Source organism: Pavona decussata, unplaced genomic scaffold (genome assembly GCF_977016875.1).
Source record: "Pavona decussata unplaced genomic scaffold, jaPavDecu1.1 SCAFFOLD_21, whole genome shotgun sequence".
Taxonomy (NCBI): Eukaryota; Metazoa; Cnidaria; class Anthozoa; order Scleractinia; family Agariciidae; genus Pavona; species Pavona decussata.
Window position 1 is genome coordinate 5,284,250 of NW_028145444.1, and position 144,179 is coordinate 5,428,428.

Sequence of the window (144,179 nt, forward strand, 5' to 3'; positions counted from 1 at the left end):
GTCATGGGCAATTTCTATGCCTAGAAATTTCAAAAAAAATCTCTTCTAGCAATCTGACTTCCTCGTCTGTTTCTTGAATGGCGAGGATCACGTCTTTGCCTCTCAAGCTCATTACTGGTGAACTATACCACGGTTGTAAACTGGTCCTTTTCAACCCTTATTTGACACCAAACTTTTCATACCAGTTTAAACAGATTTGCCCAGGAAAAGTGGCAAAACACAGTGACTGCTAAATTCTGGATTCTGTGTATTTCATTTTAGATGAGTTTTGTGTGATGTGTGTTTTAAAAGCTTTACGCTTGAAATGGACTGGCAGAATAAACGCCATAGGTTTAATTGCAGCAATTGAAATCCAGGCATTTTTTATTGGAAAATTCACTGGGCTCTTGACTGATTGTAATTTTTCAACAGCAATAAAGACTGTTTCCCAAGTGAGTGGAAACCTAGTTGAAAATTTCCATTTCCATGAATTTTCTTTTTCTTGCATGCTGGTGTCCGGTTCTGGATACAGGCCTTTAGGTAAACCCCTCTGCTTTGTTGGTGATTAAATAAATACGTTCAAGTATATAATAAATGCTTAGCGATGTTGATGTTGTGGATTTCATGTCTCCATAAACTGTAACAATATTGTTGTTTTCTTTTTAAAAAAAGAAACAGTTGATAGCATCAGTAAATGTTACATGTATGTTGTGTTGAATGCTTGGTAATTTTTGGATCAAGTCATAATGGTTGAACAATTAAGAGATATAATGTTTTTGATAAACATAAACATTCAAAACTAAATATCAATGAAGTGATTTTCTGGTTGAGCAAGGTTAATACTTGAGTATGTCCCAAATGTTCACTGTATAACCATGAGTAATAGTAATAACAATAATTTTTGAAAGGTACTGTGTTGTGTCACTGAAAAACTTCAGGTACAAATATTAGAATATTCTTCTTAAAGCTTGGGCAATGCCATTATGTCATCTTGTATCGCTCTTTGTACCTGATTTTCCTATAAACAACTTGATTTCTAATGGTTGAATTAAAATTTGAGTAAAATTGGTCATGGTTGACTTTGTTAAAGAAGGAAGTACTATAACGTTTAGTATAATCTATGGTTGTTTGTTTATAGTTAATATTTCAACTTTCAATATTGTCACTTTCTCATTTTTCATCTGAAGTTTTGCGAAAAAGGTTACTTTCTAGGAGAGGGGACACTGCCTCTTTAAGAATGTTATGAGAGGGGAATATCATCAAATTAATGATGTGTCCTCATAGCTAGGGTAATCAATCTGAACGTAATCTCTTGGTCCCTCTGTTGGTGCTTTCTTTGCGGAGGTTGTATTCATCAGTATGCCTCTTGCTGTTGAAAGAGTAGTACAAAGTGAAGTTAACATGGGAAGTTCTATGGTTTTCTATGGCAATGCCCCTTAAACTAACTTTACTAATTTTATGAATTATCAATTTCCCAGATATAGAAGAGTATTAAACTGTTGCTCCTTGAATGGAGCTGAAAGGAATAGAAGGAAAAGGAATTTTAAATGAGTCTGGTGTTGTTTAAATAAAGTATGTTAACTCTTTGTTCATGGAGTGCTGTTTGGGGGTTGTGGCAAACTTGATTGATTTGATGGTGACTATAAATGTACTACTTTCCCTAAATGATTGAGACACTTTAAAATTAAAATCTTTTGTGTGTGGTAGTACCTCTCTACATCATCAAGTTCGTAAGCATTGGAATATGCTCGTAGATCTATTCTTATTGAATCCACCCTTTGAGCAAATTGTGCCAGTTCTTCAGGTGACTCTGGCACAGGTTGTTTGTGGAAGAAGTGCACGTAATAAAAGGAAGAATAATTATTGTGGTTGTTAGTTTTGTAAGGTAAACAGTATGTTTGTTTTATTATTTGTTTTTGTTTTTGTTTTTTGGCTTTATTTTTCCAGTAGATTTTGTCATGTGAAGTTACAAGTAATCAGATTGTTTACAGTAATAATGGGTTACTGATTAGAATGCGTTATTTGATGAGAGTATTATAAGTAAGGTATTGCCAATACAGTGGGATCTCTGATAGTATCAGCTAGCTAAGCTCCGGAATGAAAAAGCAGGTTGTTAGAAATGGTTTATTTCTGAAGAGGTTTAATGTTCACAGTGATTTAGTGCATTATAATGTATTTTGGGTTCTGGGTCAAAGGCTGAGCTAAATAAAATTATTGGGGTTTTTGATAAGTTGGGCTTTGTCTATATAGTTTGTTGCTGGGATGATCGTATCATATTACCTTGCTTTTGTTGCTTGGTATCTGGATAGATTTCACATTCCCTAAGTTCAGTTTTGGAAGGGTTGTTGTCAGCTGAAATGTAAAAAATAATAATTTTAGGTTAATTAAGCAATCATTTTGTTTTACATAAAGCAATAACATTTAAATAATTACTGTCGTGTTCAAACAAAGGATTTTTGTGAGATATGCATGATGTGCTTTCAGCCGGTCGTTTGCCTGTATTTTGCAAATTGAACAAAAATGTTTTCTTTTGTGGTAGTGTTTGTCGAACGTCTAGAGGGTTTGGGTTTATTAGAACAGCAATGACTGCAGAAATGGAGGAATGTTGTTGCTCACAGTAAATTAAATGGCTGTTATTTTTTTTTTAGGTTTTTGAAGTAATTAGTCAATGGCCTAATTCATAGTACACAGTGAAACCTGTTTTAGGTAATTTAGGTAATTTAAACTATATTAATTTGCTGAATTTTTATTCTTTATAGTGTTTGTTTCCTTTATTTTTGTGTTAGATTTGGATTTTTTCACTAGTCTGTATTAATTGTATAATTGTGACTTGCCTTTCTCATTAGACTTTTTCCATGGATTCTGCTGGTGGTCTTTTGTCTAAAGAGTCCTCTGATGTTGAGAATAGTCATGCTGATTACTCTCCCGGGGGAGAGTAATACAGCCTTGTTTACTCTTCTGAATTCTATGTCTTCTGCATGTTGCTCATTTGGTACCGTCTCACTCTCTCCAGCATCAGTTGTGACAAATTTTCTATTGTTTAGAACACCTAGTGATGGAACAGTATGTATGGAAACTTTGTGTTGGATTTTCATTGGTAAATTATTAAGTCAGATCATAACTGAGTTATTTCGTTAAGCAGGCACTAATAGTATACTACTTTTCATTATTTCTTTGCTGGCCTGGCTGTGTGAACACCGGTAACCACAATGGAAGTATGGTTACTTGCAGGAGGATTCTTTCAAGGTTTATTGCATATGTAATGCTGATAAGTTGTCATTACTATTTAGTAAATAAACTTACACAATTAGGTCAAACAGGTCTTGACCAGTGAGGTGGCAATTTCTATTGCTTCCTTTCCAATGTAAATGGTTGGCCCAGGTAATTCACTATCTGTCTCTTCTTGCTCCAATTCTTCCTCTGTGTCAGGGAATGGCTCTGGTTGGTGGATTTCTTGGTCACTGTTCACATGATCATCATGGGATGAACTGCTGGCCATGCACTGCTTGCAATTGGTGCAACATATGTGGCCCATTTTCTTCTTGCTGGGGGTTGGGGAATTTGGGACATTTGTAGTGCAACAAAACAAATATACAAAATCCCGAGCGGTTGGCCCGGGTTGGGGGGGGGGACTGGTTACAGCTGAAATTGATTGATGCTTAATTGCAAATTGATGGCCCTGGAGAAATCCCTGGAGTTGGTCACAAAATGAGTAGAATTCTATTGAGGAAGCTTTCAAATTAAATCACGGTAGAATTGTAAAACGCCCAGATGATCTATTTCGTATAATTCAAATTTACACTGCGCTGGATAATAGCTAACTTTGAACCCACCTAACTGGCTCTCCACGACAGTCCTTTAGTTTTTCGATGAACAATGAAGACAGGAATCTTCTGACCTCTGATTCGTTCCGCGCACGATTAAAGGCACAACCATCTGAAATCATCCCACACTGTTGAAGCTTCAACTTGTAATGAAATTTTGGAACTTTCGTTGCCGTAGGACGCGGTAAAAGGATGACTTCCTTTACGGCAGGAACCTCAGGACGTTCACGTGAATCCCTTCGTGAATGGCCAGGGCGTCCTGCTGATGTTCTTTGCCTTGAGAAAGCATACAGAGAATTCCGTAGTCTGGATGGCTGTCGGGAGTGGTAATTTGTGTAACCGTAGTTTTGGTTTGGATTGAATGTTTCAGCAACACCTTGAGCAGGACCTGGATTGACATTCCCAGCATCTCGAGGATTTCGGGGAAGAGAGACCGCTGATTTAATTCTTCTTGGACACTGTTGTGTCCATTTTGAACTGAATTTGATGAAATTTTACTGTTATCGCCGTTCACATTGTGTAGTATTCTCCTCACGAGTTCCTCTAACCTTCTAGTCTCGGCCATGTTGATTAGTTGATTTCCCGCGCCCCAAAGTCCCCCAAAGCGCCACATTTTGCTCATACCCAGACTTCTTCCCGGTCGACAAAAAACGCGTCACCAGTCCTTCTTGATATATAAAAATGTGCACATAACTTGACATGAATGTGACAGATGACATGAACATGACAGAATTGGCATATAAAAAAAGAAATTTGATAAGAATATGAACGAATTGCTCTATAAAAGAGAAACTTGACTTGAATATAAAAGAATTGATGTATGAAAACGAAACTTGATATGAAAAATTGGTCATGTTGAAATTTTGTCATATTCGGACAAGCATAGTTTCATACATGTAGTTTTTAAAATGTATACACACATCTTTCTCCTTCTGTACAGGTGTATCAGGTGAAAAGCCTGGTATGGGACTGTCACAAAGTTTAGCTTGTAGTGTGAAAGATAAATAGAGCTTAATTTACTTTCCCCATCTTAATTGCTGATTTTATAATCAAAACTTTGCCACTTGATTTAAATGAAACAGGATGAATACCACATGAGCCAGAATGAGTTTTATTCAAAGAGATCAAGGAGAATACTTACAAACTTTGGGAGATCTGGCTCGTCGACAGGCTCTGAAGAAGTTGACCAGGAGCCATCCTGGAATAAAACAAAGGAAATCGTGAAAAATTAAGTGTTTTCATGACAGTCAATGCCCTCAACTAATTTAAAAGGGTGAGAATATAATAATATAATTAAATTAATTCGTTAATTTCCCACACCCACTTCCTATCTCCAAGCCATTATACTGCTTGACCTCTCGAACGCTCATGATATAAAGCCAAACCTCCCATACATGTAAGTAGATATCCTTAGGACTACAACCATTTAAATATAAGCTTTGGAGAGGTGCACATGGCCATGCACCTATGGGAGGTTAATGTAGGTTTTGTATCTATGCAGCTGGACTGACCATCCACTAAGGAGAAGTGTCCACTTAAGGGAAGTGTTGCTTAGTATAGGGTCGACTGTCCATGTACCTTATGACAAACAAAAAATGAGTGGAATTCAGCAAATTGAGGAGAGCATTTTCACCACATACCCGTTTCCTTTTCTTGTACCTCCTCTGTTCATTGAAGAAGTCTTGAATGTGTTTGGAGATTCCTTCTTTATTAAACCCAACAGCAGGAGCAGCACATTCCTTTTCAATTTTCTCAGCAAATTTTGCCAGCTCCAGCTTCTTCTCTGGTGTGTTGAATTTTGGGGTGTTCTTCCAGTGAGCTGAAGCAAGCATTCCAACCTGCTTGCATCTGAAATATAATCTATCTTTCTGAATTCAGAGTAAGTTCTTTAGGATATCGGTTTTTTGTTTTCTTTTACCATCTCAACCAGTATTTTAGTCCACACCAATCGATTGGGGGTGTGTGTGTATTGTGTGTGTGAATTGTGTATTGGTCACTTACTTAAATAAATACAGACGCCTCACAGTCGGATCAAAAGAGGAGAGCAGCCCCATAGTTGGTTTCAATGGTGTTTCATCCTTCTTACAACTAATGGAATCACTAGGTGGAAGGAGATGGGCAAATTCTGCTTTGAACCTAACTGCTTGGCCAAAGGACATCTGAAGCCTTTGGAATATTCCTGATTCAGCATCTCTGTTAAGAAGGTCTCTAATCACAACAAGTTCCGTGGCATCTTGATCTGCAATATTTGAAATGGGTCAATGCAAGCAATGGTGCACATTTTAGTTTCCTATCACGCAGTAATGTCAGTCTGCAGGAGGTTTCAGTTATCAACCAAATTAACAGGAGCTAAAAAGACCACACATGTCTAGAAAAATAAAGAAAGTCATGTTTGAATAAAATACATCAGCTGCATACAAATAAAAGTTGGAAAATCATGAGCTTTTTAACCTACAACGAAAAACTATAATTGTCAGCATGACACATGTTCAGCCTTCGCTCTGTGGGAGACCATGATCATTAGCTAGGTACACAAATTCAACCCACGAATTATCAACATCGGCCCGCAAAAAAATCTCTACATTTTTAGGCAACTGAAAGTTCTCTTTGAGTTAACCGTTCGTTTTGAGGTATTAATGATGTGTTTTTGTGTAGCATCGCCTTGTAGAAACTTTTAAAGCTGGATGGCACTTCCTTTTATTGAATGCGTAATAAGCTTACATCATGCAGTTCCCTGAAATTTCCTCATGCCAACGCCATTTAGCAAATTTCCAGCGCTTAACATGTATAACAACGAAAGAAAAATGCAGACAAAAAGAATGGCCATGGTATTACGGGCCCATTAGATAAGATACAAGTCAAGTATGACAAAGAGTAGGCTGATCACCGAGTTTGCACCAAAATAAGCTGAACTTTAGCTATTCCCACCTTGAAATGCCTTTCCTACAGCTTCCGCGAAACAGTCCGTGATTTGTTTCAGGAGTTGCTTAGCATTTGGTTCCTGCACATTGGTTTCATTCGCATCTGGCTGCGAATTTCTTCCCAATTCATCGCCAAGCTCAGCCATATTCACCTCTTGTTGATTCCTGAATGAATGTCGGCAGAAAGAGAGTGTCTTTTGGCGTGCTTTTTATTTTATGTTCGCCACGCATGGCGCTCTGGGAATTATCATACGCATGCGTAAATATAAAGAGAAAAGTCTGGGATCGAGTCTCGGTCCACATCCTTTCTCGCCATTTTCTAGTTTGATGATGGAGATGATGTTTTGGCTTGCAGCTGTTCAGAAAAGCCATACCGTCATGTCCATTGTCCATGTTCACAGTGTAATAGACGAGCAACCGATAGAAGTACATAACTGCGACACTGTCACGAAGCAAGCATTTTAATGGACCATGAAGCACAGCTCGCGATTCCTAATGCATGCCATTGCACTGACCCTGAAAGCGAAGTTGGTATTCTTGAAAATAATTTCAGTAAAGATGAGCAACAAATGGAATTAGATGGTACTGAAAATAGTTCGAGTGGAGGTGAGCAAGAAATGGAAACTGATGTTGCTGGGGTTTCCGACTTCAAGGATGATCTTTCGAAAGAAGAGCCCAATGAACAGAATGATGCTGATAGTTGTAACATGACCAATCCTATACGAAAACTATAAGTAACAGCTGTCCTGGATGCTCTTAAAATAAAGAGAGACAGTGGGGTATCAATTGGAGCCTTTGAAGATATTTTGGAATATGCCAGGAAGCTCTTTTTTCCACTGTTGATGATAAAAACATTGATAGAGACATTTTGATGACATTGTGACCAAAAACGTGGAACGATGTTCAGTTACTACTCAGAGAAGAATGATTTGAAGGTGTTAAGCAGTACTACTTTTGTATCTGTCGTCAGGAAAAAACAGTAGATCAAGATTCTGGGGCAACAAAGTATTCTTATAGTGGAAAGTACAGCGTTATGGAAAAGAAGGGTGATCTTTGCACTCACTGTGGTAATAAGCCTTATTTGACATATTATTACCTGGGACTGAGCATTAAGATTAAAAACTGGTTTCGTAATAAAAGCCTTTGTGAAAAAATGCTGTCTCATTGGAAGGAGCGTTGGCTCAGGAAAAATGAAAGTTGGAGTTTAAAAAAAGAAATATGAGATGGCCAGAGGTGGGTTGACCTCCAGTGGTTCTGGGATCCAGGCAAGACTTGGCTTCTTCCAAGTCTGTGTCCTTCCTGTGGCATTCGAGTTTCAGCGTATTATCTCAGTAACTCACCAAATGGACCAGCAGCGGGAATTAGGATAATGGAATGCCCTGAATGCCTTGAGAGCTACGAACACAATAAAGTATGCAAATAGAAACCCCCTTAACTTAGCACTGATTGGACACTGGGACGGTTGGCAGCCGTTTGGGTCAAGCCTCCGTAGCTGTGGCTCAATCGAAGTTTCAATTGCCAATATGAAGAAGGAGGACAGGAGCCATGTAGATGAAGGTTACGTTGTGGGGTTTGTACCATCGTATACAGGCCCGAACATACCCAAGGCATTGGACCCTTTTCTTCATCCACTAATGGATGATATATGCAAAGGATTCATTGATGGATATGATGTAAACTATCATAGCAACATCTTCATCGAAGGCTATGAGCCCTCTAATGAAGAAAAAGTGCGAGTACTTTTGTTGTGTTTTGCTGGGAATCACCCTGGTTTGTGCCAAGTAGGAAAACTTTTAAGACAGCGCGCAAAGATTTTTTTTTTCGCAAAGGACACCTGTGAAGGTATCCGGTAACCTTAAATATTTAATGTGAATAGCACAAGTTTTGATCAAATATATATTATTTGTTATTTTTCAGTCCTGTGTCTTGTTTTTATTTTAAATTTCATAAACCTTACACTAAAGAGAGGGAAGCATGACTCAGGGCATGTGCATGAATCAAAATACTTTTTTTATATTTTATACCACTTTGGGGTTTTTTTGGTCAGTATTGAATTTGATGTTGCCCTGGAGAGTTTATTTGTTGCTGGATGATTTACAGCTACAGTCAAACCTCACTATCTCAAACATCCTCCTATTTAAACTCAAACCCGTTTCTCCGCCAGGTTTTTTTAGTCGTTTGCTATCCCCTGTTTTTTTATCCCCTTTTCCCCTTAAGGGTTTGAAATAGCAGGTTCAACTGTACTGTGTGCACATGTAAATAGCTGTAAAATCATATATTGTACTCCCTTCTAATAATTGGTTCATAAACAATGCAATTAAATGAACTAGCTGGTGTATTGCACTAGTGGCAGAAAAAAATAGTTTGATTCAAGGACGTATGGCAAACCATGGAAGCAATTTCCTTAACTTCTAACTGTCGATTGAAATACTTTCAAATATTACCCCAACATGTCTTACAAGTACATGATTGAATTTGACCATGAGTGGAACAATAAAAAATATCGTTTCTGTGCTTCATGTTGACATGATCTAATCCTAGATGCAACCAATGAAATTGCAGATTATGCCAGGGCCGTTTGCGGCCTGCAGTATAAGATGGATTATAGGAAGATAAAGGAGACGAATATAACAATGTTACCAACTTTATTTTGCTCTGAAATACAGCGTGTTAAAAGTAAAACTTGAATAATTAACATAATTCAAGCGGTCCATAAGTCCTTGCGCCACACCACATCAATCCGCCATTTTATTGAGCGTACACAAGTGGGCCGCAGGAAAGGTAAACAAGCTGGTAAATCAAGAGAACACCAATAATGCGAAACTTTATCTTCAAACAGCAGAACCTGTAAACGGAAAAAGAAGACAATGGATTAAACATAGGAAACACCTGGTATGAACATGACCCCAAAGGATATGTCCTAGACAAAAGGGAGAGGGGGGAGAGACATTGTTATATCCGTCTCCTTTATCTTCGTATAATCCATCTTATACTGCAGGCCGCAAGCGGCCCTAGCATAATCTGTGATTATACTTCAGAACAGTCGCCTCATATAACAATGTGTTTTTAAAGTGGGGTCATGTTCACTGACTCGGTAACCCTTGCACAGTTAGTAATGACTTAGAAATGCTAGAATTATGTCTAGGCCTGTAATAAAAACGCCTGAACGTGGAATCAGTTGACCAATCAGCAAGATTTAGGATATCCTGCAGAGAAGCACCCCTTTCATAGGCAGCTGATGCAGATGCTCCTCTTACTGAGTGAGCTTTAAATACACTTGTATCAATACCTGCCCAAGAGATTATATCTTTCAGCCACCTACTGAGGGAAGCACCTGAAATGGGCTTGTGAGGGTTTGTTGGGTTTGTTGGGTTTTGAAGGGTCCAAGGGACGGAATTCTGAGGTGCAATGTTCATAAACTTTAAGACATTTAACCACACAAAGCTTAGGATTTTCATCAAAACTAGCATGAAATGAAGTTTTTTGACCCTAGCCTGCTCGAGATTTCTTTGTTAAATCTGGGAGTGCAAAGGTGACTCCTTCAGGGTGAGAGCGCCTGTATCTGAGGTCATGAGCGACCACTTCAGACACTCTTTCCATTGCAGTAAGGGCTAGGAGAAAACCAAGCTTCTGGGATAAATCCGTAAGAGAGAGAGAGAGACTCATTGACCCCTAAACCATCAATATAAGAAACAACAAGGCTGACATTCCAGGTACTAGAATATCAAGGTAAAGGCGGTCTAAGATTATATGCACCCTTTAACAGTTGGACCCCTAAGGGGTGTTCCCCAACCCTAACTTGATCAATTTTAGGGTGAGTACTAGAAATGGCAGACCGGTAAACATTAAGAGTCCTATATGCTCTCCCAAGATTAAATTCAGAAGAAAGGAACTCTAAAATGGACTCTACAGAAGCTTGAATCGAATTAAGTTTCCATTCTTGACATTAGCTAGCCCATCTTTGCCAAGCTGATGCATAGGCTTTGGATGTTCCATCCCTCCAGGCTGCAACAAGTAGGGTTTGAGCTGGTTGTGAAATGCCTGCTTCTGATTATGATTGGCGGATAGTAGCCAACCTGCTAGCTGAAGGTTCAGCAAGGGGTGGACTTCCCCCGTGTCGTGTCAGCAGGCCTGGGTAGTGAGGGAACAGAATTGGAGGTGCTACACACAACTCGAGAAGCAGAGGGTACCATGGTTGTGACTGTCAGACCGGTGCCACTAGAACAAGGTGTGACACACTCTGGTCTAGCAACTGTCTGAGGCAGCGGCCTACAAAAGCATTTTCTCTCTTCTCTTTTGCGCACTTCAGCTCGCTTTTTATTTACATTCGCTTGTGCTTCTTGTTCGCTGGAAATTTTTAAAAGTACAACTGCATAGGCCATCTGCACGATTTTATTGCTACGCGATGTTTATATTTAACAGAACATGGTTACCATTACAATTTCTTGCAGTCAGTTGACTGAGATTACTCTGCATATTTCTTTTGTTTATAAAGTGCAATTTCTAACTTTCGATAACTAGGTTATCACATATTTTCATCGTTATCCGTGTAGTTACGAGTTTATAAATGTTAGCAAAGTCGAGTTAATGCCGTTTGTCTTGAAGAAAAATTAATAACATGTAACGGTGGATGGAGTCGTTGTTACAACTGAACTTGAGAATTTTGTTTCACGCATGAAATGCGTGACAAGTTAAAAAATACTTAAGGCATAAAAATAATTTACTATCATTTGCAAACTTCAAAGACAAAGTGTATGTTTTTATTGACGTATGCCTTTTGGTAAAAGACAAATTTAAGCAACATTTGACAAATAGGTGTTTCAAAAACATGTTGCGTGACAGCTTACGGCTTCCCGCCGATAAGCGAAGTACACCATGCCTCTTTCTATGGTTCCGTGTTAATTGAAGTGACAGGTTCATACCGTCATCAAAGGAACTGTAGCTTGAGCTTACTTAACGAAAGGGAAAGCTAAATTTGTTAAATTTGGCATAAAGAAACAACCACAACATTGGAAAACCCACGTACAACTACTTAATTTTGTTGTGAATCAGACGTGGTTTTTCAAGGTGTTGCTAGCACCGCTGGTATAGATTTTGCAAAGAAACCTGATAAACTCTTACAATATTGACTCTAGAGTCTAGGGTTTCGTCTTTGTAGAAAGTCGTTAGTTGCTACTTTCCGGGTTGCATTTCCAAAGATCTTGTACCCGACGCCATCCAAAGATTGCCAAAGATTACACGAGGCTGTCTTTTGACGATTGAGGAGGAGCACACAAAGTCGACCTTCGACTTTCGGTCTTCTTGATATGAACCTGAAACAGTATCTCGGGTCATTTCCTGCGCCAAGTTACCTGCATCTGTTTCTGGGGCGAATGTAAGAAGGTACGTAAGCAGCCTGATCTCTGCGTGGTTATCTTTGACGACGAATTATATCACTTTATGTGAAAACTTGGGTTAGAAAAAGTCAGATACCGTATTTGTTCGTTTAACCGCCCACCTGCGAATAACTGCCCACCTCAAATAACCGCCTACCCTGAAAGCCCAAAAAGTAAATAAGCGCCCATCCTCAACCCAACCCCTCCTAAGAAAAAATATTTCTGTACAAGCCTAGCTTGAAGTACAAGGAGAGTCAATTGTGTTCCAAAATTGGTTTAGATACGGTAGTCAATGAACTTTTATATTGTTTGTTGCTTTATTGTTTATGTTAGCTTTCGCACTTTCAACAAAGACAGCAGGGAATATTCATACCAAGTGAATCAGCCATATTTTCACATAGGATCACTGTAATGACCTGTTATATCAAAGGAACAAAGTAAGTCAACGTGTTAAAGCAAGGTATAACGTACTATGCAAAAATATGGCTCATCGGCGAGGATTCGAACTGCGGTCTCCTGCGTACAAGACCGACGTGATAACCACTAAATTACAGGCGAACCTACAGTGACAGCGGACGAAATAGCACAGCTTATTCTTATTACATCACTAAGATCACGGGGTCACTCACTCAACACAGAGAGTCTGATTTCACTTAGCTTTGCCACATGCTGGTAGACGCAAATATGTAAATTTGCGCGCAATTACTACCTTTCTCAGCAGCTCAACAGTCGTAACACTGTTCAGATGGATAACCTCCCACGCAGACGTCTTTAGGGGTTTGTCACGCGTTTCCTCCCCCAGCAAAATTTCATGTTTTCAAAACCAGTCTATTTTCAGCCTAGTTGTAGCTCATGTCATGTAATATTAAAAAGCTGTGTTTTTATCCCGAAATAAACGGCAGGAATGCACAAATGAACACCAAAGTTTGGTATTTTACCGGAAGTTGGTTCGGTGGGGGAAGAAACGCGGGACGAACCTCCAAGGACGTCTGCGTGGGAGGCTGGGTGGACAAGAGCACTGCAAGCAATAAAATTTGACAACTCTGTTGTATAAATTTGGCCATGGATATGGCAGGTTTAATTAAATCAACAGCAAAAGTCATAAATAACATAGTAATAAATGTAGAAAGATAAGAACGGTTTTCAATTCAGTGCAAAAACTAATTTCAGGTCTTCTTTGGTTCTGTTTTAATACGCAATGTGATTGGTTAAAAACAATAGGGACTTGCGCATGTATGACGCAGAGTTGCGATTCGTTCATTTGTGTTTTGCGTTTGTTGTCATGACATCAGTGCTGATTTACAGATAGAGTGTTTGTTTTTGCACTGGATTTTCGCACTCTTACAACGGTCAATTGAAAACCGCTTTAAGGAGGGTCGAATGGGTTTTTAGCTGCGTACAAGCACGTAACCTTAACGGCGGTCAAAAATAAAAAAATGAGAAAAGTCCTTAAAAAAGGTATTGATTTTGAGAGCTCAAAGATCATAAGTTCTTTGTGAGTCTGTGGACTTAGCAAAACAAGACATTTTGATGATTTAGTAACAGTATCAGGAACCATTAAGTGAATCTCCTTTCCGGTTGTTAGGCATTCAAATATTAAACCCAGACATACAGGACCAATCAGTGTCCCCACATTTCACTTTAAAAACAACTTGAAATTTTTTTAGTAAATCGTAAAACAGATTCACAAAAAAACCCATCATATTTGAGCTCTCAAAGGAAAAGAAAATACTTATCTTAAATGGACTTCTCCAGGACCGCGGTGAACAAGTAACCTACCTACCACTCGAAATTTCTACTAGCTAGCTTCTAACAAAGAAATTAGAGGTCGAATTGTTACCTCCATTTGTTTAAGACTATCATCGTCAAGCCCACTATTTCTCAAATAGGAACAAATTTTTATCCATTTAATCATAAGCAAACGAAAACTCTTGGAAATTTTTTGATAATTATATTTCAGCTCAAGCCAAATTTTAGAAACACTAGAAATTAAAGGAAAAATCCGATAGACCTAAACAGCCACTTACTTTACCTTGTCCTGAATTGTTTACAAACAATACTTAGAATATGTATCTAAACAGTAAGAGAGCTTGGTGAATATTGCCCCTTTGTTGTTAGAAGCCGGATCAGGAAACTAGCAGTTCATCCACAGTTTTTGATAGAGTCCCTAAATTATTGGCGTATGCTTTAATTTTATTGTATTATGCTATATGATGGAAAAAGAAAACTTCAGGTGCGTTCTTAACTTATTAGCAGTTAAAGTAATGCCATTCATAACTTGCCAGTACGTATTTACCCACTTTGGTACGGGCTGCATGAGTTTACTACTAGTTCTGACTGATTAATTGTTGTCTGCGTCTTTTGTGATAAGCCAAGGTTGTTTTGTTTGGCATTGGTTTAAGACACTATCGATTACAGTCGACCACAGTACTTAGTCTATTAAGCGCCGTCTTTGATCCTAACCATAAACCCCACGGTCCTCGCTTTACTACAGGATCGATTCTCCCTTCTCAGAAAAATAAAAAAATTAGGGATATATCCAGGCCACTAACTTTGAAAGTAATAACATAGCTTTTTTAAAACAGCTTACAGAAATAATCTCTATGAAATTAGATAACATCGGTGATGTCACTTAGTATCAGGCAAATAATGATCATGCCACCATAATGCGCAAATAACTGAAATAGATAATCAAACTTCATAAATGAGAACGATAGAGTGTCTTTAGTTGCTGATATTTGCTTGAAATCCTGAAAGAAATTTATAAAATATTAACTAAGACAACTTAGAATCTCGAGAGTAAGGTTAAGGCCTCGTTCAGGCGAGGTGACCATGCCCAGTTCAGGAGCACTGGTACTAGTCCGGAAAATAGCTTTTTGTCGGTGCCCGAGCAAAACCAGTGGGCACTGTAACGAATCATGGCCATACCTCAAAGGGTAGTATTCGAGCACCATTCCTGGGCACAGACACTGATTTCAAAATTAAGGATTTTCTCATTTCCCACGCTTTTTCCTCACGCCTCTATTTGATACGCTAAACAAAATAGGCGGAAGGTAAATTGATGAATGAGAACACGATTGCTTGTTGGTCTGACTGAACAACTTCCTTCTCAGTTCCCGGGCACAGGGGGCCCAATAAAGACACCCAGTCTAAACAGGGCTTAGGTGATTCCATCAAATTGCATTGCGCATCCTTGCTGCGCATAATTTTTCGCGTCATTTAGCGTGCGCATGAGGGGCGCGCGCACAACATTACGGGATTTCCTTGAGGTTAAGCTCAGCAGGAAAATAAATGGTCCTTTTCTTCTAAACGAGCACGGTGACCCCCATTTTTTAATGCATCAATTTAAATGTCATACAGTTGACCACTATATATCGCGATTTAAAGAAAAGTTTAATACTCTACTTTGAGATATTTAAAAAGCACGTATTTAGGTAGTGCTGCTTACGTGCACACGCAGCAAAATCTTTAATTTCTTTCATAATCTTAATTCCAGCTCAATGAAAATAGTTTTTTGTGTAAGATTAAAGTAAATTTTGTTGAACTGCTTCGATATTTTAATGCAAGAAATTAATTTTTCTAGAAATGATAGTTCCTTATTTCTGATTACTAGCCTTCCCAATATAAACCTCGTGGGTCATCTATTTACTATAATAGCCATCCAGGTTGCACAAAAACGAGCACGGTGACTCCCATTTTTTATTGCATTTTTGTAATGCGTATAACATAGTCATGAACTGGACCAAGTCTTAGACAATTTTAAATACTCCTTCTTTTTCAGCGGAATCACCTTAAGGAACTAAGGATAAGACTACAAAATGGACAAGTGATGAAATTATTGAATGATGTAGATGATAATAACCTGTTAATCGTCCATAGTGAATGATGTTATCAGTCATTACAAGCTTTACAATCGTTGCAAAGCTGAAAGAAGAAAAAGAAAACCTGAATAAGTTGCAATTTGATTAAGTATCACCATGTTAGACAGCAAACGTGTTTGATCTAAACATGGTCTGCTTTTGATTCAACAAAGGAGTACCGATCCCAGCCTTATCCAATATATAATATCCACTCATATTGCATCATGGAGGGGAGATTTAGATTCATTGTCAAAAAAAGATGCTATTCAGAGAGCTAAAGATCATTTTTGACTTTACTCTGTCTGCTTTTAGGACTGCTTGTGTCCGGCCTTTGATCCATAGGTTGACAAAGATTTTAGTCCGATGAATTTACTTGTTTAGATGATTTTAATTTGTCAATTCTTAACCAGACTACCGCATGAGATTAAAATAACAACAATTATGGCACCGACACGAAGAGAAAATGGTGACATTACATTGCAGATAATATATCTAACAGCAAGATGGCACTTTAAGGTTTCTAGCGGCCAATTAGCCTGCACAGAAAGCGTTTCTGTCAGGTCTTTTCCGCTTTTCGCTATTTGAACGTGCGGAGATTGGGATGAGAGTGAAAAATAGGGAGGCAAGAGGTGCTCGTCCCAATATCCACGCGGTCAAAATGTTAAAACATACGGGAACCCAAAGGAAACGGTTGCTATGTCGGCTTAAGTGGCAGATGCTTGTCCCGACCGAACTATGAAAGCCGATAAAAACCAAGAGCGTGTCACCAGTAGTTTTCTCTAACCCCGTGACTAATCAAATAAAAATTTTTCATATTTATACAAACATTTTTCAATTTATGTGTCATTTTCATCCTCCTTTTACTGCTGTGAGATTCAGCTTTGCCGTCTATAACTAATAACAAGACCTTAATTAACGATTTTTCGTCGTATGATTCCACTTCACTATGAAGAAATTTAGAACGCCCCTCTGTAGCCAATCAGGTGGGGAGTTTCCGCAATTGTACAGTCGATCACTGTAGTGGGTTACGCTAATATCCCTTAGGATAAGTACCTTAACAAGTATTGAGAATCCTTCTCCATGGTCGATTTTACAAACCAGGAAGGTTTGTAAAATATTATCCTCAATAGCTGGCTCTTGAATCTGAATAAAAGAGAAATCAAAATCAGTGACAAATTTAGATTTTTTCCAGTCTTTAAATGTTTGATATTCATATTTCATAACACAGAATTTCCGCAAATTTGGAAAAATGGACTTTTTAATTTGCGTATGTAATCAATATTCATCATCAAGACATTTCTGCGCCTCTTCTTTCGTGGTGAAAAGTGCAACTCGTTAAAAAAGCGTGCGTGTACATACCGGATACATAGGTCGTGAAATAGATTGTTGCTTCGACCATGTGCGTCTGGTAAATAAGCAGCACCGTGATCTTCTTTCATGTTGCGGAAGATTAATAAAAAAGGACTCTGGCCAAATATTTCTTTTATTGGTTCTTGTATAGCACTGTAAGACAGAGAAAAGATCAATCAACCAATGAATTAATTGGGCTGCTTAATGTGTATTGGCTAAACACAATATCAAAAACAGCACTGTTCACAAATTATACTGGATAAAAATTACACTTGCAACATACAAAAATATCATAAGAAGGTTAACAGTGGGTGATATTGAGGTATTTTTCAGAGTTTCGCTGTGAAAGCTGAAATAAGTATGCAATAATGTAATTGCATGTAAAATGTAATTCGATGTGTTGTTTTGACTAAGCATAAATTAAAACTTTGACTGGTTCATTTGAAAGCGCATAAACTTTTATTAGTTTCTTAGATTCTTGAGAGAAAACTTCTTTCAGTTGAATGGAGAAAAGGTCAGCTACTATGACATTTGGGTGTTAATAAGCTCTTTTAAGTCATTCGTTAGTTTGAACACTTCAACGTGAAGGGATGCATCTCCGTATATGTCTAGAATTTTCCACGGTCATTTTAGGAAGATTAAATCTCACAGCCTCAGTTTTTGATAACCCAGCAGTTTTGTTGCCAACCTTGTAAATATGCCATAAATAATTTATGACATATTTATAAAATAGTGAACGTCAGGTGTGGTAAAACATGCCGCTTTACCTTCATCTGAGGTGTAACTATAAGCAGCTGCGCTGCAGCTAAATTTTATTACAGAACTAACGAGATCAAAATAAATGTGTAAAGTCTTGTTATTTGTGGATATGCAATTTCCAAGGGGTAGGGGGGACCAAATGGAAAAATCATGGAAATTCCAGGGGGTGGCGGGAGTACTATGAATCCCCTTGGAATGGAAAATCCTGGGGGGTGGGGGGTCAAGCTTGAAAAAAACCCTCTGTCGGGGGTATGGATATTTTCTGGAACCATACAATGGCAAGAAAGTATCCCCGCTGGGGTGCACTGAGGGATTCAGATTCAGCTAGTTGTTTTTCGAAGAATGAACTACCCTGCTAGAAAAGGCTTTTTCTTTGTATTTTTCACTTATTTTACACGAACAACTTCACTTCATTGTAAAATACTGATGGAAAGAAAGTTCTGCTCGCAGGCTACCATTACACGAGGAATATGAGTGGAGGTGAGTACAGTCAACTGTCTCGTAAGCCACCACTCTTGGGGCAGACAAAGTGGTCGCTTACAGGAGGTGGTCACTTACAGGAAAGATCAACAAAATAAGCCTAATACTGGATTGGTTAAGTAATTACATAAAAATATTACCTTAGCAGCTAACATTAGGCAAATAGAAACTAATTTACTTGATTTTTTCACATCTATTCATTCTTTTGATGAAACTTTGTATAACATTTTGGAACAGATCACTGTAACAATTCCTGTTTACCTGCAGATCTACATGTAATTATAGCTATCTACTCTGTAAACTGTTATCATCTGTCAGCAGTCTGGGTAGCGTCAAAAAATTGAATTTTTGCACTTCTGAGTTATGATTTAGTAATGATCACACGTGATTATTTTTGGTGGTTGCTTACCGGAAACAGAAAACAAAGGAATATGTGTAATTTCTGGCCTAAAAAGTGGTCGCGGTTCCTTAAAAAATTTGAGTGGTGGTCGCTGAGAGAGCTCTTGAAACAGTATTTTACTGAGAAACAAAACGGTTGTTTCAGAAGTGGTCCCTATGAGAGTGTTGACTGTACCTAATAATTTCTTGTTTCAAAAACATATTTGCTGTATTCCAAAGTCAAACAGTTAATTATATCTTGTTTCTAAACAGGTTTCCTGTATTCTGAAGTCAAACAATAATTTCTTGTTTCTAAACAGATTTGCTGTGTTCTGAAGTCAAACAATAATTCCTTGTTTCAAAACAGATTTGCTGTATCCTGAAGTCAACCAATAATGACTGATACTTTCTTTTAAACGTGATTTATGCCTTTCCCTTCTATCCTAACATGTATAATGGCCGTAATGTGTGCTGGCTTGCCTGCGCTCAGTTTACTGGGCAAACAATCAAGACTACGAGAGTTGGATCAAAATGGCTATGAGCACAGGCTCATAGCCGCTTTTATTCAAAATATGCAGTTTGAATAATCATTGATAGATACATACGCTGGCCCAGTAAAGGTGAGGGCACAGAAAACGAAACACTAAGGTATGCATTAATGGAAAGCGGTTGGCTTTGGGGAGGAGGCGGGAGAACAAAAGCATGTCTTAATCCGCTGCTGAACCGAGACAAATGACTACGGTGTGATCATATTTATCATATGACTGATGCAAGTACCTAAAGGGGGGTGTACCTTATCTCAATTACTTCCTCCCCAAGACCCAGGACCACTCAGACCAATTAGTTTCTAACAAAGACGGGAAAAGGCGTAAAAATTCTATTTTCGGGCAAATATTTTATTTATGCCTTTCCCTTTCATCCTAACATGTATAATGGCCGTAATGTGTGCTGGCTTGCCTGAGCTTGGTTTACTGGGCAAAGAATCAAGACTACCAGAGTTGGATTAAAATGGCTATGAGCACAGGTTCATAGTCGCCTTTATTCAAAATATGCAGTTATAATAATCATTGATAGATGCATAATCTGGCCCAGAAAAGGTGAGGGCACAGAAAACGCCATAAGCATTGTGAAGACAACACCGATGTTGCCCCACCCCAGGCAAAGCCAGCATACATGTAAGTACTAGCTAAGAGAAAAAATTGACAAACCTTGACCTCTTGGAAGACAGCTGCCCTTGCTAACTGCCTACTCAAAAAGCAAGACAAGCATACGAATATTACGTGATGGCGAAAAAAACAAGTAAGGTGCCCGTAAATATTTTTGGAATGCATTGGATTTCCACCGTCCTAACAGCCAAATCTGGGCAGCAGAGAAACCCTGCTCTGCAGCATGTGAGGCCGCCCGATACAAAAGCTGTGGCCCTTGTAACGGGAGGGGGAAAGGCAACAAAGCTGTATCGCTAATGAAACATGGGTTGAAAACCAAGATCGAGTAACTGGTAACCCATCCACTGTCATGAAAAGTGGTCCTGGATGAAAACCTCCAAAAGCCAAATATTTAGTTAATAAGGCAACAGGACAAGACACAGACTGGCATGAAACAATGATTGAAAAGGGACGTTCATTGTACTGATGTTTGTAATTACCAAAAATGACTTTACAAAAAACCAGGGCACCTGTGGCGGACAGCAACTTTGTGATCTGATATAGCTGGAAGGGATAGAAGTTATTTCACCTAACCGCAAGAATGCGTAGAAGGCTATGGAGCACATGGCCTGAAAATGGACTAATTTGGTAAGGGGAACCCTGAAGCTGAGGAGCACCTAAAATCAGCCTCTGTAAAATTGGAAGGGAAATTGGCAAATGACTATCAAGGCGAAACCCCTTTTTGTGGTATCCTTTGAGCATTTGACATACATAAAAAACTTTGGTGGGGTCTGGAAGAGACATCAACTTATGAGAAAACCAAAGGGTGGAGACATACGTATTGACAGTTAGTGGGGCGTAATGCTTATCAAATAGGACCAAAACGGAGGGTGAGATAGGTAACCCTGGAAATGGTAGCTGAAATAAATTTGTGTAAGACTGGTGAAAAAGTTTCCATGCCCTTTGTAGGTGGGTATGGAAGAACGCTGCAGACTGGACCTCAACAAAAAAGATGCTATGTTGGCTAATTGGAGGGCTTCACATGCAGAGGTATCTCTGTGGGACATAGGTGCATGTAAGCCGGTTCCACCTGTTTGAATGTCTGCAACTGCAAACGAGAATATGCATCAGCTAATGTGTTGCATAAGCCTGGAATATGCTTGGCCTTAAACACAATGTTGTTAGAGAGACAGACCAGCACCAGCTTACGTACAAACACCATCAAGTCTTTGTCGCGACAGGATTGCTGGATCATGTTTACTGTAGGTAGTGTCGGTTGACACTATCAGCCGCTATATCAACTGTGATTCAACCGGGTGTCGGCCGAGTATCGGTCGGGCATCTGTAGATATATCGACGGATGTGTGTGTCGACCGATACGGTTTTAGTCTCGTCGACACTTGGCCGATACCTTATCGATACTTTACCGATAGTCTGCCGATATTTTACAGATACGGTCGTTAATTGCCCAACACTTCTTTGAGGCTGTGTCAATATCTTACTTTTAAGCGTCGATATAAAAAAAAGTTTTATCCAGGTTTATAGTTGGGGAACTTGAGGCTATGAAAACCTTTCAAAGTGAAGCAAATGACGATTACGTGTTAACTAAAAATTAGGCATTTGTTTGATTTCACTATTATAGCATCAACTAAAAAAGAGTGGTAGTATATACCCCTTGAAAAAGTGCTAAAAAACTTATCAAAACTGTTGTGAGCCACCTTACAGGCACTCGGGAAATTACAGTCCTATCCGTAATTAATTATTTATCGGCACAGAAACCGGCTACTGGAAAGAAAGGTAGAAGTTTCCTTTCTTCCTTGTACCTTTTTAACACTGCGCAGTACTCAGCTAAGGGAGCCCAACAGCGCTGCTCAATACCCCTTATGAATGGCCTTCCTTGACTTTCTCTCGCCATTGCAATCACATTGTTAAACTCATCCTTGTTGAGTATTTTCAACTCACAAATCCCAATGAAGTCGCGGAGGGTGTTCCTGGGCACACCGTAGATCTTCATGGCTTGGGCTAGTGAACACTTTCTCTCGTTCATCACCTCTAGCCACCTTCATAACGGGTATGGATCACTTCTTGTGCGTGGAAACACAAAGGCTGGTAATTAATTAAGTAAACATCGTCTTTTTTTGCATTTACAGGCTAGCGCGCGCTTACCATTTAAAATTCTTATTTGTTCATGATCTACATTGTATTAGCTTTCCAGTGATATATACTTTTTAATGATTCTGTTATAAGCGAGGCACGTACGATCAATTTTCTGTAAGACACCCCTGAAGGTTCTTGTTTTTGAAAGGATTCAAATGCATAAATAAATGACAAAAATTAGCGTTTTGCATTTCTCTCCTGCTTCCCGCCCTTTTCCCTCCTGCCTCCTGCCGCCCTATTTTGCGGGGCTCTCGGCCCCCACCTTCGTAACCAGAGCAGCTGAAGACAGGTTCCAGCTTAATGAGGCAAAGTGCAAGGAACTTCGAATAACTTTTAGTACTACAAACAATTCCTTTGACCCCATTGTAATTAACGGTAGTGAAATGCATTCCTAAAGCTAAGATTCTAGGTATGCATAATACATGTAACCTTAAATGGAATTGTCATATTGATGATATCGGAAACAAATCTAGGAAACAGATGCATTGCCTGTCGCAGCTCAAACGCTCTGGTCTTGGCACACGGGAGCTAATTCAATTTTATCGAACTTGTATTCGTCCCCTTACTGAATATGTTTGTCTAGTATTCCATGATAGTCTTCCAAAGTACCTTTCAGAAGAGTTAGAGAGGATCCAAAGGAGGGCAATGCGAGTCATTTTTCTCTTCAAGCCCTACCAAGAAGCCTTGGCTCAGGCTGGTCTTCAAACTCGTTCAGCAAGAAGACAATCACTGACGAACAAGTCTTTTTCAAAGATCACAGAAGACAGGAATAATAAACTCCATGTTTTACTCCCAGAGAGGAACACCTGTCGTTACAATTTGAGGAAGAAACGAAAATTCAACACTAATTTTAAGACAAATAGATTAAAGAACTCATTCCTTCTTAGTAATGCGCTCAAATTGTAATTTTTGTCATTTGTTATTTTTTAAATTTTTAAAATTTTATTGTAAAAAAACTATATAATTCAACCCCCGGGTTGCAATTTAGTTTTAATAAAGCATCTATCTTAAGCATCTATCTCATGGCATCTCTATAGTGAGCTCTATAAATCTCTGTGAAATGTTTCGGCAAGTAACTCAAGAACGGTACATCATTCAGACCTCAGACTTGGAGATGTTGTTTATTTAAGACTCTATTTTAACATGTAGATTCTTCAAATTTATTTTTTGATGGCGTGACAGTGAAAACCAGCAATACAAGTGAGTGGGTACAGTCAAAAAGACCCAAACCTCCCCCCCCCCCCCCCCCCCGTTCCCAAATGTATCCACACAAAGGGTAAAGGTGTAAGGCGAAGAAATTATGTTCTGCATCTGTTTAATTATTACAGTTGCATCCCCGAAGTGCTTGTCACTCACACATAAGGAGTGGAGGGGGAGGGTCACAAAAACTTCGCTTTCAACGTCAACTTTAATTTGATCATTAAGGAAAAAGTTGGGTATAAGTAGACTGAAATTAAGGCTATTTTCTGTTTCACGAAAGTACCCCGCTTTTACCTAACTTTTCGAGCAGAAGCCTTTTCTGCCCAACCGCGTTTACGACCTTTACAAATTTATCATATAGGAGAAATTAAGGGACGCAAATTTAAAAAACTTGCCCGGGACGGACCAAGAGAGAAGGAGGAAATGAAAGAACAAGTAGAAATTGGGGAAGTTGAGAATGAAGACGACGATGACACATGTGGTAATGATAACAAGTATGGAAAAGGTTTGGCAGGTCGTTACCTTAGTTAGGCGAATCTCTCTTTGCAATATTAGTGGGGGGGACGTCAACGGTAGTTTGGATGGTACTTGGCCGGTTCTTGGCTATGGTTTCTTAGATGGTGGTGTCGTCAACGTATTTCCATAGTTATCGGGAATGTCGAGCTCATTAATCATAACGATGAACAGCCACACGCCAAGTTTAGTCCCTTGGGGGACCCCTGCTGAGATTGCTCCCCACTCAGAGAAGCAGTTGGAGCCGAGCTTCACTCGTTGCTTGCGGTCGGTGAGAAAATCGATAATCCAGAACAGAATAGCCTCAGGGAGATCATAGTTGTGCAGTTTATTGATCAATATGTGATGGTCAATAAGATCGAAGGCTTTCTTGAAGTCGAACAGGACTGCCCTTACCGGGCTCCAGTACCGTTGGTTGCACTGTTCCGTTCGTGAATCATGCTGATAAGCGCTTCAGTTGTACTGCCACATTGGTGCCCATGCGCATAAGCACCAATGTGGCGGCCAGAAACCAAAGAAAACACCTGCCAATCACTTCTGCTATTCAGGCGACTGCTCTTTCCTTACGAGATTGTATACAGCTTTTTCAATTAACGTTGTCGGATCAAAGCAAAAAAGCTAAAAGACAAGACCGCAAGGTTATTTGGGATTTTTTTATGAATAAATTAATCAAAATCAGCTATGCCTCGCCCATACAGTGAAGATCTATGGTGGCGAGCCATTTGGATGAATGAAATTTTAGGATATGAAGTGGATGAGGTGGCAGCCGCTTTGAGGATGTCACCAAGAAATATCGAGCGATATGTCTCAAAAGTTTTAAACTATGTGGAAGTAAAAGCAAATACCATCGGAAGACCGATAAACAGTGTGGCCATGCACCCGCACGTGGAATTTTTGATTATGGAAACAGTGCTTGGACACCCCGAAAAGACACTGTCAGAAATTGCGCACGATGTGTATACTGAGACGGGATCAGATTTTGCATTAGCAAGTATTTTCTATTATCTGAAACGAAATCGTTTCAGTCTAAAAAAGGTTAGCTGAATTTTTCTGCTTTGGAATCGATTTTTTTTACGGCTTATGAAACGTTTAATTAACCTGGACTTTTCTCTATTTCATAATCAGCTCAACAAAATTGCGCTTCAAAGATCTGAAGAAGCAAGAGTGGTCTTCCGAGCAGATGTTTGTGTTCATAGATGAAAGCGGATTCGTAAGTGTTCAGTTCTTATTTTACCTGTTAGGTTTAAATTCATTCCATTCTTTTAATTGTAAAATTGATTTTTGTGTCATGTTTATAGGACAAAAGAATTTCTCCAACCTCTGGACACAACCTTATTGGAAAAAGAGCAGTGGTAAAACAATTTAAGCAGAACTGGGGACCGCGTATTACTGCCATTCCCGTCCTTTGCACTGAGGGAATCATTATTTGAAGAAAAATATTGACGAACATTAAGAATAATCCAACACCCTCATTACTGGAATGATAATGTTTGACATGGGCAAGCGGAAAATTTAAAGTTCCTTACCAACATCCTGGCCCAACAATGCAGTTTAAACTCTGGCAGTTTATGGTGCTCTCGCAACCTTGACAGGCATGCTTCATAACGTGACGGCGCTTCTTCTTCATCACAGTCATCTCAGAACTGGGTCCGGGGTTAGCTACACAAAACAATAAGTTGCTGAAAACAACTTCCTGATCATCACAAGCAGAATTGAAGAAGCTTGAATGACAGCCGTCTTCTTGAGTTACACTTTCTCCTGAGTATGCAACCTGAGGAGACAGGGATGATATTCAAAATAAAATTACTATACCTTTTCTTTCCTTCCCCAATGTTGAAGAGAGTGATTTTTTGGCTTTAGTTAAGTGTGGATCGACCCACAACGTAACCATTCCCTTTTTCACTAATGAAAGCGCCTCGGCAAGTTGAATTTCCGAAGTAATGGTGAACTTCTTGTTTCCTTCACCGCTGTATCCAAAAGTAAAGTCACAATCTGTTGCTGGCCGGAGTTTCTCTGTGCACCTCTCCAATAGGTAGGCTTTTAATCTAGTCACACTGTCAAAGAGAGGCACGTTTCGAACGGAATACGAATCGTGCGAATTCTTGTTTTTTGCTTTTAAAACGCGCAGACAAATGTTAACAGTGTTTTCTTCCATCCTACTTGTCACGCCTCTGCGAAAAAAAAATTAAGAACTACCCATGTTACCTTGCGGTCTTGTCTTTTAGCTTTTTCCTTTTATCCAACAACCTTAATTGAAATAGCTGTATAAACGTATAAACATCTTTCCCAATACTTGAACTGTTTGAATTTCAGAAATCTTAGCAAAAGACCTTTTTACAAGGCTTGAGGGAGGGGGGAACTCTCATATATGGGCTATTTAGGTATGTGCCACGAGATAGGGTAGGGTTTTGAAGGTTCTCGATCGTTAAATAGGGTATCATTTTTGCCCCTGTTGGCACTGTGTTCCTTAGATCGGGTACCTAAATTGTATCAGTTAAAATTAAATGCCCAGCTAAACAAAAAACAAAACAAATGATCTGTTAAAACTGAACTGCCCATTAAAGTATTAGTGAAGCGATTTTATATAGAATTAGAGGATATATGTTTTTACTTACCCATCATTGGTCTCTGCCTTCCACTTTCTGCCTTTAGTACGTTCCTTCTCGGGCGGTGTTTTGTGAGGCCATAACTTCGCTCACTAAACAAGAGTTCAAGCATTCGCAAGTAACAATTCCCTCTCCGCAAAACCCACACCTGTTTGAATAATCGATAAGTGTGTGACCATCCAAGCCACACACCCTACACTTTCTTACTCTTGTATCATCCATAACAAATAGATCGTCAGGAGTTACTTGTTCGTCGGTAATCTTCTAAACCTTACTCCAACTAGCATTGAATTCTTCAAAGTTATGCTAATTTAAACAATCCTTGGAAGACGTCACGTCGTGAGGAAAATCTGACAATTGCCAGGGACCCTTTTAAATTTTTTTCTTCCGGAATGTCAACATTTTCTTTTGACGCTGTGACTGGCATAAGAAACCCAAGAAGGACTGCTCTGCTTGATGAAATGCTTATAAAAAGTCCTGTTCCCGTTTTCGCTGGTATTAGGGTCTATTAGGTTAATCGCAGGTCCTTAACATGAACACGCGGCAATCTGCTTTGTTCTTTCGGCTCACCTGGAAGATTGGGCTGATGGCCAAGAGGAACAAATGACAAGATGTCGGCGTTCCACTTCTCACAATGGATCGGGATATAATGATTTAATGATTCAATGATTCAATGATTTAACACCAGCGGCCTCATGCTATCTTCACACCGGGGGTTTTTGTTCTTTCGACACAAATTGTACATGGAACAGTACGACCACACGGGAAGAGTTCAATGATGTACCATGTAAAGTTCCAGGTATGCCTAATACACCTTGTTCCAGGACTTTTTTGTGGCATGTGGATTGCAGGACTTCTTAAATAAGAAAACAAAGACTGCTCTGCTTGATTAAACGCTTAATTTTTCGATCATATTAGGTTAATCCCGTGATATTAACATGAACACGTGGCGATCACCCTTGTTCTTTCTGCTCACCTGGAAGAATGGGCCGATGGCCAAGAGGAAAAGATGCCAAGATGTCGGCGTTCCTCTTCTCACAATGGATCGGCATCTAATGATTTAATGATTTAACACCAGCAGCCTCATGCTATCTTCACACCCGGCATTTTTTGTTCTTTCAACACAAATCGTACATAGAACAGTACGACCACACCTGAAGAGCTTAATCATGTACCATGTATTAAAGATGAGTTCCAAGTATGCTTAATACTTATTTTAGGACTTTTGAACGCGCTAAATGAAATGCCCAACTTTTTTCGTGAAGAACTTGGTCCTCCTATATTTGCAAATGATATGGGAAACAAACTTTGACTTATAAACAGGTTGCAAAGAAAGAGACTTCTGAAAAGAAATGTTAACTGCACAAACTGTAGAAATGCAATGCACCTTATTCGCCAGCCGCAAAAAAATGTTTTAAACATTTTTTTTTTATTTTCACTTAAAGCACAAATACTAGAGTAATACAAACAAATACAAAGTTAATTACACTAACGCTAATTTATAAAATAACATTACATTACATTCACAGTCAGGTAGATTTAATTTATGGTGTGGTTATATAATAATATAAACCTATATAATAATTTGTACAAATACTTATACATCAATTTTTTTTTTTGGTAGAATGTCCGTGTATACAATTGCATATATAACTATTAATACCAGATGCCCATCTATTGAGATGTTATTACGATAACATGTTTTCCCATTTTTTATAATAAATAGATCCTATTTTATTCTTTTTTGCAATTAAAAATTCAAGTTTCCGAGTTTCAGATGTTTTAGTCTTCAGTAAGGATACAGGCGGCTTGATATTTTTACAAAAACATGAATAAATGGTATATTTCCCAAGAATGATTATGTGATTTAACAAACAGTTCCCAGGGTTATTATCGGAAATACCAAAGAGGATTGTTACCTCATCAAGCTTATCAATTTTCATATTGTAAGTATTTAACCAAGAAATAACCGAAAGCCAAAAGTTTTTTAGTGTAGGTACAGCTGATTAGAAGATGCTCAAGAGTTTCTTCGTGATCTCCACAAAAGATGCACACCGGAGAAGGAACCAAATTCATTTTATATAGGATTTTATTGGTGTAGAGAATACGATTTAGGATTTTGTATTGAAAGGCTCTCGTTCTGGTATCAAGAGTGACTCGACCCGGCAATAGATAAATATTTTTCCAGTCTATAGCACCTGAAGTATTATATACGGAATTAAACTTAGATTGGGCAGTCGGAGAAATCTGGATTCGTTTGACCAGGGTGGAATAGATTGATTTTGAAGTCATTCTAGTTATATCTTGAACACCGTCTGAAACAGTTTTGTCAATTCGGTTGTTATTATTCTCTCCATCTTTGAGGAGCAGTTTCCAGTTTGGCGGAATGGCGGCAAAAATGCCTTGTAGGAGTAATTAATCTGACAAGGAGAGATTTTTCTCTCTAAAAGCATCCCACCTTTTTAATTTTGAGTCGTTTGAGAGAATATTTCCAAGTTTCACAAAACCTGCTTCTTTTATTCTCTTGTTGTATATTGATTTCTTGTTCATCAAGAGGTTCTGGTTGTTCCAGATAATCACATTTAAAACGTCCTGTTTTGTAGCTATTATATCGTGATTGCCATTAAAGTCAGATCAAACTTCAAGACATTCTTTATAAAAAAAGTTAGTTTACAGGGTAGGTGCAATGGATTGAAATTGGACTGAAGCAGAAAACTGGTTCCTACATTCTTAAGATAGTGAGAAAAGAAAACTACTATTATCATCTAAATACCTCGCAAGAAACACAATTCTTTGAGTTTTAATTAAAGATTCAGGGTGAGGCATTTTGAGGCCACCGTCGCCGTATTCACTAATTAAGGCCAATCTTTTGATTTTGTCTTTGCCTCTCCACACAAAATTGAATATCACAGAATTTATGCTTTTAATTATATCCTTATCAAAAGAGATAAAGGAGGCTCGATACATAAACTTAGGCATAGCAAATGTTTTGACTAATTGAATTTTACCAATTAATGTTAAGTTTCTCCATTGCTAGCAACTTAAAAGGTCGAAGTTAAGCTCTCTACTTTTACGCTGATCATAAGTGAAAAATATACGTAGTATTTTAATTGGCTCATTCACCTTATTAATATCGAAAGCTTCGTGATTTCGATAGGAACTTCCTAACCAGTAGGCTTCTTTTTTGTCCGTATTAAGTTTAAGCCCTGAACATTCACCATATGTGTTCAATAAGGAACTAAGAGAGTCATAAGATACCTTCCAAGCATGGTTGACCAAAGGTCGCTGCAACAGCAAATCTGTAGAAAAGCGATCAGTGACACAGGTCCCCAAATAAACAGGATGCGTAATATAAAGTGTTAAATAAAACATGAGACAAAAACCACTAGCTACCAATAAAGAAAAGTAATAGGGGTGAGTGGGGAAGTACCAAAGGACAAACGCAAACACCGTAAATTTACTTAGCAAGCATTGTTTAAGCCTTAATGATGGTGCCTCGATAGCTGCGATACAGCCAATACTGGTCCACGGAATTCACGTGAATGCCATCGGGCAAATATGGATCAGAGCTGGGTTCGCAATTACTGACATGGCGCCAACAGAAAATGCTATCTTGCTTACCCAAAACAACTCTCAGGTAATTGTTTAAAATCGGCACCGCCTCGTTGAAATCCAACCCATGTGGATAAGTTGTTCCACGAGGGAGGACCTCACAGACGCCAATGATTTTCACTGCAAAGGAACAGCAAAGGAAACGAACAAAATCATCAATAGCGGAACCTACGACCTCGGCTGCACTGACACTTAAAAATCATTGGTTCCAATTTCTAGAAAAGCAATGTCTGGGGCAAACTCAGTAGTGACGCCCAGGTCATATTTAATCAATTTCTGGACCGTGCATCCGCCATGTTAATGCACGTGGACTTGACCCTGTAGGTTAAAAGTCTTGGAGGTTCGCGGATCAAAATTGTTCTTAAGGTCATAAGTTAATCGATGTACGAAAGAATGACCTGAAAGGAGAACTTTTGGAGAAAGTGTAGTTTCCATCTCGCCAACAGAAAAATTGATTAGCCGCACACAGTCCGGAAATAAAGCAAGGCAAAACAAAACAAATGTGGGAACAAATGGTACATAAACGTAATGAAGGGAAACGTAATCCCAAAAAAAGAAAATTCAGAACACAATAAAGAGTAATAGAGGGGAAAAACCAGGAACCTGTAGATTATATAGCCTCACCTTGAAAGAACCAAAGCACGTCTTAATCCGCTGCTGAACTGAGATGAATGACTATGGTGTGATAATATTGATCATATGACTGATGCAAGCACCTTACTTCCTCCCCAAGACCGAGGACCACTCGGACCAATTAATTTCTAACAAAGGCTGGAAAAGGCATAAAAATTCTATTTTACGGGCAAATATTTTATTTATTACAAGAAGTTAACTACCCTTTCTCAACGTTTCTCCTTGTGAATACAATGTCTTGCTTTAAAATCTTAACTTCTCCGATGTGATGTAAATTTACAATAATGCCCTGCCACATGTTGCAGAGTTTTTATATTATTTGCTGTACTGATAATTATATTTCACTTATTCTCATAGTAATTTATTGTGGCATCTTTTTCCATGTTGCCCAGCTTCTTTATATTAATTTGCTGTTCTCTGGAAAAACTGTCCTTTTCTTTAAACTTAGGTTTCAATTCTGAATGTGATATGAATTTACAGTAATAAATTTCTTGTTTGACATGGCAAAGCTTTATGTATCTGATGAAGTCTTAGCTCAGAAAAAAAACATTTTCTTGAAACTTGCGTTTACAAGATACTCAGACCTTCATAAGCTTACAAGCTATTCAGACCTTAAAATGGCTATCTCATTCATTTTTGAAATAATTTCAGGCTTTCTTGATTTGTTTGGAAGACTGAGTTGATGCCCTGTGAGATCTGCAAGGAGTTGCACTGGGTCAGTAATTTTTAACTTCTTCAAGTCATTGGCTGACTGTGTTATGGTTTTCGTCTGCTGAGGATATCCAGCTTCATCAGGGGCTTTTGCAACTTCATATTTTTCTTGCTCCAAAGCTGAAATGTATGGTACTTTCCTTTCCGAGTCTTGTTTCCTTCTTTCGTACCAAAAACTGGAATTCCTTTTGACGTATTGACGGGGTTGTCTTTCGCAGGATCTTAGTGCCTCATGGCGCTTTTCAACTAAAAGGAGACTGGTGCAGGCATCCCATCGATTTATCTTGCGATGGAAACATCATCTAAAATCATAATTCTTTTTTACGATTCCTAGTAAGAGAAGACAAATAAATTATAGGTAAGAGGCACACAAAGTTTTGTTTCAATTTTTATTCTAACTATAGTAAGGCTTTTGTATCAGTACATGGTTACAATATTCAAGGAACAAGGCTAACATACCCACATTGTTGGTACAGTAACAGACAACTTCTCTAACTCAGTTCAATTATACAATGACAAAGAAAAAGATGACCTTGACCACTGAAGTGCATTAGTGAAGCATGGTTGGGTGGGGACATGGTAAACGATGGTATGTATGTAAGAAGTGATTATGGTTTCTGTGGTGTAGCCTGGTCCACTTCCAGCCATTCGTGACAGGTAACCTCCCCAGTTCCTAGCCTGTTGAATAGAAATGAATTTAAATTGCACTGTTTGTAGCAAAGAGGGTGGTAAATGTTTTTGCTTTTGTAATTTGAAGTACTGATTTGTCGTTTTTGTAGGTGATCTCAGATGTAATAGTTTGTTAAGCAGCCTTAAGCCAGGATTATTGAATACCCCCACAGACCTTGTCTTGTAATTGTCCACATTTTCATCAGTGTGTCTCCTTGTTTATAACGTCAAGTATCTCCTGAAAATCCTGAAAAAAAGTTTTGATTTAGGCATTTGAGCAAATTTTCTATGTTTATCTAACAAGTTTAGCTGACAAACAGAAGTTGTCTGTTCAACGTGACATGCATTATAAGCAGTATTTTAGTCACTGTCCACAGCGTTTTGAAACACTGGTGCTCTTTCTGGTGGTAAAAGCTTTGTAAAATGACATGGAAGCTTTCTGAGAAGCAGCCGCTTCTCTCTGCCAAGTAGGGATGTCCACTCAAGTTTCTTTGCAGAATCCTTTGGCCTCCACACATTAAGGGAAATTCCCAGTGAGCGCACTGTGGCGAGGAGAGCATCCAGATAGGTAGACTTCCTTGCTGAGGGGGTTTTACTTTGTTTTCTGTTTGACTTGAAAAGATGTAAATATATCAAACTACTGTTTTTAATTGGACAAATAAAATACCTTTTACTCAGAATGACGTTAGTTGAAAAAGTGAAAAACATACCTCATCTCTATCTAGAACTTCAAAAATAAGGCCAATTTCTAGGCGGTCCATCACTCTCAGCATTAAATGTAGCTCATCAATCATGACATTGTCTAGAGGGATGTTGAAAATTGGCTGATGCTGGCATCCAGGCTGCTTGTACCAATCTGGACCCAGTTTTCTTTTCCTGTTGGATGTTTCATAATTAGTGCAGGAAACATCCATGTCGCACCTTAAGTTGAAAACATTGACATTATAAATCAGAATAAGGTGTCATACGTGTATTTTTTCTAATAACATAGCCAAGTCACCCCACAAATTGATGACTACTTCAAGATAGTACCTGTCTTTTTTGTGAATCAAGCACCAGATGCATGACTTGTTCGATATGGCTCCTTACATGCCCATTGCGAGAAGTAGAAACTATTGAAAAAAAAATATTCAAGGAAAGATGACCTGCATTCCTGGGATGATCTTTCAGTTATTGGATATGTAATCTCATACTGTTTACATCTATTCAATAAGTTATTTTTTGCTCACATGTTCCCGTATTTTCTGCTTAAGTAAATCTTCTAGCGGTAACTCGGCTCCTGGTTGGTCACCTGGGGTTTTACTTATGCTCCATGATACATTCAATGTTGCTTGACAACCTTCCACCAGGTATGATCTGGGCAATGCCTTGTCCTGTTGGGTAAGCTTATGTAAGCTTCCCATGTAATGCAAAACTTATCCATGATGAACAAGATTGCTCTGATTTTTTCTTTGTCACCTTCAGGCAGCCTTTCATATGCACACATTTTCTTGGTTATTGAGAGAAGGAAACAAATAATTTTTCAATTACAAATCATGTTTACTACACGTAATCAGTTGAGAGTTGCTTTGATCTGAAATGAGGGAAAAATGTTTTACCCAACCACTTGTATGTCTTGAAGGTTACTGTTATAGTGGTTTGAAACTTACACCCACTTGTGAATTTCAAGTGTTGCTCATATCATCCATGTTCCTTTCAGGATTGCTGTCCTACAGTAGTTATATTATTTGTTCACCCTTGCAGCTCTCTCCTTCATTTGTGTCATTCTGGCAGTCCCTCAGTGTAGTTAAACTCTCTTATCTTGGAGCAGGGTTTTCTTTTTCAGCATCATTTGTCAAGTAAGAAAAAATATGGCATTGATATTATAGTTTGCTACAAGTAACCAGTTGAAAGTTGTTTTGATCTGAAATGGGAGAAAATGTTTTTTCCCAACCACTTGTAAATCTTGAAGGTAAGAATTATAGTGGTTTGAAAGTTACACCCACTTGTGAATTTTAGGTGTTGCTCATATCATCCATGTTCCTGTCAGGATGACTGTCCAAGTTGTATGATTTGTTTAATTATTTATTTATATATACAGCTCACCCTTGCAACTCTCTCCTTAATTCATGTCATTCTGGCAGTCCCTCCGTGTAGTTGAATTCTCTTGACTTGTGGCAATGTTTTCTTTTTCAGCATCATCCGTTAGGTCAGAAAAATATGGCATTGATACTAGAAATAACCAATGGTTAGGAAGTGCAGGCTAGAACACTTTTGAGTCGAGGATTTTCAATAAAACTTTTGTTGAGCATTGAAATTGGTTGGCCATCGCATTGGGTAGTTACATTAAAAAATCTGCATGGCTCTGTTGAAGATGATTTCCAGTCTGTATAGCGTACTGCGCAATCTTGTCATTTACATCCGGGATTCGATGGGTTGAAATGTTTCCCTGGTTCCTTGCCGAATTCTACCGTAAACGTTGTACGTTTTTTAAATGAGGAAATGCTTTTTCTGAAGTTTTCATTCGAAAGATTCAAGTACAATCAAGTATAATCTTGCGCAGCGAAGATATCTCAGAAGCGATCGTGTTACATTCCACGAAAAAGCCGCAATCTTGGGTCAATCTTGTCCACGTGCTCCGGCGTAAGAGTCGATCGATTGGAAGGCTGCTCTGAATCGAATTTATAAAGCCAAACATGCATATCTTATTCTGTGGCAAAATCGTAGGTACAAGTATGTAAACACTTACACTTTGGAATCCAGTGATATTACTGTTGTAAACCGTCGCAGAAAAATGCAAAATAAGCTGAGAATTTTAATGGCTGCTGAACAGCGAAGAAGGCAAGTGTTACTGGTGCTGACATTGGTTACATCCACTGTACACTTTGACGCCGATGTTCATCCAGTTCGAGTGTGATCTCTTCCACAACCTCAAGGGTGGTTTAATCTAATGTTAAACGTGCTCATTCACAGCTACGACCCTTATTGGCACGAGCACTCCAGAATGTCTTGACGAACATTTCAGCTTGTAGGGATACTCGATTCAGGGAAGCAGTTAGCATAGAGAAACGACTCGCAGTGGCATTGTGGCGTCTTGCCAGCGGGAATCCGTACAGAACTGTTGCCTCCACGTTTGGAATTGGGAAGTCTACTGCTGTCAAGATCATAAACAGTTTTATTGACGTCTTAAATGAACTTTATGAAGATTGGATTACATTTCCTGCATCAGTGCAAGAGACCTTTGAAGCCATTCAGCAATTCTCTGATAACACTCTGCTCAACATACCACAGATTTTAGGTGCAATTGATGGATCACACATCCCCATAAAGGTTCCTAAGCACAATAAAGAGAGCTATTTCAACCAAAAGCATTTTTACTCTATGAATCTCCAAGCAGTTGTGGCCTTCGATGGTCCGTTTTTAGATATATCAGCAGGTTTTCCAGGTAGCATTCACGACGCCAGGATACTGTGAATGCGTGGACTTTATGGTAGAGTACTAAGGAACGACATTCTCCAAGGCCCTTACATAAATTTAACCGGTGTTTCTGTTGGCCCTTTAATTGTAGGTTATAGCGTCTACCCAATTTTCCCTTGGCTTTTTAAACCTTACCAGAATGTGCGTAAGTTAGACCCAACAAAAGTTCAATTTAACACCATTTACCCCATGGCGTATCAAGAAACTTTGTTAACCCTTAGCAAACACAATAAAGGAGACAATTGTTTATGAGAGAAGAATAAACTTTAATACATGAATGAATATACAGTAGCATGCAGCGAAAAAGAAATAAAAACCTTGCAAAATATCTATAGAAAAACTTTGAAATTTTTTTATATAATAACAATAAATAGGAAAATTTGTATACAAAATTTGAAAACTTTAAAAGCACGAAAAGGAAATATTAAAAACGATACAAGATACGTACTAATTTTAAATGAAAAAATAATATTTATTTAATTTATGGGTATAAGTAACACAACGGTAGCAAGTATAATTATTGCAGGAACAGTCCACTGAACTTTAAAACAAACTAAAAAATTTCTTCTTTTTGAAAGACACTCTGTGCCTTATAAAAATACGCACAAATTACGCACGTGTCGACGATTTCATCACCTGGGTGGGTGACAGTACAAACCTAAAAGGAAAAAAAATTACTCAGGTTTAATTTACGTGTCGAAAGTAGAACCTGCATGTGCAAAGAACAATCATTACTTATACGCACACAGCTATAGGTTCGGGTTAATTCATTGGATTGCTTAAGTACTTAAGATTCGCTTTAACTACACTTAGTTTCAGTTTTCACTTTCACTCTATAAGTACAATACTTACAAGTCCTTTACATTCCTGCATATATGTTGTCATTTCCCTTTCGTACGACGCACTGCAAGGTGCTGCAAATTTCTGCAGGCAATGTGGACATCTGTTGCAGCTCCTAATGAGTGTTCTCATCCACCTTTTCATGCATTTCTTATGGTAATGCTGTCCGCAGCAATCTGTCTTGGGTAAATTCCAGCTCTCCTCCAAGCAAATGAAGCAAGTGCACAAAATCTGAAAAATATTTCGGAAAGAAGTATTGCTACCTTGAACATCAAAGGACCACCTTTAAGAGCCGTCCATGCTCTCTTGAAACAGCGCTATCTTTTCTGTGCGCGCTCTTTGAAACCGCACAATCATAGAAACAACAAAAAGTTTTATGCACTTGGAAAAATATGATTTAAACACAAACACTTTCAAACTAGCACAGGTAGAACTCAACGGTGAATGTAAACGAAGAGTAAGCACATGGACTTTAATTACGAGTCTGTAACTGCAGGCTAGCTTGTAGCTGTCCAGACTGTTGCAAAATTATCGCATCAGTACGTGGTTGTGCACTTGCAACTGCAATATGCCAGTGAAATTCCCTGTGACACTACTCCTTTAATAGCCAGGGCATATTAAGTAAATTAATATTAAATAAATATAAGTAAATACCTCGATATGTTTCAATTCAGTCAGCTCTAGAGATATTCAATGTAATTCTTTGGTTCTCTTCATTGATGTTGACTCGAGACCGCAGTACATCTGTGTAGTACGGATGTGGCATTCTGTCACTTTCCTTAAGAAGTAGAAGGAGATCTTTAGTCAGTGCAGACTTGGTTGCCCTGGTGGTGACCTTCATGCCATAAGCCCTGCACAGAGACTGCAACTGATTCTTTGTGAAAACTTTGGTAAATGCCTTTTCACCAAATTTCTCTGCATACTGTTGTAGCTTCACATGGCTGGTGACTTTGCCAGGAGATCTGTCGCTTGCAATCTCAGGAAAAGGTACAGACGCCTTTCTTTTTTCCATTACTTGCTTCCTCTGAAGTACAATTTTCCTATGCTCTGCTGTCTTCTTCAATCTGTATAGTGTACGTCATGTATTTAACAATTATTTCTCGGCTTGAATCTGTGTGTTTCTTGCAGGGATTAGTTTACAAAAATAACATTTTCAGCTCCCAGCCCACATTTTCAGTACCGCATCCAATCAGAATGGAGCAGTCAAAGTTTCTGTTTCTGCAACTAAGCATTGTCCTTGACTTGTTTTGTCGATTCTTTGTCCTTACATGTCTTATGTAATGACCTTGTGATCCGCTTTTAGTTTTAATATTTTTTAACTGCACATACAATTTTAAGCCATTCTCTCTTTTTATTATCATTGTTAGTTTTATGTATTTTCGTGGTATGTCTGTAAAGTAGCTGATTAGCTAAGAACATTTACCTTGTAAAATAAAGGTATTGTTGTTATTGTACTCCTTTGCTTAGGTTTGAAGAAATTTATTTCCATGACGTGGTTGTTGTAGGCATGAACAGCCAAATGTCTGCTGCCAATTTCTGCTTTGCACGATGTCCTCCATTAGTTTCATTAAAGCTGGTTCCTCAGGAAGATGAAGTAAATATTCACTTCGACAGAGTTCATAGGCTATCATTGCGTCAAGCGTCTTCTAACTCCCCGAATGTCAAACCACGTCCTATCATTGTCAAACTCTCCGACTTTCACAACAAACAGTTTATCAAGTCCTTCATCAAAAATCTTACCAAAGGCTGCAACTTTGGAATTTCTGATGACTTTCCTAGAGAGGTGCAAGAAATCCGGAAAAAGTTATATCCTGTGCTGAAAGCCGCCAAATGAGAGAAGCAAATTGCGTATTTTAAAGTAGAAAAACTCATTATTGATAGATCGGTTTAATCCCTGAAAAAGATGGGAAATATCAAGACAAGCAATAAGACTTTTTTTTTCAATATTTATTTAAAGTAACACATCTTTAACAAATTACACGTATAACAAATTACACACTGCAACGACAAAGTACTCTACTATGGCCTCCGATATTACAATAAACATTGCTTATTTACACCAGGTGTTACATACATTAGGAAAATGAATATAATAAAATAATAAATTAATTCTGAATATAACGAAACAAAAACAAAACAAAACACACAAAAAAACGAAAAAAGGTTAATAGCATGAGGATGGGGGAGAAGGAACGATTTCTGATCTTAATTTAATACAGTAGTCTGTAAAGTTTATGAGGAGCATAATCACGTTGCTAGTTTTTCTTAGGTGTTAAATTACAAATTTTCAACTTTGTATTTATAATTGATTCTAGTAATAAATTCGTTTAGTACAAGTGAATTGTTCTTTAGTTTACTTTCATACACATAGAATTTCATGAAGAGGAGGGTGTAGTTGAATTTTCTCACTAGCTTCTTGTATGTTGGGTGCTTAAAGGTGGCAAAAAGCATTTCCTTTGTATCTGGTTGAAAGTTAGAAACATTCTGATTATTAAACCAATAAATGACTTTGTTTGTAAAGGTTTTTGTAAATTCGCAGTCTACAATAGTGTGATTTATGGAATCTGGCTCACCGCAGTAAATGCAGTCACTGTTTGTATTTATCCCATATCTAAAGAGTTCTTTCTTTGTGATGACAATCCTATGAATAAATTTGAATTGAAATTCTCTCAACTTATTTTCTTTGCATATTTTTGAAGCCATTTTAAAAACATCTGTCCAATTCTCTGTGTGTATTGAAATATCTCTTTTCCATCTTTCTGGGCCAGTGTGAGGCGATTGGTGTTTCTTAACGAGAAGTAGGCGATAATAGTCTCTTGCCCTATACGTTTCAAAATTGATTTGACTAGTTTCGCTCAGTGTAACGGCCTCTCAACCGTTTAGGCATTGCGTTACGCAACGAGACACATCATGTGTCATGACATCTTTTCATACGGGACTGTTAAAGCTCCAAGTGGAGCTGAGACGTCGCTAAACGTCTTGACTAGGTTTTAGCTTCGCTCGAAGCGACAGTAATTTCTCACGCAACCCGTGCAGATTAGTAGCCTTACAGTCTTTGACGGTCTTGTATGCGGTTCAACAGTAGGACTACCTCAAGCTGTATGTATGTTTGTTGATTTTCTGCCTTTCGGTGATCGCCTGATCTCAGTTAGTGACTTAAAATAAACAGAGCCGATACGGATTATGTTAGACTTTTGGCCTTTGTAATCGTCATTTCCGCGCGCCCTTCTTAGAAAGAAAAGCGGTCGCCACAGTCAAAGACTGGAAATTCCTCACGGATAAAAAAACATGGATTCACAAAAACATTACCAAGATCAACAAAGTGACCCTGGAATTGGACTAACACCAGATGAATTCCTCATCAAACCAAGCAACCTTAGAGACATGCCAAATACAACATGGAAAGAAAATGTCGCCTTAACAGGAACAGAGGTTAGTGATGTGCCCTTTATTTCGTTGGAAGATGCGTCGCCGCGTCCAAAAATAATTGAAATTTCGTCGAGTAAAATTACTGACATTACGGGAAAAAACACTAGGTCCAGGACTCTCACGGCTAAAGGCCGGGAGTATCAAAGTGGCTTGAAGAAAACCGCCGCGTTATCCAAAGATCACGAATTACACGCAAGACTGAGTAGCTTCGAAGAATTAGTACACTCTGGTCAAGACACAAGTAAAATTAAAACTGAAATCACCGTTGTTACAAAGGAAGTAAATGATGCATTACGATTATTTGACGAGTGGATAGAGCTTTCAGATGACCCAACTGAAATTCAGCGTGCTACCGAAAAGCAAGCCTATTTGCTGGATACATGGAAGTCCATTCGTGCTACAGCTGTAAATGAAATTAAGAGGGTTCGAGAGGACAATGACTCTGTTTTCTCTCAAAAATCTCGTCACTCGCGAAAGTCAAGTCTATCAAGCGGAAGTTCACACAGGGACACACTGATAAACGTAAGAGCTAAAAGAGTGGCCTTGGAAGAGAAACTGAAGTTTTCAACAGTCATCGCAGAGCAAGAGAAAAGGTTAGGGCAGCTAAAAATTCAAAAGAAACTTGGAGAAGTCTGAGCGCAAGAGGCCATGTACCAGAAAACTGTGGAAGAAGAGGACAAAGCAGACGATTTTCAATCTCCCTTGCTGCCAACCAAACAGTACGATCCTATACCCGCCTTCCTGAGGGACAATAATGAAGGGCTTACGTTAACACCAGAAGTTGTTCCTTCAGTACCGCGGAATTTTCAAGCATTTCCAACTGCAAGTGCCTCACCAATGTTTACGTCTCCCACCAGTAACACAGTTTATTCTAGTACACACACTAGATTCAGCCTTGGAACACAGGTCCCCCTAACTCAGAACACAACGTCCTCTTCATGCAAAACGGTCTATACCAGTACAAACACGAGAGCTAGCTTTGGATCTAATGTCCCAACAACCTTTGCCACACCCCACACGGACAGACCAGGTCTCACCTCTTCAAGAGGCTTTTGTGGAAATCCACCAGTTTTTATTCCATCACCCGATCCAGTTCAAACCCTTCCACCACAAGATTACCTGCTAGATTTCAGTGACACTTTAACCAGATTGACACAGCTACAACGGCTACCGCAGGCTAAACCGGATGTGTTTAAGGGAGATGAGCAAGACCAAACAAAGTTCTTCCTGTGGGAGAACGCGTTCGACAGCTTAATCAATTCAATACCTATCACAGCCCAGCAGAAACTGCACTTATTATACCAATATCTGGATGGTAAAGCCAAAAGGGTTATCGAACAACTGCAGTACCTTGTTCAAGACCCAGACAGCGCATACAAGCAAGCACGTACAATTCTCAAGGAACGGTTTGGTCATCCTGCGATTATTAGTACCAGTTTTGAGAAAAGATTGGCGAACTGGCCAAAGATTCCTCCATATGACGCTGCTGCTTTAGAGGAATTTAGTGACTTTCTGTACCAAGTTCAGATAGCAAGTCAGCACATGAGCGGCCTAGGAGTTCTCAATAACCCGTCACAGATCCAAAGCCTCGTTGAAAAACTTCCTGCTTGGTTCAAGAACAAGTGGTCAGACAAGGTGCTAAAGCTTCAGAAAAGCCATGGCAAAGATGCTTTCCCCTCCTTTAAAGACTTTGTGCTGGAAGTACGTTATCATGCTGAACGGACAAACATTCCTCAGATCACTCTCACTTCAGGAGCGAGCAGCTCAACACAGTCAGACCGCTCTAAGAACTCCAACCGTACACCTGGTAAACGATCTGCAGGCAGTGCTTTAACCAGCACCGTGGCACAGAACTTGATAGTGAAGTAACCTCTCCAGTCGAGTTAAACCAAACATCGAATGTTTTTGCAACTCAGAAACCAGACCCTAGCACCCCTGCGGAACTTAACACTTATTGCTTCTATCACAAGATGAAATCTCATGCTATGAATGACTGTGAACAGTTTCAGAAACTGAGCTATGGGGAGCGCAAAGATTTCTTGTTGAAAAACAGGATCTGCCTAAAATGTGTCAGCTCTAACGAACATGTCTCGAAGGACTGCAAAAGAGACAAGTTAGAATGTAAGATTTGCAAGCAGATGCACGCTACTATACTGCATGACCCGACCAGACAAAAGAAAAAGGACACCAGTCAAACTAACTCCGCCTGTTCTCAAGTTTGCGGGCAAGGACGGCCAGCACGATCCTGTGCTCGAATAGTCCTGATCGAAGTCTTCCACCAAGACAATCCCTCGGCAAAGGTACCCACCTATGCAGTGCTGGACGATCAGTCAACAGATGTCTTTATCACTGAACCCCTTCTCGAGAAGCTTAAGGTCGAAGGCCAAGAAGTGAACCTTGAAATCAATACGATCACAGGCTTGAACAGTGTCCGCACCAAGAAAGTCAATGGTCTAGAATCCAAGACACCGAAAATCGTCACAAGTCCATCAAGATTCCTTTTGCTTATTCACAATAGAATATTCCAGCTAGTCAAAGAGACATTGCGACACCAGAAATAGCCAGATCTTGGAAGCATTTGGAAGAAATCGCCTGTCACATTCATTACCATCCCAATGTGGAGATAGGCTTATTAATTGGCGGTAACATTCCTTCAGCATTCCAGCCACTGCGCATTATTTATGGCAGCGATAATGAACCTTGGGCTGAAGAATACAAGTTCGGCTGGACGATCATTGGTCCAGTGTGCGTCGACAAAGAAGAAGAAACATTGAACTGTACCTCAGTAAACTGCATCACAGTACAAAGTGAATGCCCTCAGAATGTTTTCACTGTGCCAACAAGCAACCGTTTCAAAGAAGAGTCCATAGTGTCCTTCGCCACAAGACAGCACCTTAAAGACGTTACCTCGCCTCAGCAAATAAGAGAGATGATGCAGTTGGATTATAGTGAACTCTATCATGCCCGAAACATCCCAGGCACTGAGAAAGGTGAAAGCGTAGAAGACAAGCGCTTCAGTGAAATCCTTACCACTGGCATACACAAAAATGATTTGGGAAACTGGGAGATGCCGTTGCCTTTTAAAACAGATACTGTTTCTCTGCCAAATAATTGTGAACAATGTTTGAAGAGATTACTAGGCATCAAGAGAAAGTTCCTAAGAAATGGAGAACTATGGAACCACTACACCGAATTTATGCAAAACCTCTTCGACAGAAATCACGCCAGTGCCGTCCCATCAGAGGAACTTAAGACCGAAGCAGGCAAAGTCTGGTTTCTTCCGCATTTTGATATCTACCATCCGAAGAAACCTGACTAAATTCGGATAGTCTTCGATTGCAGTGCTGTCTTCGACAATCAGTCTCTCAAACTCCTCCTGCAAGGACCTGACATGATGAATACTCTCATTGGTGTACTGTCACGATTTCGGAAAGAAGAAATAGCAGTGACATGCGACATAGAAAAGATGTTCCATAGTTTCTACGTAAACCCTGAACACAGAGACTACCTGAGATTCCTGTGGTTCAACGATAACAACCTGGACGGCCAAATCATTGAGTATCGCATGAATGTCCATCTATTTGGGGCCGTCTCTTCGCCGGGCGTTGCCAACTTTCGTCTTAGAATGACAGCTGAAGCTGGGTGACAAGAGTTTGGTCCGGAAGCAGCGAATTTCCTACGAGATGATTTCTATGTGGACGATGGACTAAAGTCTTTTGACACGCCTGAAGGTCAAGGTGCCATCAAGGTTATCAAGAAAACTCAAGCCATGTGTGCAACCGTCAATGTGCGCTTACACAAGTTTGCAAGTAATAGTAAGACAGTGTTGGAAGCTCTACCTGTTGAAGATCGCTCAAAAGACCTAAAGGATCTGGATCTCCGGCATGATATTCTGCCTGTCCTACGCTCACTGGGTACCTACTCGTCCATAGAGTTTGACACGATTGGATGCTGTATTCAGCTTAAAGACAAACCTCTCACTCGCCGAGGGATTCTATCATCCGTAAGCTCAGTATACGATCCATTAGGCATTGTGGCGCCAGTGATTTTAGTGGGGAAACAGTTACTCCAGGAACTGTGCCGTGATGGCATCGATTGGGATGATCCTGTACCAGACCACATTCATTCATGATGGGAAAAGTGGAGATCAGAGTTACCCCTTCTAGAGAATATCAAGATCCCAAGATGTGTCAAACCCAGCAATTTTGGTGAACCAGTCACCACAGAACTGCATAGCTTCTCCGACGCCAGTTTCGTAGGCCTGGGTCAAGTAACCTATTTGCGCCTTGTAAACAATGCGAATCAAGTACATGTCAGCCTCCTTATGGGTAAAGCCAGAGTAGCACCACTAAAGTCTATTTCAATTCCACGTCGTGAACTCACTGCAGCCGTGATTTCAGTCAATGTGGCGTCAATGCTTAAACTACTTCGATCTAGTGAAGGTGTTTTATACTGACTCCTCCGTCGTTCTGGGTTATATACGCAACGAAGCAAGACGCTACCATACGTATGTCTCAAACCGCATGCAGCAAATCCGTGACAGCTCAGATCCGACACAATGGCTTTACGTCTCCAGCTCTGACAACCCCGCTGATATTGCGTCAAGAGGCATAACTGCCAAACAACTCTCGGAAAATGAAGTGTGGTTCAAAGGTCCCGACTTCCTCTGGAAGAATCATTTGTCGGTGGTGAACCATGACCCTGCTCCTGATTTGAATCCTGAAGACCCAGAGGTAAAGAAATGCAAAGCAACGGCTCTCATTGCGAACCACGAAGTTACCAAGTGGAAAGAAGAGAAACTCTTCCCCAAAGTTCTAGAACTAGAATGCTTCAACCATTCTTCAGCGCTCGACCGCCTGAAAAGAAGCATCAGCTTTATCCAGAGAATGATTGAAAAGATTCGACCTAACAAGCAGTACAATAAACGACCAGTAGCTGGCCCGCCAACGGTGGAAGAAATGCACTTAGCAGAAGAAGTTATTCTCAAGTCAGTGCAGTTACGTTACTTCGAGAAAGAGATCCTGGTTCTCCAAAAGCTAAATGAGGGTGACCACATGTTCCAGAACCGCAACAGCGCCCGCGTCAGAAGCGAAAAGTTGAAACAGACAAGCACACTGTTCAGACTGGATCCCTTTCTTGACCAAAAAGGGTTACTCAGAGTGGGGGGTCGACTCAAGAAAGCTGCCTTAGCCTTTGAAGTGAAACATAGTAGAGACCAGCACCACCAGGGCCGTGGAATGACCCACAATGCACTTCGCCAAGCCGGTTACTGGATAATCAATGGTTGTTCTTCTATCTCCTATCTGCCTCAGAGATGTGTTACTTGCCGCAAGTTATGCGGATCTGCTCAAGTCCAAAAGATGGCTAACCTTCCTGAAGAACGGCTTACTCCTGCCCCGTTTTTCACGTATACAGGCATGGATGTTTTCGGCCCTTGGTACATCAAAGAGGGTCGAAAAGAACTAAAGCGTTGGGGTATAATCTTTACATGCCTATCATCTCGAGCCATTCATTTGGAAACGTTAAACACAATGGAAACAGATTCATTTATCAATGCTCTCAGACGCTTCGTCAATCGAAGAGGCAAAGTTAGGGAACTGAGATGCGACAGAGGAACAAACTTTGTGGGAGGCAAAAACGAGCTCAGTGCTGCTTTGAAAGAAGTCAATACTGATGCAATTAAGAACTTTCTCCTGACACAAGATTGCGATCTGATCGAGTTCAGAATGAACGTGCCAACTGCATCCCATATGGGCGGCATATGGGAGCGACTTATTCGCACCGTACGTGCAGTTCTCTCAAGCCTTTTGCAAGACCATGCCCAGCAATTAGATGATGAAGCTCTACGAACTCTGTTCACAGAAGCAGAAAACATCGTAAATAGTCGCCCACTTACGATCGACAATTTGTCAGATCCAGATGCGCCTGAACCAATCACACCGAACCACCTGCTCACCTTTAAAGCTAAAGTGGTGTTACCACCTCCAGGAAACTTCTCGCGGCCAGATCTTTACACGAAGAAATGGTGGCGCAGAGTGCAGTACCTGACGGAACAGTTTTGGGGTCGCTGGCAACGAGAATATTGCATGCTGCAGCAAAAACGCCAGAAATGGAACGAAACCAGCCCTAACAGTGAAGTTCGTGATGTCATCTTGATCCGTGACGAAACATGCCCCAGAAACCAGTGGCCACTTGCGAAAGTTACCAAAGTTTTGCCCAGCGATGATGGCCTGGTTCGTAAAGTCCGTCTGCTTGTCACTCGATCCGGTACCAGAAAGGTGTTTGACAGACCTATCCACAAGTTGATCCTGATTTACCGACAAGATGAAGATAGAAGTAACGGTTGATTTGGAGTAGACCTTAATGACCAGAGTACGACCCCGTCGGTGAGCCAGAACAATTCTCAGGAAGAGAGACATTTATTTAGTGAACTCTGAGAACATTTAGTTTTATTCATATTTGTTTACTGTAATTTCATACATTTTACCATGTCTGGGGGAGCCATGTAACGGGCTCTCAACCGTTTAGGCATTGCGTTACGCAACGAGACACATCACGTGTCATGACGTCTTTTCATACGGGACTGTTAAAGCTCCACGTGGAGCTGAGACGTCGCTGAACGTCTTGACTAGGTTTAAGCTTCGCTCGAAGCGACAGTTATTTCTCACGCAACCCGTGCAGATTAGTAGCCTTACAGTCTTTGACGATCTTGTTTGCGGTTCAACAGTAGGACTACCTCAAGCTGTATGTATGTTTGTTGATTTTCTGCCTTTCGGTGATCGCCTGATCTCAGTTAGTGACTTAAATAAACAGAGCCGATACGGATTATGTTAGACTTTTGGCCTTTGTAATCGTCGTTTCCGCACGCCCTTCTTCGAAAGAAAAGCGGTCGCCACACTCAGTAAGAAAGATTCCCAGTTTTCTCTGTAATTGAAGATCACGTTTTACCCTAGGACTTGCGCTGTGTTCTTCAAACGCACAGGAATTGCACTCAAGATTTGATAGAACTGGAGAAAGTTTGTGTTGCAATGATATTTAGCTTGAAATTCTGGAAAAGTTAGATATTGACCGTTTTCATTAAAAAGTTGTTGGATTGTATGGATACCCTTGGTAAACCATTCCTTTATAAATAGCGGTTTCCCATCAACTAAGATGTCTTTGTTATTGAAGAGAATGGTGTCAGTTCCTTGATCATAATTGTACAGAGTCTTCATTTCATCAAATGCAATAAGTATGTCTCTATAAAGTGTCGGAATGTGCCTTAAGAGCCAATGTCGGAAAATATCGAGAATCTCAAATCAGTTCTAAAAATTCGAATTTTTGCTGATACCACCCAAACATCCCTGTGGGTGAACTATTTCAAGAAATGATATTAAGAAATCCCCAAGCGCTTTACATTTTGAGAATTTTAGAAAAGTTCGAAAATTCGCTAAAAATACATTTTTTTATTCGGGAAATGGGTGCAAATTTTAACAATTTTCATCGAAACAGTACAAGCGCGCAAAAGCTCCTATTGACTTGATATTACTCATGTGTTTAGCAGACATCCAAAGCTTTAAGACCTCATAAAAAGGTTTGGCAAAATAACTATTGTAATATAGTTTCTGTCTTTTATTGTGTGCACCCTGATTGTGTGTTGTTTTGGCAAACAAAATAACGCCCAACTTCAATCGCCAAAAGTCGATCCTGGTATGTCATAGATTGAAAAAAATACTATACTAAACAAAAGAACTGTTATTTTATTAATTATACCTGAAGTTTCAGCTCTGCAAGTTAAAATGCTTGCGAGTAATAAAATTTTAACTTGAGCCCCCCAAGTCGCCGTGCGCGACAAGAACGTGGAATGTAAACAAAGGAAAACATATGCAAATCGAGGAGGAAATTACGCGGAAGTTATCACTTGCCCGTCAAAGCGCAAAGAATTGATGGAAATTCTGTTATATAAACAAGTATTGCTATCTGAGAGACTAATAAAGCGAAATTATCCGTCCAATAATAATAAAAAAGCTATTCTGGGGCGGGAGGGCTAAGGGTCATGAAATCGGGTCGGATGAACTAGCGCGGATGGTTCCGAGGTAAAAAAAAAATCAATCATTTTAATTCCAAACGCTTCTAAAGAAGCTTTCAAAATGCACCATGGAGCAAACAAACAATGTCAGTAAAAGTAGATATTTTGAGGCATGATAGAAATTAACCATAAAATGTATAAAGTTTATTTTTAGAATATAAAGAAATGACAGAGGCTATTACGGGCCATCGACTATTCCATTTTAAATGGTCCGTCCCTTGGCTATGCTACGCGATATTAATTCCAAAACGTAACAAGATACAACAAAATAAATCAGAGTTTAAAATAATCTTAGAAAAGTATAGTACTCACTTGGGAATTAGATTTCCCGCATCGCAAATTTCTAATTATATACATTTTAGAATTGTTTACTCACTGACCAGTATGTCGTGTTCCGTGTTCCAAGTTTGCGCAGTTCTCACTAGAGTAAAACCCTCCGTCTTGTTTAAACATGTCATAAAAAAGACTAACTTATTTGTTCATTAGAGCTATTTGTAGATAGGGAGTAAATAATCCTCACATAAACACAGAAAACGAAGAAGCCACTTCATCTTGTTTATTTTGGTGTTGTGTTACCTGTCACATTTTTCAAGTCACGTGTTGCTGTACACGGTATTGTAAAAATGAATTATAACATGTTCTTTAGTTATTTCCTTTAGGGTAGTCGCCAGCAAAACATCGCAAAATCGTCACTAAATAAAGGAGGACTGTGCAATCAGAACTAAAAGAATCTCCTAGTGCACCTTCGCCATCTCCGTTTATATCTAAATAAGCAAAATATTACTTCTCTCCAGAAATGAATAGGGATGCCAATCGCGCCCATGTCGGAGTTCTTTAGTTATTTCCTTTAGGGTAGTCGCCAGCAAAACATCGCAAAATCGTCACTAAATAAAGGAGGACTGTGCAATCAGAACTAAAAGAATCTCCTAGTGCACCTTCGCCATCTCCGTTTATATCTAAATAAGCAAAATATCACTTCTCTCCAGAAATGAATATGGATGCCAATCACACCTGTGTCGGAGCCCTCAAGCCCCTTTCCAGGGTTATTCTTCTTCTCATCCCTGGAGTTAAAGAGACAGAAAGGGAAGTAAGAGGAAGAGACTCCAAGAGTCATGAGAGCTTTGGCGGTACTTTTCAATGACTTTAAGACCATTGATCCGAAAACAAATGAGAAATGCTTGTACCTCTTCCAGTGTTTTGTAAATTTCTGCCACGCGCTGCGCAATTTTTATAGGGAAATATCCCCCGGCTCTAGGGACAGACCATTAGAAAGGTTCTGGGGTGGGGACGAAGTACAAAAAAATAAATATTTTTGTGCAAGGGAAAATCTTATGAAAAAAACTCATGCACGCCGAGTAGCCTTAAAAATACTCTCGCATTGGCCTAAAGGGAAATGTTAACGAAAAAATTCATGCCGCTCTAAAATTCCCCACCCCCATAACTTTCGTAATGGTCCGTCCCTTACAACTGAAGTATTTGAGATTTTGGTAGGCTCAATTACCAGCAGCTGTTTAGGAAATGAGCCTGCGCTCCTCCCCTGAAAGTCTCTTCTCGGGATCGAACCAGAGAGAGCGGCGAAAACCTCCACTTATTTTTCTTTACTTACATAAAATATTACTTAAAGAAATGATCGACAGATTGGTGGAAGTAAAAAAGGAGGTCTCCTTCTCGATGTTAAGGGACAGGACTTGCTAGAGTCACCTCTTCAGTAGTCGATTTCTTGGCTTTGGCAACTACAATCACTGATGGCTTCTTTAAGCAACTTCAGGTATGGAGCTTTACGGCGAATTGGTGGATTAGGGATGTCGAGATTGAGGCCTTGGCAAATCACCTGCAGCAACGAAACCTTCAAGCTCTTCAATGTGTCTTCTTCTGCCATGGCACAGATGTTGTATTGGTCAAACAGTATTGGATGCTGGAGGGTGACAGTAGCCATCGCTTTGTCTCTGGCCGCAGAAAAGTTTATTTCTTCTTCAATAGCTATAATGTCGACTTCATGGGTCTGCTGGCGAGTTGTCGCAGAAAGACGGGAGAAATATGAAGATATCTACTGAGAGGTCAGAAACTCAGTTGATTTAAAAAGCCACTCGCCATTCGAACTATGGGCACGTCTCATATCACGTGCTACAAGACTTGCGTCGACTTTCCGTCCACTGGACTGACCAATGGTGAATTTAGCAGTGAGATAGGCCTTCTGCTTTTCACTAAAACGATATCCCTTCTTAGCTGGTCGTAACGCCCATCCCTCTGCTAAACGTTCCCTGGATTGTTTGCTTGCAACACTGCTGGTTCTTAAGGTTGGCACAACACCGACGCCCTCTTCTAAAACCTGCTGATAGCCAAGCTTGGCAAGGTCCATAAGAGTGTGTTTTTCCAGGGACCGTATGCATTTCTCAGAGGATAGATGTTTCGTCAATGCCGAATGTCTCTGGAAAACCCTTGTACATCCACTCTCTGGGCAAGTGTATACACCATGCTTGGTCTGACTCTCCTGAATGTCACTGGAACTCTCTTCTGTTTTGGGAGACTCGTCGTCATCAACATGCTTTTTGTCTTTATGGCCGAGAGACTTGAATTTCCCCGGAGAAAATGTAGATTCTAACCACCTGTTTTCGGATTCTGTAAATAGGGAAATTAAAAGTGTCAAAACGATGGGTAAACGAATAAATTCAGTGTATTGTGTTCTAGTTTTAAAAGAGCTTTGTATATTGCTATACTTGGTATTATTTTTCCATTGCTCTTATTAGTTTTGAGTTGATCTTACCGATTACGTAGTGGGCGTGGTAGGCTCGCGCTTCGCGCGCGAGAATTCGCGCATTCACACACACAAATAAAAACGACTGTTTTGCAGTCTAAGGTTTTCTTAGCCATCCTTAATTTTTCTTAAAGAACATTTTAAAATAGTCCAGGGTCCCAAATGCAAACAACAACAACAAAAACTTCAAGACTGAATGTTACCTGTTGTCAAGGTATCGGCTTTGATTCCTTTTCCTCTGCCAATGTCATATGCCCTCCATGCTTTGATACCACCTTCTGTAAACTCAAAGTTGTTGAGTTTACTGACATTTTGGATCTTCGCTGTTTCGCTGATTGGTAATGCCGTTGTGATTGCATCCAGACACGCTACGCGAACACCATCAATTCCTCCATGTGAGACAAGAGCGTCTTTTAATTGAGTGGCATTCGTGACATCATGGCCTTCATTGATGAAACTGCGCATGTGAGCCTTACATGTGGCTGCAAGACGATCTGCAGCTCCCTTGCCGCCCTGTGGATCACTGAAATCAATGCGTCTGATTTGGACTCCAGTAGAATTCGAAACTACAGGGCACGCAAGGATCGTTGCGGACGAATGATAGCATCCAGCGTTGTCCTGCCGAAAATAGGCCTTCGTTACGTTTGGATACTCGGCTTTGACAGAGCGAAGCACATCCTGCATAATTGATATCACGGAGGTACTGTCCTGACTACATGACTGGATGACGTGAATATATCCTTGCCACTGTAACTGACTGTCAGATCTTCTATAGACCACGGAAATGTGCCAGGATATGCCACGCTTCCCGAACCAGTCAGACTGCGATTCTCGGTACCTCTGCGGTAGAAACTTCATTGCCCAGTCGTTGACAATGAGTAATGTCTCATTGTCAAGAAGGTCAAGACAATCCAGTCGCGCTTGGTCTTGGTTAAAGGATCGTAATATGTGGCCCTGCCATGAACGGATGGCAAGCTTCGATGACTGCATGATGTAAATCGCTTCATCACGCTCCGCGTCATCAGATGAAAAATGGCAACGGTTTATACGATTTTCAATTTCCCTTAAAGTTTCGTTTAGCGCTTCACACTGCTCACAGGTACCTTCGTGATTGTGTTGACACTTCTCCCGGTAGTCTGGATCGGTAGCATCGCTCAATGAAAACGCTACACAGTGATCTGGCATGCTAGCTTCTTTCTCTAAATGTACCTGCAAAGAAGTCGATCATTGTATAAGCAATAAGCCTCATTTAATCAACTTATTTCGGCGATCGGCTACACACAACGACAGTGAAAGTCAAAAATTTGTCATCCCAGTTAATATTTTTTGCGCTTCTATGTACTTGCTACCCAAGTTATACGCCTTTCACACAAATGTTTTCCCACATGGGATCAAGATATAGCAATACTCACGCTTACGTCACCTATTGATATTAATGTGCCAACACGAAGTGCATTACCCTGGGTCCAGACGTTTTTTTTTTCGCGTGCTGCGGCCGGCGGGAATCTTCGGCTGAAGCCGCGAGAAAAACGCGGCTCACTATAAAGACTTGACAAAAACCGAAAACTGGGCAATAAAAGTCTCTGGAACCCAGAGAAGAGGCGCATTGGTTCTCGTAACAAAAGATTCTTTTTTTTTTTTTTCACTCGTTGCAAATTTGAATTACAACAAGAGCCATAATGGCTCTTGATTACAAAAACAATGCGCTTCTATGTACTTGCTACCCAAGTTATACGCCTTTCACACAAATGTTTTCGTACATGGGATCAAGATATAGCGATACTCACGCTTACGTCACCTATTGATATTAATGTGCCAACACGAAGTGCATTACCCTGGGTCCAGACGTTTTTTTTCGCGTGCTGCGGCCGGCGGGAATCTTCGGCCGAAGCCGCGAGAAAAACACGGCTCACTATAAAGACTTGACAAAAACCGAAATACGGGCAATAAAAGTCTCTGGAACCCAGAGAAGAGGCGCATTGGTTCTTGTAACAAAAGATTCTTTTTTTTTTTTCACTCGTTGCAAATTTGAATTACAACAAGAGCCATAATGGCTCTTGATTACAAAAACAATGGTGGTAAACAGTGATGTCTTCTAGTATCCTATAGGATACTAACGATCAGGCGGGAACTGAGGTGAAATGTACCCATGTTTATTAATGCATTAACCATCAAATTTTTGGTTTGCTAAAACATACCTTGTAGTCAAGCTTAGCAGCTTTGAGCGACTCGATCATTCGTGTTTCCCAATCCATGTCACTTTCCACTTCGTTTATTTTACGCACCAGTGATATCAGGTCATCAAATGCTCGTGTACCCTCCGCGGCATAGTAATCGAGTCCCTGAAGAGACTTTCTTACTGACGCACTGCATTCAGACAAAATGCGTAACACCGTGCTTTCACTAAAAGGCTGAAAGCCAGTCTCTTCACAGTACTGAGTATATTGACGCACGATTCGCTGAGGTATCATGGTTCTTATCACGTTGGGAACTTTAATGACTTCACCCGTCGAAAGAGTCAAATGTTTCTGTCCGAACGGAAGATCTTGCACTAGCTGTGGGCTTGTAATAAAGCACAGAAAATGATCTAACCGTTTTAGATCTACTTTTATTCTTGTTGACACCTGAAGAGGTACAGGTGCTCCTCGACCAAACTGAAGGCGGTGCAAATTTGCCATAGTGTACCGGTACGTTGTTAGCCCTGGAATGAAAGTGGCTAACATTTTATAACCAGCAACACCAGTCATTTCAGAAAGGATTTGGCGGCGGGTATCCCAGCTATCGGCGTTATTGTACGCTTCTGTCAAGGCTTCTAGGTAACGCTGATCTGCTTGTGAGATTTCTTCAATACCAAGCAACTTGTTCATGGCAGCTGTTGACGTCATGGCTCTCCAAATAAGGCCAGCATTTTGGGGGGAAATGGTTTTTAGCACTGCAGCTACGATGTCGCTTGATCTTCTTGTATACCTTTGTTTAGTGGATTCACTGCAACTGCTAAAGTCCAACCATTTTCTTTGAAGCGGCGGGATATTCCAAGCCACCAAGAACTCATTCAGAAGGCTACGCTGCATTTCTGCGGCTGTTGCTTGAGAGGGAAGAATTTCATCGCTTTGAGTAGACGTTGTGCTCCTGGTTTCAGGGCTTAAAAGGGTCTCATCGGCAATTTCTAGCTTGCTTAATGCACCAAGGACAGCACTAGATACATCACTGTCTGCAGATATTGATTCCTCGGTTTCCTACACATTTGAAATAAATAACAAATTAGAAAATCCTTATGATACCCATTACAGTTTAATCCGGGTTGCTGCATTTTTCACAAAAGCGCGCTGTATTGTCCGATTTTGTACGGATAAGAGGATATGCGGTTGGGTACGCCACTTCTCTAAATAAACAGCTACCTTAATTTGATTTTTTTTAAAATCAGCTGAACAAAAGCAGTGAAGGCGCAAGTAAACAATTTGCTCGTCCGATGGTAGTTTATTCACAGTTTTTTGCTTCGTTAAGTTTGATTGGGTTGAAGTTCAGCCTTTCAGCCTCGGCGGATCTCGCGCTACTCGATCTGCCTAAATTTATTTCTTTTGGTGCTTCATGTTACAGAAACTGAGTTATGCTTAGTGGCAACCTCGACCCCAGCAATTCTCGATTGCCTTCTCTTTTTATGGCCTCTTCCCTGTGATATTGACATCATTTTTCAGATACCACAATCGCCGTCAACGTTTGCTGTTTATAAAGAATTATCCGGGGCTTTTGAACCAATCATTAACGGAGAAATATTTTGAGTACTAAATAACTTATTTTATGGGCTTATGAACATACCAGCCTTGTATGACCAGTTTCCATGAGTCCTTCTAAATTCTTTTCTTCATCCCTACTTTCCATAGATCCTTCTAACTTCTCCTCTTCCACTTTAGCTTCCCTAGGTCCTTCTAATCCCTTCTCTATAGCTCCAGCACCCGTTACATGTGTTTCCTCTTCCCTCGTCAAATGTGCAGAACAAGTGAAGCAAATAGCAAATGCAAAATAATAGTATGTTAGTGTAACAATTGTATACCTCTTCATCCACGAGAAAAAAAGTGAAGTAGTCTTACTTTTTCTAGTCCTCAACATTGAGGTAGTTTTGTTAAACTCCTAACAGTTGAAATATTTGCAAAACACATTGCAGCTTATCCCAAAAAAAGGGGGAGGGGGAGGGGGGGAAGGAGCAAGTGTTCCTGTCCAGTTTTTGGCAATTCGAAGCATATCATGGTTAAGACCGGTTAAGCTCATGAGAGAACGGGGATAACTAATGTCTACACACATTTTCGCCATTTTTTTTGCAACTTTATTTGACAGCTTCTGTCGCCATCTCTTGTTTGTGTCTTACTTCTCTGGGCCCCTCGGTAATAACACAAAAAAGTTCGCGAAAAAAAGTCGCGAACACTGGCAAAAACCAGATCTCTCAAGGACAGAGTGAGATCTGGGTACGAGATTAGGGACCATACGGGTGTGCGCCGCTGAACAGCGTATAGTTTTTGCTTTTGAGTCTTAAACAGGGTGTCTCTTTAAAAGAGTGTCAAGGTTAGTGATGGAGGGTCTACATTTGTGGTTACCAACAATTTTTTTTTTTTGGAAAAATCCTAATTCCATTATGTTAGTTTGAAAAATTACTCAATTTTTTATGCAAAGTGAAACAAATAATCAGGGCCATAAATTTAGGTCAAATGTCTTAAACTGGATAGCGAAAAGACAAATTTTGTCTTAAACTTAACTAAGTCAGGGTTTGAAGGCCTCGGCGGGTGGCGGCACACTCCTACCCAAACTTCCCTTGAGTGCCCTCCCCCCACCCCGGGTTCCATCACTTCAGTAAAAAAAATTCCTTACAGGGCTCCTATGGATTACGTCTGGAACCACTATTGCCGGTTACCTGTTGTCAAAAGAATGCACGATATCGAGCTAAGGAATTGTGAAGAGATATATTTTTAGGTGATCTTTCCTTAGATGAAGGCAAAATTTCTGTAGGCCTCCTGGTTTTGAATATTTCGAAATTGGTAACGTCACGTGACAACCAAGAATTTGTTACTACCAGGGCCGTTCTATCAATCTCTCATGAGAACTTCAGTAAAAATTACAAGACATTACGTAAAAATCACTTACGCGATCCAACAGCAATTAGCTGGCCTGTTTCCTTCAAAATAAGTGAAGATAGTTGACTGTTTATTCTGCGTGTTCCTTTCACTGTTGCTGACTTATGTGCGATCATTGGGCTTGGAACCGAACACCTAGTTTTCCCTGTTCTCCATCTTATACCATATTCCGCCCGATGACGGGGACATATAGTTATGAGTTCATGAGACACATCAGGTGAAAAAATTCCTGATTAAAAGAAGAGAACTTTCGTAATAGTACTCTCACGCAATAATCACGCAACAAAATTAAAAACAAAGTAAAAATTAAACCAAATGTCGTTTACCTGCACGAGCTAGTAGCAGTTTCATTTCACTTTCCAATGATGGATCTTCACTAAGGCCATACATTTCCAGATGTCTCGTGATGTCTCGTTCACATTTAAGAAGAGGTATACATTCGTATTGACCAGGATATTCCTGGCTAACATCGCATTTAAAATTTCCATCAACCAGAGTCGAAAAACTGCACAACATTTTTTCTTTCCACACACAGCGTTATAAACGCTGTAGATTATACCATGTGTCGCTTATGCAATGTAGTTTGTTTGGATTTCGAAATACTGTACAGAATTAGGTGATTACGTGTACACGAGGAATGTTGCGTGAGGGGCTGTGCACAGGGTAATTTATTCAAATCACTGACCATACATGTAACTTGACACCAAATTAAAGAACCAACATTTGGCGCCGAAACCTTTGTACGGACGTATGTTACAATTTCAGTTACTCGCTAGTTTTTAAGTCATTTCATTCAGGTAAGCTACAAAGCCTTACATCACGAGAAAGATGATGAACACTTGCTAAGACTGTGACTGGGTGGAGGGTATTAGTTTCTAAAAAATCCTGGACGAACATCGAAAACCAATTCTTTCGTAAGAGTATCTCAAAGCTTGGAGGCGATGGACGTCCGTAGAAGGCCCTGCCTGGAAGGTGTGTTCATCATTATTGTAAATGTTTGCTTTGATATACTTGCATCTTGTGCTTTTTGGCTTTGAGCACAAACAATTATTGTTTATTTTATTTGGGATACAATTAATACGGTCCGTTTTGTTTCATAGTTCATTTTTATCTAAGTAAATTTATTATCTGTTGGCGAAGCTAATAAAATAAAAAAATAAACATAGTTTGCCGATGGGGTTTTGAAGTTGAAATGATTGATAGACCGAACGCCTGTTACTTCAGAACCGGGGATTCACCCGACCAGATTTCGTGACCGTGCAAAGCCAATCGCTGTTCTTTTTAATACTTTGTTTTAGTATTTTTCCTTGTTTTAGATTATTCGACGAACAATTTCGCTTTATTAGCTTCCCAGATAGCAATACTTGCTTAGATAACAGAATTTTCATCAATTCCTTGCGCTTTGACGGGCTAGTTATAACTTCTGTGTGATTTTCTCCTCGATTTGCATATATTTTCCTTTGTTTACATTCCACGTTCTTGTCGCGCACGGCGACTTGGGGGGCTCAAGTTAAAATTTTATTACTCGCAAACGTTTTAATTTGCAGAGCTAAAACTTCGGGTGTAATTAATAAAATAACAGTTCTTTCGTTTAGTATAATACGTTTTTCAATTTGTGACATACCAGGGTCGACTTTTGGCGGTTGAAGTTGGGCGTTATTTTGACTGCCAAAACAACACTCAATCGGGGTGCACACAATAAAAGCCAGAAACTATATTACAATAGTTATTTTGCAAAACCTTTTTATGAAGTCTTAAAGCCCTTGATGTCTTCTAAATACATGAGTAATATCAAGTCAATAGGAACTTTTGCGCTCTTGTACTGTTTCGATGAAAATTGTTAAAATTTGCACCCATTTCCCGAATAAAAAAAATGTATTTTTAGCGAATTTTCGAACTTTTCTAAAATTCTCAAAATGTAAAGCGCTTGGGGATTTCTTAATATCATTTCTTGAAATAGTTCACCCACAGGGATGTTTGGGTGGTATCAGCAAAAATTCGAATTTTTAGAACTGATTTGAGATTCTCGATATTTTCCGACATTGGCTCTTAAATACTTGTCATTATAATTACATCGAAGCAGGAAATTTAGACCTCCATGTTTGTTAAAAATGTAGTCTGGTATTTTTTTCCAATTGCAGTTATCTCTAAAAAGAAGTCTTTTGATCCATGCAAGTCTGAGCGATTTACTGGTAAGTTTCATGTCAACCATCTGTAAACCTCCTGTGGAAAGATTTTGGTACATACTAGTACGTTTTATTTTGTCCTTCTTATTTTTCCAAAGGAAACGAAACATCTTCTCTTTTACCATAGGCACTATATCCTTAGGGACATTAACATTTGAAATTGAATATATTAAGTTAGACGGCCCCAAAGATTTAATGATTAGTTCCTTTCCATAGAATGTTAATCCTCTCGATTTCCAAAAGCATTAAGACTTATATTATTTGGAGAATACAACTCAGATTACCTGTTTGATATTTGAAATTCAAAATTAGAAAGAAGGCCGAATAAATCAGATGAAAATGTTCATATAAGCTTATATAATGTTCATACAGCCACAAGGTAACATGTATGATTTAAGAGTGTGGCAGGCCAAAGCCGCCGTCGCCACAAACACAAAAATAAAATGCCACAGCTTGAATGCACTTTCAAAGTTTAATGAAGATGAAAAAGGGGAAATACGAAGATAACGTATAACCCAAAACAAGTGTGCTAGTGAGTGATTCGACTGAAATAAAATAAAACGGGAATTATTAATTACAAACTGAAAAAAGCAACAAGAACTACGCAAAATAAACAAACCGAAATATACAAGCAAACAACTAAGAAAAATACTTACAAAACTGTGGCCATAAAAAACTTGAAAATAAAAATGAAATGCAAAGAACGCTTCCCAGCTGAGAAATATGCCCGCTCGCAGAACACAACGCAATACAAACTTGAGACGGAAAGGAAAATAACCTAGCTGGAAAACATTAGCTTATATACTGACGCAGTATGTAAATGTTTATGTAACACACTGAAATAATTCCGAGCAAACTCCTTAGGGATAAATTGAATTCTAGGCGCAACATTCCGGCCCCTGAACTTAAAGCGTTAAGTTCACTTAAACTGTTAAGCGTCTAAAAAAGTAACGGAAAATAAATAAACAAATAAATGTTCTGTTTTAAGGACATTTGAAAGTTCAAGTTCACAAAAAGTGATCGGTGTTTCCTTGAAAAGTCCTCCTTTAATGACAGTTCTCATTTAAGGTCCTGCTCGAGAAAGCACAGCTTCGTTAGCGGTCTTGTCAAAGTACATTTCTTGGTTGCAATCTTTGCTGATCTAACGAGACTGTCTCTTCCACTATGCACTTCAATAATCCGACCCTAAGGCCATTGTCCACGTGGAACTCTTTCATCAACAACCAAAACCAAGTCGCCAACACAAAAATTCCGTAACGGTCTTGTCCATTTTTGGCGTTCTTGAAGGGGAGGTAGATAACTTGAGAGCCATCTTTTCCAAAGTACATCCGCTGAGTACTGAATTTGTCTCCAACGGTGCTTGCAATACAGAAAAAACACCTGGTGGCATGCTACCCTCCGGTTGCAGGAGCAATAAATGGTTGGGTGTCAAAGCTTCAAAATCTGCAGGGTTGTCGCTATTAGGCGTTAAAGGACGACTGTTCAAAACACTTTCCACTTCAGTCATAATGGTGCCAAGAGCCTCTCCAGAACCAGCTGATCCCTCAACAAACTTCCAAGGACCTTGCGCGCAGACCGGATTACACACTCCCAAACCCCGCCCATATGGGAACCTCCTGGAGGATTAAATCTCCACTCAATATTCCTTTGCTGAAGAAACTTCTCGATTTTCCGATGGTTCCAATCATTTATGGCTTCTCGAATTTCTCTCCTGCACATAAATTGGTGCCGTTGTCACTTCTTATGATCTTTGGATGACCTCTGCAATTAATAAATCTCCCAAGTGCATTAACAAACGAATCTGTATCCAAAGACTCGGTCACCTCTATGTGAGCGGCTCTCATGGTCAAGCATGTAAAAAGGCATCCATAGTGCTTTACAATACTCCTACGCTGTTTGACGTACTATGGCCCGAAGAAATCAATACCAACGGAAGCGAACGGTGGCTGATCAGGGGTCAGCCGATCTTTGGGTAAACTCGCCATCAATTGTTGTCCACAAACAGCATTCTGTCTTCGACGAGTAAGGCATCTCCCAATCACTCTTCGAACAGTAGCACGACCCTTAACAATCCAGAATCTTTGATGCAAGCTCGCCAACACGTATTCCTGGCCAAAATGCCCAACAAGCTCATAATGTTCCATGATGATAAGGCTGGACAAGTGATGGTTGCTTGGTAACAAAATCTGATGCTTTGCTTGGACGTTTATTGGAGCATATTCAAGTCTGCCTCCAACTCTAAGAATACCCCTCTGATCCAGTCAAGGCCTCAACTTGTAAATTGAGCCACTCGAGCCTGAACATCTCAGTACATGCTTCTGCCGAACCAAAGAACTTGACCTCTTTTGAGCGTCTAAAACTTGAGGAAATGGCTCTCTCTGCACGTATTTGATTAGCTCAACTTCTGTGGTCCTTATGTCTTCCAAAGAAAGTTCGTTGGGTAGCAGACGGGTGTCCGAGGGATTACTTAGTCCCCTACGTGAATAAAGCTTGTTCTTTATGAATTCTTTGAAGCGGATGAGCCAAGCGACACCCCTCTTCAGCTTGTACTAGTAAGAATAACGTTGGATCATCGAATTCAATGTTGTTCCTGGAAAAGCCAAAAGACGAACTTGTATTTCCTTCCTGATTTCCGGATCCTCATCTAAAGTCTTGTGTAAGGGTTCTGGGAAAGTAGGCCAGAAATGTTCATCTTTCCACAGGAATTCTGAACCGCTGAACCACTGAGTGTTATGAATCATTTCATCTGCAGTTGCTCCTCTGCTAATTAAATCTGCTGGGTTATCGGAAGCTGGCACGTACCTCCACTGGGCAGGCTGAGAACCATCATGTGTGACTGCAAGTCTATTGGCGACGAAGGTATGAAACCTCTTCTCCACATTCCTAATATATTGCAGCACAGCAGTAGAATCTGACCAGAAAATTGACTTGTCGATCGCAAACTCCAACTCTTCACGAAGTACTCGGTCAATCTTGACTGCGAGGACAGCTGCCGACAGCTCCAGCCTCGGTATGGTCATCGGTTTTACATGGGCTAGACGAGATTTTGCCACAAGAAAGTTGCAATGAACCAGGCCGTCCACATTTTCAAATCTTGCATATGCAACTGCGCCAAATGCCACTTGGGATGCATCGGCAAAGTGGTGAGGCTGAGAAGACAATATCTCTCCAAAGTTTCCTGGCTTAGGATGCCGTGACACGATGACTTGAGAAAGCTTAGGCAGGTTTGCGAGCCATGTCTTCCAGCACATAGCTTCCTCTGATGCAATTACATCATCCCATCCTAATTTCTTTCGACAAAGGTCTTGCAAAAGCTTCTTGGCAGACACGACAACAGGTGACACCAGCCCAAGAGGATCATAAACCGAGCTTGTTACGGATAAAATCCCTCTTTGAGGGAAAGGTTTGTCCTTTGGTACAACCTTGAAAGTGAATGTGTCAGTGCCCACATTCCATTGAACTCCAAGTGTTCTCTCGAGGGGAAGATTGTCGTTAAACAAATCCAAATCCAACACTGACAGAGCTCTATCGTACTTCGGAATAGTCTGTAGCACATCTCTATCATTACTCAGCCACTTGGTTAATCGAAAACCACCTCTGGACAACAAACCACAAAGCTCAACTCTGAAGCGCACAGCAACAGCCCTTGAAGAAACCGACTTAAGACAATTGTCAACGTAAAAATTCTTGAGCGCAGTATCGATCACTTCATATCAAAAATCGCCATAGTTATCTTGGGCAGTCCTCCTTAAAGCAAAACTCGCGACCCTAGGCGAAGAGGTGCTACCAAAAAGATGAACCTCTATTCTATACTCGACTGGTTGCTGTCTCACATCGTCACCAGGCCACCACAAGAAACGAAGAGCGTCGTGATCCCTTGGGTCGACTCTCACTTGATGAAACATGGCCTCGATATCCGAGACAAAGGCAATCGATTCTTGACGAAATCTGTTGAGGACATCAAACAGGTTGTTGGTCAAATCAGGACCATGTAACAGCTGATCATTCGATGACATTCCTCTAAACTTTGCTGCACAGTCGAACACCACTCTCAGCTTATCTGGTTTGTGGGGGTGGAAAACTGCATGATGCGGAAGATACCATAGAGGCTTGCCAGTGGGGTTGAGTTCCTTATGAGGCACCCGATGGGCATACCCCTTGGTGATGTAATCGTTGATTGTCCCCTTGTATTCTTAAAAGAATTCTTCAACACACAGAAACCATTTCCTCAACAACTGCAACCTCTGCTCGGCCGCCAATCGATTGTTTGAAAGATAAGGTGGCTGATTTCTTCAAGGAAGAGCTACTTGGTAGTGGGCAGAGACGATCTTAACTGAATCCTCCATCGTTTTTAGTGCCTTCTGATCTTCCACGGACATAGCCACTTTAGAACTGCATAACGCATCAACGAAATCTGTCCTCCAAAACTTTTCTACTTGCTGCAATAAAGCCTCATCATGATCACCTCTACCGCTCTCCAGACGTACAAAGTTCACATTGAAATTGGAATCTCCACTAAACCTCTCAACAGGTCCCATCAAAGTCCAACCAAGTAATGATCGAACAGCTACAGGTTCTCCCCTTGCACCACGTCTCTCTTCCAACTCCCAAAAAGCCTCTGGAGCATTGCATCCAATGAGCAGCCTAACATCTTTGCCTTGTATCTCTGGAAGCTCAATGTCGCTCAGATGAGGCCATCCTTTCACATCTTCAGGCACTGGAATACTTTGACTTGAGATAGTTAAGCAATCAACGGACCACACTCTTCGTATTTCCAATGTTGAATCACCATCCAAAGAACTATTCTTAGTTTCCCTTTTTATCATATTTTTTATATCTTCATTTACTGTACCTAGTTTTATACGTACTTTTTATCTATTTTATTAATTGTAAATACGCAATTCAGTCATGTATTGATTGTTAAACTATCTATCCATCCATCCATCTATCCATCCATCCATCCATCCATCCATCCATTCATCCATCCAAATGGTAAGCTTCAGCTCCAAGCCGGACTTAGCACTGTCCTTCTTCTCTTGTGTGGTCAGGAAGAAATCTCGCCGTTTACCTTGAAGACCTAACTCCTTCACCAGCTCAGAATCACAGAGAGAAACATCTGATCCGTTATCCAGGAGAGCATACGACCAGACAAACTGTCACGTACTTTGACCGGAACAACTCTGAGGTGTATTCTCTTCTCAGTTGACTGGCAACGGTTGTTTTGGTTTCTTTGATTTCTTGCACCAACCCCAATTGCATAACTCTGAGTAACATGACCTCCACAAGAACTTGTGTGACCTTGGATATCGCGATGTGTACCGGAAGCTGAACCAATGCCAGTCATGTGACTCTGCGTGACACGATCTCCACCGGAAGTTATATCAGGCATAGTTGCGTGACTCAGGAAATCGCGGTATGGTCCGGAAGTTGTACCAGCCCTAAAGGCGTGACGCTGAGTGACACCATCACCACCGGAAGTTGCACCGATTGTCATTGTGTGACTCTGGTTAACACGATCTTCAACTAAGCGCAGACGAAGGACTCCTTCACGAAAGCAATTGACCTAAATGTTGCGGTTCGCAGACAGCTCCGTGGGGGGGGTGGATCACCGTCATATGCTTCCTGTTACAACCTTCGACATAACAGGCACTCTTTTGCAGGCATCCCCTGGCTTTGTGTCCCATCTTGAAGCAATTGTCACACAATCTGTGTTCTCGCAAAGTGTTTATGCGATCGGCATACGATTTTCTTTTGAACTCCTCACAGTTCCATAACTGATGTAGGCCTGCACATACAACGCACTTCCCGGACCCAGCACCAATACCTTGGTTCACAGCAGAACGGCTGTTATCATTAAATGCGCTACTCTTCACATTGGAGGAAACAGGCTTGACTGAGCCCACTTGAGCCGCGAATGTGGTTCCCCTTGATGAGCTGCTGGGCTTGTTAGTCTTTTTGGTCTTCTCTCTGTCACCAGCAATAATGTTTCCACACACAGAATCGCTCACTGCTCGGGCTCTCTTGGACACAAACTTGGAGATGTGGTGAATTCTAGGTCTCAATCCCGACTCTTGCAAACGATCAGCAACCTCTAGCCACTTGATTCTTAGATAAAACGGAAGTCTTTCCGCGACGCTCCTCAGGTTCTCGGCGCTATTGATCTCGTTCAGGTATCCAATGGATTCCAAGACGTTTTGACAGTCTCTTAATTGATCCGCAAAGGTCAGTAAACCATGCTGGTCATAAGGCTTTAACGGAGGGCCTCGAACTACCCTATTGAGGTGTGCAGTAGCAATCTTGTATGGATGTCCAAACGTTCCTCAAGCAACACTCTAGCTGTCTGATATCCAACCGCAGGCTCGAAAGCCGAACAGCTGCTAATGGCGTCCTTTGCAGTCCCTGTGCAGAACTGCAACAAATACGAGAGGCGCTCGCTATCATCCGATGCATTTCTTGTGATGCTGTTCTCAAACAAGCGAAAAAAATTCCAGTAATCGAGTGGATTTCCGTCAAACTTGCTAATGTCAGGTTTTGGTAAGGAGAATCCTTGCTTAATCGTGGACGCCATTGACTGGAAGGTCTTCTGTTGAAGTCCAATCATTTGTTGCTGCTGATGCAATAATTGTTCAAGGTTTTCATGGTAAGGAGGATTTCCACGGTCAAGGCTAGCTTTAGGCTCACCGTAAGCGGGTTTGCACTTCCATTGAGAAACAGGATCTAAATCGGAACGCACGTGTAATGTGTTCGTCTCGAGTCTCGATGGCAAAGGTGCGTGTGTAAGTGCAGACTTCGCCGTAAAACCGGTGTCCAGGAAATTAACAGTTCGCGGGTCGTCGCCCTTGGCTCGTGGAACATCGGACGTCGGGGGTGGATCGAAGGAATACGCAAAATGATCCTTGTAACCTTCTCCTTCCTCTAAAATTTGCACTCTAAGACACGCTTGTTCAATTTTATTTTCGACCTCCAATAACTCCTCGCGCTTTACTACCACACGTCTTTGCTGCAAATCGAATTTCTTCTTGAGTTGCTGCATTTTTAACTCAGCGAGAGCCTCTTCTACCTTGGCCTCTTTGACCTTCACCGTTAAATGCGAAATTGCTTTAGAAACCGAACTCCGAGATTTTCTGAACACCGAAGAAGAGCCATACTGGCTGGCTGAATCATTCGCATCCACCGAAGGCAACCTCTGAGAGCCATCAAGCCACTTCTGAATGCGCTGCACAAACCGGCGATTCTCGTCGCTTAGATCTTCGAACCAAGTTGTTGCTTCAAAAATTTCTTCCGGATCATCAAGACACTGTACATAAGCTTCATGAGCACGCCGAAAGTTCGTGAATGCTGGTTCCAGGTTAGCTAGCTTGCTTCGAACACATTCATACTCTCGCGAAACCATCAACGCTTCAATCTCATTTCGAATCCTTGTTACGTGACCCTTATATCCGTTCCGTGAAGTTTTCAAATTTTGTTTCAACTCTAAGCGAGGAGTGCCACTCCCGGAGCGGTCGTCGACTCGACGGTCCTGTGAGAGCATGTGGCCAAAACCAACTGGGTTGCTGACATAAACTTCCACACAGTTTTTCAAATAAATGTGGCAGGCCAAAGCCGCCGCCGCCATGAACACAAAAATAAAATACCACAGCTTGAATGCACTTCCAAAGTTTAATGAAGATGAAAAAGGGGAAATACGAAGATAACGTATAACCCAAAACAAGTGTGCTAGTGAGTGATTCGACTGAAATAAAATAAAACGGGAATTATAAATTACAAACTGAAAAAAGCAACAAGAACCACGCGAAATAAACAAACCGAAATATACAACCAAACAACAAAGAAAAATACTTACAAAACTGTGGCCATAAAAAACTTGAAAATAAAAATGAAATGCAAAGAATGCTTCCCAGCTGAGAAATATGCCCGCTCGCAGAACACAACGCAATACAAACTTGAGAAGCAGTTGGAGCCGAGCTTCACTTGTTGCTTGCGGTCGGCGAGAAAATCGATAATCCAGAACAGAATAGCCTCAGGGAGATCATAGTTGTGCAGTTTATTGATCAATATGTGATGGTCAATAAGATCGAAGGCTTTCTTGAAGTCGAACAGGACTGCCCTTACCGGGCTCCAGTACTGTGGTTGCACTGTTCCGTTCGTGAATCATGCTGATAAGCGCTTCAGTTGTACTGCCACATTGGTGCCCATGCGCATAAGCACCAATGTGGCGGCCAGAAACCAAAGAAAACACCTGCCAATCACTTCTGCTATTCAGGCGACTGCTCTTTCCTTACGAGATTGTATACAGCTTTTTCAATTAACGTTGTCGGATCAAAGCAAAAAGCTAAAAGACAAGACCGCAAGGTTATTTGGGATTTTTTTATGAATAAATTAATCAAAATCAGCTATGCCTCGCCCATACAGTGAAGATCTACGGTGGCGAGCCATTTGGATGAATGAAATTTTAGGATATGAAGTGGATGAGGTGGCAGCCGCTTTGAGGATGTCACCAAGAAATATCGAGCGATATGTCTCAAAAGTTTTAAACCATGTGGAAGTAAAAGCAAATACCATCGGAAGACCGATAAACAGTGTGGCCATGCACCCGCACGTGGAATTTTTGATTATGGAAACAGTGCTTGGACACCCCGAAAAGACACTGTCAGAAATTGCGCACGATGTGTATACTGAGACGGGATCAGATTTTGCATTAGCAAGTATTTTCTATTATCTGAAACGAAATCGTTTCAGTCTAAAAAAGGTTAGCTGAATTTTTCTGCTTTGTAATCGATTTTTTTTACGGCTTATGAAACGTTTAATTAACCTGGACTTTTCTCTATTTCATAATCAGCTCAACAAAATTGCGCTTCAAAGATCTGAAGAAGCAAGAGTGGTCTTCCGAGCAGATGTTTGTGTTCATAGATGAAAGCGGATTCGTAAGTGTTCAGTTCTTATTTTACCTGTTAGGTTTAAATTCATTCCATTCTTTTAATTGTAAAATTGATTTTTGTGTCATGTTTATAGGACAAAAGAATTTCTCCAACCTCTGGACACAACCTTATTGGAAAAAGAGCAGTGGTAAAACAATTTAAGCAGAACTGGGGACCGCGTATTACTGCCATTCCCGTCCTTTGCACTGAGGGAATCATTATTTGAAGAAAAATATTGACGAACATTAAGAATAATCCAACACCCTCATTACTGGAATGATAATGTTTGACATGGGCAAGCGGAAAATTTAAAGTTCCTTACCAACATCCTGGCCCAACAATGCAGTTTAAACTCTGGCAGTTTATGGTGCTCTCGCAACCTTGACAGGCATGCTTCATAACGTGACGGCACTTCTTCTTCATCACAGTCATCTCAGAACTGGGTCCGGGGTTAGCTACACAAAACAATAAGTTGCTGAAAACAACTTCCTGATCATCACAAGCAGAATTGAAGAAGCTTGAATGACAGCCGTCTTCTTGAGTTACACTTTCTCCTGAGTATGCAACCTGAGGAGACAGGGATGATATTCAAAATAAAATTACTATACCTTTTCTTTCCTTCCCCAATGTTGAAGAGAGTGATTTTTTGGCTTTAGTTAAGTGTGGATCGACCCACAACGTAACCATTCCCTTTTTCACTAATGAAAGCGCCTCGGCAAGTTGAATTTCCGAAGTAATGGTGAACTTCTTGTTTCCTTCACCGCTGTATCCAAAAGTAAAGTCACAATCTGTTGCTGGCCGGAGTTCCTCTGTGCACCTCTCCAATAGGTAGGCTTTTAATCTAGTCACACTGTCAAAGAGAGGCACGTTTCGAACGGAATACGAATCGTGCGAATTCTTGTTTTTTGCTTTTAAAACGCGCAGACAAATGTTAACAGTGTTTTCTTCCATCCTACTTGTCACGCCTCTGCGAAAAAAAAATTAAGAACTACCCATGTTACCTTGCGGTCTTGTCTTTTAGCTTTTTGCTTTTATCCAACAACCTTAATTGAAATAGCTGTATAAACGTATAAACATCTTTCCCAATACTTGAACTGTTTGAATTTCAGAAATCTTAGCAAAAGACCTTTTTACAAGGCTTGAGGGAGGGGGGAACTCTCATATATGGGCTATTTAGGTATGTGCCACGAGATAGGGTAGGGTTTTGAAGGTTCTCGATCGTTAAATAGGGTATCATTTTTGCCCCTGTTGGCACTGTGTTCCTTAGATCGGGTACCTAAATTGTATCAGTTAAAATTAAATGCCCAGCTAAACAAAAAACAAAACAAATGATCTGTTAAAACTGAACTGCCCATTAGAGTATTAGTAAAGCGATTTTATATAGAATTAGAGGATATATGTTTTTACTTACCCATCATTGGTCTCTGCCTTCCACTTTCTGCCTTTAGTACGTTCCTTCTCGGGCGGTGTTTTGTGAGGCCATAACTTCGCTCACTAAACAAGAGTTCAAGCATTCGCAAGTATCAATTCCCTCTCCGCAAAACCCACACCTGTTTGAATAATCGATAAGTGTGTGACCATCCAAGCCACACACCCTACACTTTCTTACTCTTGTATCATCCATAACAAATAGATCGTCAGGAGTTACTTGTTCGTCGGTAATCTTCTAAACCTTACTCCAACTAGCATTGAATTCTTCAAAGTTATGCTAATTTAAACAATCCTTGGAAGACGTCACGTCGTGAGGAAAATCTGACAATTGCCAGGGACCCTTTTAAATTTTTTTCTTCCGGAATGTCAACATTTTCTTTTGACGCTGTGACTGGCATAAGAAACCCAAGAAGGACTGCTCTGCTTGATGAAATGCTTATAAAAAGTCCTGTTCCCGTTTTCGCTGGTATTAGGGTCTATTAGGTTAATCGCAAGTCCTTAACATGAACACGCGGCAATCTGCTTTGTTCTTTCGGCTCACCTGGAAGATTGGGCTGATGGCCAAGAGGAACAAATGACAAGATGTCGGCGTTCCACTTCTCACAATGGATCGGGATATAATGATTTAATGATTCAATGATTCAATGATTTAACACCAGCGGCCTCATGCTATCTTCACACCGGGGGTTTTTGTTCTTTCGACACAAATTGTACATGGAACAGTACGACCACACGGGAAGAGTTCAATGATGTACCATGTAAAGTTCCAGGTATGCCTAATACACCTTGTTCCAGGACTTTTTTGTGGCATGTGGATTGCAGGACTTCTTAAATAAGAAAACAAAGACTGCTCTGCTTGATTAAACGCTTAATTTTTCGATCATATTAGGTTAATCCCGTGATATTAACATGAACACGTGGCGATCACCCTTGTTCTTTCTGCTCACCTGGAAGAATGGGCCGATGGCCAAGAGGAAAAGATGCCAAGATGTCGGCGTTCCTCTTCTCACAATGGATCGGCATCTAATGATTTAATGATTTAACACCAGCAGCCTCATGCTATCTTCACACCCGGCATTTTTTGTTCTTTCAACACAAATCGTACATAGAACAGTACGACCACACCTGAAGAGCTTAATCATGTACCATGTATTAAAGATGAGTTCCAAGTATGCTTAATACTTATTTTAGGACTTTTGAACGCGCTAAATGAAATGCCCAACTTTTTTCGTGAAGAACTTGGTCCTCCTATATTTGCAAATGATATGGGAAACAAACTTTGACTTATAAACAGGTTGCAAAGAAAGAGACTTCTGAAAAGAAATGTTAACTGCACAAACTGTAGAAATGCAATGCACCTTATTCGCCAGCCGCAAAAAAATGTTTTAAACATTTTTTTTTTATTTTCACTTAAAGCACAAATACTAGAGTAATACAAACAAATACAAAGTTAATTACACTAACGCTAATTTATAAAATAACATTACATTACATTCACAGTCAGGTAGATTTAATTTATGGTGTGGTTATATAATAATATAAACCTATATAATAATTTGTACAAATACTTATACATCAATTTTTTTTTTTGGTAGAATGTCCGTGTATACAATTGCATATATAACTATTAATACCAGATGCCCATCTATTGAGATGTTATTACGATAACATGTTTTCCCATTTTTTATAATAAATAGATCCTATTTTATTCTTTTTTGCAATTAAAAATTCAAGTTTCCGAGTTTCAGATGTTTTAGTCTTCAGTAAGGATACAGGCGGCTTGATATTTTTACAAAAACATGAATAAATGGTATATTTCCCAAGAATGATTATGTGATTTAACAAACAGTTCCCAGGGTTATTATCGGAAATACCAAAGAGGATTGTTACCTCATCAAGCTTATCAATTTTCATATTGTAAGTATTTAACCAAGAAATAACCGAAAGCCAAAAGTTTTTTAGTGTAGGTACAGCTGATTAGAAGATGCTCAAGAGTTTCTTCGTGATCTCCACAAAAGATGCACACCGAAGAAGGAACCAAATTCATTTTATATAGGATTTTATTGGTGTAGAGAATACGATTTAGGATTTTGTATTGAAAGGCTCTCGTTCTGGTATCAAGAGTGACTCGACCCGGCAATAGATAAATATTTTTCCAGTCTATAGTACCTGAAGTATTATATACGGAATTAAACTTAGATTGGGCAGTCGGAGAAATCTGGATTCGTTTGACCAGGGTGGAATAGATTGATTTTGAAGTCATTCTAGTTATATCTTGAACACCGTCTGAAACAGTTTTGTCAATTCGGTTGTTATTATTCTCTCCATCTTTGAGGAGCAGTTTCCAGTTTGGCGGAATGGCGGCAAAAATGCCTTGTAGGAGTAATTAATCTGACAAGGAGAGATTTTTCTCTCTAAAAGCATCCCACCTTTTTAATTTTGAGTCGTTTGAGAGAATATTTCCAAGTTTCACAAAACCTGCTTCTTTTATTCTCTTGTTGTATGTTGATTTCTTGTTCATCAAGAGGTTCTGGTTGTTCCAGATAATCACATTTAAAACGTCCTGTTTTGTAGCTATTATATCGTGACTGCCATTAAAGTCAGATCAAACTTCAAGACATTCTTTATAAAAAAAGTTAGTTTACAGGGTAGGTGCAATGGATTGAAATTGGACTGAAGCAGAAAACTGGTTCCTACATTCTTAAGATAGTGAGAAAAGAAAACTACTATTATCATCTAAATACCTCGCAAGAAACACAATTCTTTGAGTTTTAATTAAAGATTCAGGGTGAGGCATTTTGAGGCCACCGTCGTCGTATTCACTAATTAAGGCCAATCTTTTGATTTTGTCTTTGCCTCTCCACACAAAATTGAATATCACAGAATTTATGCTTTTAATTATATCCTTATCAAAAGAGATAAAGGAGGCTCGATACATAAACTTAGGCATAGCAAATGTTTTGACTAATTGAATTTTACCAATTAATGTTAAGTTTCTCCATTGCTAGCAACTTAAAAGGTCGAAGTTAAGCTCTCTACTTTTACGCTGATCATAAGTGAAAAATATACGTAGTATTTTAATTGGCTCATTCACCTTATTAATATCGAAAGCTTCGTGATTTCGATAGGAACTTCCTAACCAGTAGGCTTCTTTTTTGTCCGTATTAAGTTTAAGCCCTGAACATTCACCATATGTGTTCAATAAGGAACTAAGAGAGTCATGAGATACCTTCCAAGCATGGTTGACCAAAGGTCGCTGCAACAGCAAATCTGTAGAAAAGCGATCGGTGACACAGGTCCCCAAATAAACAGGATGCGTAATATAAAGTGTTAAATAAAACATGAGACAAAAACCACTAGCTACCAATAAAGAAAAGTAATAGGGGTGAGTGGGGAAGTACCAAAGGACAAACGCAAACACCGTAAATTTACTTAGCAAGCATTGTTTAAGCCTTAATGATGGTGCCTCGATAGCTGCGATACAGCCAATACTGGTCCACGGAATTCACGTGAATGCCATCGGGCAAATATGGATCAGAGCTGGGTTCGCAATTACTGACATGGCGCCAACAGAAAATGCTATCTTGCTTACCCAAAACAACTCTCAGGTAATTGTTTAAAATCGGCACCGCCTCGTTGAAATCCAACCCATGTGGATAAGTTGTTCCACGAGGGAGGACCTCACAGACGCCAATGATTTTCACTGCAAAGGAACAGCAAAGGAAACGAACAAAATCATCAATAGCGGAACCTACGACCTCGGCTGCACTGACACTTAAAAATCATTGGTTCCAATTTCTAGAAAAGCAATGTCTGGGGCAAACTCAGTAGTGACGCCCAGGTCATATTTAATCAATTTCTGGACCGTGCATCCGCCATGTTAATGCACGTGGACTTGACCCTGTAGGTTAAAAGTCTTGGAGGTTCGCGGATCGAAATTGTTCTTAAGGTCATAAGTTAATCGATGTACGAAAGAATGACCTGAAAGGAGAACTTTTGGAGAAAGTGTAGTTTCCATCTCGCCAACAGAAAAATTGATTAGCCGCACACAGTCCGGAAATAAAGCAAGGCAAAACAAAACAAATGTGGGAACAAATGGTACATAAACGTAATGAAGGGAAACGTAATCCCAAAAAAAGAAAATTCAGAACACAATAAAGAGTAATAGAGGGGAAAAACCAGGAACCTGTAGATTATATAGCCTCACCTTGAAAGAACCAAAGCACGTCTTAATCCGCTGCTGAACTGAGATGAATGACTATGGTATGATAATATTGATCATATGACTGATGCAAGCACCTTACTTCCTCCCCAAGACCGAGGACCACTCGGACCAATTAATTTCTAACAAAGGCGGGAAAAGGCATAAAAATTCTATTTTACGGGCAAATATTTTATTTATTACAAGAAGTTAACTACCCTTTCTCAACGTTTCTCCTTGTGAATACAATGTCTTGCTTTAAAATCTTAACTTCTCCGATGTGATGTAAATTTACAATAATGCCCTGCCACATGTTGCAGAGTTTTTATATTATTTGCTGTACTGATAATTATATTTCACTTATTCTCATAGTAATTTATTGTGGCATCTTTTTCCATGTTGCCCAGCTTCTTTATATTAATTTGCTGTTCTCTGGAAAAACTGTCCTTTTCTTTAAACTTAGGTTTCAATTCTGAATGTGATATGAATTTACAGTAATAAATTTCTTGTTTGACATGGCAAAGCTTTATGTATCTGATGAAGTCTTAGCTCAGAAAAAAAACATTTTCTTGAAACTTGCGTTTACAAGATACTCAGACCTTCATAAGCTTACAAGCTATTCAGACCTTAAAATGGCTATCTCATTCATTTTTGAAATAATTTCAGGCTTTCTTGATTTGTTTGGAAGACTGAGTTGATGCCCTGTGAGATCTGCAAGGAGTTGCACTGGGTCAGTAATTTTTAACTTCTTCAAGTCATTGGCTGACTGTGTTATGGTTTTCGTCTGCTGAGGATATCCAGCTTCATCAGGGGCTTTTGCAACTTCATATTTTTCTTGCTCCAAAGCTGAAATGTATGGTACTTTCCTTTCCGAGTCTTGTTTCCTTCTTTCGTACCAAAAACTGGAATTCCTTTTGACGTATTGACGGGGTTGTCTTTCGCAGGATCTTAGTGCCTCATGGCGCTTTTCAACTAAAAGGAGACTGGTGCAGGCATCCCATCGATTTATCTTGCGATGGAAACATCATCTAAAATCATAATTCTTTTTTACGATTCCTAGTAAGAGAAGACAAATAAATTATAGGTAAGAGGCACACAAAGTTTTGTTTCAATTTTTATTCTAACTATAGTAAGGCTTTTGTATCAGTACATGGTTACAATATTCAAGGAACAAGGCTAACATACCCACATTGTTGGTACAGTAACAGACAACTTCTCTAACTCAGTTCAATTATACAATGACAAAGAAAAAGATGACCTTGACCACTGAAGTGCATTAGTGAAGCATGGTTGGGTGGGGACATGGTAAACGATGGTATGTATGTAAGAAGTGATTATGGTTTCTGTGGTGTAGCCTGGTCCACTTCCAGCCATTCGTGACAGGTAACCTCCCCAGTTCCTAGCCTGTTGAATAGAAATGAATTTAAATTGCACTGTTTGTAGCAAAGAGGGTGGTAAATGTTTTTGCTTTTGTAATTTGAAGTACTGATTTGTCGTTTTTGTAGGTGATCTCAGATGTAATAGTTTGTTAAGCAGCCTTAAGCCAGGATTATTGAATACCCCCACAGACCTTGTCTTGTAATTGTCCACATTTTCATCAGTGTGTCTCCTTGTTTATAACGTCAAGTATCTCCTGAAAATCCTGAAAAAAAGTTTTGATTTAAGCATTTGAGCAAATTTTCTATGTTTATCTAACAAGTTTAGCTGACAAACAGAAGTTGTCTGTTCAACGTGACATGCATTATAAGCAGTATTTTAGTCACTGTCCACAGCGTTTTGAAACACTGGTGCTCTTTCTGGTGGTAAAAGCTTTGTAAAATGACATGGAAGCTTTCTGAGAAGCAGCCGCTTCTCTCTGCCAAGTAGGGATGTCCACTCAAGTTTCTTTGCAGAATCCTTTGGCCTCCACACATTAAGGGACATTCCCAGTGAGCGCACTGTGGCGAGGAGAGCATCCAGATAGGTAGACTTCCTTGCTGAGGGGGTTTTACTTTGTTTTCTGTTTGACTTGAAAAGATGTAAATATATCAAACTACTGTTTTTAATTGGACAAATAAAATACCTTTTACTCAGAATGACGTTAGTTGAAAAAGTGAAAAACATACCTCATCTCTATCTAGAACTTCAAAAATAAGGCCAATTTCTAGGCGGTCCATCACTCTCAGCATTAAATGTAGCTCATCAATCATGACATTGTCTAGAGGGATGTTGAAAATTGGCTGATGCTGGCATCCAGGCTGCTTGTACCAATCTGGACCCAGTTTTCTTTTCCTGTTGGATGTTTCATAATTAGTGCAGGAAACATCCATGTCGCACCTTAAGTTGAAAACATTGACATTATAAATCAGAATAAGGTGTCATACGTGTATTTTTTCTAATAACATAGCCAAGTCACCCCACAAATTGATGACTACTTCAAGATAGTACCTGTCTTTTTTGTGAATCAAGCACCAGATGCATGACTTGTTCGATATGGCTCCTTACATGCCCATTGCGAGAAGTAGAAACTATTGAAAAAAAAATATTCAAGGAAAGATGACCTGCATTCCTGGGATGATCTTTCAGTTATTGGATATGTAATCTCATACTGTTTACATCTATTCAATAAGTTATTTTTTGCTCACATGTTCCCGTATTTTCTGCTTAAGTAAATCTTCTAGCGGTAACTCGGCTCCTGGTTGGTCACCTGGGGTTTTACTTATGCTCCATGATACATTCAATGTTGCTTGACAACCTTCCACCAGGTATGATCTGGGCAATGCCTTGTCCTGTTGGGTAAGCTTATGTAAGCTTCCCATGTAATGCAAAACTTATCCATGATGAACAAGATTGCTCTGATTTTTTCTTTGTCACCTTCAGGCAGCCTTTCATATGCACACATTTTCTTGGTTATTGAGAGAAGGAAACAAATAATTTTTCAATTACAAATCATGTTTACTACACGTAATCAGTTGAGAGTTGCTTTGATCTGAAATGAGGGAAAAATGTTTTACCCAACCACTTGTATGTCTTGAAGGTTACTGTTATAGTGGTTTGAAACTTACACCCACTTGTGAATTTCAAGTGTTGCTCATATCATCCATGTTCCTTTCAGGATTGCTGTCCTACAGTAGTTATATTATTTGTTCACCCTTGCAGCTCTCTCCTTCATTTGTGTCATTCTGGCAGTCCCTCAGTGTAGTTAAACTCTCTTATCTTGGAGCAGGGTTTTCTTTTTCAGCATCATTTGTCAAGTAAGAAAAAATATGGCATTGATATTATAGTTTGCTACAAGTAACCAGTTGAAAGTTGTTTTGATCTGAAATGGGAGAAAATGTTTTTTCCCAACCACTTGTAAATCTTGAAGGTAAGAATTATAGTGGTTTGAAAGTTACACCCACTTGTGAATTTTAGGTGTTGCTCATATCATCCATGTTCCTGTCAGGATGACTGTCCAAGTTGTATGATTTGTTTAATTATTTATTTATATATACAGCTCACCCTTGCAACTCTCTCCTTAATTCATGTCATTCTGGCAGTCCCTCCGTGTAGTTGAATTCTCTTGACTTGTGGCAATGTTTTCTTTTTCAGCATCATCCGTTAGGTCAGAAAAATATGGCATTGATACTAGAAATAACCAATGGTTAGGAAGTGCAGGCTAGAACACTTTTGAGTCGAGGATTTTCAATAAAACTTTTGTTGAGCATTGAAATTGGTTGGCCATCGCATTGGGTAGTTACATTAAAAAATCTGCATGGCTCTGTTGAAGATGATTTCCAGTCTGTATAGCGTACTGCGCAATCTTGTCATTTACATCCGGGATTCGATGGGTTGAAATGTTTCCCTGGTTCCTTGCCGAATTCTACCGTAAACGTTGTACGTTTTTTAAATGAGGAAATGCTTTTTCTGAAGTTTTCATTCGAAAGATTCAAGTACAATCAAGTATAATCTTGCGCAGCGAAGATATCTCAGAAGCGATCGTGTTACATTCCACGAAAAAGCCGCAATCTTGGGTCAATCTTGTCCACGTGCTCCGGCGTAAGAGTCGATCGATTGGAAGGCTGCTCTGAATCGAATTTATAAAGCCAAACATGCATATCTTATTCTGTGGCAAAATCGTAGGTACAAGTATGTAAACACTTACACTTTGGAATCCAGTGATATTACTGTTGTAAACCGTCGCAGAAAAATGCAAAATAAGCTGAGAATTTTAATGGCTGCTGAACAGCGAAGAAGGCAAGTGTTACTGGTGCTGACATTGGTTACATCCACTGTACACTTTGACGCCGATGTTCATCCAGTTCGAGTGTGATCTCTTCCACAACCTCAAGGGTGGTTTAATCTAATGTTAAACGTGCTCATTCACAGCTACGACCCTTATTGGCACGAGCACTCCAGAATGTCTTGACGAACATTTCAGCTTGTAGGGATACTCGATTCAGGGAAGCAGTTAGCATAGAGAAACGACTCGCAGTGGCATTGTGGCGTCTTGCCAGCGGGAATCCGTACAGAACTGTTGCCTCCACGTTTGGAATTGGGAAGTCTACTGCTGTCAAGATCATAAACAGTTTTATTGACGTCTTAAATGAACTTTATGAAGATTGGATTACATTTCCTGCATCAGTGCAAGAGACCTTTGAAGCCATTCAGCAATTCTCTGATAACACTCTGCTCAACATACCACAGATTTTAGGTGCAATTGATGGATCACACATCCCCATAAAGGTTCCTAAGCACAATAAAGAGAGCTATTTCAACCAAAAGCATTTTTACTCTATGAATCTCCAAGCAGTTGTGGCCTTCGATGGTCCGTTTTTAGATATATCAGCAGGTTTTCCAGGTAGCATTCACGACGCCAGGATACTGTGAATGCGTGGACTTTATGGTAGAGTACTAAGGAACGACATTCTCCAAGGCCCTTACATAAATTTAACCGGTGTTTCTGTTGGCCCTTTAATTGTAGGTTATAGCGTCTACCCAATTTTCCCTTGGCTTTTTAAACCTTACCAGAATGTGCGTAAGTTAGACCCAACAAAAGTTCAATTTAACACCATTTACCCCATGGCGTATCAAGAAACTTTGTTAACCCTTAGCAAACACAATAAAGGAGACAATTGTTTATGAGAGAAGAATAAACTTTAATACATGAATGAATATACAGTAGCATGCAGTGAAAAAGAAATAAAAACCTTGCAAAATATCTATAGAAAAACTTTGAAATTTTTTTATATAATAACAATAAATAGGAAAATTTGTATACAAAATTTGAAAACTTTAAAAGCACGAAAAGGAAATATTAAAAACGATACAAGATACGTACTAATTTTAAATGAAAAAATAATATTTATTTAATTTATGGGTATAAGTAACACAACGGTAGCAAGTATAATTATTGCAGGAACAGTCCACTAAACTTTAAAACAAACTAAAAAATTTCTTCTTTTTGAAAGACACTCTGTGCCTTATAAAAATACGCACAAATTACGCACGTGTCGACGATTTCATCACCTGGGTGGGTGACAGTACAAACCTAAAAGGAAAAAAAATTGCTCAGGTTTAATTTACGTGTCGAAAGTAGAACCTGCATGTGCAAAGAACAATCATTACTTATACGCACACAGCTATAGGTTCGGGTTAATTCATTGGATTGCTTAAGTACTTAAGATTCGCTTTAACTACGCTTAGTTTCAGTTTTCACTTTCACTCTATAAGTACAATACTTACAAGTCCTTTACATTCCTGCATATATGTTGTCATTTCCCTTTCGTACGACGCACTGCAAGGTGCTGGAAATTCCTGCAGGCAATGTGGACATCTGTTGCAGCTCCTAATGAGTGTTCTCATCCACCTTTTCATGCATTTCTTATGGTAATGCTGTCCGCAGCAATCTGTCTTGGGTAAATTCCAGCTCTCCTCCAAGCAAATGAAGCAAGTGCACAAAATCTGAAAAATATTTCGGAAAGAAGTATTGCTACCTTGAACATCAAAGGACCACCTTTAAGAGCCGTCCATGCTCTCTTGAAACAGCGCTATCTTTTCTGTGCGCGCTCTTTGAAACCGCACAATCATAGAAACAACAAAAAGTTTTATGCACTTGGAAAAATATGATTTAAACACAAACACTTTCAAACTAGCACAGGTAGAACTCAACGGTGAATGTAAACGAAGAGTAAGCACATGGACTTTAATTACGAGTCTGTAACTGCAGGCTAGCTTGTAGCTGTCCAGACTGTTGCAAAATTATCGCATCAGTACGTGGTTGTGCACTTGCAACTGCAATATGCCAGTGAAATTCCCTGTGACACTACTCCTTTAATAGCCAGGGCATATTAAGTAAATTAATATTAAATAAATATAAGTAAATACCTCGATATGTTTCAATTCAGTCAGCTCTAGAGATATTCAATGTAATTCTTTGGTTCTCTTCATTGATGTTGACTCGAGACCACAGTACATCTGTGTAGTACGGATGTGGCATTCTGTCACTTTCCTTAAGAAGTAGAAGGAGATCTTTAGTCAGTGCAGACTTGGTTGCCCTGGTGGTGACCTTCATGCCATAAGCCCTGCACAGAGACTGCAACTGATTCTTTGTGAAAACTTTGGTAAATGCCTTTTCACCAAATTTCTCTGCATACTGTTGTAGCTTCACATGGCTGGTGACTTTGCCAGGAGATCTGTCGCTTGCAATCTCAGGAAAAGGTACAGACGCCTTTCTTTTTTCCATTACTTGCTTCCTCTGAAGTACAATTTTCCTATGCTCTGCTGTCTTCTTCAATCTGTATAGTGTACGTCATGTATTTAACAATTATTTCTCGGCTTGAATCTGTGTGTTTCTTGCAGGGATTAGTTTACAAAAATAACATTTTCAGCTCCCAGCCCACATTTTCAGTACCGCATCCAATCAGAATGGAGCAGTCAAAGTTTCTGTTTCTGCAACTAAGCATTGTCCTTGACTTGTTTTGTCGATTCTTTGTCCTTACATGTCTTATGTAATGACCTTGTGATCCGCTTTTAGTTTTAATATTTTTTAACTGCACATACAATTTTAAGCCATTCTCTCTTTTTATTATCATTGTTAGTTTTATGTATTTTCGTGGTATGTCTGTAAAGTAGCTGATTAGCTAAGAACATTTACCTTGTAAAATAAAGGTATTGTTGTTATTGTACTCCTTTGCTTAGGTTTGAAGAAATTTATTTCCATGACGTGGTTGTTGTAGGCATGAACAGCCAAATGTCTGCTGCCAATTTCTGCTTTGCACGATGTCCTCCATTAGTTTCATTAAAGCTGGTTCCTCAGGAAGATGAAGTAAATATTCACTTCGACAGAGTTCATAGGCTATCATTGCGTCAAGCGTCTTCTAACTCCCCGAATGTCAAACCACGTCCTATCATTGTCAAACTCTCCGACTTTCACAACAAACAGTTTATCAAGTCCTTCATCAAAAATCTTACCAAAGGCTGCAACTTTGGAATTTCTGATGACTTTCCTAGAGAGGTGCAAGAAATCCGGAAAAAGTTATATCCTGTGCTGAAAGCCGCCAAATGAGAGAAGCAAATTGCGTATTTTAAAGTAGAAAAACTCATTATTGATAGATCGGTTTAATCCCTGAAAAAGATGGGAAATATCAAGACAAGCAATAAGACTTTTTTTTTCAATATTTATTTAAAGTAACACATCTTTAACAAATTACACGTATAACAAATTACACACTGCAACGACAAAGTACTCTACTATGGCCTCCGATATTACAATAAACATTGCTTATTTACACCAGGTGTTACATACATTAGGAAAATGAATATAATAAAATAATAAATTAATTCTGAATATAACGAAACAAAAACAAAACAAAACACACAAAAAAACGAAAAAAGGTTAATAGCATGAGGATGGGGGAGAAGGAACGATTTCTGATCTTAATTTAATACAGTAGTCTGTAAAGTTTATGAGGAGCATAATCACGTTGCTAGTTTTTCTTAGGTGTTAAATTACAAATTTTCAACTTTGTATTTATAATTGATTCTAGTAATAAATTCGTTTAGTACAAGTGAATTGTTCTTTAGTTTACTTTCATACACATAGAATTTCATGAAGAGGAGGGTGCAGTTGAATTTTCTCACTAGCTTCTTGTATGTTGGGTGCTTAAAGGTGGCAAAAAGCATTTCCTTTGTATCTGGTTGAAAGTTAGAAACATTCTGATTATTAAACCAATAAATGACTTTGTTTGTAAAGGTTTTTGTAAATTCGCAGTCTACAATAGTGTGATTTATGGAATCTGGCTCACCGCAGTAAATGCAGTCACTGTTTGTATTTATCCCATATCTAAAGAGTTCTTTCTTTGTGATGACAATCCTATGAATAAATTTGAATTGAAATTCTCTCAACTTATTTTCTTTGCATATTTTTGAAGCCATTTTAAAAACATCTGTCCAATTCTCTGTGTGTATTGAAATATCTCTTTTCCATCTTTCTGGGCCAGTGTGAGGCGATTGGTGTTTCTTAACGAGAAGTAGGCGATAATAGTCTCTTGCCCTATACGTTTCAAAATTGATTTGACTAGTTTCGCTCAGTGTAACGGCCTCTCAACCGTTTAGGCATTGCGTTACGCAACGAGACACATCATGTGTCATGACATCTTTTCATACGGGACTGTTAAAGCTCCAAGTGGAGCTGAGACGTCGCTAAACGTCTTGACTAGGTTTTAGCTTCGCTCGAAGCGACAGTAATTTCTCACGCAACCCGTGCAGATTAGTAGCCTTACAGTCTTTGACGGTCTTGTATGCGGTTCAACAGTAGGACTACCTCAAGCTGTATGTATGTTTGTTGATTTTCTGCCTTTCGGTGATCGCCTGATCTCAGTTAGTGACTTAAAATAAACAGAGCCGATACGGATTATGTTAGACTTTTGGCCTTTGTAATCGTCGTTTCCGCGCGCCCTTCTTAGAAAGAAAAGCGGTCGCCACAGTCAAAGACTGGAAATTCCTCACGGATAAAAAAACATGGATTCACAAAAACATTACCAAGATCAACAAAGTGACCCTGGAATTGGACTAACACCAGATGAATTCCTCATCAAACCAAGCAACCTTAGAGACATGCCAAATACAACATGGAAAGAAAATGTCGCCTTAACAGGAACAGAGGTTAGTGATGTGCCCTTTATTTCGTTGGAAGATGCGTCGCCGCGTCCAAAAATAATTGAAATTTCGTCGAGTAAAATTACTGACATTACGGGAAAAAACACTAGGTCCAGGACTCTCACGGCTAAAGGCCGGGAGTATCAAAGTGGCTTGAAGAAAACCGCCGCGTTATCCAAAGATCACGAATTACACGCAAGACTGAGTAGCTTCGAAGAATTAGTACACTCTGGTCAAGACACAAGTAAAATTAAAACTGAAATCACCGTTGTTACAAAGGAAGTAAATGATGCATTACGATTATTTGACGAGTGGATAGAGCTTTCAGAATGACCCAACTGAAATTCAGCGTGCTACCGAAAAGCAAGCCTATTTGCTGGATACATGGAAGTCCATTCGTGCTACAGCTGTAAATGAAATTAAGAGGGTTCGAGAGGACAATGACTCTGTTTTCTCTCAAAAATCTCGTCACTCGCGAAAGTCAAGTCTATCAAGCGGAAGTTCACACAGGGACACACTGATAAACGTAAGAGCTAAAAGAGTGGCCTTGGAAGAGAAACTGAAGTTTTCAACAGTCATCGCAGAGCAAGAGAAAAGGTTAGGGCAGCTAAAAATTCAAAAGAAACTTGGAGAAGTCTGAGCGCAAGAGGCCATGTACCAGAAAACTGTGGAAGAAGAGGACAAAGCAGACGATTTTCAATCTCCCTTGCTGCCAACCAAACAGTACGATCCTATACCCGCCTTCCTGAGGGACAATAATGAAGGGCTTACGTTAACACCAGAAGTTGTTCCTTCAGTACCGCGGAATTTTCAAGCATTTCCAACTGCAAGTGCCTCACCAATGTTTACGTCTCCCACCAGTAACACAGTTTATTCTAGTACACACACTAGATTCAGCCTTGGAACACAGGTCCCCCTAACTCAGAACACAACGTCCTCTTCATGCAAAACGGTCTATACCAGTACAAACACGAGAGCTAGCTTTGGATCTAATGTCCCAACAACCTTTGCCACACCCCACACGGACAGACCAGGTCTCACCTCTTCAAGAGGCTTTTGTGGAAATCCACCAGTTTTTATTCCATCACCCGATCCAGTTCAAACCCTTCCACCACAAGATTACCTGCTAGATTTCAGTGACACTTTAACCAGATTGACACAGCTACAACGGCTACCGCAGGCTAAACCGGATGTGTTTAAGGGAGATGAGCAAGACCAAACAAAGTTCTTCCTGTGGGAGAACGCGTTCGACAGCTTAATCAATTCAATACCTATCACAGCCCAGCAGAAACTGCACTTATTATACCAATATCTGGATGGTAAAGCCAAAAGGGTTATCGAACAACTGCAGTACCTTGTTCAAGACCCAGACAGCGCATACAAGCAAGCACGTACAATTCTCAAGGAACGGTTTGGTCATCCTGCGATTATTAGTACCAGTTTTGAGAAAAGATTGGCGAACTGGCCAAAGATTCCTCCATATGACGCTGCTGCTTTAGAGGAATTTAGTGACTTTCTGTACCAAGTTCAGATAGCAAGTCAGCACATGAGCGGCCTAGGAGTTCTCAATAACCCGTCACAGATCCAAAGCCTCGTTGAAAAACTTCCTGCTTGGTTCAAGAACAAGTGGTCAGACAAGGTGCTAAAGCTTCAGAAAAGCCATGGCAAAGATGCTTTCCCCTCCTTTAAAGACTTTGTGCTGGAAGTACGTTATCATGCTGAACGGACAAACATTCCTCAGATCACTCTCACTTCAGGAGCGAGCAGCTCAACACAGTCAGACCGCTCTAAGAACTCCAACCGTACACCTGGTAAACGATCTGCAGGCAGTGCTTTAACCAGCACCGTGGCACAGAACTTGATAGTGAAGTAACCTCTCCAGTCGAGTTAAACCAAACATCGAATGTTTTTGCAACTCAGAAACCAGACCCTAGCACCCCTGCGGAACTTAACACTTATTGCTTCTATCACAAGATGAAATCTCATGCTATGAATGACTGTGAACAGTTTCAGAAACTGAGCTATGAGGAGCGCAAAGATTTCTTGTTGAAAAACAGGATCTGCCTAAAATGTGTCAGCTCTAACGAACATGTCTCGAAGGACTGCAAAAGAGACAAGTTAGAATGTAAGATTTGCAAGCAGATGCACGCTACTATACTGCATGACCCGACCAGACAAAAGAAAAAGGACACCAGTCAAACTAACTCCGCCTGTTCTCAAGTTTGCGGGCAAGGACGGCCAGCACGATCCTGTGCTCGAATAGTCCTGATCGAAGTCTTCCACCAAGACAATCCCTCGGCAAAGGTACCCACCTATGCAGTGCTGGACGATCAGTCAACAGATGTCTTTATCACTGAACCCCTTCTCGAGAAGCTTAAGGTCGAAGGCCAAGAAGTGAACCTTGAAATCAATACGATCACAGGCTTGAACAGTGTCCGCACCAAGAAAGTCAATGGTCTAGAATCCAAGACACCGAAAATCGTCACAAGTCCATCAAGATTCCTTTTGCTTATTCACAATAGAATATTCCAGCTAGTCAAAGAGACATTGCGACACCAGAAATAGCCAGATCTTGGAAGCATTTGGAAGAAATCGCCTGTCACATTCATTACCATCCCAATGTGGAGATAGGCTTATTAATTGGCGGTAACATTCCTTCAGCATTCCAGCCACTGCGCATTATTTATGGCAGCGATAATGAACCTTGGGCTGAAGAATACAAGTTCGGCTGGACGATCATTGGTCCAGTGTGCGTCGACAAAGAAGAAGAAACATTGAACTGTACCTCAGTAAACTGCATCACAGTACAAAGTGAATGCCCTCAGAATGTTTTCACTGTGCCAACAAGCAACCGTTTCAAAGAAGAGTCCATAGTGTCCTTCGCCACAAGACAGCACCTTAAAGACGTTACCTCGCCTCAGCAAATAAGAGAGATGATGCAGTTGGATTATAGTGAACTCTATCATGCCCGAAACATCCCAGGCACTGAGAAAGGTGAAAGCGTAGAAGACAAGCGCTTCAGTGAAATCCTTACCACTGGCATACACAAAAATGATTTGGGAAACTGGGAGATGCCGTTGCCTTTTAAAACAGATACTGTTTCTCTGCCAAATAATTGTGAACAATGTTTGAAGAGATTACTAGGCATCAAGAGAAAGTTCCTAAGAAATGGAGAACTATGGAACCACTACACCGAATTTATGCAAAACCTCTTCGACAGAAATCACGCCAGTGCCGTCCCATCAGAGGAACTTAAGACCGAAGCAGGCAAAGTCTGGTTTCTTCCGCATTTTGATATCTACCATCCGAAGAAACCTGACTAAATTCGGATAGTCTTCGATTGCAGTGCTGTCTTCGACAATCAGTCTCTCAAACTCCTCCTGCAAGGACCTGACATGATGAATACTCTCATTGGTGTACTGTCACGATTTCGGAAAGAAGAAATAGCAGTGACATGCGACATAGAAAAGATGTTCCATAGTTTCTACGTAAACCCTGAACACAGAGACTACCTGAGATTCCTGTGGTTCAACGATAACAACCTGGACGGCCAAATCATTGAGTATCGCATGAATGTCCATCTATTTGGGGCCGTCTCTTCGCCGGGCGTTGCCAACTTTCGTCTTAGAATGACAGCTGAAGCTGGGTGACAAGAGTTTGGTCCGGAAGCAGCGAATTTCCTACGAGATGATTTCTATGTGGACGATGGACTAAAGTCTTTTGACACGCCTGAAGGTCAAGGTGCCATCAAGGTTATCAAGAAAACTCAAGCCATGTGTGCAACCGTCAATGTGCGCTTACACAAGTTTGCAAGTAATAGTAAGACAGTGTTGGAAGCTCTACCTGTTGAAGATCGCTCAAAAGACCTAAAGGATCTGGATCTCCGGCATGATATTCTGCCTGTCCTACACTCACTGGGTACCTACTCGTGCATAGAGTTTGACACGATTGGATGCTGTATTCAGCTTAAAGACAAACCTCTCACTCGCCGAGGGATTCTATCATCCGTAAGCTCAGTATACGATCCATTAGGCATTGTGGCGCCAGTGATTTTAGTGGGGAAACAGTTACTCCAGGAACTGTGCCGTGATGGCATCGATTGGGATGATCCTGTACCAGACCACATTCATTCATGATGGGAAAAGTGGAGATCAGAGTTACCCCTTCTAGAGAATATCAAGATCCCAAGATGTGTCAAACCCAGCAATTTTGGTGAACCAGTCACCACAGAACTGCATAGCTTCTCCGACGTCAGTTTCGTAGGCCTGGGTCAAGTAACCTATTTGCGCCTTGTAAACAATGCGAATCAAGTACATGTCAGCCTCCTTATGGGTAAAGCCAGAGTAGCACCACTAAAGTCTATTTCAATTCCACGTCGTGAACTCACTGCAGCCGTGATTTCAGTCAATGTGGCGTCAATGCTTAGCAGAGATTTAAACTACTTCGATCTAGTGAAGGTGTTTTATACTGACTCCTCCGTCGTTCTGGGTTATATACGCAACGAAGCAAGACGCTACCATACGTATGTCTCAAACCGCATGCAGCAAATCCGTGACAGCTCAGATCCGACACAATGGCTTTACGTCTCCAGCTCTGACAACCCCGCTGATATTGCGTCAAGAGGCATAACTGCCAAACAACTCTCGGAAAATGAAGTGTGGTTCAAAGGTCCCGACTTCCTCTGGAAGAATCATTTGTCGGTGGTGAACCATGACCCTGCTCCTGATTTGAATCCTGAAGACCCAGAGGTAAAGAAATGCAAAGCAACGGCTCTCATTGCGAACCACGAAGTTACCAAGTGGAAAGAAGAGAAACTCTTCCCCAAAGTTCTAGAACTAGAATGCTTCAACCATTCTTCAGCGCTCGACCGCCTGAAAAGAAGCATCAGCTTTATCCAGAGAATGATTGAAAAGATTCGACCTAACAAGCAGTACAATAAACGACCAGTAGCTGGCCCGCCAACGGTGGAAGAAATGCACTTAGCAGAAGAAGTTATTCTCAAGTCAGTGCAGTTACGTTACTTCGAGAAAGAGATCCTGGTTCTCCAAAAGCTAAATAAGGGTGACCACATGTTCCAGAACCGCAACAGCGCCCGCGTCAGAAGCGAAAAGTTGAAACAGACAAGCACACTGTTCAGACTGGATCCCTTTCTTGACCAAAAAGGGTTACTCAGAGTGGGGGGTCGACTCAAGAAAGCTGCCTTAGCCTTTGAAGTGAAACATAGTAGAGACCAGCACCACCAGGGCCGTGGAATGACCCACAATGCACTTCGCCAAGCCGGTTACTGGATAATCAATGGTTGTTCTTCTATCTCCTATCTGCCTCAGAGATGTGTTACTTGCCGCAAGTTATGCGGATCTGCTCAAGTCCAAAAGATGGCTAACCTTCCTGAAGAACGGCTTACTCCTGCCCCGTTTTTCACGTATACAGGCATGGATGTTTTCGGCCCTTGGTACATCAAAGAGGGTCGAAAAGAACTAAAGCGTTGGGGTATAATCTTTACATGCCTATCATCTCGAGCCATTCATTTGGAAACGTTAAACACAATGGAAACAGATTCATTTATCAATGCTCTCAGACGCTTCGTCAATCGAAGAGGCAAAGTTAGGGAACTGAGATGCGACAGAGGAACAAACTTTGTGGGAGGCAAAAACGAGCTCAGTGCTGTTTTGAAAGAAGTCAATACTGATGCAATTAAGAACTTTCTCCTGACACAAGATTGCGATCTGATCGAGTTCAGAATGAACGTGCCAACTGCATCCCATATGGGCGGCATATGGGAGCGACTTATTCGCACCGTACGTGCAGTTCTCTCAAGCCTTTTGCAAGACCATGCCCAGCAATTAGATGATGAAGCTCTACGAACTCTGTTCACAGAAGCAGAAAACATCGTAAATAGTCGCCCACTTACGATCGACAATTTGTCAGATCCAGATGCGCCTGAACCAATCACACCGAACCACCTGCTCACCTTTAAAGCTAAAGTGGTGTTACCACCTCCAGGAAACTTCTCGCGGCCAGATCTTTACACGAAGAAATGGTGGCGCAGAGTGCAGTACCTGACGGAACAGTTTTGGGGTCGCTGGCAACGAGAATATTGCATGCTGCAGCAAAAACGCCAGAAATGGAACGAAACCAGCCCTAACAGTGAAGTTCGTGATGTCATCTTGATCCGTGACGAAACATGCCCCAGAAACCAGTGGCCACTTGCGAAAGTTACCGAAGTTTTGCCCAGCGATGATGGCCTGGTTCGTAAAGTCCGTCTGCTTGTCACTCGATCCGGTACCAGAAAGGTGTTTGACAGACCTATCCACAAGTTGATCCTGATTTACCGACAAGATGAAGATAGAAGTAACGGTTGATTTGGAGTAGACCTTAATGACCAGAGTACGACCCCGTCGGTGAGCCAGAACAATTCTCAGGAAGAGAGACATTTATTTAGTGAACTCTGAGAACATTTAGTTTTATTCATATTTGTTTACTGTAATTTCATACATTTTACCATGTCTGGGGGAGCCATGTAACGGGCTCTCAACCGTTTAGGCATTGCGTTACGCAACGAGACACATCACGTGTCATGACGTCTTTTCATACGGGACTGTTAAAGCTCCACGTGGAGCTGAGACGTCGCTGAACGTCTTGACTAGGTTTAAGCTTCGCTCGAAGCGACAGTTATTTCTCACGCAACCCGTGCAGATTAGTAGCCTTACAGTCTTTGACGATCTTGTTTGCGGTTCAACAGTAGGACTACCTCAAGCTGTATGTATGTTTGTTGATTTTCTGCCTTTCGGTGATCGCCTGATCTCAGTTAGTGACTTAAATAAACAGAGCCGATACGGATTATGTTAGACTTTTGGCCTTTGTAATCGTCGTTTCCGCACGCCCTTCTTCGAAAGAAAAGCGGTCGCCACACTCAGTAAGAAAGATTCCCAGTTTTCTCTGTAATTGAAGATCACGTTTTACCCTAGGACTTGCGCTGTGTTCTTCAAACGCACAGGAATTGCACTCAAGATTTGATAGAACTGGAGAAAGTTTGTGTTGCAATGATATTTAGCTTGAAATTCTTGAAAAGTTAGATATTGACCGTTTTCATTAAAAAGTTGTTGGATTGTATGGATACCCTTGGTAAACCATTCCTTTATAAATAGCGGTTTCCCATCAACTAAGATGTCTTTGTTATTGAAGAGAATGGTGTCAGTTCCTTGATCATAATTGTACAGAGTCTTCATTTCATCAAATGCAATAAGTATGTCTCTATAAAGTGTCGGAATGTGCCTTGAGAGCCAATGTCGGAAAATATCGAGAATCTCAAATCAGTTCTAAAAATTCGAATTTTTGCTGATACCACCCAAACATCCCTGTGGGTGAACTATTTCAAGAAATGATATTAAGAAATCCCCAAGCGCTTTACATTTTGAGAATTTTAGAAAAGTTCGAAAATTCGCTAAAAATACATTTTTTTATTCGGGAAATGGGTGCAAATTTTAACAATTTTCATCGAAACAGTACAAGCGCGCAAAAGCTCCTATTGACTTGATATTACTCATGTGTTTAGCAGACATCCAAAGCTTTAAGACCTCATAAAAAGGTTTGGCAAAATAACTATTGTAATATAGTTTCTGTCTTTTATTGTGTGCACCCTGATTGTGTGTTGTTTTGGCAAACAAAATAACGCCCAACTTCAATCGCCAAAAGTCGATCCTGGTATGTCATAGATTGAAAAAAATACTATACTAAACAAAAGAACTGTTATTTTATTAATTATACCTGAAGTTTCAGCTCTGCAAGTTAAAATGCTTGCGAGTAATAAAATTTTAACTTGAGCCCCCCAAGTCGCCGTGCGCGACAAGAACGTGGAATGTAAACAAAGGAAAACATATGCAAATCGAGGAGGAAATTATGCGGAAGTTATCACTTGCCCGTCAAAGCGCAAAGAATTGATGGAAATTCTGTTATATAAACAAGTATTGCTATCTGAGAGACTAATAAAGCGAAATTATCCGTCCAATAATAATAAAAAAGCTATTCTGGGGCGGGAGGGCTAAGGGTCATGAAATCGGGTCGGATGAACTAGCGCGGATGGTTCCGAGGTAAAAAAAAAATCAATCATTTTAATTCCAAACGCTTCTAAAGAAGCTTTCAAAATGCACCATGGAGCAAACAAACAATGTCAGTAAAAGTAGATATTTTGAGGCATGATAGAAATTAACCATAAAATGTATAAAGTTTATTTTTAGAATATAAAGAAATGACAGAGGCTATTACGGGCCATCGACTATTCCATTTTAAATGGTCCGTCCCTTGGCTATGCTACGCGATATTAATTCCAAAACGTAACAAGATACAACAAAATAAATCAGAGTTTAAAATAATCTTAGAAAAGTATAGTACTCACTTGGGAATTAGATTTCCCGCATCGCAAATTTCTAATTATATACATTTTAGAATTGTTTACTCACTGACCAGTATGTCGTGTTCCGTGTTCCAAGTTTGCGCAGTTCTAACTAGAGTAAAACCCTCCGTCTTGTTTAAACATGTCATAAAAAAGACTAACTTATTTGTTCATTAGAACTATTTGTAGATAGGGAGTAAATAATCCTCACATAAACACAGAAAACGAAGAAGCCACTTCATCTTGTTTATTTTGGTGTTGTGTTACCTGTCACATTTTTCAAGTCACGTGTTGCTGTACACGGTATTGTAAAAATGAATTATAACATGTTCTTTAGTTATTTCCTTTAGGGTAGTCGCCAGCAAAACATCGCAAAATCGTCACTAAATAAAGGAGGACTGTGCAATCAGAACTAAAAGAATCTCCTAGTGCACCTTCGCCATCTCCGTTTATATCTAAATAAGCAAAATATTACTTCTCTCCAGAAATGAATAGGGATGCCAATCGCGCCCATGTCGGAGTTCTTTAGTTATTTCCTTTAGGGTAGTCGCCAGCAAAACATCGCAAAATCGTCACTAAATAAAGGAGGACTGTGCAATCAGAACTAAAAGAATCTCCTAGTGCACCTTCGCCATCTCCGTTTATATCTAAATAAGCAAAATATCACTTCTCTCCAGAAATGAATATGGATGCCAATCACACCTGTGTCGGAGCCCTCAAGCCCCTTTCCAGGGTTATTCTTCTTCTCATCCCTGGAGTTAAAGAGACAGAAAGGGAAGTAAGAGGAAGAGACTCCAAGAGTCATGAGAGCTTTGGCGGTACTTTTCAATGACTTTAAGACCATTGATCCGAAAACAAATGAGAAATGCTTGTACCTCTTCCAGTGTTTTGTAAATTTCTGCCACGCGCTGCGCAATTTTTATAGGGAAATATCCCCCGGCTCTAGGGACAGACCATTAGAAAGGTTCTGGGGTGGGGACGAAGTACAAAAAAATAAATATTTTTGTGCAAAGGAAAATCTTATGAAAAAAATTCATGCACGCCGAGTAGCCTTAAAAATACTCCCGCATTGGCCTAAAGGGAAATGTTAACGAAAAAATTCATGCCACTCTAAAGTTCCCCACCCCCATAACTTTCGTAATGGTCCGTCCCTTACAACTGAAGTATTTGAGATTTTGGTAGGCTCAATTACCAGCAGCTGTTTAGGAAATGAGCCTGCGCTCCTCCCCCGAAAGTCTCTTCTCGGGATCGAACCAGAGAGAGCGGCGAAAACCTCCACTTATTTTTCTTTACTTACATAAAATATTACTTAAAGAAATGATCGACAGATTGGTGGAAGTAAAAAGGGAGGTCTCCTTCTCGATGTTAAGGGACAGGACTTGCTAGAGTCACCTCTTCAGTAGTCGATTTCTTGGCTTTGGCAACTACAATCACTGATGGCTTCTTTAAGCAACTTCAGGTATGGAGCTTTACGGCGAATTGGTGGATTAGGGATGTCGAGATTGAGGCCTTGGCAAATCACCTGCAGCAACGAAACCTTCAAGCTCTTCAATGTGTCTTCTTCTGCCATGGCACAGATGTTGTATTGGTCAAACAGTATTGGATGCTGGAGGGTGACAGTAGCCATCGCTTTGTCTCTGGCCGCAGAAAAGTTTATTTCTTCTTCAATAGCTATAATGTCGACTTCATGGGTCTGCTGGCGAGTTGTCGCAGAAAGACGGGAGAAATATGAAGATATCTACTGAGAGGTCAGAAACTCAGTTGATTTAAAAAGCCGCTCGCCATTCGAACTATGGGCACGTCTCATATCACGTGCTACAAGACTTGCGTCGACTTTCCGTCCAGTGGACTGACCAATGGTGAATTTAGCAGTGAGATAGGCCTTCTGCTTTTCACTAAAACGATATGCCTTCTTAGCTGGTCGTAACGCCCATCCCTCTGCTAAATGTTCCCTGGATTGTTTGCTTGCAACACTGCTGGTTCTTAAGGTTGGCACAACACCGACGCCCTCTTCTAAAACCTGCTGATAGCCAAGCTTGGCAAGGTCCATAAGAGTGTGTTTTTCCAGGGACCGTATGCATTTCTCAGAGGATAGATGTTTCGTCAATGCCGAATGTCTCTGGAAAACCCTTGTACATCCACTCTCTGGGCAAGTGTATACACCATGCTTGGTCTGACTCTCCTGAATGTCACTGGAACTCTCTTCTGTTTTGGGAGACTCGTCGTCATCAACATGCTTTTTGTCTTTATGGCCGAGAGACTTGAATTTCCCCGGAGAAAATGTAGATTCTAACCACCTGTTTTCGGATTCTGTAAATAGGGAAATTAAAAGTGTCAAAACGATGGGTAAACGAATAAATTCAGTGTATTGTGTTCTAGTTTTAAAAGAGCTTTGTATATTGCTATAGTTGGTATTATTTTTCCATTCCTCTTATTAGTTTTGAGTTGATCTTACCGATTACATAGTGGGCGTGGTAGGCTCGCGCTTCGCGCGCGAGAATTCGCGCATTCACACACACAAATAAAAACGACTGTTTTGCAGTCTAAGGTTTTCTTAGCCATCCTTAATTTTTCTTAAAGAACATTTTAAAATAGTCCAGGGTCCCAAATGCAAACAACAACAACAAAAACTTCAAGACTGAATGTTACCTGTTGTCAAGGTATCGGCTTTGATTCCTTTTCCTCTGCCAATGTCATATGCCCTCCATGCTTTGATACCACCTTCTGTAAACTCAAAGTTGTTGAGTTTACTGACATTTTGGATCTTCGCTGTTTCGCTGATTGGTAATGCCGTTGTGATTGCATCCAGACACGCTACGCGAACGCCATCAATTCCTCCATGTGAGACAAGAGCGTCTTTTAATTGAGTGGCATTCGTGACATCATGGCCTTCATTGATGAAACTGCGCATGTGAGCCTTACATGTGGCTGCAAGACGATCTGCAGCTCCCTTGCCGCCCTGTGGATCACTGAAATCAATGCGTCTGATTTGGACTCCAGTAGAATTCGAAACTACAGGGCACGCAAGGATCGTTGCGGACAAATGATAGCATCCAGCGTTGTCCTGCCGAAAATAGGCCTTCGTTACGTTTGGATACTCGGCTTTGACAGAGCGAAGCACATGCTGCATAATTGATATCACGGAGGTACTGTCCTGACTACATGACTGGATGACGTGAATATATCCTTGCCACTGTAACTGACTGTCAGATCTTCTATAGACCACGGAAATGTGCCAGGATATGCCACGCTTCCCGAACCAGTCAGACTGCGATTCTCGGTACCTCTGCGGTAGAAACTTCATTGCCCAGTCGTTGACAATGAGTAATGTCTCATTGTCAAGAAGGTCAAGACAATCCAGTCGCGCTTGGTCTTGGTTAAAGGATCGTAATATGTGGCCCTGCCATGAACGGATGGCAAGCTTCGATGACTGCATGATGTAAATCGCTTCATCACGCTCCGCGTCATCAGATGAAAAATGGCAACGGTTTATACGATTTTCAATTTCCCTTAAAGTTTCGTTTAGCGCTTCACACTGCTCACAGGTACCTTCGTGATTGTGTTGACACTTCTCCCGGTAGTCTGGATCGGTAGCATCGCTCAATGAAAACGCTACACAGTGATCTGGCATGCTAGCTTCTTTCTCTAAATGTACCTGCAAAGAAGTCGATCATTGTATAAGCAATAAGCCTCATTTAATCAACTTATTTCGGCGATCGGCTACACACAACGACAGTGAAAGTCAAAAATTTGTCATCCCAGTTAATATTATTGCGCTTCTATGTACTTGCTACCCAAGTTATACGCCTTTCACACAAATGTTTTCCCACATGGGATCAAGATATAGCAATACTCACGCTTACGTCACCTATTGATATTAATGTGCCAACACGAAGTGCATTACCCTGGGTCCAGACGTTTTTTTTTTCGCGTGCTGCGGCCGGCGGGAATCTTCGGCTGAAGCCGCGAGAAAAACGCGGCTCACTATAAAGACTTGACAAAAACCGAAAACTGGGCAATAAAAGTCTCTGGAACCCAGAGAAGAGGCGCATTGGTTCTCGTAACAAAAGATTCTTTTTTTTTTTTTTTCACTCGTTGCAAATTTGAATTACAACAAGAGCCATAATGGCTCTTGATTACAAAAACAATGCGCTTCTATGTACTTGCTACCCAAGTTATACGCCTTTCACACAAATGTTTTCGTACATGGGATCAAGATATAGCGATACTCACGCTTACGTCACCTATTGATATTAATGTGCCAACACGAAGTGCATTACCCTGGGTCCAGACGTTTTTTTTCGCGTGCTGCGGCCGGCGGGAATCTTCGGCCGAAGCCGCGAGAAAAACACGGCTCACTATAAAGACTTGACAAAAACCGAAATACGGGCAATAAAAGTCTCTGGAACCCAGAGAAGAGGCGCATTGGTTCTTGTAACAAAAGATTCTTTTTTTTTTTTCACTCGTTGCAAATTTGAATTACAACAAGAGCCATAATGGCTCTTGATTACAAAAACAATGGTGGTAAACAGTGATGTCTTCTAGTATCCTATAGGATACTAACGATCAGGCGGGAACTGAGGTGAAATGTACCCATGTTTATTAATGCATTAACCATCAAATTTTTGGTTTGCTAAAACATACCTTGTAGTCAAGCTTAGCAGCTTTGAGCGACTCGATCATTCGTGTTTCCCAATCCATGTCACTTTCCACTTCGTTTATTTTACGCACCAGTGATATCAGGTCATCAAATGCTCGTGTACCCTCCGCGGCATAGTAATCGAGTCCCTGAAGAGACTTTCTTACTGACGCACTGCATTCAGACAAAATGCGTAACACCGTGCTTTCACTAAAAGGCTGAAAGCCAGTCTCTTCACAGTACTGAGTATATTGACGCACGATTCGCTGAGGTATCATGGTTCTTATCACGTTGGGAACTTTAATGACTTCACCCGTCGAAAGAGTCAAATGTTTCTGTCCGAACGGAAGATCTTGCACTAGCTGTGGGCTTGTAATAAAGCACAGAAAATGATCTAACCGTTTTAGATCTACTTTTATTCTTGTTGACACCTGAAGAGGTACAGGTGCTCCTCGACCAAACTGAAGGCGGTGCAAATTTGCCATAGTGTACCGGTACGTTGTTAGCCCTGGAATGAAAGTGGCTAACATTTTATAACCAGCAACACCAGTCATTTCAGAAAGGATTTGGCGGCGGGTATCCCAGCTATCGGCGTTATTGTACGCTTCTGTCAAGGCTTCTAGGTAACGCTGATCTGCTTGTGAGATTTCTTCAATACCAAGCAACTTGTTCATGGCAGCTGTTGACGTCATGGCTCTCCAAATAAGGCCAGCATTTTGGGGGGAAATGGTTTTTAGCACTGCAGCTACGATGTCGCTTGATCTTCTTGTATACCTTTGTTTAGTGGATTCACTGCAACTGCTAAAGTCCAACCATTTTCTTTGAAGCGGCGGGATATTCCAAGCCACCAAGAACTCATTCAGAAGGCTACGCTGCATTTCTGCGGCTGTTGCTTGAGAGGGAAGAATTTCATCGCTTTGAGTAGACGTTGTGCTCCTGGTTTCAGGGCTTAAAAGGGTCTCATCGGCAATTTCTAGCTTGCTTAATGCACCAAGGACAGCACTAGATACATCACTGTCTGCAGATATTGATTCCTCGGTTTCCTACACATTTGAAATAAATAACAAATTAGAAAATCCTTATGATACCCATTACAGTTTAATCCGGGTTGCTGCATTTTTCACAAAAGCGCGCTGTATTGTCCGATTTTGTACGGATAAGAGGATATGCGGTTGGGTACGCCACTTCTCTAAATAAACAGCTACCTTAATTTGATTTTTTTTAAAATCAGCTGAACAAAAGCAGTGAAGGCGCAAGTAAACAATTTGCTCGTCCGATGGTAGTTTATTCACAGTTTTTTGCTTCGTTAAGTTTGATTGGGTTGAAGTTCAGCCTTTCAGCCTCGGCGGATCTCGCGCTACTCGATCTGCCTAAATTTATTTCTTTTGGTGCTTCATGTTACAGAAACTGAGTTATGCTTAGTGGCAACCTCGACCCCAGCAATTCTCGATTGCCTTCTCTTTTTATGGCCTCTTCCCTGTGATATTGACATCATTTTTCAGATACCACAATTGCCGTCAACGTTTGCTGTTTATAAAGAATTATCCAGGGCTTTTGAGCCAATCATTAACGGAGAAATATTTTGAGTACTAAATAACTTATTTTATGGGCTTATGAACATACCAGCCTTGTATGACCAGTTTCCATGAGTCCTTCTAAATTCTTTTCTTCATCCCTACTTTCCATAGATCCTTCTAACTTCTCCTCTTCCACTTTAGCTTCCCTAGGTCCTTCTAATCCCTTCTCTATAGCTCCAGCACCCGTTACATGTGTTTCCTCTTCCCTTGTCAAATGTGCAGAACAAGTGAAGCAAATAGCAAATGCAAAATAATAGTATGTTAGTGTAACAATTGTATACCTCTTCATCCACGAGAAAAAAAGTGAAGTAGTCTTACTTTTTCTAGTCCTCAACATTGAGGTAGTTTTGTTAAACTCCTAACAGTTGAAATATTTGCAAAACACATTGCAGCTTATCCCAAAAAAAGGGGGAGGGGGAGGGGGGGAAGGAGCAAGTGTTCCTGTCCAGTTTTTGGCAATTCGAAGCATATCATGGTTAAGACCGGTTAAGCTCATGAGAGAACGGGGATAACTAATGTCTACACACATTTTCGCCATTTTTTTTGCAACTTTATTTGACAGCTTCTGTCGCCATCTCTTGTTTGTGTCTTACTTCTCTGGGCCCCTCGGTAATAACACAAAAAAGTTCGCGAAAAAAAGTCGCGAACACTGGCAAAAACCAGATCTCTCAAGGACAGAGTGAGATCTGGGTACGAGATTAGGGACCATACGGGTGTGCGCCGCTGAACAGCGTATAGTTTTTGCTTTTGAGTCTTAAACAGGGTGTCTCTTTAAAAGAGTGTCAAGGTAAGTGATGGAGGGTCTACATTTGTGGTTACCAACAATTTTTTTTTTTTGGAAAAATCCTAATTCCAGTATGTTAGTTTGAAAAATTACTCAATTTTTTATGCAAAGTGAAACAAATAATCAGGGCCATAAATTTAGGTCAAATGTCTTAAACTGGATAGCGAAAAGACAAATTTTGTCTTAAACTTAACTAAGTCAGGGTTTGAAGGCCTCGGCGGGTGGCGGCACACTCCTACCCAAACTTCCCTTGAGTGCCCTCCCCCCACCCCGGGTTCCATCACTTCAGTAAAAAAAATTCCTTACAGGGCTCCTATGGATTACGTCTGGAACCACTATTGCCGGTTACCTGTTGTCAAAAGAATGCACGATATCGAGCTAAGGAATTGTGAAGAGATATATTTTTAGGTGATCTTTCCTTAGATGAAGGCAAAATTTCTGTAGGCCTCCTGGTTTTGAATATTTCGAAATTGGTAACGTCACGTGACAACCAAGAATTTGTTACTACCAGGGCCGTTCTATCAATCTCTCATGAGAACTTCAGTAAAAATTACAAGACATTACGTAAAAATCACTTACGCGATCCAACAGCAATTAGCTGGCCTGTTTCCTTCAAAATAAGTGAAGATAGTTGACTGTTTATTCTGCGTGTTCCTTTCACTGTTGCTGACTTATGTGCGATCATTGGGCTTGGAACCGAACACCTAGTTTTCCCTGTTCTCCATCTTATACCATATTCCGCCCGATGACGGGGACATATAGTTATGAGTTCATGAGACACATCAGGTGAAAAAATTCCTGATTAAAAGAAGAGAACTTTCGTAATAGTACTCTCACGCAATAATCACGCAACAAAATTAAAAACAAAGTAAAAATTAAACCAAATGTCGTTTACCTGCACGAGCTAGTAGCAGTTTCATTTCACTTTCCAATGATGGATCTTCACTAAGGCCATACATTTCCAGATGTCTCGTGATGTCTCGTTCACATTTAAGAAGAGGTATACATTCGTATTGACCAGGATATTCCTGGCTAACATCGCATTTAAAATTTCCATCAACCAGAGTCGAAAAACTGCACAACATTTTTTCTTTCCACACACAGCGTTATAAACGCTGTAGATTATACCATGTGTCGCTTATGCAATGTAGTTTGTTTGGATTTCGAAATACTGTACAGAATTAGGTGATTACGTGTACACGAGGAATGTTGCGTGAGGGGCTGTGCACAGGGTAATTTATTCAAATCACTGACCATACATGTAACTTGACACCAAATTAAAGAACCAACATTTGGCGCCGAAACCTTTGTACGGACGTATGTTACAATTTCAGTTACTCGCTAGTTTTTAAGTCATTTCATTCAGGTAAGCTACAAAGCCTTACATCACGAGAAAGATGATGAACACTTGCTAAGACTGTGACTGGGTGGAGGGTATTAGTTTCTAAAAAATCCTGGACGAACATCGAAAACCAATTCTTTCGTAAGAGTATCTCAAAGCTTGGAGGCGATGGACGTCCGTAGAAGGCCCTGCCTGGAAGGTGTGTTCATCATTATTGTAAATGTTTGCTTTGATATACTTGCATCTTGTGCTTTTTGGCTTTGAGCACAAACAATTATTGTTTATTTTATTTGGGATACAATTAATACGGTCCGTTTTGTTTCATAGTTCATTTTTATCTAAGTAAATTTATTATCTGTTGGCGAAGCTAATAAAATAAAAAAATAAACATAGTTTGCCGATGGGGTTTTGAAGTTGAAATGATTGATAGACCGAACGCCTGTTACTTCAGAACCGGGGATTCACCCGACCAGATTTCGTGACCGTGCAAAGCCAATCGCTGTTCTTTTTAATACTTTGTTTTAGTATTTTTCCTTGTTTTAGATTATTCGACGAACAATTTCGCTTTATTAGCTTCCCAGATAGCAATACTTGCTTAGATAACAGAATTTTCATCAATTCCTTGCGCTTTGACGGGCTAGTTATAACTTCTGTGTGATTTTCTCCTCGATTTGCATATATTTTCCTTTGTTTACATTCCACGTTCTTGTCGCGCACGGCGACTTGGGGGGCTCAAGTTAAAATTTTATTACTCGCAAACGTTTTAATTTGCAGAGCTAAAACTTCGGGTGTAATTAATAAAATAACAGTTCTTTCGTTTAGTATAATACGTTTTTCAATTTGTGACATACCAGGGTCGACTTTTGGCGGTTGAAGTTGGGCGTTATTTTGACTGCCAAAACAACACTCAATCGGGGTGCACACAATAAAAGCCAGAAACTATATTACAATAGTTATTTTGCAAAACCTTTTTATGAAGTCTTAAAGCCCTTGATGTCTTCTAAATACATGAGTAATATCAAGTCAATAGGAACTTTTGCGCTCTTGTACTGTTTCGATGAAAATTGTTAAAATTTGCACCCATTTCCCGAATAAAAAAAATGTATTTTTAGCGAATTTTCGAACTTTTCTAAAATTCTCAAAATGTAAAGCGCTTGGGGATTTCTTAATATCATTTCTTGAAATAGTTCACCCACAGGGATGTTTGGGTGGTATCAGCAAAAATTCGAATTTTTAGAACTGATTTGAGATTCTCGATATTTTCCGACATTGGCTCTTAAATACTTGTCATTATAATTACATCGAAGCAGGAAATTTAGACCTCCATGTTTGTTAAAAATGTAGTCTGGTATTTTTTTCCAATTGCAGTTATCTCTAAAAAGAAGTCTTTTGATCCATGCAAGTCTGAGCGATTTACTGGTAAGTTTCATGTCAACCATCTGTAAACCTCCTGTGGAAAGATTTTGGTACATACTAGTACGTTTTATTTTGTCCTTCTTATTTTTCCAAAGGAAACGAAACATCTTCTCTTTTACCATAGGCACTATATCCTTAGGGACATTAACATTTGAAATTGAATATATTAAGTTAGACGGCCCCAAAGATTTAATGATTAGTTCCTTTCCATAGAATGTTAATCCTCTCGATTTCCAAAAGCATTAAGACTTATATTATTTGGAGAATACAACTCAGATTACCTGTTTGATATTTGAAATTCAAAATTAGAAAGAAGGCCGAATAAATCAGATGAAAATGTTCATATAAGCTTATATAATGTTCATACAGCCACAAGGTAACATGTATGATTTAAGAGTGTGGCAGGCCAAAGCCGCCGTCGCCACAAACACAAAAATAAAATGCCACAGCTTGAATGCACTTTCAAAGTTTAATGAAGATGAAAAAGGGGAAATACGAAGATAACGTATAACCCAAAACAAGTGTGCTAGTGAGTGATTCGACTGAAATAAAATAAAACGGGAATTATTAATTACAAACTGAAAAAAGCAACAAGAACTACGCAAAATAAACAAACCGAAATATACAAGCAAACAACTAAGAAAAATACTTACAAAACTGTGGCCATAAAAAACTTGAAAATAAAAATGAAATGCAAAGAACGCTTCCCAGCTGAGAAATATGCCCGCTCGCAGAACACAACGCAATACAAACTTGAGACGGAAAGGAAAATAACCTAGCTGGAAAACATTAGCTTATATACTGACGCAGTATGTAAATGTTTATGTAACACACTGAAATAATTCCGAGCAAACTCCTTAGGGATAAATTGAATTCTAGGCGCAACATTCCGGCCCCTGAACTTAAAGCGTTAAGTTCACTTAAACTGTTAAGCGTCTAAAAAAGTAACGGAAAATAAATAAACAAATAAATGTTCTGTTTTAAGGACATTTGAAAGTTCAAGTTCACAAAAAGTGATCGGTGTTTCCTTGAAAAGTCCTCCTTTAATGACAGTTCTCATTTAAGGTCCTGCTCGAGAAAGCACAGCTTCGTTAGCGGTCTTGTCAAAGTACATTTCTTGGTTGCAATCTTTGCTGATCTAACGAGACTGTCTCTTCCACTATGCACTTCAATAATCCGACCCTAAGGCCATTGTCCACGTGGAACTCTTTCATCAACAACCAAAACCAAGTCGCCAACACAAAAATTCCGTAACGGTCTTGTCCATTTTTGGCGTTCTTGAAGGGGAGGTAGATAACTTGAGAGCCATCTTTTCCAAAGTACATCCGCTGAGTACTGAATTTGTCTCCAACGGTGCTTGCAATACAGAAAAAACACCTGGTGGCATGCTACCCTCCGGTTGCAGGAGCAATAAATGGTTGGGCGTCAAAGCTTCAAAATCTGCAGGGTTGTCGCTATTAGGCGTTAAAGGACGACTGTTCAAAACACTTTCCACTTCAGTCATAATGGTGCCAAGAGCCTCTCCAGAACCAGCTGATCCCTCAACAAACTTCCAAGGACCTTGCGCGCAGACCGGATTACACACTCCCAAACCCCGCCCATATGGGAACCTCCTGGAGGATTAAATCTCCACTCAATATTCCTTTGCTGAAGAAACTTCTCGATTTTCCGATGGTTCCAATCATTTATGGCTTCTCGAATTTCTCTCCTGCACATAAATTGGTGCCGTTGTCACTTCTTATGATCTTTGGATGACCTCTGCAATTAATAAATCTCCCAAGTGCATTAACAAACGAATCTGTATCCAAAGACTCGGTCACCTCTATGTGAGCGGCTCTCATGGTCAAGCATGTAAAAAGGCATCCATAGTGCTTTACAATACTCCTACGCTGTTTGACGTACTATGGCCCGAAGAAATCAATACCAACGGAAGCGAACGGTGGCTGATCAGGGGTCAGCCGATCTTTGGGTAAACTCGCCATCAATTGTTGTCCACAAACAGCATTCTGTCTTCGACGAGTAAGGCATCTCCCAATCACTCTTCGAACAGTAGCACGACCCTTAACAATCCAGAATCTTTGATGCAAGCTCGCCAACACGTATTCCTGGCCAAAATGCCCAACAAGCTCATAATGTTCCATGATGATAAGGCTGGACAAGTGATGGTTGCTTGGTAACAAAATCTGATGCTTTGCTTGGACGTTTATTGGAGCATATTCAAGTCTGCCTCCAACTCTAAGAATACCCCTCTGATCCAGTCAAGGCCTCAACTTGTAAATTGAGCCACTCGAGCCTGAACATCTCAGTACATGCTTCTGCCGAACCAAAGAACTTGACCTCTTTTGAGCGTCTAAAACTTGAGGAAATGGCTCTCTCTGCACGTATTTGATTAGCTCAACTTCTGTGGTCCTTATGTCTTCCAAAGAAAGTTCGTTGGGTAGCAGACGGGTGTCCGAGGGATTACTTAGTCCCCTACGTGAATAAAGCTTGTTCTTTATGAATTCTTTGAAGCGGATGAGCCAAGCGACACCCCTCTTCAGCTTGTACTAGTAAGAATAACGTTGGATCATCGAATTCAATGTTGTTCCTGGAAAAGCCAAAAGACGAACTTGTATTTCCTTCCTGATTTCCGGATCCTCATCTAAAGTCTTGTGTAAGGGTTCTGGGAAAGTAGGCCAGAAATGTTCAACTTTCCACAGGAATTCTGAACCGCTGAACCACTGAGTGTTATGAATCATTTCATCTGCAGTTGCTCCTCTGCTAATTAAATCTGCTGGGTTATCGGAAGCTGGCACGTACCTCCACTGGGCAGGCTGAGAACCATCATGTGTGACTGCAAGTCTATTGGCGACGAAGGTATGAAACCTCTTCTCCACATTCCTAATATATTGCAGCACAGCAGTAGAATCTGACCAGAAAATTGACTTGTCGATCGCAAACTCCAACTCTTCACGAAGTACTCGGTCAATCTTGACTGCGAGGACAGCTGCCGACAGCTCCAGCCTCGGTATGGTCATCGGTTTTACATGGGCTAGACGAGATTTTGCCACAAGAAAGTTGCAATGAACCAGGCCGTCCACATTTTCAAATCTTGCATATGCAACTGCGCCAAATGCCACTTGGGATGCATCGGCAAAGTGGTGAGGCTGAGAAGACAATATCTCTCCAAAGTTTCCTGGCTTAGGATGCCGTGACACGATGACTTGAGAAAGCTTAGGCAGGTTTGCGAGCCATGTCTTCCAGCGCATAGCTTCCTCTGATGCAATTACATCATCCCATCCTAATTTCTTTCGACAAAGGTCTTGCAAAAGCTTCTTGGCAGACACGACAACAGGTGACACCAGCCCAAGAGGATCATAAACCGAGCTTGTTACGGATAAAATCCCTCTTTGAGGGAAAGGTTTGTCCTTTGGTACAACCTTGAAAGTGAATGTGTCAGTGCCCACATTCCATTGAACTCCAAGTGTTCTCTCGAGGGGAAGATTGTTGTTAAATAAATCCAAATCCAACACTGACAGAGCTCTATCGTACTTCGGAATAGTCTGTAGCACATCTCTATCATTACTCAGCCACTTGGTTAATCGAAAACCACCTCTGGACAACAAACCACAAAGCTCAACTCTTAAGCGCACAGCAACAGCCCTTGAAGAAACCGACTTAAGACAATTGTCAACGTAAAAATTCTTGAGCGCAGTATCGATCACTTCATATCAAAAATCGCCATAGTTATCTTGGGCAGTCCTCCTTAAAGCAAAACTCGCGACCCTAGGCGAAGAGGTGCTACCAAAAAGATGAACCTCTATTCTATACTCGACTGGTTGCTGTCTCACATCGTCACCAGGCCACCACAAGAAACGAAGAGCGTCGTGATCCCTTGGGTCGACTCTCACTTGATGAAACATGGCCTCGATATCCGAGACAAAGGCAATCGATTCTTGACGAAATCTGTTGAGGACATCAAACAGGTTGTTGGTCAAATCAGGACCATGTAACAGCTGATCATTCGATGACATTCCTCTAAACTTTGCTGCACAGTCGAACACCACTCTCAGCTTATCTGGTTTGTGGGGGTGGAAAACTGCATGATGCGGAAGATACCATAGAGGCTTGCCAGTGGGGTTGAGTTCCTTATGAGGCACCCGATGGGCATACCCCTTGGTGATGTAATCGTTGATTGTCCCCTTGTATTCTTAAAAGAATTCTTCAACACACAGAAACCATTTCCTCAACAACTGCAACCTCTGCTCGGCCGCCAATCGATTGTTTGAAAGATAAGGTGGCTGATTTCTTCAAGGAAGAGCTACTTGGTAGTGGGCAGAGACGATCTTAACTGAATCCTCCATCGTTTTTAGTGCCTTCTGATCTTCCACGGACATAGCCACTTTAGAACTGCATAACGCATCAACGAAATCTGTCCTCCAAAACTTTTCTACTTGCTGCAATAAAGCCTCATCATGATCACCTCTACCGCTCTCCAGACGTACAAAGTTCACATTGAAATTGGAATCTCCACTAAACCTCTCAACAGGTCCCATCAAAGTCCAACCAAGTAATGATCGAACAGCTACAGGTTCTCCCCTTGCACCACGTCTCTCTTCCAACTCCCAAAAAGCCTCTGGAGCATTGCATCCAATGAGCAGCCTAACATCTTTGCCTTGTATCTCTGGAAGCTCAATGTCGCTCAGATGAGGCCATCCTTTCACATCTTCAGGCACTGGAATACTTTGACTTGAGATAGTTAAGCAATCAACGGACCACACTCTTCGTATTTCCAATGTTGAATCACCATCCAAAGAACTATTCTTAGTTTCCCTTTTTATCATATTTTTTATATCTTCATTTACTGTACCTAGTTTTATACGTACTTTTTATCTATTTTATTAATTGTAAATACGCAATTCAGTCATGTATTGATTGTTAAACTATCTATCCATCCATCCATCTATCCATCCATCCATCCATCCATCCATTCATCCATCCAAATGGTAAGCTTCAGCTCCAAGCCGGACTTAGCACTGTCCTTCTTCTCTTGTGTGGTCAGGAAGAAATCTCGCCGTTTACCTTGAAGACCTAACTCCTTCACCAGCTCAGAATCACAGAGAGAAACATCTGATCCGTTATCCAGGAGAGCATACGACCAGACAAACTGTCACGTACTTTGACCGGAACAACTCTGAGGTGTATTCTCTTCTCAGTTGACTGGCAACGGTTGTTTTGGTTTCTTTGATTTCTTGCACCAACCCCAATTGCATAACTCTGAGTAACATGACCTCCACAAGAACTTGTGTGACCTTGGATATCGCGATGTGTACCGGAAGCTGAACCAATGCCAGTCATGTGACTCTGCGTGACACGATCTCCACCGGAAGTTATATCAGGCATAGTTGCGTGACTCAGGAAATCGCGGTATGGTCCGGAAGTTGTACCAGCCCTAAAGGCGTGACGCTGAGTGACACCATCACCACCGGAAGTTGCACCGATTGTCATTGTGTGACTCTGGTTAACACGATCTTCAACTAAGCGCAGACGAAGGACTCCTTCACGAAAGCAATTGACCTAAATGTTGCGGTTCGCAGACAGCTCCGTGGGGGGGGTGGATCACCGTCATATGCTTCCTGTTACAACCTTCGACATAACAGGCACTCTTTTGCAGGCATCCCCTGGCTTTGTGTCCCATCTTGAAGCAATTGTCACACAATCTGTGTTCTCGCAAAGTGTTTATGCGATCGGCATACGATTTTCTTTTGAACTCCTCACAGTTCCATAACTGATGTAGGCCTGCACATACAACGCACTTCCCGGACCCAGCACCAATACCTTGGTTCACAGCAGAACGGCTGTTATCATTAAATGCGCTACTCTTCACATTGGAGGAAACAGGCTTGACTGAGCCCACTTGAGCCGCGAATGTGGTTCCCCTTGATGAGCTGCTGGGCTTGTTAGTCTTTTTGGTCTTCTCTCTGTCACCAGCAATAATGTTTCCACACACAGAATCGCTCACTGCTCGGGCTCTCTTGGACACAAACTTGGAGATGTGGTGAATTCTAGGTCTCAATCCCGACTCTTGCAAACGATCAGCAACCTCTAGCCACTTGATTCTTAGATAAAACGGAAGTCTTTCCGCGACGCTCCTCAGGTTCTCGGCGCTATTGATCTCGTTCAGGTATCCAATGGATTCCAAGACGTTTTGACAGTCTCTTAATTGATCCGCAAAGGTCAGTAAACCATGCTGGTCATAAGGCTTTAACGGAGGGCCTCGAACTACCCTATTGAGGTGTGCAGTAGCAATCTTGTATGGATGTCCAAACGTTCCTCAAGCAACACTCTAGCTGTCTGATATCCAACCGCAGGCTCGAAAGCCGAACAGCTGCTAATGGCGTCCTTTGCAGTCCCTGTGCAGAACTGCAACAAATACGAGAGGCGCTCGCTATCATCCGATGCATTTCTTGTGATGCTGTTCTCAAACAAGCGAAAAAAATTCCAGTAATCGAGTGGATTTCCGTCAAACTTGCTAATGTCAGGTTTTGGTAAGGAGAATCCTTGCTTAATCGTGGACGCCATTGACTGGAAGGTCTTCTGTTGAAGTCCAATCATTTGTTGCTGCTGATGCAATAATTGTTCAAGGTTTTCATGGTAAGGAGGATTTCCACGGTCAAGGCTAGCTTTAGGCTCACCGTAAGCGGGTTTGCACTTCCATTGAGAAACAGGATCTAAATCGGAACGCACGTGTAAGTGTGTGTAAGTGCAGACTTCGCCGTAAAACCGGTGTCCAGGAAATTAACAGTTCGCGGGTCGTCGCCCTTGGCTCGTGGAACATCGGACGTCGGGGGTGGATCGAAGGAATACGCAAAATGATCCTTGTAACCTTCTCCTTCCTCTAAAATTTGCACTCTAAGACACGCTTGTTCAATTTTATTTTCGACCTCCAATAACTCCTCGCGCTTTACTACCACACGTCTTTGCTGCAAATCGAATTTCTTCTTGAGTTGCTGCATTTTTAACTCAGCGAGAGCCTCTTCTACCTTGGCCTCTTTGACCTTCACCGTTAAATGCGAAATTGCTTTAGAAACCGAACTCCGAGATTTTCTGAACACCGAAGAAGAGCCATACTGGCTGGCTGAATCATTCGCATCCACCGAAGGCAACCTCTGAGAGCCATCAAGCCACTTCTGAATGCGCTGCACAAACCGGCGATTCTCGTCGCTTAGATCTTCGAACCAAGTTGTTGCTTCAAAAATTTCTTCCGGATCATCAAGACACTGTACATAAGCTTCATGAGCACGCCGAAAGTTCGTGAATGCTGGTTCCAGGTTAGCTAGCTTGCTTCGAACACATTCATACTCTCACGAAACCATCAACGCTTCAATCTCATTTCGAATCCTTGTTACGTGACCCTTATATCCGTTCCGTGAAGTTTTCAAATTTTGTTTCAACTCTAAGCGAGGAGTGCCACTCCCGGAGCGGTCGTCGACTCGACGGTCCTGTGAGAGCATGTGGCCAAAACCAACTGGGTTGCTGACATAAACTTCCACACAGTTTTTCAAATAAATGTGGCAGGCCAAAGCCGCCGCCGCCATGAACACAAAAATAAAATACCACAGCTTGAATGCACTTCCAAAGTTTAATGAAGATGAAAAAGGGGAAATACGAAGATAACGTATAACCCAAAACAAGTGTGCTAGTGAGTGATTCGACTGAAATAAAATAAAACGGGAATTATAAATTACAAACTGAAAAAAGCAACAAGAACCACGCGAAATAAACAAACCGAAATATACAACCAAACAACAAAGAAAAATACTTACAAAACTGTGGCCATAAAAAACTTGAAAATAAAAATGAAATGCAAAGAACGCTTCCCAGCTGAGAAATATGCCCGCTCGCAGAACACAACGCAATACAAACTTGAGACGGAAAGAAAAATAACGTAGCTGGAAAACATTAGCTTATATACTGATGCAGTATGTAAATGTTTATGTAACACACTGAAATAATTCCGTGCAAACTCCTTAGGGATAAATTGAATTCTATGCGCAACAAACAGGATTTATATAAAGTTCTTACCTCACTACCACATATGCATGTATTTTTGTATTCAGTCACAAACCACATTGTCCATTTCCTCGTCTGTGTTTTCAGTAGGGGAATATCATCTTTGTCAGCAAAACGAAATTCTTCATTATTTTCACCTTTTCCAGAGTCAAAGTCGAGCACAGAATAATCTCTTCCAGCCACTATTTTTAACTCACTGTTTTGGATTCGTGAAGCGTAAGAAAAAGTCTCAAAATTGAACCAAAACAGCCGAAGTTTGCCAAATTGCGCCAAATTGCAAACTGGTTACACAGTAGTTACCAGTCCCTAATATCGCTCTGAGAGACAATGCAATGGGAGAAGCCCAAGGACCAAATCCCAGACAAGTTGCGAGAGTTTGAGTGACATTTCGCATTTGTAAAAAAAAAAAAAAAGAAATGAAAAGAAAAAAAATCATTTCTCAGCCGAAAGCTATTCCAAAAAGATATATTTTTTTTACAGTTGTTGAATAAATTCTCCCCTTTTTTGCTTTGGGTGGTAAAGGGTATTCTCATGAGTGGTGATCAGCTTTTGGTTTGTTGTTCTTGTTGTTGTTGTTTTTTTCGCCAAAACAAAAAGCAAGTAAATTCTGATAAATAAATTAATAAATTTCAGTTTTCTACAGAAGTTCGACAGTTGCACTCACAACCACAGCCATAGGTTACAGCATTGCAGGGGGAAATTTTGTATTCAGACCATGTGGGGACTCTGAACAGCTGTCTGAAAAGAAGTTGCTATATCCACCAAATCGTACCTCCATTCGATTCAAATGCAGTAAAATGGTAAGCTTTTCAGTACACCATACCATACCATTCCATACCTTGTAGTCACTTTTTAGGTAGCGCTTAGCAGACACCAGGCGTTCCCGCTGTTCTTTAGCCCACGTCATCCCCATTAAATGGTCTCCCAAGCGCTCTGCCACATTGATAAGATCTTCAAAAGCCTGAGCTCCAGCCGAACCTATATAGTCCAGACCTTGCAACGACTTTCTAGTAGAGGCTGTACAAACGGAAAGGATGTTTAACAGAGTTCTGCGGCTGAGAGGGGTAAAATTGGACTCCACTGCATGTGCAAGATATTGCTTTACAATGGTTTCAGGGATTAACATTTGGATAACATTAGGGACTGTCACGACATTATTTCTTGACAACTTGATAGTCTTCTCTCCGAATGGCAAATCCTGGATGACGTGAGGACTCGTTATGAAATCCAAGAAGTGGTTGACCTGTGCAGGTGACATGAACATTTTATTCTGGGACGACTGTTGCAGTGGAAAAACCTCTTCCATGAAGGATTGTATGCTTTCTTGCAATACTGAATCTGTACCGGGTTCGGAAAGTTGCCTTGTCTGCCATTATCGAAAGTATTTGACGCTGTATGTCCCAGGTGCTTGCATTACTGTAGCACTCCGTCAGAGCGTTCATGAGTTTGTTATCCACCTCCTCACCCTCGCTTTCGCTGTCACTAGAGAATTGTTGGTTCAACGATGGACCAAGCGAATGCCACAACGTTTCTGATTGATTGGGTGCTACTTCATCTAAGACAGCACTCACTCCCTGTTTTACTTTTTGAAGATGGCAACGAAACGTTCTTTCGCTCGATTCATTCCATGGTAACATTACAGTATGCCTCACTGGGCTGACATCCTTACTTTCTAAGAATTCGTTCCATTTCCCGTCCGGGGATCATTTGCAGTTCAATTTGAGGATCATTTCCAGTCCGGGGATCATTTGCGGGCCGGGATCATTTGCAGGCCTGTACATACCGCTTGTAAGCCACCGCCGCCCCAGAACCCCACGTCCCCACCTCACCTCCCCGATATATAAGCTACCCAAGTTATTCGACTGTGCCCAAAACACGGTATTAAGTTGTATTGCAACCGGTATACAATATTTCACTGAACACAAACCTACTAAATTCGCCACCAAATCATAAGGACAGATGAAATTAATGTGATCTTCCAAACTTCACTTTATCGGTATGCGTGACAATGTCATACTCGAGCGTCACGCATTACTAACAATAACTGGTGACGATTGACCAAACATTTTTTCGCTTTCAACGAAGTTACCTTTCGTTTCTGAAAACGACGCATCACATGGACCATTGCTGGAGCACACTCTGAAGTAAGTCGGCCTTTTTAAGTATGAAGCACGAGTTTAGATTCATAATTTCAATCAAAACCTGAGTTTTCGGCTTTAATAAGTGATTACAGTCGCTTTGCATATTAAGGACATGACAATATGCTAATGAGCTCACATTTCAGTCAAACTACTCAGATTTCGATGGCGTTTTATGAAGCCCTCGCTAAATAACCCAAATCAATTTTTATATGCTGTGTAAGACGAGTTCTTTGCACACTTTATAGCTATAAAATTAACCCGATTGGAGAGTGGCCACATATCGAAAACTCAGTTTGTAATTATAAGGTCAAACTTGCTTTACCAAAGCTGTTATTAGATCTATATCAAAGAATGTGTTTTTTCGCATTAAGAAATATCATCTACATTCGAAAAACAAACTGATATTTAGTGACAAATAATTCTTTGTTTAAGTTCAGTACCAACTTTTCGATGATATAGCCTCAGCGATTATCACGAGAGCGTTTTTCCGAATGCTAATTTTTGCTAATTTATTCCGACAATTTTTGGCCAGCGAGAGCGCGAAATCGATTTTCTCATATATTTCTAAAATTCGGCCGTATTTTTGAAAATAAACCTTGAAACCTTTTAAAACTCACTAATACCTCGCTACAAACTCCAAATGAAGGTAGATTAAATTTTAAATTTTAATAAACCTTGAAACCTTTCAAAACTCACTAATACCTCGCTACAAACTCCAAATGAAGGTAGATTAAATTTTAAGCATGGCCGCGCTTTGATCAATATTTTTGTGCATTTGCTCTTAAAGCTTAAAGTCCTTTTTTTAACCATGAATTTCAGAGGCGTGCAGACATACCCAAAAACCAAACAATAACGGTCTGATTTTGTAAAACAACACTCAAGCAATTATAAATTTTCACTAGAAAGTGAGGATGGAAAACGTGGCTTGGATGGAAGTGGATTTCAAATGATTATTAGTTTGGATTTTAAAAACGTGACATATGACAGCTAATTTTTTTTTCAATATTTTCTTGTCTCAGTTTAATAGAAAAATGTAAAAAGATCAAAACAGACTTGACTGACTAGCAGGGGAACTTATATTCACAATGGCAACGTCCAGTACATTCAAGGTTTTGTTTCGCGTTATTAAAAAAATATCTGCAACAGCTGAAAAGTTGATGTCCAGCTGCACAACGATGACAACATTTTCGTTTGCATGCACAAGAAAGGCGAAAACGTGAAATCTAACCCAAAGGCTTTAAGTCCCCACGACTGTAATGTGATAAAAACAAAAGTACAACCTACCTCTATTTGCCAGCATTAACAGTTTTTCAGTAATGCGGCGAAGTGTTGCCTTCGCAGACGTGTTTGCGTTATCCGCCATCACTGCTTCACCTGCGCCTGGCCCTGCACGCCTTGCAAACTATTGAGTTCACGAGTTTTGCACAACGGCTTACCATCTCAACGTCGGTTCACTCAAACGAGAAGTTTAATGTCCAAACAAGAATGTTGCATTGCGCTGCAAGCATATCGCACTCCGCACCATAATCACACACACGGAACATCAAGGTCGCAGTGAAATACACGAATGTCACAAGTAAAGGAAGGAAAGTTGAATTTAAAATATGACTTTTGGTTTGTGAAGAAGGAAAACAAGAATGTTGGATTGTGATGCACACGTATCACGCCATAGGTAGAACACACAAACGAATGTCGCATGTGAATGGTATTTGAGATATGGAAGTTAAATTGTCAATGCAAAATGTGGAATTATAGAAGTTGAATATTGCATTTAGACCTTTTTAGCATAGATAACCCTACTGAGTGGGAAATTCAAAATTGTTCCAATACAGGTCTTAGGGTCAGAGACACTCAAGCAACCCCACCACAACAAGGTGACAGTCTCAGCGGAAGGGAAAAAGAAATTTACTCTTGGGTATATTCTACCAATAATAGCACAGGGCAGATTAATAGCCCACAATAATAATAATAATTATTATCCCTATGGCATTTGTTTTGTAAATAAATTAATACCCATCCCAGACCTTGTTTATAGACTCAGATCCAGGACAATTGGAAAATTATCATTGCATGGTAATTTGAGTGTTTAGAATATTCAGATGACTTTAAATCACAGGAAATTTCAGGCTCCATAGAGGCTAATGTGATGTGCCCGTCATTAATCATTTGCTCATGATCTGGTGAAGGAAATTTCACCATAAAGAGCGGCGCAGCATAAAAACATAATGATAATGATAATAACTTCGTCAAATTATAAAAATCCATACAGGAAAAGGATCATGAAACTACTTTCATCATTTTCTGACTATAGACAAATCATTACTGGCAAATCATGGGTGGCAAATATTGTTTGAAAAACTTTGGATGTCAGTTATACAGCATTTCACAAAGTAAGTGATTACTCTACGGATTCATTTTATGGATTCATGGGTAAATTTCTTTCACCGTTGTTGGATCTTGCTCAAATCATGACAGGCTAATCATAACCGGTGAGTCATGTTTTGGTAAAAAACCTGGATCCATGTGTACACTGCAATGAAACTGGCTGTAATCTTTCTTTATGTTTAAGATCTAGTAAAAGATACTTAGTGTAAATGCGTTCACGGTTAAAAAAAAACTTTCAGGTGCAAATTGTTACTGCCTTAATTTTGGGCATTTTACCACATAATAATTCATGAAAACTAATAACAATAAATTAACTTACCTTTTTTCTTTGCAATTTGCAATTGGAACAAGCCCAACAGTGACTTGATTTCTACTTTAGTATTAAAACAGACCAAAAGGCAATGAGTTCACCCATACAGTAAGTAAAATTTCCCTCAAATTAAATTTATAATGAAGTTCATGCACTGAAAATATTGAAGCCTTGAAATTTTTACCAGTTGCGATATACAAATAGACAGGGATTGACATTTTAACAGTCATCTCTCATAAACGACTGTAAATTCCCACAAACGAGTATACATGTTAGGGCTCAACAACTCATCCAGTGGAGAAATAAGTTTTCCAAAGAAATTTTTATAGATTTTTAAATAATGTACCTGCATTACCACTGTCCACCAACCATTCAGTACTTTAAGAAAACAGGGGATTATTTATTACTTATAAACTTTGTTTGTACATTCATTGTATGCCATTTTGAATGATGCCGTATCTTTGGTAAAAGTTAAACCTGACAATATTATTGCAGTGTGCAAAAAAACTTCTAGAATTTTAACCGATCCTGAATACACTGGTATGTTTAAAAAGTTTGGATAGTACATAAAGTACTGACAGCAAAATAATACATTTTCAAGACTACTCATGACACGTACCTCAATCATTTGTGTCATGTCATAGAATTTATAGATGAAAAAAAGAATAGATGATATAGATGAAATCAAGAATTGTTCAAGAATTATGATTAATGTGTTAACTTTACCAATAAACTGGTTACATCTTCAATAGTAGTGATAACAACTTTGTCTACATACCTCCTAGAGGCCTTCTGCTCTTGCTGCTTTTTTAGTTGGAATTTCAGAGCTGACTACGACTCTAAATGGAAGATCTGTAGAGAAAAAAACAAAACAAAAGAGGGACAAGAACTTTGAGTTTGCAAGACATGTTTCGATCAGTCATCTTCAGTTGTAAGTGTTCGTTACAGTGCAAAGTTGAATTTATGTCAATATGAAGTTATGCTAATACATTTCCATTTGAATTTTAAATTACCGTTAAACAGTACAATAGTACTAAGTACAAACACATGCAATGGGGAAACCATAATTTTCAAATTTCATCCATGGAAACAAATTTTGACAGTCTAAACGATGTAAGCAGTGTTAGACTGACAAGCATTATGAATACCAATTCTGAAAAAGTTATTTTACTTGTCAACCTGTTTTCCCATCAAATTGAAAGCAAAGCTGAACTTACTTGAAAAAATACATTCACGACTTTGATAAACCTATTTAAGTTAACTTATTTTTACCCCTGTTACGTACCATGTGATTCTACTCTTGAAAATTTTTGATTTTAAATTGAATCTTTTTCACATGTTTATGAAAATATTTCATCGTAGCAAAGAAACAAATCTGTAGAAAACATGAAGTGGTGTCAAGTAGCCTATATACCTAAACAGCCAGAAGGTCTACATAGCAAACACCACCCCCCTCCCATCTCTTTTTTACTCGCATTTGGCCACCTCAGATTCTGCAGAAATGGGAGGTCTTTGACAAGGACAAACCTTTGCTTTTGCACGCTTCAGATAAGTCACTTTCTTTATGTGTATATCTCCGTGCTTCGCATCTCGTTTATCTTAGTCAGAACAGTTTTGAAGCTAGCCTTGTCGTTTCCTTGGAACACCTAATTCATCTTTCATTCTCGAAGCTCCTCTTCAATTTTGTGACAAAAAAAGGCGTCTGAGACCATGTTTCTGCCAAGGTTGACCAAGAAGTTCTTCTCGTTTTCTAAGACAGTTTAAAAGGTTAAAAATAAAAATGGTGTAAAAAGAGAACTGTAGAATAAAGACCTTGTCCACCTTTTAGTTAAGTTAGTGAGCGACTATTTGTCGATTCTTTACCTTGTTGGCTTGCAAGAAAGTGATAGTGATAGTAGAGCCCTCAGTTGCCTCGTTGTAGGCCTCTGTGAAAGCTTGGAAAGAAACCCAAGAGTAGTTTCTGAACGGCAAATCGCATGTGTTTAGAATGAGATTACATAGAGAAAGCTCTTTGATTGGACAAAAAAATTTAGGAAAATGAGTAGCTTATGCAAGGACGAGACAACAAAAATTATCTTTTGTCGCTCTATTTGAGAGAGAGCTATATATAGATGCATATCTAAAATCTAAAAGCTTAGCGAAGGCATAACTATTAACAGTTAAGCATGATTCAATTTCTAGAGAAATTTAGATCTGCCAAAACAAAAGGATCTAGGAAATTGAAACTGGTCAAAATTGAATACTAAAATAAACAGAAACCTATAATAGAGCATTGTTTTCTCTGAAGAGTACAATTGCATCACCCATAGTCTCCTTGCTAGCCGTTTTTTGGGATGTCAGGCCATTGCGTTGCATTACCTCCTAAAAAAAGGCTATAAAGGAGACTACATCACCTGTGGAGGTACAAAAACAAGGCTTTTAATGTGATTGTATTAGAATCAAAAAAAAAAATCATTTAGTTGAACAATAAGGTACTTACCCAAGTGAGATGTGACTCTTGCAAAGCTTGCAGTCCAAGTAGGTAATGTTTGAGGCTTGTATAAATGGTCTGCGCTCTTGGTAAAACTGATACCCCACCTGGCTGCTACCGTATTGACAGTAGCCATAATTGATACTATACTCTTGAGATTTCCACACTAACTTTATTCCGGGACAGGGTCCTTCTAAAGTGAATAGTGTGACATGCGATGGCGTAGATGCAGAACTCAAGCACAATCACAAGTAAAGCACGATTTACTCGGAAGTGTGAGCACAAAATGAAAAGGAGTTTGGTATTAAGACAAAACGTTTTTGACCATCTGTTTGTCATGGGCAATTTCTATGCCTGGAAATTTTAAAAAAATCTCTTCTAGCAATCTGACTTCTTCGTCTGTTACTTGAAAGGAGAGGATCATGTCTTTGCCTCACAAGCTCATTACTGTTGAACTATACCACGGTTCTAAACTGGTCCTTTTCAACCCTTATTTGACACCAAACTTTTCATACCAGTTTAAACAGATTTGCCCAGGAAAAGTGGCAAAACTCAGTGACTGCTGAATTCCGGATTCTGTGTATTTGATTTTAGATGAGTGTTGTCTGATGTGTGTTTTAAAAGCTTTACGCTTGAAAGGGACTGCCAGAATAAACGCCATAGGTTTAACTGCAGCAATTGAAATCCAGGCATTTAACGATGTTGACGTTGTGGATTTTATGTCTCCATAAACTGTAACAATATTGTTGTTTTCTTTTTAAAAAAAGAAACAGTTGATAGCATCAGCAAATGTTACATGTATGTTGTGTTGAATGCTTGGTAATTTTTGGATCAAGTCATAATGGTTGAACAATTAAGAGAAATAATGTTCTTGATAAACATAAACATTCAAAACTAAATATCAACGAAGTGATTTTCTGATTGGGCAAGGTTAATACTTGAGTATGTCCTAAATGTTCACTGTATAACCATGAGTAATAGTAATAACAATAATTTTTGAAAGCTACTGTGTTGTGTCATTGAAAAACTGCGGGTACAAATCTTAGAATATTCTCCTTAAAGCCTGGGCAATGCCATTATGTCATCTTGTATCGCTCTTTGTACCTGATTTTCCGATAAACAACTTGATTTCTAATGGTGGAATTAAAATTAGAGTAAAATTGGTCATGGGTGACTTTGTTAAAGAAGGAAGTACTATAACGTTTAGTATAATCTATGGTTTGTTTATAGTTAATATTTCAACTTTCAATATTGTCACTTTCTCATTTTTCACCTGAAGTTGTGCGAGAAAGGTTGCTTTCTAGGAGAGGGGACACTGCCTCTATAAGAATGTTATGAGAGAGGAATATCATCAAATTAATCATGTGTCCTCATAGCTAGGGTAATCAATCTGAACGTAATCTCTTGGTCCCTCTGTTGGTGCTTTCTTTGCAGAGGTTGTATTCATCCATATGCCTCTTGCTGTTGAAAGAGTAGTACTGAAAGTGAAGTTAACATGGGAAGTTCTATGGTTTTCTATGGCAATGCCCCTTAAACTAACTTTACTAATTTTATGAATTATCAATTTTCCAGATATAGAGGAGTATTAAACTGTTGCTCTTTGAATGGGGCTGGATGGATTAAAAGGAAAAGGAATTTTGAAATGAGTCTGGTTTTATTTAAATAAAATATGTTAACTCTTTTTTTTTTTTGGAGTGCTGTTTGGGGGTTGTGGCAAACTTGATTGATTTGATGGTGATTATAAATCTACTACTTTCCCTAAATTCTTTAAATGATGTAATTTGCATGATCCATTACATAGTTCCCTTGAAAATGGAGTCATGATCACTCCGAAACGTTGGATCTTATCGTTCGTTTCTGCTGTTTTATATTTCATTAATCATCTTCATTTGAGAATGAAGTCTTCCAGAACTTAAAGGGGAAGTCTCGTGAGGTTTTTGACCTGTTTAGTTAAAAATGGTAAAATAATATCTTCACATAGCTACAAAACAATTTTAGAACATCGAGAGGAAAGAGATTAACTCAGTTCTTGAAAAGAACAACTCATGAAAAACGTTAGCCTCACATTTTTCAAGTTTCAATCCATGCTGACCTACTATGTCTCTAGCAAGAGGCAGTAATCGACAGTTTTATTACACTAGGGTGATAATTTATAACAAAACTAGACAATTATTTTGTTTCTCTTGACAGACAGATATGTTTGGGTTTTCAAATGACATCAAATTCATAAGTGATACTTCCCTTTTAAATGCCTGTGTGTCGGCTAATATCCAGCACCTGGGATGACAGAGAAAGTGCTCAAATTAATTTTCTTTAGATGGGAATAGGCTCTGCTGGTGTTGACTGATGTATACATGTATTTTGATTTACCCCTTTCATGTAGGTGTATTGGTAAAGTAGTTACAAAGTTGCGTGATTATTCTGGAGGATGTTTTTACCCTTGCCTTCCCACTGATTATTTCTGTCAAAACACTTTTTAGCCCATCCTTCCCTCCCCTTGAAAATGAATGCTGCAAGTGGCTCATCATAAGCCCAGAACCTGCTATCTTGTCCCCAAGGCCTTTTATAATAACTTTAGAAGCAATAAGGGGCTGAAGGGTTTGCAAGTTGGTAGCCTTGTTTATGGAGTACTTTGTACTATTGATGGCAAAAGCTGTGGTGAAGCTGGACTCACAGAGTTTTCTCATTTACCTCCCTGTAAGAAACAATCTTTTGCAGATCCCTGACATCCTCAAGGGAGTCATGAGCACCATAAGAAATACCCAAAAGATCTGAAACAAATTTCTTGAGAATATTTCTCCCTTTGTGGCAAATTTTGTTTTTAAATAATATTAGGGTATCAGTAAGACCCACCACACACTTTTCAAAAGAACTAAAAATATATTTCTTAAGAGAAAAAATTATACGTTGACAGTCAAATATTTTAGCATTGTGAGCAACTAGTACTACTGGCTCTTTTTTTTGTTTGTTTGTTTCCAACCATTCAACAAAACTTTTAAGGGCTTCCTTTGCTGGTTTTGCATCTACTGGTTTTCCCTTGCGATACAGCTTTCCTCTTGCTGTGGTAAGCTGTGTCACTCATGAGGCTGCTGGTGTGATATTTTTCTCAGGCAGGATGTAGGTGTTGGACTCGTCTCTGCCGTGGGCAGCTGATAATTGAATGATGTCAGCATCAATTGCTGAAAAGTGAAAAGAGTAATAAATAAAGACATAAACCAGAAACTATGCCTAATTCCTCTTTGGCTCTAAAAGCAAAAGTGCTCCAAATTAGATTAATAATTATTAAATACACACATTACAGATATAATTATTCCAAGTCATGAGCTTGGTTCTTTGTTTATCACCTTATCATTATTATTCAGTTCATTGACACATACATAAATAATTCATAGGCTAAGTGTGTAAGTGCCATATGTTTCTGGGTGTGCAGTGTATGCAACTGACTAACGCAATTAGCATGGGTTGAACTATACACTGTCCAGATAACTCTTCCAATAGCTAATCAGATTTGAGAATTTTGTTATAGTTTTGATGAACCATAATGATGATGATGATATATGCTCTTCGTTGTGTGGATTGAAATACAGGATCGGTTTTTTTATGTTGTTTAATTTTCCAGTAAAAAATTTAATTCTTTTTTACTCGTATTAAGTCAAATTACCATGACTTGCTGTTTCCACATCAAAGAAAATTTGAATGCCTGCGTTCAGTTCTGATAGGACTTCTCCTTGTGGAGCTTTAGTTGTTGGGGGTATTTCTTCTACGTCGGAGCTGTTCCAGTGTCTCATGTCTCATTCATAGGTTGTCCCCTCCTTTACTGTTCTTTGTTACTGGCTGTTGCATTTTTCTTCTTTTAACTGGATCCTTCTCTTCTTTACTTCTCTTGTTTCCTCTAGTTACTTCCTTTTCCTTGCTTTTTTGTCTAGCTTCAGCGCATGATGATGGGTGGCTTTCCCCGGGGATAAACAATTCTCCTTGTTAACGTTTTAATGAATAGATATACGGTAATATACTCTTATCAACTTGTTTTTTGCCGTTGATACCACTTTTGGGGATAAGCCAGGGAGAACCAAGCTTTTTTCATGCTCTAGGAAAAGTTAGGAAAAAAAAATAGAAATTATTTCAATTTTTTTCTAATTGCCGCAAAGTGTAATGATGCTACCTTTTGCTGTTATTTCAATGTTGCCACATTATTTGGCAGGTTATATTAATTTTGTGGTAATGATAAACTGGGAGACACGTGGGTACCTCACAGGGTTTGCACAATATTGTTGTTGGTTCTAGGAATGGCACTACTAAAAAATCCTTACCATTTCAACATAACTGTGGCCAAGATTTTTTTGACAAACAGCTACCTTTACATGGTAGTCAAGACTTTCCGAGCCGCTGTAATGCCGAGCTTTTGGGGCTTTGCTGGCTATGGAGTTGTTGAAAGATCATTTGGCAATGTGCTGCCACATTGAGCCAGTTTTTCAGCATTCTGTGAAAAAATTGTGAACATACTGGTGAGCTCTGACCGCAAAGTCTCTCCCTTTAGGTCCAAGCCACGTGGAAGGGACTTGTGTCTGGCATTACGATCTTGGAGAAATTGGCACCAGTATCCACACTGGCCATGTTATCTCTGTGGCACATAACTAAATCACATTGTATCAGAGAAAGTTGCTGTTTTACTCCATATTGGAATCGTGGGATAAACGGTGCATGCAGTAGATTACCATACGTTGCTTGATAATCATGTAGTACTATAAAGAAAAGCAGTTCGAGGATATAAAAACCTTATTTAAAGTCATTTCACAATATTAAGGAACGTATATTAGTGTGTTCAAGTGTACATCCGATTCAATGAAAACAACAGCGTTGTCCCTCAACAAGTTAGTACAGTATGTGTGTTATAGCTTACCTCTTACGATTCAATGAAAACAACAGCGTTGTCTCTCAACAAGTTAGTACAGTATGTGTGTTATAGCTTACCTCTTACCAGCATTAAACTGTATCAGGGAAAGTTGCTGTTTTACTCCATATTGGAATCGTGGGATAAAGGGTGCATGCCGTAGATTACCATATGTCGCTTGATAATCCTGTAGTACTATAAAGTAAAGCAGTTCGAGTATATAAAAATCTTATTTAAAATTATTTCACAATATTAAGGAGTTTATATTATTGTGTTCAAGTGTATATCCAATTCAATGAAAACAACAGCGTTGTCCCTCAAAAAGTTAGTACAGTATGTGTGTTATAGCTTACCTCTTACGAGACCTTTCTAATTCCTTATTTAGCACCTCAGAAATGCTTTTTTCTGACAACTTTTCGATGCCTTGCCCGGCCTCCCTCTCTCTTATCTTCAATGTTTTGTGATGAATTGCTGGCACATTTATTGCGGCCAGTAAATTGTTCACGTGGGTTTCGCCGATACCTGCATGCAGCATTCTTATAAATTGTATTCAAACACATACATTCAATTCGCATGTTAATAACTAACCTCACTATTCATGACCATATCGTTTCAAATTGTAGAAAATTGAAAGCAAATTGATAAACAGCAAACACATGGACAATACAATAGAGCTCTATACTGTCAACTGAAATCAAATGAAATGAAATTGTGACATATACCTGTCTTGAGTTTAGTGTTGATTTCGTAAATCGGCACTCCCTGGCGTGAACCAGCTGATCGGTGGCACTTTCCGGTGCTGATCATATTAATCTGACCGCAACAACAAAGGACATTCGAAATACTCGCCAGGCCATATCGTTTCTCATTTACAATGCCTGTCAACTGTAGAGGCTGTTTACAGTTGCTGCAGGCCTGTAACCGTTTCGCTAAAACTTCCAACTCCACTACTCTTCTTCCGTCGTACTATTGCATCTTGTCCATAATATTGTCAGCTATCAACACCTTTTTTGTGACTTTAGGTTTCAACTTTAACTCGTTTAATCATTCCACGTCGAGTAGTCGTTTTTAAAGTGTGAAGCAGAGATAAATTTTCCACCTTTCCCTCTTTTTTTTGTTGTCACATCAGCCGACATTTTGTTTACCTGCGTGCCTTGTCAACCATGACGTTCGCGTGACATTGCGAGGCGTATGCGTGACCTGCGCACTAAAGATGTGCATAAGCAATTAGCGTGAACGTCCTTAATTTATTTTTAACAAAATATCTACATTGGAGAAAGTGTTTTCTCAATGTGCTTCCTGAGAACAAGTCTGTTAGCAAATAACTTGTGGTTCCAGTCATTAATAGTTTTTAAGCCTTTCACTCTTTGACACAATTCACTGAATGTCTTGTGGTAAACGCTACCCGACGAAGGTTCCTTGCAGTCTTTTACCACCGATCTGCCAGGTCTTGGCATTGGCTTGGTCGTTTTGTTACTCTTTTCTGGCATATTCAAGGTCGGTAGCGCACCAAATTGTGGTTTCTTCTTGGTCATTTTGTCAGATTGAACTGTAAACAAAAAGAAAGAGGCAAAACTAAGACTCGAAAACGATTAAAATCAAGAGAACAGCAGGCTTATAGAAGGGCCGGAGTGTAAATAAAAGCGCAAATTGCATGTGTTATAAAAACTATACTCACAGATTTCAATAGCTTCAGCTGCAAAATGCTTCTCAAATGTGAACACACAGTCTTTTTCTATCAACTCCCTGAAACTATGATCCAAATCCCTCGTCTTCTTGATCTCTCCAACCCATTCTTTCCTCCATGTTGAATAAGCTTTGTCCTTCGCCAATGGCAACTTCCACATACCAATTCCTTTCGTTCTTCAACAAGATCTGCAGCCAAATACTGTGCAGCTCTCTCCTAGAATCACTTTCTCTTTAAACTCTCCTCATTAGATTTCGAAACATACACAGGAAGTTCAGAAAACTTGTGAAATACAGCGCGACTTGCAGCAAAGTTACTTACGAGTTGCCATCTTGTTGATTTGTGTGTGCAGGGTCAGGGTCACGCGACTAAGTGAAAACCATAACAAAGAGATGTTCCTTTGAAGTCCGCCGGCTTTCATAACCAGTCTCCTCTACTAACTATATTTGGCTTTCTTTCAAAGCATTGTCAGTGTCAATCGCTCTTCCTATTTCTTTTTGGCACTGAGCTGGTGTGTACCTGGCACTTTTTCTCTTCACACCAGAATCCAAACGGCTCTCCCTGATATGCGTCTGTTCCTCTGTGAACCTGGTTGCTTTCCTCCTTTTATTTGCTACACGTCTTTGGGCACTTCCTTTTAACTCTTGAGGTAGCTTTTCTTGCTTTTGTTGAAAGATCTGTTTCGGCTGTTTTTTGATAGATTGCCTTTTAATTTTACGTAGGTAGTTTCCAATTAGCAGACCTATGTGGCATGCATTGCAGGTTTTCTGATTTCTGCTTAAACTGTGGTTTCTTTGAAGTGCAAGTCTTGGACTCTCAGTGTGTTTGGAGGTTTCCAGTGCATAGAAACGTTTTTCCCACAATCTTCACATTCACATAATGAATTCTCATTGTTTTTGGTTGTGCTGTTGCTTTTGACTTGTTTAGCCGTCATCTTTGATCTTGAAATTTTGGACCCAATTTTGGAACATGTTTATTATGGCTAATGTCAAATCCAGCTGCTGCTTCAGTAGTGTTAAAGGTGTTGTTTGAGAGTTTGTTAAGGCTATCATTATTGTAAAGTTTTCCCTGTCCTATTGCAGTGTTCTCTGTCATTACAATTCCATCAGCTGTATATTCAAAGTCTCCATACTGGGAGATACCAGTGAGAGTTTTTGCAGATGGTGGTTCAGTATCTCTATTAATTTCAATAGGATAAACATGTGTACCCCTCGGCCTCCCCCTGGTTCCATCTATTATGCCTCCTCCACATAAAACACTGTTGTGGCCATTTTTGATGTGGTTTATATCATAAATACGATGCAGTAGTTTAATTAAGATAATGCTGTTGTTTGATAAAGTCAGGTTCCGAGATGCCGCATTGTCCAGAATTTGCTGGAACTCTGATTACTGCATCAGGGTTCAAATAGAAGAAAGATCCTCACAGTAAGTACGCAACTTAAGCAGTTGTGAAAAGAAAGCCTGGAAGAAATTCAGGCTTCACGGGATTCAAACCCATGACCTCTACCAACTGAGCTATCAAGCCAACTGGGAGCTGGTCATATTGTGAGTTCGTAATATACCCGTGAAGGATGCATGAATGAATGAATGTAAATATATGGAACATATATCTTCAACTGCAGACAAAAGATCAAATAGAAGAAAGATCCTCGCAGTAAGTACGCCCATCGCGCAGAATGCCTATTGTTCTTGGGACATGCACTTCCAGTTCAAAAAAGTTGTAGATCTGTCATATGGCACGTGATTATGCATAGAGGTTTAGAAAGAGCTTTGATCATTGGTTGCCATGAACGCAAAACAACTCTCATTAACTCGATGAAGGCGACAAACTAAACAATGAACACAGAGTGCTATTGTCTCTTCGTTTGTTTCGTAAAACTGCACATATGCGCATATTTCGTACGGAACATTTTATGACATGGTTTCCCATTTTGCTTTATAGCATGGGTGATTGTTTAGATTCGTGTTGTCTGGACAAAAGTTATAACTCACAAGGAATGATGAACTGTCAAATCATCTCTGCACGAGCGAAATGATTGTGTTCAGTGTAAATAAACATATTCTATTTGTGAGTGTTTTGCGTTCGGAAGCTGCATAGGTTGCATAACGAGCTTAATAGAAAAAATACACCATTTGGGAAGATTGTGCTTAAAACTTTTAAGTTATCGCTTACCGCTACAGTGGTTTCTCTAAAAATCTCTTGTCTAATAGGGGATATCCATTGCTGCATTTCGATCCACTGGCATCTCTTTGTTCTGTCATGAGACTATAAATATTCCAGCCTCCTTCCTTTGCCCAAAATATTTTATCGCCTTTGAAGATAGACAAACATAGTCGTCCACCTCAGGGCTATTATAAGAGCCTAAAAACTGCTGCGATTCCCCATGACCGGATATTCTGTGACAGAAAATCTGACATTGTTGGCATCTGTCAAGCTAAGTGGATAGTTAAAAAAAATCCCCAACGGAAAGCCTCTATTCATGGTACAGTGGAGAGGCTACTACCACAACGAAAATACATTGGAGCCAAAAGCTCACCTACCATCTGAGCTGATAAAAACGTTTGAAAATCCAGACCTAGATCCGGTTCGATTAGAAGAAGCCAGAGAGCGGGTCGGACTCGTGTTTGAAAGACGAATGAAAGTTCACTTCAGCACGAGGAGTCGATTGAGATTCACCATGATGTGGTCCATTTCCTGTTCCAAAACCTATTATCACAGGTGCAGCTCACACCAACAGACATCAGCGACCAAGAAGTAGAAGATGCTGACCTGGCCCTGTGCGTGGAACGGACAATCAACACCAATGGAAGCCAAAACCGGATCTTGTAACTGACCTTCGACTTTTCCTGTCTAAGTCACCTTCATTTAACGACAATGGCAAGAAAGTGTCTAACGCCTTTGCGTTGTCTTCAGAAGAAAATACCTCGCTGGGGTGCACTGAGGCACGGAAAAGAAAAAAAAATGGCTCTTTTAAGTGCCACCAAATAAAGTAAAGTTTATGACGAGTCATTAAATTGTAATGAAAAACCTCTTTCTTCCCCACTTTACTTTCATCGCTGTCCCCACCCTGTCCTTTTCCCTTTAACTTTTGTCCGTTTAACTTTGGACCAGCGTTCTTACACAACTGTCAGGCGTAAATCTTGGAACATGCGCAAGATGGCGCACATCGTTTCGTGCTAGTTGTTTTTCGAAGGATGAACTACCCAGCTAGAAAAGGCTTTTTCTTTGTATTTTTCACTTTACGCAAACGACTTCACTTCATGGTAAAAGACTGATGCAAAGAGAGTTCTGCTCGCAGGCTACCTTTACACGAGGAATATGAGTGGAGGTGAGTACAGTCAACTCTCTCATAAGCGACCACCCTTGAGGCATGACGAAGTGGTCGTTTACAGGAAAGATCAACAAAATAAGCCTTATACTGTTTATAGTGATTTCAATAGAAATTCGATTGAAATTTCTGATTGCCGGGCATTTAGTGAATTTAAGACCATGCCCGGCAGACTGATCTCAAATATTCTCCAAGTGTCGAGAACTCAGCGATTTCATAGTATGCTCTTGCTTGGAAAATTCGTCCACTACAAAACCAAAATAATTTTTAGAATCGCTTAATGTTTTCAAGAAAACATCAAATACTCTCAAGACTGTTTATCATGATTTCAATAGAAATCCGATGAAAATTTCTGACTGCGCGCATTTAGTCTATTCAAGACCGTGCCCGGCTGCCGGGCATATAGCCACAGCATTTAAAGATTCCCCGTTCCCGTTCCAGTTGCCGTTCCTAAAGGGTATTTCAGTACCGGCACTCACACGTTCACGCTTGATCTCGCAGTCTCGGCCTAATTTATGAATTTCTCAAAAAAGTATATGAATACGACCTTTGTCCATTAGAACTGGAACAGCAGAATTAAAACAACAGCAGTTGTTGTGTTGTTGAAATCCACATGTTTCTTCGTCAAGATGAACGTGCAACAGAGTTAATAATAATGTATGTACTGACGGTCTTATTCTAATGATAGATCACTTTTTAAGAGTCATTCGGCTTTAGATACACAAAAAACCAATTCACTTTGTAAACTGATCAAATAAACAATCCCTGAAACCTTGATCATTTCAAACACCCCGCCAGTATTTTAAATGCGTCCTTTCCTGGCCTTAGACCCCGTTGAGCCAAGACACGAATACCATATGATATGATACTTATAATGCTCAAGGACATAATAATCAAATGCTAATAATAAAAGTCTTATACAGTGACTACATTTATCGTACTTACCTGACATCTTGGAATTCCTGCGCACCAACTCGTGGAACACCGTTTAAGTCTGGTATGCTTCATGTGTTGTCAAATGATGTAAGCAAACAGAGATCTCTCGTCAACCATCTTACAACAATGATCAATTCTTGAGCGTCCCGTTGAGGTTTTAAATTACTGGAATCTCAAGTAAAATTTGGTTTTTGTTGTTTTTTATTATTATTATTATTATTATTATTATTATTATTATTATTTTTTTTTTTTTTTTTTTTTTTTTTTTTTTAAGGTTAAATGCAGTATTTGTACATCCCCCCAAAAACAAATGTGTGTAATTCGGAAATCTGGATATCTGCTTCCACACAGAAACCGTATTTCTGGTCACATAACTACCAACCACAGTTTCTTTGGTAAGCGAAATATTGGTTGCTTGATTGTTCTGATGGGAGTTAACAGATGCATCACTGGCTCATTAGTGCGCCATTTAAACCTTGGATAGATGACCAAAACTTTTGTGGGGCCGACCCACCCCCTACCTCAAGCGGTAATTGATGTTCCTGCAGCTGGTGTTGCTGCTTTTGAAGTTACTCTGCAAGCTGTTCCTGCATCTGATTGTACATTTCTTCGAGAAGTCTATACTGAGCCGGCAACCTCCTTTTAGCACGGACGCAGGTATAGTAATAAATTGCAAACATGATCCCACAAATCGCCAGTCAGGCAGCACAGCCTGCCACAAACATTTCACCTTCGTGGCACTTGATCTCTTTGCCTATAAAAAGAAGAAAAACGTGATCGAATCCTGAAACTGCTTACGATTGTTTGAGCAACATTATATCCCATCAAATTTTCTGGACTGTGAGTGATTGTAGTGTAACTATGGTGTAAATGTAGTGTCTATTTCTATGCGTGTGTGCTAAAATTGTCAATCCATCAATCGCGTCGAAAGTCATCGCATTGAGCGTTAACAAGATTTAAATTAGGGAAAAACATCATTTGCTTTGACTTGTAGCTTTTTAAAGGTGATTTGGACACTCGTATTCAGAGGTAATCATGAATTCGATAATTCTTTTACATGAAGTAATGCCCGACCTGCCACGACCGCTGCCGGCCTCCGAGAAGTAAAGTAAAGAAAAGTAAAAAAAAGGAAAAAAGTTTCAAATCACTTGCAACCATACAACAAATCTGGAAGTTTTCTCAACTCAAATTGGGTGAGTCCAATTTCTCTTAAACCAGCGTGACTTACACGGCTTTGAAACCGTTCCTCTGGTATCATGCTCGCGCTTGGAAAATTTGTCCACTGTAAAACCAAAAAAATTTTTTTAATCGCTTGATATTTTCAAGAAAGCATCAGAAACTCTTAAGACTGTTTATGGTGATTTCAATAGAAGTTCGATTGAAATTTCTGACTGCCGGGCATTTAGTGAATTTGAGACCATGCCCAACAGTCTGATCTCAAATATTCTCCAAGTGTCGAGAACTCAGCGATTTCATAGTATGCTCTTGCTTGGAAAATTCGTCCACTACAAAACCAAAATAAGTTTTAGAATCGCTTAATGTTTTCAAGCAAACATCAAATACTCTCAAGACTGTTTATCATGATTTCAATAGAAATCCGATGAAAATTTCTGACTGCGCGCATTTAGTCTATTCAAGACCGTGCCCGGCTGCCGGGCATATAGCCACAGCATTTAAAGATTCCCCGTTCCCGTTCCAGTTGCCGTTCCTAAAGGGTATTTCAGTACCGGCACTCACACGTTCACGCTTGATCTCGCAGTCTCGGCCTAATTTATGAATTTCTCAAAAAAGTATATGAATACGACCTTTGTCCATTAGAACTGGAACAGCAGAATTAAAACAACAGCAGTTGTTGTGTTGTTGAAATCCACATGTTTCTTCGTCAAGATGAACGTGCAACAGAGTTAATAATAATGTATGTACTGACGGTCTTATTCTAATGATAGATCACTTTTTAAGAGTCATTCGGCTTTAGATACACAAAAAACCAATTCACTTTGTAAACTGATCAAATAAACAATCCCTGAAACCTTGATCATTTCAAACACCCCGCCAGTATTTTAAATGCGTCCTTTCCTGGCCTTAGACCCCGTTGAGCCAAGACACGAATACCATATGATATGATACTTATAATGCTCAAGGACATAATAATCAAATGCTAATAATAAAAGTCTTATACAGTGACTACATTTATCGTACTTACCTGACATCTTGGAATTCCTGCGCACCAACTCGTGGAACACCGTTTAAGTCTGGTATGCTTCATGTGTTGTCAAATGATGTAAGCAAACAGAGATCTCTCGTCAACCATCTTACAACAATGATCAATTCTTGAGCGTCCCGTTGAGGTTTTAAATTACTGGAATCTCAAGTAAAATTTGGTTTTTGTTGTTTTTTATTATTATTATTATTATTATTATTATTATTATTATTTTTTTTTTTTTTTTTTTTTTTTTTTAAGGTTAAATGCAGTATTTGTACATCCCCCCAAAAACAAATGTGTGTAATTCGGAAATCTGGATATCTGCTTCCACACAGAAACCGTATTTCTGGTCACATAACTACCAACCACAGTTTCTTTGGTAAGCGAAATATTGGTTGCTTGATTGTTCTGATGGGAGTTAACAGATGCATCACTGGCTCATTAGTGCGCCATTTAAACCTTGGATAGATGACCAAAACTTTTGTGGGGCCGACCCACCCCCTACCTCAAGCGGTAATTGATGTTCCTGCAGCTGGTGTTGCTGCTTTTGAAGTTACTCTGCAAGCTGTTCCTGCATCTGATTGTACATTTCTTCGAGAAGTCTATACTGAGCCGGCAACCTCCTTTTAGCACGGACGCAGGTATAGTAATAAATTGCAAACATGATCCCACAAATCGCCAGTCAGGCAGCACAGCCTGCCACAAACATTTCACCTTCGTGGCACTTGATCTCTTTGCCTATAAAAAGAAGAAAAACGTGATCGAATCCTGAAACTGCTTACGATTGTTTGAGCAACATTATATCCCATCAAATTTTCTGGACTGTGAGTGATTGTAGTGTAACTATGGTGTAAATGTAGTGTCTATTTCTATGCGTGTGTGCTAAAATTGTCAATCCATCAATCGCGTCGAAAGTCATCGCATTGAGCGTTAACAAGATTTAAATTAGGGAAAAACATCATTTGCTTTGACTTGTAGCTTTTTAAAGGTGATTTGGACACTCGTATTCAGAGGTAATCATGAATTCGATAATTCTTTTACATGAAGTAATGCCCGACCTGCCACGACCGCTGCCGGCCTCCGAGAAGTAAAGTAAAGAAAAGTAAAAAAAAGGAAAAAAGTTTCAAATCACTTGCAACCATACAACAAATCTGGAAGTTTTCTCAACTCAAATTGGGTGAGTCCAATTTCTCTTAAACCAGCGTGACTTACACGGCTTTGAAACCGTTCCTCTGGTATCATGCTCGCGCTTGGAAAATTCGTCCACTGTAAAACCAAAAAAATTTTTTTAATCGCTTGATATTTTCAAGAAAGCATCAGAAACTCTTAAGACTGTTTATGGTGATTTCAATAGAAGTTCGATTGAAATTTCTGACTGCCGGGCATTTAGTGAATTTGAGACCATGCCCAACAGTCTGATCTCAAATATTCTCCAAGTGTCGAGAACTCAGCGATTTCATAGTATGCTCTTGCTTGGAAAATTCGTCCACTACAAAACCAAAATAAGTTTTAGAATCGCTTAATGTTTTCAAGCAAACATCAAATACTCTCAAGACTGTTTATCATGATTTCAATAGAAATCCGATGAAAATTTCTGACTGCGCGCATTTAGTCTATTCAAGACCGTGCCCGGCTGCCGGGCATATAGCCACAGCATTTAAAGATTCCCCGTTCCCGTTCCAGTTGCCGTTCCTAAAGGGTATTTCAGTACCGGCACTCACACGTTCACGCTTGATCTCGCAGTCTCGGCCTAATTTATGAATTTCTCAAAAAAGTATATGAATACGACCTTTGTCCATTAGAACTGGAACAGCAGAATTAAAACAACAGCAGTTGTTGTGTTGTTGAAATCCACATGTTTCTTCGTCAAGATGAACGTGCAACAGAGTTAATAATAATGTATGTACTGACGGTCTTATTCTAATGATAGATCACTTTTTAAGAGTCATTCGGCTTTAGATACACAAAAAACCAATTCACTTTGTAAACTGATCAAATAAACAATCCCTGAAACCTTGATCATTTCAAACACCCCGCCAGTATTTTAAATGCGTCCTTTCCTGGCCTTAGACCCCGTTGAGCCAAGACACGAATACCATATGATATGATACTTATAATGCTCAAGGACATAATAATCAAATGCTAATAATAAAAGTCTTATACAGTGACTACATTTATCGTACTTACCTGACATCTTGGAATTCCTGCGCACCAACTCGTGGAACACCGTTTAAGTCTGGTATGCTTCATGTGTTGTCAAATGATGTAAGCAAACAGAGATCTCTCGTCAACCATCTTACAACAATGATCAATTCTTGAGCGTCCCGTTGAGGTTTTAAATTACTGGAATCTCAAGTAAAATTTGGTTTTTGTTGTTTTTTATTATTATTATTATTATTATTATTATTATTATTTTTTTTTTTTTTTTTTTTTTTTTTTTTTTTAAGGTTAAATGCAGTATTTGTACATCCCCCCAAAAACAAATGTGTGTAATTCGGAAATCTGGATATCTGCTTCCACACAGAAACCGTATTTCTGGTCACATAACTACCAACCACAGTTTCTTTGGTAAGCGAAATATTGGTTGCTTGATTGTTCTGATGGGAGTTAACAGATGCATCACTGGCTCATTAGTGCGCCATTTAAACCTTGGATAGATGACCAAAACTTTTGTGGGGCCGACCCACCCCCTACCTCAAGCGGTAATTGTTCCTGCAGCTGGTGTTGCTGCTTTTGAAGTTACTCTGCAAGCTGTTCCTGCATCTGATTGTACATTTCTTCGAGAAGTCTATACTGAGCCGGCAACCTCCTTTTAGCACGGACGCAGGTATAGTAATAAATTGCAAACATGATCCCACAAATCGCCAGTCAGGCAGCACAGCCTGCCACAAACATTTCACCTTCGTGGCACTTGATCTCTTTGCCTATAAAAAGAAGAAAAACGTGATCGAATCCTGAAACTGCTTACGATTGTTTGAGCAACATTATATCCCATCAAATTTTCTGGACTGTGAGTGATTGTAGTGTAACTATGGTGTAAATGTAGTGTCTATTTCTATGCGTGTGTGCTAAAATTGTCAATCCATCAATCGCGTCGAAAGTCATCGCATTGAGCGTTAACAAGATTTAAATTAGGGAAAAACATCATTTGCTTTGACTTGTAGCTTTTTAAAGGTGATTTGGACACTCGTATTCAGAGGTAATCATGAATTCGATAATTCTTTTACATGAAGTAATGCCCGACCTGCCACGACCGCTGCCGGCCTCCGAGAAGTAAAGTAAAGAAAAGTAAAAAAAAGGAAAAAAGTTTCAAATCACTTGCAACCATACAACAAATCTGGAAGTTTTCTCAACTCAAATTGGGTGAGTCCAATTTCTCTTAAACCAGCGTGACTTACACGGCTTTGAAACCGTTCCTCTGGTATCATGCTCGCGCTTGGAAAATTCGTCCACTGTAAAACCAAAAAAATTTTTTTAATCGCTTGATATTTTCAAGAAAGCATCAGAAACTCTTAAGACTGTTTATGGTGATTTCAATAGAAGTTCGATTGAAATTTCTGACTGCCGGGCATTTAGTGAATTTGAGACCATGCCCAACAGTCTGATCTCAAATATTCTCCAAGTGTCGAGAACTCAGCGATTTCATAGTATGCTCTTGCTTGGAAAATTCGTCCACTACAAACCAAAATAAGTTTTAGAATCGCTTAATGTTTTCAAGCAAACATCAAATACTCTCAAGACTGTTTATCATGATTTCAATAGAAATCCGATGAAAATTTCTGACTGCGCGCATTTAGTCTATTCAAGACCGTGCCCGGCTGCCGGGCATATAGCCACAGCATTTAAAGATTCCCCGTTCCCGTTCCAGTTGCCGTTCCTAAAGGGTATTTCAGTACCGGCACTCACACGTTCACGCTTGATCTCGCAGTCTCGGCCTAATTTATGAATTTCTCAAAAAAGTATATGAATACGACCTTTGTCCATTAGAACTGGAACAGCAGAATTAAAACAACAGCAGTTGTTGTGTTGTTGAAATCCACATGTTTCTTCGTCAAGATGAACGTGCAACAGAGTTAATAATAATGTATGTACTGACGGTCTTATTCTAATGATAGATCACTTTTTAAGAGTCATTCGGCTTTAGATACACAAAAAACCAATTCACTTTGTAAACTGATCAAATAAACAATCCCTGAAACCTTGATCATTTCAAACACCCCGCCAGTATTTTAAATGCGTCCTTTCCTGGCCTTAGACCCCGTTGAGCCAAGACACGAATACCATATGATATGATACTTATAATGCTCAAGGACATAATAATCAAATGCTAATAATAAAAGTCTTATACAGTGACTACATTTATCGTACTTACCTGACATCTTGGAATTCCTGCGCACCAACTCGTGGAACACCGTTTAAGTCTGGTATGCTTCATGTGTTGTCAAATGATGTAAGCAAACAGAGATCTCTCGTCAACCATCTTACAACAATGATCAATTCTTGAGCGTCCCGTTGAGGTTTTAAATTACTGGAATCTCAAGTAAAATTTGGTTTTTGTTGTTTTTTATTATTATTATTATTATTATTATTATTATTATTATTATTATTATTTTTTTTTTTTTTTTTTTTTTTTTTTAAGGTTAAATGCAGTATTTGTACATCCCCCCAAAAACAAATGTGTGTAATTCGGAAATCTGGATATCTGCTTCCACACAGAAACCGTATTTCTGGTCACATAACTACCAACCACAGTTTCTTTGGTAAGCGAAATATTGGTTGCTTGATTGTTCTGATGGGAGTTAACAGATGCATCACTGGCTCATTAGTGCGCCATTTAAACCTTGGATAGATGACCAAAACTTTTGTGGGGCCGACCCACCCCCTACCTCAAGCGGTAATTGATGTTCCTGCAGCTGGTGTTGCTGCTTTTGAAGTTACTCTGCAAGCTGTTCCTGCATCTGATTGTACATTTCTTCGAGAAGTCTATACTGAGCCGGCAACCTCCTTTTAGCACGGACGCAGGTATAGTAATAAATTGCAAACATGATCCCACAAATCGCCAGTCAGGCAGCACAGCCTGCCACAAACATTTCACCTTCGTGGCACTTGATCTCTTTGCCTATAAAAAGAAGAAAAACGTGATCGAATCCTGAAACCGCTTACGATTGTTTGAGCAACATTATATCCCATCAAATTTTCTGGACTGTGAGTGATTGTAGTGTAACTATGGTGTAAATGTAGTGTCTATTTCTATGCGTGTGTGCTAAAATTGTCAATCCATCAATCGCGTCGAAAGTCATCGCATTGAGCGTTAACAAGATTTAAATTAGGGAAAAACATCATTTGCTTTGACTTGTAGCTTTTTAAAGGTGATTTGGACACTCGTATTCAGAGGTAATCATGAATTCGATAATTCTTTTACATGAAGTAATGCCCGACCTGCCACGACCGCTGCCGGTCTCCGAGAAGTAAAGTAAAGAAAAGTAAAAAAAAGGAAAAAAGTTTCAAATCACTTGCAACCATACAACAAATCTGGAAGTTTTCTCAACTCAAATTGGGTGAGTCCAATTTCTCTTAAACCAGCGTGACTTACACGGCTTTGAAACCGTTCCTCTGGTATCATGCTCGCGCTTGGAAAATTCGTCCACTGTAAAACCAAAAAAATTTTTTTAATCGCTTGATATTTTCAAGAAAGCATCAGAAACTCTTAAGACTGTTTATGGTGATTTCAATAGAAGTTCGATTGAAATTTCTGACTGCCGGGCATTTAGTGAATTTGAGACCATGCCCAACAGTCTGATCTCAAATATTCTCCAAGTGTCGAGAACTCAGCGATTTCATAGTATGCTCTTGCTTGGAAAATTCGTCCACTACAAAACCAAAATAAGTTTTAGAATCGCTTAATGTTTTCAAGCAAACATCAAATACTCTCAAGACTGTTTATCATGATTTCAATAGAAATCCGATGAAAATTTCTGACTGCGCGCATTTAGTCTATTCAAGACCGTGCCCGGCTGCCGGGCATATAGCCACAGCATTTAAAGATTCCCCGTTCCCGTTCCAGTTGCCGTTCCTAAAGGGTATTTCAGTACCGGCACTCACACGTTCACGCTTGATCTCGCAGTCTCGGCCTAATTTATGAATTTCTCAAAAAAGTATATGAATACGACCTTTGTCCATTAGAACTGGAACAGCAGAATTAAAACAACAGCAGTTGTTGTGTTGTTGAAATCCACATGTTTCTTCGTCAAGATGAACGTGCAACAGAGTTAATAATAATGTATGTACTGACGGTCTTATTCTAATGATAGATCACTTTTTAAGAGTCATTCGGCTTTAGATACACAAAAAACCAATTCACTTTGTAAACTGATCAAATAAACAATCCCTGAAACCTTGATCATTTCAAACACCCCGCCAGTATTTTAAATGCGTCCTTTCCTGGCCTTAGACCCCGTTGAGCCAAGACACGAATACCATATGATATGATACTTATAATGCTCAAGGACATAATAATCAAATGCTAATAATAAAAGTCTTATACAGTGACTACATTTATCGTACTTACCTGACATCTTGGAATTCCTGCGCACCAACTCGTGGAACACCGTTTAAGTCTGGTATGCTTCATGTGTTGTCAAATGATGTAAGCAAACAGAGATCTCTCGTCAACCATCTTACAACAATGATCAATTCTTGAGCGTCCCGTTGAGGTTTTAAATTACTGGAATCTCAAGTAAAATTTGGTTTTTGTTGTTTATTATTATTATTATTATTATTATTATTATTATTATTATTATTATTATTATTATTATTATTATTATTATTATTATTTTTTTTTTTTTTTTTTTTTTTTAAGGTTAAATGCAGTATTTGTACATCCCCCCAAAAACAAATGTGTGTAATTCGGAAATCTGGATATCTGCTTCCACACAGAAACCGTATTTCTGGTCACATAACTACCAACCACAGTTTCTTTGGTAAGCGAAATATTGGTTGCTTGATTGTTCTGATGGGAGTTAACAGATGCATCACTGGCTCATTAGTGCGCCATTTAAACCTTGGATAGATGACCAAAACTTTTGTGGGGCCGACCCACCCCCTACCTCAAGCGGTAATTGATGTTCCTGCAGCTGGTGTTGCTGCTTTTGAAGTTACTCTGCAAGCTGTTCCTGCATCTGATTGTACATTTCTTCGAGAAGTCTATACTGAGCCGGCAACCTCCTTTTAGCACGGACGCAGGTATAGTAATAAATTGCAAACATGATCCCACAAATCGCCAGTCAGGCAGCACAGCCTGCCACAAACATTTCACCTTCGTGGCACTTGATCTCTTTGCCTATAAAAAGAAGAAAAACGTGATCGAATCCTGAAACTGCTTACGATTGTTTGAGCAACATTATATCCCATCAAATTTTCTGGACTGTGAGTGATTGTAGTGTAACTATGGTGTAAATGTAGTGTCTATTTCTATGCGTTTGTGCTAAAATTGTCAATCCATCAATCGCGTCGAAAGTCATCGCATTGAGCGTTAACAAGATTTAAATTAGGGAAAAACATCATTTGCTTTGACTTGTAGCTTTTTAAAGGTGATTTGGACACTCGTATTCAGAGGTAATCATGAATTCGATAATTCTTTTACATGAAGTAATGCCCGACCTGCCACGACCGCTGCCGGTCTCCGAGAAGTAAAGTAAAGAAAAGTAAAAAAAAGGAAAAAAGTTTCAAATCACTTGCAACCATACAACAAATCTGGAAGTTTTCTCAACTCAAATTGGGTGAGTCCAATTTCTCTTAAACCAGCGTGACTTACACGGCTTTGAAACCGTTCCTCTGGTATCATGCTCGCGCTTGGAAAATTCGTCCACTGTAAAACCAAAAAAATTTTTTTAATCGCTTGATATTTTCAAGAAAGCATCAGAAACTCTTAAGACTGTTTATGGTGATTTCAATAGAAGTTCGATTGAAATTTCTGACTGCCGGGCATTTAGTGAATTTGAGACCATGCCCAACAGTCTGATCTCAAATATTCTCCAAGTGTCAAGAACTCAGCGATTTCATAGTATGCTCTTGCTTGGAAAATTCGTCCACTACAAAACCAAAATAAGTTTTAGAATCGCTTAATGTTTTCAAGCAAACATCAAATACTCTCAAGACTGTTTATCATGATTTCAATAGAAATCCGATGAAAATTTCTGACTGCGCGCATTTAGTCTATTCAAGACCGTGCCCGGCTGCCGGGCATATAGCCACAGCATTTAAAGATTCCCCGTTCCCGTTCCAGTTGCCGTTCCTAAAGGGTATTTCAGTACCGGCACTCACACGTTCACGCTTGATCTCGCAGTCTCGGCCTAATTTATGAATTTCTCAAAAAAGTATATGAATACGACCTTTGTCCATTAGAACTGGAACAGCAGAATTAAAACAACAGCAGTTGTTGTGTTGTTGAAATCCACATGTTTCTTCGTCAAGATGAACGTGCAACAGAGTTAATAATAATGTATGTACTGACGGTCTTATTCTAATGATAGATCACTTTTTAAGAGTCATTCGGCTTTAGATACACAAAAAACCAATTCACTTTGTAAACTGATCAAATAAACAATCCCTGAAACCTTGATCATTTCAAACACCCCGCCAGTATTTTAAATGCGTCCTTTCCTGGCCTTAGACCCCGTTGAGCCAAGACACGAATACCATATGATATGATACTTATAATGCTCAAGGACATAATAATCAAATGCTAATAATAAAAGTCTTATACAGTGACTACATTTATCGTACTTACCTGACATCTTGGAATTCCTGCGCACCAACTCGTGGAACACCGTTTAAGTCTGGTATGCTTCATGTGTTGTCAAATGATGTAAGCAAACAGAGATCTCTCGTCAACCATCTTACAACAATGATCAATTCTTGAGCGTCCCGTTGAGGTTTTAAATTACTGGAATCTCAAGTAAAATTTGGTTTTTGTTGTTTTTTATTATTATTATTATTATTATTATTATTATTATTTTTTTTTTTTTTTTTTTTTTTTTTTTTAAGGTTAAATGCAGTATTTGTACATCCCCCCAAAAACAAATGTGTGTAATTCGGAAATCTGGATATCTGCTTCCACACAGAAACCGTATTTCTGGTCACATAACTACCAACCACAGTTTCTTTGGTAAGCGAAATATTGGTTGCTTGATTGTTCTGATGGGAGTTAACAGATGCATCACTGGCTCATTAGTGCGCCATTTAAACCTTGGATAGATGACCAAAACTTTTGTGGGGCCGACCCACCCCCTACCTCAAGCGGTAATTGATGTTCCTGCAGCTGGTGTTGCTGCTTTTGAAGTTACTCTGCAAGCTGTTCCTGCATCTGATTGTACATTTCTTCGAGAAGTCTATACTGAGCCGGCAACCTCCTTTTAGCACGGACGCAGGTATAGTAATAAATTGCAAACATGATCCCACAAATCGCCAGTCAGGCAGCACAGCCTGCCACAAACATTTCACCTTCGTGGCACTTGATCTCTTTGCCTATAAAAAGAAGAAAAACGTGATCGAATCCTGAAACTGCTTACGATTGTTTGAGCAACATTATATCCCATCAAATTTTCTGGACTGTGAGTGATTGTAGTGTAACTATGGTGTAAATGTAGTGTCTATTTCTATGCGTTTGTGCTAAAATTGTCAATCCATCAATCGCGTCGAAAGTCATCGCATTGAGCGTTAACAAGATTTAAATTAGGGAAAAACATCATTTGCTTTGACTTGTAGCTTTTTAAAGGTGATTTGGACACTCGTATTCAGAGGTAATCATGAATTCGATAATTCTTTTACATGAAGTAATGCCCGACCTGCCACGACCGCTGCCGGTCTCCGAGAAGTAAAGTAAAGAAAAGTAAAAAAAAGGAAAAAAGTTTCAAATCACTTGCAACCATACAACAAATCTGGAAGTTTTCTCAACTCAAATTGGGTGAGTCCAATTTCTCTTAAACCAGCGTGACTTACACGGCTTTGAAACCGTTCCTCTGGTATCATGCTCGCGCTTGGAAAATTCGTCCACTGTAAAACCAAAAAAATTTTTTTAATCGCTTGATATTTTCAAGAAAGCATCAGAAACTCTTAAGACTGTTTATGGTGATTTCAATAGAAGTTCGATTGAAATTTCTGACTGCCGGGCATTTAGTGAATTTGAGACCATGCCCAACAGTCTGATCTCAAATATTCTCCAAGTGTCGAGAACTCAGCGATTTCATAGTATGCTCTTGCTTGGAAAATTCGTCCACTACAAAACCAAAATAAGTTTTAGAATCGCTTAATGTTTTCAAGCAAACATCAAATACTCTCAAGACTGTTTATCATGATTTCAATAGAAATCCGATGAAAATTTCTGACTGCGCGCATTTAGTCTATTCAAGACCGTGCCCGGCTGCCGGGCATATAGCCACAGCATTTAAAGATTCCCCGTTCCCGTTCCAGTTGCCGTTCCTAAAGGGTATTTCAGTACCGGCACTCACACGTTCACGCTTGATCTCGCAGTCTCGGCCTAATTTATGAATTTCTCAAAAAAGTATATGAATACGACCTTTGTCCATTAGAACTGGAACAGCAGAATTAAAACAACAGCAGTTGTTGTGTTGTTGAAATCCACATGTTTCTTCGTCAAGATGAACGTGCAACAGAGTTAATAATAATGTATGTACTGACGGTCTTATTCTAATGATAGATCACTTTTTAAGAGTCATTCGGCTTTAGATACACAAAAAACCAATTCACTTTGTAAACTGATCAAATAAACAATCCCTGAAACCTTGATCATTTCAAACACCCCGCCAGTATTTTAAATGCGTCCTTTCCTGGCCTTAGACCCCGTTGAGCCAAGACACGAATACCATATGATATGATACTTATAATGCTCAAGGACATAATAATCAAATGCTAATAATAAAAGTCTTATACAGTGACTACATTTATCGTACTTACCTGACATCTTGGAATTCCTGCGCACCAACTCGTGGAACACCGTTTAAGTCTGGTATGCTTCATGTGTTGTCAAATGATGTAAGCAAACAGAGATCTCTCGTCAACCATCTTACAACAATGATCAATTCTTGAGCGTCCCGTTGAGGTTTTAAATTACTGGAATCTCAAGTAAAATTTGGTTTTTGTTGTTTTTTATTATTATTATTATTATTATTATTATTATTATTTTTTTTTTTTTTTTTTTTTTTTTTTTTTAAGGTTAAATGCAGTATTTGTACATCCCCCCAAAAACAAATGTGTGTAATTCGGAAATCTGGATATCTGCTTCCACACAGAAACCGTATTTCTGGTCACATAACTACCAACCACAGTTTCTTTGGTAAGCGAAATATTGGTTGCTTGATTGTTCTGATGGGAGTTAACAGATGCATCACTGGCTCATTAGTGCGCCATTTAAACCTTGGATAGATGACCAAAACTTTTGTGGGGCCGACCCACCCCCTACCTCAAGCGGTAATTGATGTTCCTGCAGCTGGTGTTGCTGCTTTTGAAGTTACTCTGCAAGCTGTTCCTGCATCTGATTGTACATTTCTTCGAGAAGTCTATACTGAGCCGGCAACCTCCTTTTAGCACGGACGCAGGTATAGTAATAAATTGCAAACATGATCCCACAAATCGCCAGTCAGGCAGCACAGCCTGCCACAAACATTTCACCTTCGTGGCACTTGATCTCTTTGCCTATAAAAAGAAGAAAAACGTGATCGAATCCTGAAACTGCTTACGATTGTTTGAGCAACATTATATCCCATCAAATTTTCTGGACTGTGAGTGATTGTAGTGTAACTATGGTGTAAATGTAGTGTCTATTTCTATGCGTGTGTGCTAAAATTGTCAATCCATCAATCGCGTCGAAAGTCATCGCATTGAGCGTTAACAAGATTTAAATTAGGGAAAAACATCATTTGCTTTGACTTGTAGCTTTTTAAAGGTGATTTGGACACTCGTATTCAGAGGTAATCATGAATTCGATAATTCTTTTACATGAAGTAATGCCCGACCTGCCACGACCGCTGCCGGTCTCCGAGAAGTAAAGTAAAGAAAAGTAAAAAAAAGGAAAAAAGTTTCAAATCACTTGCAACCATACAACAAATCTGGAAGTTTTCTCAACTCAAATTGGGTGAGTCCAATTTCTCTTAAACCAGCGTGACTTACACGGCTTTGAAACCGTTCCTCTGGTATCATGCTCGCGCTTGGAAAATTCGTCCACTGTAAAACCAAAAAAATTTTTTTAATCGCTTGATATTTTCAAGAAAGCATCAGAAACTCTTAAGACTGTTTATGGTGATTTCAATAGAAGTTCGATTGAAATTTCTGACTGCCGGGCATTTAGTGAATTTGAGACCATGCCCAACAGTCTGATCTCAAATATTCTCCAAGTGTCGAGAACTCAGCGATTTCATAGTATGCTCTTGCTTGGAAAATTCGTCCACTACAAAACCAAAATAAGTTTTAGAATCGCTTAATGTTTTCAAGCAAACATCAAATACTCTCAAGACTGTTTATCATGATTTCAATAGAAATCCGATGAAAATTTCTGACTGCGCGCATTTAGTCTATTCAAGACCGTGCCCGGCTGCCGGGCATATAGCCACAGCATTTAAAGATTCCCCGTTCCCGTTCCAGTTGCCGTTCCTAAAGGGTATTTCAGTACCGGCACTCACACGTTCACGCTTGATCTCGCAGTCTCGGCCTAATTTATGAATTTCTCAAAAAAGTATATGAATACGACCTTTGTCCATTAGAACTGGAACAGCAGAATTAAAACAACAGCAGTTGTTGTGTTGTTGAAATCCACATGTTTCTTCGTCAAGATGAACGTGCAACAGAGTTAATAATAATGTATGTACTGACGGTCTTATTCTAATGATAGATCACTTTTTAAGAGTCATTCGGCTTTAGATACACAAAAAACCAATTCACTTTGTAAACTGATCAAATAAACAATCCCTGAAACCTTGATCATTTCAAACACCCCGCCAGTATTTTAAATGCGTCCTTTCCTGGCCTTAGACCCCGTTGAGCCAAGACACGAATACCATATGATATGATACTTATAATGCTCAAGGACATAATAATCAAATGCTAATAATAAAAGTCTTATACAGTGACTACATTTATCGTACTTACCTGACATCTTGGAATTCCTGCGCACCAACTCGTGGAACACCGTTTAAGTCTGGTATGCTTCATGTGTTGTCAAATGATGTAAGCAAACAGAGATCTCTCGTCAACCATCTTACAACAATGATCAATTCTTGAGCGTCCCGTTGAGGTTTTAAATTACTGGAATCTCAAGTAAAATTTGGTTTTTGTTGTTTTTTATTATTATTATTATTATTATTATTATTATTATTATTATTATTTTTTTTTTTTTTTTTTTTTTTTTTTTTAAGGTTAAATGCAGTATTTGTACATCCCCCCAAAAACAAATGTGTGTAATTCGGAAATCTGGATATCTGCTTCCACACAGAAACCGTATTTCTGGTCACATAACTACCAACCACAGTTTCTTTGGTAAGCGAAATATTGGTTGCTTGATTGTTCTGATGGGAGTTAACAGATGCATCACTGGCTCATTAGTGCGCCATTTAAACCTTGGATAGATGACCAAAACTTTTGTGGGGCCGACCCACCCCCTACCTCAAGCGGTAATTGATGTTCCTGCAGCTGGTGTTGCTGCTTTTGAAGTTACTCTGCAAGCTGTTCCTGCATCTGATTGTACATTTCTTCGAGAAGTCTATACTGAGCCGGCAACCTCCTTTTAGCACGGACGCAGGTATAGTAATAAATTGCAAACATGATCCCACAAATCGCCAGTCAGGCAGCACAGCCTGCCACAAACATTTCACCTTCGTGGCACTTGATCTCTTTGCCTATAAAAAGAAGAAAAACGTGATCGAATCCTGAAACTGCTTACGATTGTTTGAGCAACATTATATCCCATCAAATTTTCTGGACTGTGAGTGATTGTAGTGTAACTATGGTGTAAATGTAGTGTCTATTTCTATGCGTGTGTGCTAAAATTGTCAATCCATCAATCGCGTCGAAAGTCATCGCATTGAGCGTTAACAAGATTTAAATTAGGGAAAAACATCATTTGCTTTGACTTGTAGCTTTTTAAAGGTGATTTGGACACTCGTATTCAGAGGTAATCATGAATTCGATAATTCTTTTACATGAAGTAATGCCCGACCTGCCACGACCGCTGCCGGTCTCCGAGAAGTAAAGTAAAGAAAAGTAAAAAAAAGGAAAAAAGTTTCAAATCACTTGCAACCATACAACAAATCTGGAAGTTTTCTCAACTCAAATTGGGTGAGTCCAATTTCTCTTAAACCAGCGTGACTTACACGGCTTTGAAACCGTTCCTCTGGTATCATGCTCGCGCTTGGAAAATTCGTCCACTGTAAAACCAAAAAAATTTTTTTAATCGCTTGATATTTTCAAGAAAGCATCAGAAACTCTTAAGACTGTTTATGGTGATTTCAATAGAAGTTCGATTGAAATTTCTGACTGCCGGGCATTTAGTGAATTTGAGACCATGCCCAACAGTCTGATCTCAAATATTCTCCAAGTGTCGAGAACTCAGCGATTTCATAGTATGCTCTTGCTTGGAAAATTCGTCCACTACAAAACCAAAATAAGTTTTAGAATCGCTTAATGTTTTCAAGCAAACATCAAATACTCTCAAGACTGTTTATCATGATTTCAATAGAAATCCGATGAAAATTTCTGACTGCGCGCATTTAGTCTATTCAAGACCGTGCCCGGCTGCCGGGCATATAGCCACAGCATTTAAAGATTCCCCGTTCCCGTTCCAGTTGCCGTTCCTAAAGGGTATTTCAGTACCGGCACTCACACGTTCACGCTTGATCTCGCAGTCTCGGCCTAATTTATGAATTTCTCAAAAAAGTATATGAATACGACCTTTGTCCATTAGAACTGGAACAGCAGAATTAAAACAACAGCAGTTGTTGTGTTGTTGAAATCCACATGTTTCTTCGTCAAGATGAACGTGCAACAGAGTTAATAATAATGTATGTACTGACGGTCTTATTCTAATGATAGATCACTTTTTAAGAGTCATTCGGCTTTAGATACACAAAAAACCAATTCACTTTGTAAACTGATCAAATAAACAATCCCTGAAACCTTGATCATTTCAAACACCCCGCCAGTATTTTAAATGCGTCCTTTCCTGGCCTTAGACCCCGTTGAGCCAAGACACGAATACCATATGATATGATACTTATAATGCTCAAGGACATAATAATCAAATGCTAATAATAAAAGTCTTATACAGTGACTACATTTATCGTACTTACCTGACATCTTGGAATTCCTGCGCACCAACTCGTGGAACACCGTTTAAGTCTGGTATGCTTCATGTGTTGTCAAATGATGTAAGCAAACAGAGATCTCTCGTCAACCATCTTACAACAATGATCAATTCTTGAGCGTCCCGTTGAGGTTTTAAATTACTGGAATCTCAAGTAAAATTTGGTTTTTGTTGTTTATTATTATTATTATTATTATTATTATTATTATTATTATTATTATTATTTTTTTTTTTTTTTTTTTTTTTTTTTTTAAGGTTAAATGCAGTATTTGTACATCCCCCCAAAAACAAATGTGTGTAATTCGGAAATCTGGATATCTGCTTCCACACAGAAACCGTATTTCTGGTCACATAACTACCAACCACAGTTTCTTTGGTAAGCGAAATATTGGTTGCTTGATTGTTCTGATGGGAGTTAACAGATGCATCACTGGCTCATTAGTGCGCCATTTAAACCTTGGATAGATGACCAAAACTTTTGTGGGGCCGACCCACCCCCTACCTCAAGCGGTAATTGATGTTCCTGCAGCTGGTGTTGCTGCTTTTGAAGTTACTCTGC

At 39.7% G+C, this 144,179-nt stretch overlaps 6 protein-coding genes, 1 long non-coding RNA gene and 7 pseudogenes across 7 annotated transcripts; 7 read left to right on the forward strand and 7 right to left on the reverse strand.

Moving 5' to 3' along the window:
• Positions 1-4,714: 4,714 nt before the first annotated feature.
• Positions 4,715-7,055, reverse strand: LOC146486402 (uncharacterized). The gene is made up of 3 exons (XM_085100673.1): positions 6,732-7,055; positions 5,805-6,042; positions 4,715-5,651 (listed from the first exon to the last, which is right to left on the reverse strand). Exons 1-3 carry the CDS (start codon positions 6,868-6,870, stop codon positions 5,339-5,341), a joined length of 690 nt encoding a protein of 229 aa, XP_084956799.1. The 5' UTR covers positions 6,871-7,055; the 3' UTR covers positions 4,715-5,338.
• An 8-nt stretch (positions 7,056-7,063) lies between these two features.
• LOC146486403 (uncharacterized) lies at positions 7,064-8,577 on the forward strand (annotated as a pseudogene).
• Positions 8,578-14,204: 5,627 nt separating this feature from the next.
• LOC146486404 (uncharacterized) lies at positions 14,205-17,426 on the reverse strand. The gene is made up of 4 exons (XR_014860379.1): positions 17,319-17,426; positions 17,013-17,102; positions 15,962-16,023; positions 14,205-14,849 (listed from the first exon to the last, which is right to left on the reverse strand). It is a non-coding gene; the product is annotated as an uncharacterized LOC146486404 (long non-coding RNA).
• Positions 17,427-24,535: 7,109 nt separating this feature from the next.
• LOC146486405 (uncharacterized) lies at positions 24,536-25,371 on the forward strand (annotated as a pseudogene).
• Positions 25,372-41,867: 16,496 nt separating this feature from the next.
• LOC146486406 (uncharacterized) lies at positions 41,868-44,029 on the forward strand. The gene is made up of 3 exons (XM_085097197.1): positions 41,868-42,287; positions 42,416-43,160; positions 43,629-44,029. The coding sequence occupies exons 1-3, from the start codon at positions 41,868-41,870 to the stop codon at positions 44,027-44,029; spliced, it is 1,566 nt and encodes a 521-aa protein (XP_084953323.1).
• A 391-nt stretch (positions 44,030-44,420) lies between these two features.
• On the forward strand, positions 44,421-46,244 carry LOC146486407 (uncharacterized). The gene has a single exon (XM_085097209.1). The coding sequence runs from the start codon at positions 44,421-44,423 to the stop codon at positions 46,242-46,244; it is 1,824 nt and encodes a 607-aa protein (XP_084953335.1).
• A 3,309-nt stretch (positions 46,245-49,553) lies between these two features.
• Positions 49,554-62,045, reverse strand: LOC146486408 (uncharacterized; annotated as a pseudogene).
• A 4,379-nt stretch (positions 62,046-66,424) lies between these two features.
• On the forward strand, positions 66,425-67,173 carry LOC146486409 (uncharacterized; annotated as a pseudogene).
• Positions 67,174-83,670: 16,497 nt separating this feature from the next.
• On the forward strand, positions 83,671-85,832 carry LOC146486410 (uncharacterized). The gene is made up of 3 exons (XM_085097248.1): positions 83,671-84,090; positions 84,219-84,963; positions 85,432-85,832. The coding sequence occupies exons 1-3, from the start codon at positions 83,671-83,673 to the stop codon at positions 85,830-85,832; spliced, it is 1,566 nt and encodes a 521-aa protein (XP_084953374.1).
• A 192-nt stretch (positions 85,833-86,024) lies between these two features.
• On the forward strand, positions 86,025-88,058 carry LOC146486411 (uncharacterized). Its single transcript, XM_085097259.1, has one exon. The coding sequence runs from the start codon at positions 86,025-86,027 to the stop codon at positions 88,056-88,058; it is 2,034 nt and encodes a 677-aa protein (XP_084953385.1).
• A 3,386-nt stretch (positions 88,059-91,444) lies between these two features.
• LOC146486412 (uncharacterized) lies at positions 91,445-98,173 on the reverse strand (annotated as a pseudogene).
• A 4,219-nt stretch (positions 98,174-102,392) lies between these two features.
• Positions 102,393-103,859, reverse strand: LOC146486413 (uncharacterized). Its single transcript, XM_085097280.1, has 2 exons — positions 103,657-103,859; positions 102,393-103,440 (listed from the first exon to the last, which is right to left on the reverse strand). Exons 1-2 carry the CDS (start codon positions 103,857-103,859, stop codon positions 102,393-102,395), a joined length of 1,251 nt encoding a protein of 416 aa, XP_084953406.1.
• Positions 103,860-117,556: 13,697 nt separating this feature from the next.
• On the reverse strand, positions 117,557-120,902 carry LOC146486414 (uncharacterized; annotated as a pseudogene).
• Positions 120,903-121,360: 458 nt separating this feature from the next.
• Positions 121,361-122,113, reverse strand: LOC146486415 (uncharacterized; annotated as a pseudogene).
• Positions 122,114-144,179: the final 22,066 nt, after the last annotated feature.

Excerpts from the sequence above, each read along its gene's own strand:
- LOC146486402 (XM_085100673.1), bottom strand. The coding sequence starts at position 6,870 with ATGGCTGAGCTTGGCGATGAATTGGGAAGAAATTCGCAGCCAGATGCG. Across the intron at positions 6,043-6,731 it reads TGTAGGAAAGGCATTTCAAG|ATCAAGATGCCACGGAACTT; the intron begins GTGGGAATAGCT and ends CAAATATTGCAG. Across the intron at positions 5,652-5,804 it reads AGGCGTCTGTATTTATTTAA|ATGCAAGCAGGTTGGAATGC; the intron begins GTAAGTGACCAA and ends ATTATATTTCAG.
- LOC146486410 (XM_085097248.1), top strand. The coding sequence starts at position 83,671 with ATGAAATCTCATGCTATGAATGACTGTGAACAGTTTCAGAAACTGAGC. Across the intron at positions 84,091-84,218 it reads TTAAGGTCGAAGGCCAAGAA|AATATTCCAGCTAGTCAAAG; the intron begins GTGAACCTTGAA and ends TATTCACAATAG. Across the intron at positions 84,964-85,431 it reads GGAACTTAAGACCGAAGCAG|GTCAAGGTGCCATCAAGGTT; the intron begins GCAAAGTCTGGT and ends ACACGCCTGAAG.
- LOC146486407 (XM_085097209.1), top strand. The coding sequence starts at position 44,421 with ATGCAGCAAATCCGTGACAGCTCAGATCCGACACAATGGCTTTACGTC.
- LOC146486413 (XM_085097280.1), bottom strand. The coding sequence starts at position 103,859 with ATGTCATCGAATGATCAGCTGTTACATGGTCCTGATTTGACCAACAAC. Across the intron at positions 103,441-103,656 it reads GTGAGACAGCAACCAGTCGA|AGGTGGTTTTCGATTAACCA; the intron begins GTATAGAATAGA and ends TTTGTTGTCCAG.
- LOC146486406 (XM_085097197.1), top strand. The coding sequence starts at position 41,868 with ATGAAATCTCATGCTATGAATGACTGTGAACAGTTTCAGAAACTGAGC. Across the intron at positions 42,288-42,415 it reads TTAAGGTCGAAGGCCAAGAA|AATATTCCAGCTAGTCAAAG; the intron begins GTGAACCTTGAA and ends TATTCACAATAG. Across the intron at positions 43,161-43,628 it reads GGAACTTAAGACCGAAGCAG|GTCAAGGTGCCATCAAGGTT; the intron begins GCAAAGTCTGGT and ends ACACGCCTGAAG.
- LOC146486411 (XM_085097259.1), top strand. The coding sequence starts at position 86,025 with ATGGGTAAAGCCAGAGTAGCACCACTAAAGTCTATTTCAATTCCACGT.